Source organism: Podarcis erhardii (genome assembly GCF_964252035.2).
Source record: "Podarcis erhardii genome assembly, chromosome: 12".
Lineage (NCBI taxonomy): Eukaryota > Metazoa > Chordata > Lepidosauria > Squamata > Lacertidae > Podarcis > Podarcis erhardii.
The window spans coordinates 42,289,365-42,432,273 of NC_138513.1; the positions used below are offsets into that span (position 1 = coordinate 42,289,365).

The 142,909-nt window shown below is 43.5% G+C and overlaps 6 protein-coding genes and 1 long non-coding RNA gene across 13 annotated transcripts in view; 4 read left to right on the forward strand and 3 right to left on the reverse strand.

Annotated features, from left to right (window-relative positions):
- Nucleotides 1–13,354: 13,354 nt before the first annotated feature.
- Nucleotides 13,355–17,559, forward strand: LOC309326254 (C-C chemokine receptor type 4-like). Of its 2 annotated transcripts, none has more exons than XM_081834839.1 (2): nucleotides 13,355–13,493; nucleotides 15,784–17,559. In XM_081834839.1, exon 2 carries the CDS (start codon nucleotides 15,798–15,800, stop codon nucleotides 16,872–16,874), a length of 1,077 nt encoding a protein of 358 aa, XP_081690965.1. In that variant the 5' UTR covers nucleotides 13,355–13,493; nucleotides 15,784–15,797; the 3' UTR covers nucleotides 16,875–17,559. The 2 variants fall into 2 exon arrangements, with proteins under 2 accessions (XP_081690965.1, XP_081690966.1); XM_081834840.1 differs by lacking the exon at nucleotides 13,355–13,493 and adding an exon at nucleotides 14,969–14,976.
- Nucleotides 17,560–26,712: 9,153 nt separating this feature from the next.
- GLB1 (galactosidase beta 1) lies at nucleotides 26,713–70,718 on the reverse strand. 2 transcript variants are annotated; one of them, XM_081834795.1, is made up of 16 exons: nucleotides 70,584–70,718; nucleotides 59,904–60,073; nucleotides 57,386–57,536; nucleotides 54,537–54,597; nucleotides 53,844–53,938; nucleotides 51,941–52,121; nucleotides 50,106–50,164; nucleotides 46,254–46,375; nucleotides 46,131–46,171; nucleotides 45,298–45,410; nucleotides 43,062–43,136; nucleotides 42,128–42,217; nucleotides 40,362–40,472; nucleotides 35,818–35,949; nucleotides 32,069–32,293; nucleotides 26,713–29,915 (listed from the first exon to the last, which is right to left on the reverse strand). In XM_081834795.1, exons 1-16 carry the CDS (start codon nucleotides 70,632–70,634, stop codon nucleotides 29,655–29,657), a joined length of 1,938 nt encoding a protein of 645 aa, XP_081690921.1. In that variant the 5' UTR covers nucleotides 70,635–70,718; the 3' UTR covers nucleotides 26,713–29,654. The 2 variants fall into 2 exon arrangements, with proteins under 2 accessions (XP_081690921.1, XP_081690922.1); XM_081834796.1 differs by lacking the exon at nucleotides 70,584–70,718 and adding an exon at nucleotides 61,607–61,723.
- Nucleotides 62,307–70,727, reverse strand: TMPPE (transmembrane protein with metallophosphoesterase domain). The gene is made up of 2 exons (XM_081834825.1): nucleotides 70,584–70,727; nucleotides 62,307–64,278 (listed from the first exon to the last, which is right to left on the reverse strand). The coding sequence occupies exon 2, from the start codon at nucleotides 64,141–64,143 to the stop codon at nucleotides 62,815–62,817; it is 1,329 nt and encodes a 442-aa protein (XP_081690951.1). The 5' UTR covers nucleotides 64,144–64,278; nucleotides 70,584–70,727; the 3' UTR covers nucleotides 62,307–62,814.
- A 3,041-nt stretch (nucleotides 70,728–73,768) lies between these two features.
- On the forward strand, nucleotides 73,769–94,392 carry CRTAP (cartilage associated protein). 2 transcript variants are annotated; one of them, XM_081834831.1, is made up of 9 exons: nucleotides 73,769–74,270; nucleotides 76,758–76,907; nucleotides 78,768–78,939; nucleotides 81,025–81,153; nucleotides 81,575–81,720; nucleotides 82,957–83,040; nucleotides 89,438–90,070; nucleotides 90,199–91,439; nucleotides 92,639–94,392. In XM_081834831.1, the coding sequence occupies exons 1-7, from the start codon at nucleotides 73,779–73,781 to the stop codon at nucleotides 89,492–89,494; spliced, it is 1,230 nt and encodes a 409-aa protein (XP_081690957.1). In that variant the 5' UTR covers nucleotides 73,769–73,778; the 3' UTR covers nucleotides 89,495–90,070; nucleotides 90,199–91,439; nucleotides 92,639–94,392. The 2 variants fall into 2 exon arrangements, with proteins under 2 accessions (XP_081690957.1, XP_081690956.1); XM_081834830.1 differs by having other exon boundaries at nucleotides 89,438–91,439.
- Nucleotides 94,393–101,667: 7,275 nt separating this feature from the next.
- Nucleotides 101,668–122,190, reverse strand: SUSD5 (sushi domain containing 5). Of its 2 annotated transcripts, none has more exons than XM_081834808.1 (5): nucleotides 121,528–122,190; nucleotides 115,777–115,954; nucleotides 113,128–113,246; nucleotides 109,982–110,170; nucleotides 101,668–103,682 (listed from the first exon to the last, which is right to left on the reverse strand). In XM_081834808.1, the coding sequence occupies exons 1-5, from the start codon at nucleotides 121,625–121,627 to the stop codon at nucleotides 102,625–102,627; spliced, it is 1,644 nt and encodes a 547-aa protein (XP_081690934.1). In that variant the 5' UTR covers nucleotides 121,628–122,190; the 3' UTR covers nucleotides 101,668–102,624. The 2 variants fall into 2 exon arrangements, with proteins under 2 accessions (XP_081690934.1, XP_081690935.1); XM_081834809.1 differs by lacking the exon at nucleotides 121,528–122,190 and adding an exon at nucleotides 120,722–120,896.
- On the forward strand, nucleotides 110,178–116,439 carry LOC309326284. Its single transcript, XR_014150262.1, has 3 exons — nucleotides 110,178–111,338; nucleotides 114,504–114,661; nucleotides 116,041–116,439. It is a non-coding gene; the product is annotated as an uncharacterized lncRNA (long non-coding RNA).
- Nucleotides 122,191–135,693: 13,503 nt separating the features above from the next.
- FBXL2 (F-box and leucine rich repeat protein 2) overlaps nucleotides 135,694–142,909 on the forward strand; it is a 32,392-nt gene continuing 25,176 nt past the window's right edge. For 2 of the 3 annotated variants that reach the window (XM_081834826.1, XM_081834828.1), the window contains exon 1: nucleotides 135,694–135,875. In XM_081834826.1, the coding sequence (XP_081690952.1) occupies nucleotides 135,873–135,875 (3 nt within the window). In that variant the 5' untranslated portion in view covers nucleotides 135,694–135,872. The remainder of the gene's footprint in view (nucleotides 135,876–142,909) is intronic. The other variant, XM_081834827.1, reaches the window with a different exon arrangement.

A 142,909-nucleotide genomic window follows, 5' to 3' on the forward strand; every position in this document is an offset into this window, starting at 1 on the left:
GAGGCAGAGGGGTTTGGCTTACTGGCAGACCGCTCCTTGTTTTTTGTATAAGAGTTTTCCCCAATTGAATTACCATGGGCTTGTACCAGACAGGGTGAGCTTCTACCCACAACCTTGGACCAGGCTGTTCAGCTGTTTCTGAAATTTCTGAGCCCAGCTGCCTGGTACTCCTCTCTTTCACCCAACTCTAGAGAAAGCAAACAAAGAAGCTTTGTACAGTACAGTGGTACCTTGGGTTAAGAACTTAATTCATTCTGGAGGTCTGTTCTTAACCTGAAACTGTTCTTAATCTGAAGCACCACTTTAGCTAATGGGGCCTCCTGCTGCCACTGTGCCGCCAGAGCACGATTTCTGTTCTCTTCCTGAAGCAAAGTTCTGAACCTGAGGTACTATTTCTGGGTTAGCAGAGTCTGTAACCTGAAGCATATGTAACCTGAAGCATATGTAACCCAAGGTACCACTGTATGTCCTTTCCCAAGGCCCATATGAGGCAGACCTTTGCAAAACCCTTTGAAACAACCTTAGGATGCAACGAGCAGCTTTAACTCTTAGCTGCGTGGTTTTAGCACATGGGGAAGATCTAAATGAGAAATTCCTTTTGAAACCAATGAAGCCAAATGTCCAAATATAAATGGAAGCTTATTTGGAGAAATCAGGGGGAAATGAAGGGAAAGGGAAGGCAACACATACACACACACGAACACATACACACAAACTTAAAATGAAGCCTATTGTAGTAGTTAGTTACCTGCTTGAGCATAGACTAGGTTTTCAGGGCATTTGCAGAGTTCCTTGCAGAAGGGAGGTTCTGGAAGAGGGCATATTTAAACTACTGTTTTCCCGGACAAGAACCGAGGGTAATGCTCTCGGATAGAAACAAAACAAAAAGTGTACAGGTGCTTTAATGCAACCCCAGTCATTTCAATCGTGGTTGCTCATTCTAAGATGTGCTCATTGTTTCTTAGTATTCATCTTCTACCTGTATAATTCAATGCAACATGAAAGTATCATGTAAGAAAATTAGCACATCAGAGGGTTCTTGTTTCAAAGGCAAGTGAGGGCAGGAAGTTGTGTCTGTGTGTAAATGGTTAGCACAATCCACAATTAAGCATTACAGTGGAACCTTGGTTCTCAAACGGCTTTGTTGATGAACAAATCGGATCCCAAATGCCAAAAACCCAGAAGTATGTGTTCCAATTTTTGAACTTTCTTGGAAGCTGAAGGTCTGATGTGGTTGTCAGCTATTGTTTCTGGGGCATCTGTGCCAATTGGAAGTAGCACCTTGGTTTTCAAACGTTTCAGGAGTTGAACGGACTTCTGGAATGGATTAGGTTCAAGAACCAAGGTTCCACTGTGCTGACAAGTGTGTTGGTAGGTCATTAACATTACCCAGAATTACAACACTACAACCACAGCATGTAGAGTCAATCATATGGACCAAGTGTCTAATAATAATAATAATAATAATAATAATAATAATAATAATAATAATAATTTATTTATACCCCACCCATCTGGCTGGGTTTCCCCAGCCACTCTGGGCAGCTTCCAACAGAATATTAAAATACAATAATCTATTAAACATTAAAAGTTTCCCTAAACAGGGCTGCCGTCAGATGTCTTCTAAAAGTCTGGTAGTTGTTTTTCTCTTTGACATCTGGTGGGAGGGCATTCCACAGGGCAGCTGCCACTACCGAGAAGGCCCTCTGCCTGGTTCCCTGTAACTTGGCTTCTCGCAGGGAGGGAACCGCCAGAAGACCCTCGGCACTAGACCTCAGTGTCCGGGCAGAACAAGGGGGGTGGAGACGCTCCTTCAGGTATACTGGACCGAGGCCGTTTAGGGCTTTAAAGATCAGCACCAACACTTTGAATTGTGCTCGGAAACGTACTGGGAGCCAGTGTAGGTTTTTCAAGACCGGTGTTATGTGGTCTTGGCAGCCGCTCCCTGTCACCAGTCTAGCTGCTGCATTCTGGATTAGTTGTAGTTTCCAGGTCACCTTCAAAGGTAGCCCCACATAGAGCGCATTGCTGTAGTCTAAGCGAGAGATAACCAGAGCATGCACCACTCTGGTGAGACAGTCTGCAGGCAGGGAGGGTCTCAGCCTGCGTACCAGATGGAGCTGATAAACAGCTGCCCTGGGCACAGAATTGACCTGCACCTCCATGGACAGCTGTGAATCCAGAATGACTCCCAGGCTGTCCATCCTCCAACCATCTCCTGACACTCACACAGGACCTTCACTGCCTTCACTGGTTCTGATTTAAAAGAGAGGTAGAGCTGGGTATCATCTGCATACTGATGAACACCCAGCCCAAACCCCCTGATGATCTCTCCCAGTGGCTGCATGTAGATGTTGAAAAGCATGGGGGAGAGGACAGAACCCTGAGGCACCCCACAAGAGAGAGTGCAGGGGTCTGAACACTCATCTCCCACCACCACTTTCTGAACACGGCCCAGGAGGAAGGAGCAGAACCACTGTACCCTCTAGATGGTCCAGAAGGATGTTATAGTCAATGGTGTCAAAAGCCGCTGAGAGATCCAGCAGAACTAGGAAACAGCTTACTGATACTTTCAGAAATGTTCTCCTTGTTTCTTCATGCAGATCTGTCAGCAGTCTTATAAGCAGAAGTGTCAACATCAAGATGCAGATATTGGCACTGCTTTCACACATACAACACCCAGTGCCACCAGCTCGTAGTTATTTATAAACCCAGCTTCAGCTTTGAGGTTTCCAATGAAGGCCCACCCAAGCAAGACTTGCTGAATGAGTTCTGCAAAGTGTGATGGCCAAAGACTTCTCATCAGCCATGGGTGTGGTGTGTGTGTTTTAACTTCTTTGTTGTGAATCCACTAACATTTCCAGAAAATGCAGCTTATTCGAGGGCTTCCACTTCCTCAGGCAGAAGGAAGTACCGAGGCTATTAAAGTCGACAAGCAGCAAGTGCGTGAGACTTAGCAGTTTTCTTTCTTCTACATTCTGTTTATTTACAGGCATTTAAGCTGAGCACAAGGAAGGAGTGAGATCCAGACACTGTGTTTGCCTTGAAAACAGCATCAGTTGCACGCTCAAGCCACTGCCTGGTGCCTCACTGCTGCATACACAGTCAGCGGCGTAGCGTGGGTTGTCAGCACTCGGAGCAAGGCAAGTAATTTGCACCCCTAACCTGCCGCCGCTGCCAGCTTCTTCTTGCTGCTGCCTGGGCTGGGGTATTTACGGTAAGGTAGCCACGGCGGCGGCGGCGGGTCCGTGTCAGGTGATCTGAGGCGAGTTGCCGCTGGCGCTGCCACCCAAACGATGCCGCTTGCCCGGAGGAGGAGGAGGGCAGAGAGGCGAGAAAAATGCAACATGGCCCAGCAGCTGCAGCAGCGGCAGCGGGGCTGTGAGGAGGGGCTGCCTGGCGCGCCCTCTGCAGCCCTGACGCGCGGGGACCGCAGCGAGCGCTGAGAGCCTCTGCCTGCCAGACACCTTCAGCCCGGACGCGCGCACAGCTCGTCGGTTCCGCGAGACATAAGGCTCTGCTACAGCCTGCGCCCGAGGCTCTTCGGCAACTCCGGAGGCGGCGAGCGCACCCCCCTCCAGATGTTGCGCCCGGTGCGGCCGGCTCCTCCTGCACCCCCCACACTACGCCACTGTACACAGTACAAGGTTCTTGTATCAAAACAGGCCACAACTTTATTGATTACATGAGCATGAGGTTTGGCTCAGGCTTTGGGTGATTTCTCGCTCAGTCAGCCCATCTGACAGGAGCGAGCCAGCAGTAAATCACACCCTGCAAGTTAACTCTTTATTAGCAAGAACATGATCTGCACAGACGTGGCCAAGTGTCAGGCCTAAGGAGCATAGCAGCCCATTCCCCGGCAGGTCTTGCCCCATGGATCAGTTGCTGAGACTGACAGTCCCCACCTCCCCACAGTTGTCTAAGGGTGGATCTAAGCACAGGGGCAGGGATACTACAAATAGGTGAGAAATTAGCTCATTTTAACAAAAGAAAAAAATCTCTATGGAAAACCATACTTTAAAATTCCTACTCTCTGGCACCATCTGGTGTTGCATGTTTATAGAGCATTCAAATTGCAGTTTCTTTACTAATGTAGCTGAGTCCTAAGTCCCCTCGTCTCCAGGGTTTCCCCCAAGCAATCAGAGACTGTGCTTGCGTGAAGCTAACTTCTCCTCTGCTCTCTTCATACCTCTTCTGGTTCTGAGAGACCAGGGGGAAGGGAGCTGTTCTCAGCAGCGGGGGGGGGGGGGGGGACACCTGCGACTTTTCACCAGCCTGGCATATCTCTGCCTCTTGGCCTGTCTCCTCCCACTCTCCTGCTTCAACTTCTGCCTCTGATTCTGAACTTGTCTCTGTTTTCTCTCTGACCACTAAATGTCCATGACACCGGCTGCCAGCTGCTTCCCAGAGGGCTCACCATCGCTTCTAGTGTCGCCTTTGTATAATGCACTTAAAACGTTATATTTGCACCTGCATTCTGGAGAAGTGAAAAGTTTGCTCGTCATTTTGTTTTCCCTAATCAAATGTATTGCTCAACTTGGGCATCCTTTACGTTTGCAACAATGCACTGGCAGATTGCATCTCATTAAAATTCCAGTGACATTTCTGCAGCGTTCCATATTATGTAATTAAAATGTACATTTTATGTACTTATGCATTGATATATTTATCATGGCTATATACACATTTCTGTTTACTGTGGCTCCTGTGCACTCCCACCTGGTGTTTGTAGCCGTGTACACGTGACTTTAGACCACAGTCTATATCTACCCTGTTAGTTTCTAGAGAAATACTGCTCTTAAATACATCCCCCCCCCATCAGCTTCCATATGCTTTGAAAATGTAAACCACAATCACTTTGTGTCCTGTCTTAGATGTACACAAAACATGTTGGAAATGCAAAACTAAAGAGGGTAATTTCCATCACATGTGGTGGACCTGTGAAGAAATTAAAAGGTTTTGGGGACTCATATATGGTGAATTAAAAAAAATATTGAAATACACTTTCCCCAAAAAACCCGAAGCTTTCCTTCTGGGAATGACTGGAGATGAGATTAAGAAAGAAGACCAAACATTGTTTCAATACGCAAGGGTAGCCGCCAGGATATTGTTAGCACAAAATTGGAAAACCCCAAATATCCCAACTGTTAAAGACTGGCAAATTAAATTATTCGAGTATATAGAATTAGCAAAGATGACACAAAAAATCAGATATCAAAAAGGTACAAAGTTTATTAATGATTAGAACAAATTTATAACATACATTGAAACAAACTTAGGAAATATTAAAATCACAGTAGGCATAACATAAATCCTGCAATGTATAGATGTTGTAAAATGAAACTGCAGAAAGAAAATTTTGTTATATAGTCCAAAACCGAGATGGAGGGAAGTCAATTAGTGTTATGTTATGAATTAGTGTTTGTTTTCGTGTTTTTTGTATGTGCTGTTTAGGTTTTTTTGTACGCTCTTTTATTTTCTCTTTTTTTGTTTCTGTTTGGTTAAAAGAATTCAATAAAAAGAATTTTAAATAAAAGAAATAGCATACAGGCAGAAAATTGGTAAAAATGACTGGGAAAACCTGTGCGTATGGCAACCCATTTTGGAAGTGTTTTTTTTGGTGAATTTCCTAAAAAGTTGCTCAAAAACTTTAATGTTTTAGGAGATTTGGCAAAGAGAGAGAGAGAGAGAGAGAGAGAGAGAGAGAGAGAGAGAGATTCCTTCTATCTCTTTGGTGTGTATAAAGGTAAAGGGACCCCTTGACCATTAGGTCCAGTTGTGACCGACTCTGGGCTTGTGGCGCTCATCTCACTTTATTGGCTGAGGGAGCCAGCGTACAGCTTCCGGTCATGTGGCCAGCATGACTAAGCCGCTTCTGGCAAACCAGAGCAGCGCACGGAAACGCTGTTTACCTTCCTGCTGGAGCCGTACCTATTTATCTATTTGCACTTTGACGTGCTTTCGAACTGCTAGGTTGGCAGGAGCAGGGACCGAGCAACGGGAGCTCACCCCATCGCAGGGATTCGAACCACCGATCTTCTGATTGGCAAGTCCTAGTTTAACCCTGGTTTAACCCACAGCGCAACCCGCATCCCTTGGTGTGCATAGCAATGTGCTAATGCAGCTTAAAACACAACAGGGGGGAATGAGCTCACTGTGTATTAAGCAACTAATATGTACATGGCCTAAATATAGAACTGTAATGGTTTGGAAGTAAATGAAAGAAAAGAACTGGGCGTAGCTTGAGCTTCAGTTGTGATGCAAGCCTCCCATCTAGTGGACACAGCTCAAAGAGCTGCATTTGCTGTGTTACGACTTTTGCTGCTAAGAGGAAGCCACAATAACAGTTACAGATAGGTAGCCGTGTTGGTCTGCCATAGTCAAAACAAAACAAATTCCTTCCAGTAGCACCTTAAAGACCAACTAAGTCAGTTCTTGGTATGAGCTTTCGTGTGCATGCACACTTCTTCAGATACTTATCTGAAGAAGTGTGCATGCACACGAAAGCTCATACCAAGAACTGACTTAGTTGGTCTTTAAGGTGCTACTGGAAGGAATTTGTTTTGTTTCCACAATAACAGGAAGGACACCATCCTGCTCTTCTGCTGCTTGAAAACACCTTGTGGTTTTGTGGGTCTCAGGATTTGTACAGCTTTGCAGAACGGGGATCGTGTTTTTCACAAAGTTTCTCCAGCTAAAGGGGCAGAAGAAGGCATTCTGGTGCCTAGGTATGAATTGGCAGATTAGATCAGTATTTCTCACTTTGAGCTCCTTAGAGGAAAGGTGGGGTTGTTGTTGTAATGCTATGAATTGCGTGTTTCTCTACTGTAAGCTGCCCTGCGATCTCTGGATGAAGGGCAATTAACTAATTACTTAGTTAATAATGGGCAATGGATGAAGGGCAATAAAAATAACTTCAAAGAATTGTCAACTACATTTCTCCAATGCAGATGAACACTATTTTCATATTAATGATACATTATTATTTATTGGGTTGCAAGTACAGTGGTACCTCGGGTTACAGACGTTTCAGGTTACAGATGCTTCTGGTTACACACTCTGCTAACCCAGAAATAGTACCTTGGGTTAAGAACTTTGCTTCAGGATGAGAACAGAAATTGGGCTCCAGTGGCGCGGCGGCAGCAGGAGGCCCCATTAGCTAAAGTGGTACCTCAGGTTAAGAACAGTTTTAGATTAAGAACGGACCTCCAGAACAAATTAAGTTCTTAACCTGAGGTACCACTGTACATGCAAAGAGTTAGGTTACAATTAACTTCCATTCAGTGCTCACCTATGAATGTTGTGTCCTAAAAGTCCAATTCTGGACAAGCATACCCTCCAACATCCCACTGACCAAAATTGGGGTGCTAGTTTTTCTGTGATGGCCTGGGAATCCGATTCAGAGGCTGAACCGGAGGAATCCCAGCCTGCACAGGAGTCCCCGCCTCCAGGGTCGGCTGAACTGGGGCAGGGCCTTGATTCTGAAGTGCCTGCACCTGTGCCGGATCCTCAGGAGCAAGCACCAGGTGATTCCACTCTGGCTCCGGAGGTGCTTGAGGACACAGTGCCTGCAGGTGCGCCTCTCCCAGCCCTGTCAGGGGAAGGTGAGTCTCCCCCTGGGCCCAGTAACCCTCCAGCCTCTCCTGAGCTGCAGAGGCTCAGGACAGAGAGGCGGAGGGAACTGGTTTCTCCCAGGAGGAGTGCTTGCCTTAAGGCCAGGAGTGGCGGGTCTCCTGGGGGCCGGGACCGCCCCTGGCCTCAGAGAAGATAAAGGCCAGTTAGCCCGGTCCCAGGTTGCGGGAGCAACGTCGTTGAAGAGCTGTTTCGGCCAGCACCCAGTCCTGTTCCTCCAGAGTTCCTGTCCTTGCCCGGCTCCTTGCTTTGGACCCCGTCTCGCTCTTTGTGCACTGTTTCCAGACTTGTGACCCAGGACCGGACTTTGACCACGCCAACAGCAACCTTCCCCCCGGGACCAGCACATTTTCATTCCTAGCTCTCACGGGAACCATGTGACTCACATGAGAGCACAAGACAGAAAAAGGGTGTCTTTTGGTCTGGCCAGTTGACTTGTGCCAGAGTGCCGGATCAAAAAAATGGGACATTCCAGGATCCAATCAGAAGCCGAGATGGCTTCTGTAATTCCAGGCTGTTTCACGCAATTTGGGATGGTTGAGGGGTAAGGATAAATAATAATAAAAATTACAACAACAAAAAATCCCGATCAAGCCTGCACAGCACCTTGCCCTGCGACCACACTTCATTTTTTTCCCTATTAAAAAATATATTCTGAGGCAACGTTGAAAGAAAAGCTAACTTCATCTTGCAAATTGTATTAAAAACATTCACATGAGCAGGCGATTTTTAACACAACAGAAACATGTCCTGTAAAAGAAATGTCATCATTAGGACAGAAAATGTCATCTAATTGTATAATGTACAAACTATGCACAGGTAGATCTCTTTAAGGAGGAAAAAAATGGACATCTTAATTACAGGACAAATAATTATAGCTTCCTTATTTTTTCTTCTGTATTGGCAAACCACAAAAAAAAAAATTTGGGATGTTACTAAGTAATCTGCAGCACCGCTTCTAATTTCTGTTCTGTTCTAGGGATGAGTGCACTTCCTCTGCTGTCGCTTTTTGATGCATGCTTTCCTCCAAAGGATTCAAACAGCAGAGAATGGAGCCAGCTATGGTCCATGGTGAGTCACTGCCTCCTCAATCAGCGGCGGAGCAAGCCAATTGGGCACGTGGGGCATCTCCCGTGCCCTGCACCCAGGGGCGGAGCCAGCCACCTGTGGGGTGGGGTGAGCCAGAACAGGACACTCAGCAGGGCCTCCAAGGAGTCTGCCTGCCTTCTCCCACTGTGCTGGTCTGTGGGGGGGGGGGAGGTTACCGTGGGGTGAGGTCCAGGACCTGAGTTGAGGGTCAGCAGACAGTCCTCCTCGGGCGAAGCAGGGTCCACAGCGAGGAGCCGGGCGGGGACAGGAACTCTGGGGGAACCGGACTGGGTGCTGGCCGAAACAGCTCTTCAACGACTTTGCTCCCGCAACCTGGGACCGGGCTGACTGGCCTTTATCTTCTCTGAGGCCAGGGGCGGTCCCGGCCCCCAGAAGACCCGCCTCTCCTGGCCTTAAGGCGAGCACTCCTCCTGGGAGAAACCAGTTCCCTCCGCCTCTCTGCCCTGAGCCTCTGCAGCTCAGGAGAGGCTGGAGGGTTACTGGACCCAGGAGGAGACTCACCTGCAGGCACTGAGTCCTCAACCACCTCTGGAGCCAGAGTGGAATCACCTGGTGCCTGCTCCTGAGGATCCAGCACAGGTGCAGGCACTTCAGAATCAAGGCCCTGCCCCAGTTCAGCCGGCCCTGGAGGCGGGGACTCCTGTGCAGGCTGGGATTCCTCCGTTTCAGCCTCTGAATCGGATTCCCAGGCCATCACACCCACTCAGCCGCCCTACACCTGAGGGGGAGGTGATGGGTGGACCGTTTGGGGCAGTGCGGAGCCTGTGGGCGCCCTAGTCACCGCGTCACTCCCAGGAGAGACACGTGGCTCGGGCGCACTGCAGACCCCACAGTGAGTGCTGCCCAGCATTTTGTCACCCCCCTCAGTGGTGACACCCAGGACAGACCGCACCCACCGCACCCCCTTCCTCCGCCCCGTCCTCAATGGCCTGCAGTGGCAATTGAATCATTTTTGTTGTGGTTCTTAAAAATGCAGTACAATTTATCCGAACATCAGAGCCACACTGCTTGAACGCTTGAGCCATTGCTACCCAACCTCAGTTCATACCACACATTACCCAGCATGATCAAAGCAAGAGATGCTTACATTCTTGGCTTTTACACCTCTTGTGTTGAAGGAGGTACTCCAGGAATCCAACTCTGGTTCTCATTGCTGCACAAATTTTCAGTCTGAATGGTAATGGTGCAGGATGCCAAAGCCACTGCAGTTCTGGCCTTCTGGATCCTGCAAAGGGAGAAAACATTCAACCCTTTCTTCGACACATCACAATCTGCAAATATCTAGCAGCTCAGCTGGTAAAGCATGAGACTCTTAATCTCAGGGTTGTGGGTTCGAGCCAAAAGATCCTAGAAGACGCTCATGGTCCCCTCCAACTCAGCAGTTGTATGATTTCATGAGCTAATCCGGCATCACAGAGTTTTTAAAAGAATCCATTCACATAGCATTTCAGTGTTCTGTAGTTTTGTACGTGTGAAGTTGCTTGCCTTCTAACAAAAATAACTCACCTCTCGGATCAGCCTCTATAACTGAGGAATGGAAAGCAGGCAATGTAACACCATTTTTAAAGGGGTGGGGGATCGGGGGATCCTGGAAATAACAGGCCAGTTGGCTGAACATCTGTCCCAGGAAAACTGGTGGAAAATATTCTTAACAAAGCAAGCCCAAGACGTTTTGGCACCTGAGGCAAAACACAGAAGCGTGTTTCCCTCCAGCAAAGAAGAGGAAAGTAAAGATCTCCATCGTGGTGTGTTTGTGCGGAATAAAGACCAACAGGGGGTCTGATCTGGCTACCACAGAGCAGGAGCAGTAGTGGTCAGGGTATTCGTTGGAGGCTGGATCTGCTGTCCCCATGCCTCCTGCTGCCCAAAGCAGTTGCCTCGTCTTGCCTCATGGGTAAGCAGGCCCTGGTTATTAAAGATAAAATAACTATGCATATTGAAGAACCACCTTTAATGAGGCAGAGGCAGCTTGACTTCTGCAAGGGCTATTAGCGTTCTTTGAGGGTATCAGCAAACATACAGATACAAGAGATCGGTTTGGCACATAGTACTTGGTACCTCATCAAAGATTCCTGAGTAAGCTTAGCAGCCGAGGAATAAGAGGAGAGGTCTTCTTGGGGATCAGGATTTGGTTAAGTTTCAGCAAGCAATGGGTAGCAATAAATGGACAGTTCTCCGAATGGAGAAGGCAGGAAGGGAATGTGTTGAAATTTCGAGCTCTCCTGTACCATTAAACTAAGTCCTTGGGGGCAATCCATTGAAATTAATGAACCTATGAGAATCATAGAGTTGCAGAGTTGGAAGGGATCCTGAGAGTCATCTAGTCCAGTGTTTCCCAACCTTTGGTCTCCAGCTGTTTTTGGACTACAACTCCCATCATCCCTAGCTAGCAAGACCAAAGGTCAGAGATGATGGAAATTGTAGTCCAAAAAGAGCTGGAGACCAAAAGTTGGGAAACACTGATCTAGTCCAACCCCCTGCAATGCAGGAATCTCAACCGGATCATACATGATAGGTGGCCATCCAAGCTCTGCTTAAAAGCCTCCAAGGAAGGAGAGTCCCAAGAAAGTCCATTCCACTGTCAAACAGCTCTTACTGCCATCAAATTCTTCCTGATGGTTAGAATCTCCTTTTTTGTAACTTGAATTCATTGGTTCAGGTCCTACCCTCCGGAGCAGGAGAAAACAAGCTTGCTCCATCTTCCATGTGACAGCTCTTCAGATATTTGAAGATGGCTATCATTTGTCCTCTTGGTCTCTTGGTCTTTTCCAGGCTAAACATACCCAGATCCTTCAACCGTTCCTCATAAGGCTTGGTTTCCAAACCCTAAATCACTTTGGTTGCCCTCCTCTACATACATTCCAGCTTGCCAACATACTTCTTAAACTGTGGTGCCCAGAATTGGACACAGTATTCCAGGTGTGGTCTGACCAAGGCAGAACAGAGAGGAACTATATTTTCCCTTGATCGGGATGCCATACTTCGTGGCTATTAACGTCCAGTGACATAGCGTGTGTTGCCAGCTCCCGGGGCTGCATAGAGAGCTGTGCATGAGGGACGGTATCGGACCGAGTACACATGCGTATTCAGCTGCTTAACGGTGTCCATGTTGCCCAGGAGATCGCAGCTACAGAGATAAGAAAAGAAGAGTTGTTCTGTTGCCTGGAAAGGTCACTTCCTGGTTCATATGTTGAAATTGTTTTGAATGGAGCCCAGCAACGGAATCACTCAGCTGTATTGAGGTAGCACCGGCTGTCGAAGTTTTGTGCCCCTAACAATTTTGCGCCCAGGACAACCTTACCTGTGGGTTCCCCCACACTACACCACTGTTGACATCAAAGGATCTACTCTGAGTAGAAGTAGCACTTAATACCACCCACTTATGTCAGAATACTTGTGGTGGGAGGAGAGATAATTTTGGAGGCTTCTGCTGAAATGAGAGGGTGGTTGTGCCTTGCTCAAGGCTTCTGTTGCTCTCTGATACTAGTTGCACAATTCCCTGTTTAGTTTGAAAGAGATTCTTTAACAACATCATCATCTTCATTGTAGTGGTAGGGTTAGAATTGCAGCCTCTCTGTGTGTGTGTTTCTCAGTTCCCCGTTTACTCTGGAGATGTTTCACCAATTCATAATCAATAATCATTGTAGTACTGCGGTCTGTGTGCTTTGCTGAATGCTTTTGTTGTTCCATCATTATCATCATCGGACAATAAAACACAGTGGTGTTGAATGAATGTTTTGTCATCCTCTTCATCGTTATTATTTTGATGATCACAGCACATAATGGTGAACGATGGAAATTAACGGCTCTAACTAGTCATTCATTAGTCAAACAAACTAACAAACCAACCAACCCTCAGAGAGAATTAAAGAATGAAATCATCAGTAAAAATTGTTTTAAAAAAACACCCAATTTTTTTAAAAAAACAATTCTTCGAAAGATAAACTCATCCATAAACTAAAAACAGATTGGTTGCATAATTAATTGGGGTCATTAGAGGAAGCATCGATTTGAGCTCTGTGTCTGTTATGCGGTTTTTATTAGTTTTTACTAGTTTTATCAGCTTTTTATTAGCTTTTATCAGTTCTAGTATTTTATTGCTCGGTATCTTTTTCTTATAATCACAAGTTTAAGCTAAAAGTTTTAGAGAAAGCCCTGGAAAGTCTCAGAGAAAGCCTTAATTAGTTCCAGCTCGACTCAGTCTACCAATTTTTTAAAAACCAATTCTTCGAAAGAGAAAATCATCCATAAACTAAAAACGGATTGAAACATGCTACATGTCTGGATAAGATTGTCTAAACAAAAATGTTTTCAGTAGACACCCAAAGGAGTACAGTGAAGGCTGTGAACTATAAGGCATTTTAATTTGTTCGATTCAACTATTTCTGAATGTATGATAGAATAAAATGTTAGGCAACAGGACTCATGGCATAGGTGCAGCCTATTGAACCCCTGTTTTCATTCCACCTCCTGCCAATTTCAGAAAAGCAGTGCCTCCACAGTGCTAAAGGGCTTGAAGAAGCAAGCTCAGAGGTGGGCAATGATGCTTGCTATGACGACTAATTTTAAAAGGTCAGATTAAAATGTAATCTTCACAAGAACCAGAAGCAATTACGTGGATCATTCCATGCCACTCTACTTCCTCATTTGCTGACTTCTGTTTATCTCACGAAGCACACCACTTCCTTAGAGAACAGAAGGCACATCACCCTCAGGCAAGACACTTCTTAGCATCTAAGAAAGGCAAAAAGGTATGTGCAAAATATGCCTCATATGTACTTTGACCATTGCTGTCATAAAATGATTGCACAATTTTTTATGCTGCTGCATTATTTAATTACTTAAAAGAATGACACTCACACAATTGTATATAATAATGTGTGATGGAGCAAGGGAAGCTTGCAAATGTAAATATATTTACAGTAAGGGATATTTACGCTGTAATTGTATTAACTGAAATGTATGTAAATGGATCTTTATTTTTTATTTGTGGCCTGATCCTGTGCATGTTCCTTTGGAAATATGGGGGTTTTCAGTGCCATCCAATGCATGTTGACTGAGAAATAAATCCTACTGAGATCAGTCAGACTTATTTCTTCAGGTAGGCATGTCAAGGAATACAGCTAGGGATAGCATATAAATTTGATTCGGGATGCATTTAAAGTCAAATCTGCCAAATCTACGCATTCCAAAACAAGACGTCAACTGAAAGAAGAGCTGTCCCTCGAAAGTCACACTTATCTGAATTTTACAATGCAATTCTTGGAGCAAACAAGGTTTACAAAAATGCCTATATGTGGCGCAGGTATGTATAAAAATGTGTTAGATTAGCAAAAACGGCTTGCAAAAATGTGCACATGAGTCAAAACTGCATATAAAAATGTTTATTAGGAGAAATTCAAACCCATAAATGGGTGGATTTTCATGTCCATTTTTTTATATAAAAAAGCTACTGTAATTGATTTAAAATGTAGAGAAATGAGAAACTGAGAGTACTAAAAGTGGCAGATCTTTCTATCCTTAATTGCAGCCTTATTCATATGTAAGTGTGCACAGGGTAAGTGGACAAAACCTGAGAATTACATCCATTTCAGATATACAGTTCAGCATAGCAAAGCTTCTTTACAGAGCCACTTCCTCGAGGTTAACAACTACTTAATTTCTATGTACGTTGGTCCTCTTTGTTCATAAAATAAAAGTGTGCATGCAAGGAAAAAGACAGTTAAGTCTACTCACTTGATAAGTGGGTGATTTGTGAGTATCCACACAAAAAAAGCATTTGGAAAAATCTGAACATGGTAGCCGTAACCTCTGATGAACTATTTGTACTCACCTGGTCATGTGCATAAACTGTCATGCATAGCAGTTGATTTTTAGCTTCTGGGAAAAACAGTGTTTTCCAAACACCCACGAACCCTGCATTAGGCAGTGGATGCACATGACGTCCTTTTCACAAGGAGGGGATTATCAGGCACAGATTTCCCCCATGCAGCGAGTAGACAGCTTCTGCTTCTGGTTTCTGAACTGCACCTATGGTAGCAGGTTGACATGCTTATAATATTAGTATGTGACAATATCGATTTCCGTGCCATTAAAAGTTTTGATCTGTAGAGTCCTGCATGTCAACCTTCTGCTACAGGATCTGGAGAAATCTTATCTGACCCGTTGACATCCTTACCATATGGTAATATGAAGAGGTCACTGCTGAGACCATGCCCTTACTGGTTTCATTGGGTATTTCCGTCTGTTTATTTCTTTATTTCATAGAATGGATATACTGCTGGGTGGTAAAAACTATGAGTACAGCAAGGTGAATTAATGACAGACATCAGACTGTTTCTCTGTCCAGCAGAACCCTTCAAAACAAAATTGCGAGCCCTGAAACAAGCTCAAGTAGAGCAGTTGGAAGCAGTCTGTGTGGGTTAGCCATTGCATATGCTCTATCTCTCAGTAAGATTCAGCACTAGAAATAGTTATGCTCTAGATATTTATGAAAGAGGTGAAAAGTTCCTGAAAATAATTGCCAAACCTATAAAGCAATGAGAAGCATAAGATTAAGAAAGATAAGCCAAAAGTTTCTTAGCCCCTCGTTGGTCAAAAACTGGCCATTGCGAAAAAAAGTCATTTATCTATTGCCAAGTTTCTATTGTTTTATTTAAAAGAAATGTTTAAAAAAAATCTAAATTCTTTTTTAGAAATCCTTAGGAATCCCTGGCAATCAGCTCTCTGTGGAGCTGTAGGCTTCTCACTCCTGCATTCTCATTCTGTTTTTTAAATATTTGCTCAAAATAATCATTAATAGTGCAATCTTTAGAAGTTTATCCAGAAGTAAATTCCACTTTCCATGGGATTGTCTCTTAGATAGGTGTGCACAGGATTGCAATTTATGGCTGTAGCCATAACCCCATTTATCTAGCAGTAAGCCCCATTGCATTCAATAAGGTTATATTTCTGAACAGACAAGGATTGTGCTGTACGTTACCCTGGGTAGGGGGTGGAGAGAAACCTTTCAATTTTGACTCACTTCATCCTTCTATTTAGGTTCCAAAAAGAAAATGACCTCTACTGACGAAGCATTGGCTGCCACAGGGTGGGACGCATCATTTTCCACCTATTATAGCTACGAGGATGATCCTGAACCATGCAGAAAAGATGAAGTGAGGCATTTTGAGTCCTGGTTCCTTCCCATGTTTTTCTCACTCGTGTTCCTGCTTGGCTTGGCAGGGAACGCCCTCGTTGTCTTGGTCCTGTTTAAATACAAGAGGCTCAGGAGCATGACGGATATCTACCTGCTCAACCTGGCCATCTCTGACCTTCTTTTTGTCTTTGCTCTTCCCTTCTGGTCGTATTACGTGGCCGACAAGTGGGTGTTTGGAGACGGCTTGTGTAAATTTGTCTCTTGGGTGTACAAGATTGGATTTTTCAGTGGGATCTTCTTCATCATGCTCATGAGCATCGACCGGTATCTCGCCGTCGTTCACGTCGTGTTTGCCTTGAAAGCAAGAACCGTCAGCTACGGCAGCCTTGCCAGTGTTGTTGTGTGGCTAGTGGCCATCATGGCGTCTGTCCCAGAGCTGATATTTAGCAAGTCTGTTAGCTACTATAACTACACCACGTGCAGGGCAGAATATCCTAGGAATGACACAACTTGGAACCTTTTCACCTCCTTGGAGATCAACATTTTAGGCCTTCTGATGCCATTCATTGTCATGTTATTTTGCTACACAAGGATAGTCATGACCTTGCTCTACTGCAGAAATGAAAAGAAGAAGAAAGCTGTAAAGATGATCTTTGCTGTTATGATTGTGTTTTTTGTGTTTTGGACCCCTTATAGCATTGTACAATTCCTACAATGTTTGGCTGAAGTGGGCATTTTTGAAGGATGCCTGACCAGCAAAAACTTGGACTACGCAGATCAGGTGACTCAAACTCTAGCATTTTTCCATTGCTGTCTCAATCCTGTTATCTACTTCTTCATGGGACAGAAGTTCAAGAAGTACATCAGATTGTTCTTTAAGAAGTGTGTCTTCTCGAAAATATTTTGCAAATCTTGCGGACGCCCCGATACATTCACCTCTGAGTCATCAGGCTCAATCTACACTCAGTCCACAAGTGACGAAGAGCCCCTCTGAAAAGCCTGAGGTTGTCTCGTGTGAGATCAGGCCAAAATGTGATGCTATCTCAGGTATCAGAACAATTGTGAGTTTGTTTTGCTGTGTGTTGACAAATAAGCACAGCCTAAGCGGAAAGCTTTGGACATGGAAAAGGAAAAGGAGGAAGCCATCTTGGGAACAAGAATTCTCATTTTACTCCATTTCAGTTCAGACAACTTAAGCACCTGAGCATTAGGGATAGGCAAATTTCTCAATATCTGTTTATTGTTTTTCTATCTTAAGTCTACTTCTCCAGGTTTCCACAATGTTCTGATAAACGCCTTGGAAGAAAGTACTCATGAAAATTCATCAGGATTTTGGCATGAATTTCCCCCAGTGCCCAATTGTTGAATTCAATTTTTATACACATACTTAGCTGGGGAACCGTGTTGCAAAATTCAGAAAAGGGCAAATTTCAAGAGATGGTAGTGTTTCAGTTGACATATTGTTTCATAAAATTCAAATTCTTCAAACTCGCCTTTAAATGCAAACTGAATCAAATTTCTATGCCATCACTCTTCATAATCTTATGAGTTTCTTTTCAAGTCATCACATGAGATCTACTTCCCAAGTCCTTTTTGGGCTTCCACCCACCTCCTTTCAGTGAGAGGATCGCTTTAAACCACTTCATAGTTTATTCTTTTTCTAAAAGAAACACACCACCTGTTAGCTATAATACTTCTAAATGTGATCTGAACTGCTCTGTATCTCAGGTCTGGCTTACAGTTATTTTATTTGCCCATGTTGGCTCTGTAAACTGTCGACTTATTCATACCTCTCAACTGCCCAAAATATGAACTGCATTCTTTTGCATAGGTATGTGATTAAATGCAAGTCCGTGGGAACGTAGGACTCACTAGGTATTGCCGCTGTTTCCAGGTTAGACTGTCTCCCTATTAATATAGGGCCATCTACATGATGTACTCCCCTGTTGTCCCTGACCTGTCCCCCTTAGTGTGGGTGGGTGTGTTGGCCATTTTGGACTTTTATTGAAGTTATTTCAGTTAAAAGAAATAAAGTGCTACAGAGAAAAAAGAAGGAAAAATGAGAGGGAAAGCAACAACAACAACAACAACAACAAAGATACATATAAAAGTGAAAATGTGTGTGTGCTCTCTCTATGAGAGATATTCCCATACATTCTTGCATAAATTGGTATAGTGTTATTGTCCCAGTGCTTGTGTAAATGTTAAGAGCCTACTACATTTTGTATAAGCTCTTCCCAAATATCCATTCATGAATTGCAAGTGATGTCATATCGTCAGTTCATTGACTGAAGGGTATCATACCTTTATTTGTTTCCCAAATCCTCAGTATCAATCTCTTGGCCACCATTAGGGCATGGAAAATCCATTTCCGTTGTCCCATTGATAATTTCCACACTGCAGGTATATACTGTATTTTTCTGTGTATAAGATGCTCCCATGTATAAGACGCCCCCTATTTTGGGAGACTCGCCTACAAAAACATTGTAATTTGGGTGAATGCTAAGAAGGATGCTAGATTATAAAAAACTGGCCACCACTAAATTAGATTTGAAATTTGATGATAAGTGAGACTAAAGAAAATATAAAATTTTTTGGAAGAAGTGCTAGATTATATTTGAATGAGTGGACATGAGATTGTAAACAAGTTGATAATTTGTTTGGAAAAAACTTTTAACGATGTAAATGGGAGCGGGAGACGTGAGGGAGCCCAAAGAAGTGATGAAATTATGTCTGTGATAGAAGTAAGACTGTTTATTATTTGTGCATTTATATTTAAAAACTTTAATAAATATTTATAAAAAAAAAAAAAAAATATTTTGGGAGACTCGCCAAAGCCAACAGCAGCTGGCAGTTTCATGCCCAATTGACACAGCAGCAGCCAATCCACAGCAGCCCTTGCCGCAGCAACCAATCATCCACCAAATCGCCACTGACAAGCTCCTGCTCACGGCTGCAACCAATCACCAGTCCTCCCTATGCACTATCCGTGTATAAGATGACCCCCTTTTTAAACATTATTTTAGAGTAAAAAAACCTCGTCTTATACATGGAAAAGTATGGTAGTTCAATAAGATATTCTTCCATAAAATGTTTAACTTTTTCTGCATAGTCATAGTTACACAGTCCAGCACTTTCTTCCAAAACTTAAGCATAGAACACTGTACAAACATATGTTTCAAAGAGGCATTTTCCTTGCCAAGGATTAGGAAACCCTCCATTTAAAGGGGACAAGGTCTGGGATAACACTGGAATGGGGATGATGTCATGTGGACACCCCTATATTAATGAGGAGATAGGCCAGTGGAAATCCACATTTTGCTCTGGTGTGGACAAGTCCATAGAAATAACCTTAGAACTGGTACAAGATCCTCTCTCTATGGACGCAGTTTGGCTCTACACACAAAGACTTTCTTGCATGCATAGTTGTTCTTTCTCTTTCTCCACTACCACCCAGATTGCCTTTTCAGAAACCGAAATAAAAAACGTTGATTGTTTGTGTTCACTTAAAAACAAATACTATTAATAAACAGCTAAACATATTTAGTGATTTCCTCATAGCCAGCATTCCTGTCATTCAACAGAAATGTTTGTTTTAACCTATGAACTAAATAAAATGTTTATTTTAACCTATTTTAACCTATGAACATAAGAAAAGTATAAGTTGAATTCACAAACGTTTGTGCTTCTGCCTACTTATATTGCCATCTTTCTTAAGTAAATGCCTTGAAAAAATTAGATTTATGGATGAATTTGTCCAGACTTGGTGCAAGAATAATGGGAAATGAATTACAAGCACCTTGAACTAAGTGACTGGCATAGTTTTTTGTTTCATGAGAAGGAAGGGCATTGGGTGAGTGGAATGAGAGCAACTGGTGTTGATGAAAAGCTGAAGTTAAGGAGGTATGAGCCTAGCTGAACTCTTGTATAAGAAACCCCTGTGAACCCCATGTAGGATGTGTGGGGAACTTTTGGTCTTCCAGATGTTGTTGGACTCCCACCAACTCATGCTTGCTGGGGCAGATGGGAAGTGTAGTTTAGCAACATCTGGAGGGCCAACAGTTCCTAACATCTGGTATAAAAATAAGCTACAAGTTTAAGCTTTTTAAAAAACAAAATTATAAATAACTGACTTGTACTAAAACTTTGAACTAAATTATACTGACTTTCAACTAACTTGTACAAAAAATAAAGAACACTGACTGCAACTTCTCTCTTTTTTAAATTTTTTATTCAAAATTAAAACAAAACACATTATCCAAAAACATATAATCCTTATTCCTCCCCCCATTTTTCCTCCCTCCCTCTGCCCACCCTCCCACACAAAAGCCACCCACCCCCACCCCCTGGCTTCCCTCAGTTCCAGTCTTTGGTTTCTCTGAGAATGCTGTTTTCTGCATATTACAAAGTTGTATAGATCCTCAAACTATTTAGGTGATCATTATCAATAAAAAGTTTGTGAATGTTTATTCAAAGCCAGCCAAGGAGTCCAGTTCGCTTTGTTGCATCTTCAAACACTTTGTAAAGGGTTCCCATTCATGTTTAAAGTCACAGTTATCCTTGTCCCGTAGCTTTTATGTCAGTTTTGCCAGTTCTGCATAGTCCATCAATTTTTCTTGCCATGATTCTTTATGCAACTTCTCATACATAGACATCCTGAAGAAGTGTGCATGCACACAAAAGCTTATACCAAGAACAAACTTAGTTGGTCTTTAAGGTGCTACTGGACAATTTTATTTTCTTTTATATATTTCAACTGTGTCAGACCAACACAGCTAGGACAGAGCAATGGGAGCTCACTCCGTTGTGGGGATTCAAACCTCCAACCTTCTGATCAGCAAGCCCAAGAGGCTCAGTGGTTTAGAGCACAGTGCCACCCGCATACTAGTTATATTAGTATCATGCAATGCAAAGGAAAATCAGTTAAGGAAATAAATATGAAGGGCTATAATAGTTGTGCTATCCCATGTATTAAATCTTTTAAACAAGAGTTTCTGTCGGGGACTGGGCAGAGGAGAAGGACGCTGGAGAGGCGGGGTGTCAGGGACTGCACAGAGGAGGAGGAATGGTGAAGACCACTTCCCCATCCTGGAGGAAGAGGAAGACAGTGTAGATTTACAACAGGGGTTTGTGGGAAGTCACAGCTCAGAGACAGAGGGGGAAAGTTGAGAAATCATGGGAGATTGGGAGCAGCAGCTGGCACCTCATTCCAGACCCACCCTCTCCCAGAACCCAGCAAGCCTTAAAAGTAGGAAAGCAAAGAGCTTGAAGACAGAGGGCAGTTAGCGGCACCCGTAGAAGAAGTGATGAGAATGAGGAATGAGGAAGTGGGAGAGACAGCGGGTGGAAATTCACTCAGGACAACACTATTATCCAAGAGGCTGGGTTCTATAGTCTCTCTCTGTTGGTTTGAAATAAGAAAAAACAGTAAGGAACTTTTCCTTGTCTTTATACTTTCCTGGGCAACCAGCCGGGAACCGCCGACAGCATCCTGACAGTATCTCAACCGACATCGCTTGTGGTCTTACCCATGTAAGATAGACAGAACTAGACACACTAACATTATTCGAGAAACACATCAGCATAATTATACTAACAACCAGTGGCGTTTATTTGGTTTCTTCGAGAGCAGGCAACACCTTCCTAGTGAAAGACGTGTTTTGAGTCAGAGAAGCAACAGCCATCAAACATTTACTGTAAAAGCGGGCTGGCTGAGTAATTCAGGTTACAGTTTAGGAAGGAGGGGAGGTTGTCTGGTTTGTAGACTAGTGGAAGAGAGAAGGAATGACATCCCCTTTTGGGACAGCATTTCAATCTTGCTGGAATGTTGGGTTTATAATCTAAGCATTTTGTATGTTATACAATCTGGAGTTTATTTTCATCAGGCATAGGCAAACTCTGGCCCTCCAAATGTTTGGGACTACAATTCCCATCATCCCTGACCACTGGTCTTGTTAGCTAGGGATGATGGGAATTGTAGTCCCAAACATCTGGAGGGCTGGAGTTTGCCTATGTCTCATTTTCATTATTTGAAATTTGGATACAGATGGGCTAGAAAGCTAAATTAAAACTATGTACTTTCAGTTGCCATGAATCAACGTATACTGGTTTTTAGTAAAACTTCATTGTAATGTCTGTGTACTGGGGAAAGTCAATGAACGCTATTCAAAGCTTGTTTATTTAAAATAACACATAGGGCCAGTTTTGCTGTAGGATTTGCTGTATGCTCATATCATTAACAATGATAAACAGATATTGGCGGGGGCCCACTAGGGGGCGCATAGGAAGATGGCTGACAATAACATCTCTCCGACTCACGGGAGGTATTTGGAGGCTATGTTGGGAGTAATTAGCCTCCCTAAACCCACTCAAGATGGTGAGTGGGGCCGTATGCCTGCTGTGCCCGATACCATCCCCGAATTTTTGAGGGGGATGGGGGCATTAGGCACAAAACCCTCCCGTGGGTCGGCACTCCTGGACGCCATCTCTGACCTGCGCCACTAGCTGCGAGAACTTCAAAAGAAACGATTTGGCATGAAGGAAACGCACATACTTCAGGAAATGAGGAGGAGTGAATACTGCAACAGAAGAGGTCTCTGGAAAAACAAGATTTAATTTATGAGAAGATACGTCAAGATACGGTAATGGCAAAAGACTGATGGGGGGGGAAACGTTTTATTTTACTTATGTGATTAACCCCAAGAATCCCCTCCCTTCAAGAGTCAAAAGCCAGAAATGAGGTTTTAAGGACTTAAGCTGTGAATCTAAGGCTGTGTGGAGATAAACTTTCGAACCAAAGCATATTTTTAGAAGACTGTGGAATGTCGCAGTTAAAAATGTCGTCGTCGCCATCTTGGGAAGCTCTGTCGGAGGAAGAAGCCTGGGAGGACAGTGAATATTGTGGGAGAGACTCATCAAAGAGGCTTTAAGTACGACAGAGCTATGAATTTACGAGGGGAAAAGTGATCTTATCTCTGAAGGTGATGATTTATGGGAACCATCTGGATGGAGGTTCACGACGGGAAATCTATGCAGGAGCACTACCGGTGTATATCGGCTTAAGGAGACCATCAGGAGAGACCATAAAGGACAAAGAGAAAATATTTGATTAAGAAGTGATGTGGAAACAGCAAGATAAGATTGGAAAGAACTATGAATATGTGTTTGGACTGTTTGAACATCTATTTGGACTGATTTGGACATTAATGCAGAAGTAATGATTAGATCAGAATCCCTCCTCGGATCTGGAAGTATGGGACCCCCCAACAAAAATTTAAAAATTCGGCACTGTAATTTGGAATTTATGTGATGTGGTTTGATTCGATGTGATTGGCCGGTTAATATATATATATATTTTTAAAAAAGATAAACAGATATTGGCAACACTAAACCATTACAAGCAGCTTTCAGAGAAACCTTCCTGTTATTGAATTAACATATAGCTAGTTTGGGAGGAAGCAACATTTTGTACCTTACCAACAAATTATTTCCATGGTGGTGTCAGGAGTAGGATTCCTTGTACATGTCTCATGAACCTAGTAGAAACAAGGTTTTTAATGACTAGTTCTTGGGCAAAGTTCTTGAGTGCATGGTCATAGGTCAGCTCCAGTCTTTCTTGGATGAAACTGATTTTCTAGATCCATTTCACGCTTTAGGCTTGGCTTTGACATGGAAACTGCCTATATGATGACCTTCTTGAGAGAGACAGGAGATGTGTGTCCCTATTAATTTTCCTTGTTCTCCCAACAGCTTCCAATACCATTGACCATTGTATTCTTCTGGAGTAAGTGCTGACAGTACAGCTTAGCCATAGTTCCAGTCCAACTTGGATGATTGTCTTCAGAGGAACTGCGCCTGAGGAGTGTTATTCGGCCCTCAAGAGCCTTCAGTATGGGGTGCCCCAGTGTTTTATTTTATCTCCCATGCTGTTTAACATCAACAGTACATGACAACTGAGTGGAATTGTTGTTGTTGTTGTTAACAAATGACAGCATTGTTTTTTCTCCAATCAAATATATCAACTTTGCCTACAACAGCTTCAAAAACCATTTCTCCATACTGAACAATAAATCTTTCCATCTTTGTCCACAGAATAGTCTCTCTGTCATGATCATACGCCGAGACACTATCCCATAGTTCTTTTCTTGTTATGCATTCATTAATTTGCCCTAGTTCCGTATCTTCTGATCCCATTTCCTGTTGTATTTTCCGTGGCTTTCCATCTTGATTTTGTGGGGGAAATCCTTACCATTTACACTTCTTCCATTCTTTTTTTCCAAGAAAAGAGCCAGAGGTTTGATAACTTTCCCCTCTAAATTCACTCCAAATTGTACACAGAGTCCTTTCTCTCTCAACTCTATCTCTGCCAGCTCAGGATGCCACATCATTGCTCCATCAATGGCTTCATTCCACTCCTCCCACATCACAAGTCCATTTCTCTAATACTCCACCCTGTCCAATTTACTTCCACACCTCCTCTCACCAACCAACTCCTAACTCTCACTCTATTGCTCTCCAAAGGTCTCTCCCAGACAGTTAACTGACCAACTGATAGGAACTTCCAGCCTATCAGATTCAAATTTGCCTGATCCAAGCCCCACCTATTAAATCTTAAAGCAGTCCTGCTCTCTCTTCCTCTTCCAGAACCTGCCACCTAAACAGGCCTGTAACTATTGTAACAATACAGGTAGATCTCATATTATGCTAGCATTAGGTTCCTGGCTATCAAATGCATAGGCATAATTGTGGAAAGCTTGGACGACCCTTGGAAAGGTCCCACGTGACCCCCCCCCCCACACCTGTCCAAAGCTAGTGTTTAGCGGGCTTTGCCCCCCCCCCCCCATGCAAGGTGGAGAGCTTTTAAAGGCCCTTGCTTTGCTTGCCAGGCTCCGAGAATATCACACAAGGGTTTCTCACAAGATCTCAGACAGTCCTTCTTGTGGGTTTTCCCTGCCCCTTTTCATTTTTAAATTTTCCTGCGATCCACATAAAGCTGTGATCACGTGTATAAAACCTGCGTAAAATGAAATCTACCTGGGCTTTTTTCCCCAGTTGGAACTCGCTGGAACTCTCAGGTGGGCGCCACTGGCATTACAGAACAAGGAAGGCGTTCACGGTGAGTTCTGGCACCTCTTTTTCTAGAAAAATAGCACTGGTAAAGTTACCAATGTCCCTCTATCCCACTGATTTCTTTTCTTTTCTGCAGTTTCACAAAGAAGCTAATGGTGCAACACAGAATGGTTGTACATAAAACTCTTTGTAGCCAGATTTTTTTAATTTTTTTTTAAAGGTACCACATGGGAGTATTTCTGGCATGTTCAGCTCCACTGCTGAGGACTACTCTAATGCTGACAAAGAGAATGGATTTCTGTAGCAAATTTGCCTTCAGACAAATAAGGTTATTCTAGCGTTATTGTGAACCCACCCAGCTTCACTGAAAATGGAACTTTTCCCTGTGCAGTATTCAAATACAGGGGTGGGGATGTACGCATGAGTTGGCAGCCTCAAAAGCTTGTCTACAGCTGCTACAATAACCGAGGAACCTGATTAGGACTTGCAATCCTGCTCCCCACTTATCTAGGAGTAAACCACACTGAATTAAAAAGGATTTACTTCTGAGTAGAAAGGGTTAGGTTCACACTGTTATGTCTCTAGTTTAGCTTGGAAAGACCACGCAGGCAATATTCTAGCCAGTTGCTCGGTTCATTAAAAGTGATTCTGTCCATCAGGATTCTGGACACACAGTGAGAATCAAAGGCAGCAATGATGCTCAGTTTTCCTTCCATTGTATATCCAGGGAAGAGGGAGGGGAAAAAAACTTCTGTAGTTGTTTCCTTTGTCAATTATAGCAGTTGTCTAGGGTTGATAACATTACCCTAGCTGTTGGGGAAGGTACATGTGCATTCTTAACTGATTTAAGCGACCGCTTTTCTGGGACTTGGTATGTCCATCTCTGTTATTGGAAAATAAATTCTGCATCGTAGGGAATAACAGAAATCACTTTAGGCTTCTTAAAAGTGCAGTGGGTCATTCCCCGTGTCCTCACTTTACGCAGCCTGGTTCTAATATAAAAAACCCCACAACATTATTACTATGGGGTGGTTGGAAATCATTCTGTCAAAAGCCACCACATTTTATGTTGCCGTTTTGGATAAATTCAAACCAGAAGACTAGAAATTCTTACGAAAATATTTTATTGTTGCAGTGTTGATCTACTATTATTATGCAAAGACTCACCTTATAAAAGCTAGAAAAGCCAACAGCTGTTACAGTGATTTAAAAACACAACAGTACAAAAGATAGACAGTTTCCATGATTATGGACAATACAAATTCCTGCAGCAATGATGATTAGGCACTTTGATATTATCCAGACAGAAACAGAGGTTGTTTCCATACCAGAGCCCTTTAGCACTGCTAAGGCACGGCAAAAATGGAGCCATCTTTACCGTTCAGCAAGGAGCTAAGCAAATGTATAAGCTGGCAAGAAAGGGAATGTCCCCCTCTCACGGAAATCCTAGTATGAATTGGAAAAAGCATCTTCCAGGAATGTGCAGTTATCATAACAACCACTCAAGTTTCCCTATGAATCCACCTGGGTAGTTACACAAACAACAATATGTTGGCCATGCAATGCTTGTCTGCTAAGGGCCATGGTTCACATTATGACTACAGGAGATTATGCTATGCCAAGTCCTCTAATGTCTAAAAAGAAAAGAAAAAAAATGTATTGTCTAAATGGTAAATGAGGCACACAATCAGCTTCAGAATAAGATCCAAGAACTGGACCCTATACTGGAGTTGGTTTCATGTGTACTTTTTTTTTGGGGGGGGGGGAATTTGAACTTGAAAGGCCACAGAGGAGCACTGCTGTGTGGAACAGTAACTAATACCTCAGTTGCAGCACATGACAGATAGATAGATAACATATGGAGCGACTTATTCTGGAAACAGGGAAACAGGTGTCTAGATAAGGGTATTATTTCACAGTCAGGCAATAAGGCAGTCTGGAACCACCTAAAATATACCCCAATTTACTACACATGACTGTATCCAATATGCTTACTGGATGCGCAGCCACATATACTACTCACTTAAATACTAATAAATACTAAACTTTCAAAACAAAGTTGAAAACTTCAAATTGGCACAGCATTGTACTCTGAAACTAGATGAGGGGCCATCAATCTTTTTGGATCAGAGCGCTCTGGGCGCCAGTCAAAAAATGGCTCCCACTCAACATGGCCACTGGGGGAGGCATGACATAATATAACATAAGGCAATGCAGTCATGGCAAAGTTTTCCCCATAATTCTACTTCCATATTGGAAAATGTGTAGCCTGGCTTTATTTATTTATTAAAGTTATACACCTGAGGATCGCAGGGCGGTTTACAATGTAAAAACACAAAAATGCCTACCATTGTAACACACAAAAACAACAACCCCCTCACAGTTCAAAAGGCTGTAGATTTAATTAGCCAAAGGCCTAGAAGAAGAGACATGCTTTTGCCAGCACCTAGAGATATGTAACGAAGGTGCCAGGCGAGCTTCCGGGGGGGGGGGGGGGGACATTCCACAAGAAGGGAGCCACCACAGAAAAGGCCCGTCTTCTTGTTGCTGCCCTCCAGACGTCTCAAGGATGAGGAACACAAAGAAGGACCTCAGATGATGATCGCAAATGATGGGTTGGCTCATATGATGAATTTCTGCCTGCCATACAGCTGTAAAAGGAGCAAGAACTCTGTTTTCACCCAATGCCAACCCTAAACCAAATCGACACGAGATAATATCATCAAGGCAACTATCCGTAAACAAACAATAAACATCCATAAAAATGGCGAAAGTAGTTTCTTTCCCAAATCAGTTTTCTCTTAAACAACAGCAAACAAACACAGTAGATGGACTCTTTATTACTGTGTTTGCAATTGTTCATGATAAAATCTATTTCGGAAAGAGAAGAAATGAGCACTGAAGCACTGACATATTACAAGTGAACTCTTTATTTACAGCGATTGCTATTGTTTCAGATAAAACTGATTTGGGAAATAAACTACTTTCGCCATTTTTATGGACCTTTATTGTTTGTTTACAGATGCCTTGGTGATATTATATTGCGTCAATTGCCGTAGTCATTGTATCACCACCCTGTTCATTGCTTTATTGTTAAACCCTAAACCCATTAAATATTGAGCTACTTTTGCATAGGCATGGATACCACTGTAGTGTAAGTTAACAATACAGTGAATCCCTAAGGACTGCCTGCTCTTTAGCTCCTGCAGAGCAAGTGACACGAAAAGTCTTCACATTCACATTTTGGGGCGAGGGGGATCCTTTAACATCCACCCACATTTATTCAGTGGTGATATTTGCAGAAAATAACTTCTAGGGACTGATCTCAGACAAATCCACCACAGGAATGATGCATCCTAGTTGCTCAGGAAAACAGGAGGGTAAATGGCAGAGATGCTAAGCACGAGAAAATAAAGACATAAGCAGGAAAAGTACATCAAAGCAGAGGAGGAAACAGCAGCTCTTTAGGACTCTGGAGATTCCTATAACCTGGTATCCAAACAACTCATTATCACAGCTCTGACTTCACTCAGTGGGAGTGAAGCAGGCTCATTTCACAGAAGGGGGACCATCACATTTTGCTTCATGAGTTTTGTTCTAGGAGGGCTACAGACTTATTTTTTAAAAAAAACAAAAGCTTGAAGTCTGGGGTGCCAATGAAAGCTATTCCAAGTGCAATAGTTTCTACGTTCTGCTCGGACACTGAGGTCCAGCGCCGAGGGCCTTCTGGTGGTTCCCTCACTGCGAGAAGCCAAGTTACAGGGAACCAGGCAGAGGGCCTTCTCGGCGGTGGCACCCACCCTGTGGAACACCCTCCCACCAGATGTCAAAGAGAAAAATAACTACCAAACTTTCAGAAGACATCTGAAGGCAGCCCTGTTTAGGGAAGCTTTTAATGTTTAATAGGTTATTGTATTTTAGTGTTTTATTGGAAGCCGCCCAGAGTGGCTGGGGAAACCCAGCCAGATGGGCAGGGTATAAATAAATAAATTATTATTATTATTATTATTATTATTATTATTATTATTATTATTATTGGTACCATGTTGGCATTCCCCATTTTATAACTCTTTATAATATTTTCAGTTTTGGAAGTGAGGCCCAAACTTTGTGCAGGAGTAAAAAAAAAAAAAAAGATGCTGAAATTTGGGTGATTAAAACCAGCTTCTGCCCAAATGTTGAAGGCTCACCACCCATAGCCCGACTCCTATGAAATGCCAAGTGTTTTTTATGCATATTCTTTCAAATGTGGAAAAATGGGTAAAAAATATTAATTGTAACCCTAAACAAAATGGTGGTCAAATGAGCCCTTTAAATATTTTGTTCACTTTCATGTAGTAAAAGTCGTTCACAACTTCCATCAAGTTATGAATCTAAGCATTAGTGGTCTGACTGCAAAGGCAATAGGTAAAATTGCAGCACCCCAAAATTCATAAGGAAAAAAGATATGATTCTGATACTGTTCAACAATTTATTAAACAAACTGATCACCTGTTTGTTTGTTGAAACCCTCTGGCATGCATAGGAATGATTTTTTTTGTTGTTGTTGCAGATAAAAAAGGCATTATTTTCACTTTCAAAATAATGAATTAAGTTTGACACTTTCCACTGATTTTAAAAACACTGATTTCCACCCCCCACAACCAATAGCATTGGAAATGAAGGATCTACAGAATAAACTAAGTAAAGAGGCATTCTAATACAATCATATATGGTTTGGCCATAAATCTTTAGTGAACAGTTTCTCGGTACTGCTTTCATAGTGAAGAGTTGCATTGAGAATGGGTTTGTCTACAAACTCTACAAAACACTTCTGAGCGCCACATGGAGACTTCTCCAACTCCAGAACTGTAATGTTGTTTAAAAAGGATGAAACAAGGATGTTGCTTGGAACAAACAGTGTAAGTTGAGGTCCACGGGTTGGCCAATAGCGTCCTAAGTTAAAGCCATTGATCCAGATTTGTCCCTGCAAAGAAACAAACCATTAGAAGAAACTGACTCCGGAAATCTGGCAAACCTGACATCCTTAACTGAGAATTCAGTGCTCTCTTTAAAAATTCATTTTGCACTGCACTGACACAAGTGTGGCATTAAAAGGGCTCTGCTATAATGAATGCTAGCAGAATAGCTTTGTCCATTCCATCTTTAGGCATCAGTATTCAAGCCTGCATAACCGCCTCAAGCCAAAAATCGGGTAAAATGCGAAGTGGGGAGGAAATATGGAGTCATGCTTGGCATGGTCTAAAAATGTATCCCACTGATGAACTTATGCTACACATCTACCTCTGCAAAATGCACTCACTTTTATTTTCCAAAACCACTCTGCCCAAACATTTAATTTGTACATTTTAAGAGCCGAGTTGTTAGGTGTGTAGCTCTGGGCTGAGATAATTATCAGTTACTTTCCACAAGGTGTGAATGGGTTTTAGCCTCAGAAACATCCTTATCAAAAGCATCTCTGGCTGTGGTTTGCTTTGCCAAGGCTTAAAATGAACCACTCTCTCTTCTGCAGGAAGAGGTTTTCTGAGGAAAATATTTATCAGCGCCAGTTTTTTATTTCTGTATTCAAGGCTAAAGTATGCTGCATTCTGTGCTATGCATTTGGCACACAACGCTACCGAAAAAGCAAAAATAAAAACCACAGCTACACAAGTCATAAGAATAGCCAGTCTGTCTGTAAAAGAAAAACAACACAGCCATTTAAAAGCCAATCTACCTACAGGAGAAACATTATTTAAAGCTCAAGTTTTTTACCAGATCGGCAGTAACGGAAGCTGCCATCCCTTGTCAGGACTGCACTTTATAGCGTTGGTACAGCATTTTACACGGCGGACCCAACATTTTGTGGCCCTCACCTCTGTATGGAAAAGCGGCAGCCCAGGACCTCTCCCACAAATCTAAGGGGCCCTGGGAGGTACATTTAGGAGGAGGACATCTCTAATAAGAATTTGTTCTCGTTTATAGGAATTAATAAGTTAAGCCCTGTGAACCTTTTGTAAATTGTTGGTTTCAGATAATTACACTGCAGGGATCAATTGCGGGAATGAGATTACAGGGAACCAAGCAAAGGGTCTTCTCAGTAGAAACTTCCTCCCATCAGATGTCAAGGAAATAAACAACTCTCTGAGTTTTAAAAGACATCTGAAAGCAGCCCTGTACAGGGAAGTTTTTTTATGTTTGATGTCTTATGGTGCTTTAATTTGTTGGAAGCTGCTCTGAGTGGCTGGGGCAACCCAGCCAGATGTCCAGCATATGAATAAAGTTGTTGTTGTTGTTGTTGTTGTTGTTGTTGTTGTTGTTGTTGTTGTTGTTGTTGTTAAAAAACAAGTTTTCCCAACTGGAGGAAAAGGCCTCTTGCCTTAGATGTTCATTTTGTGTTGCTTTTATATCTAGCTGCAGGGAGTGGGGGGGGGGGTGAAGGTTGGCACTGCTTTTAATAATGACAATGCCTAAAATTAGGGGGCAGGGAGTGTGGAATTACAATACAGTGGCACCTTGGTTCTCAAACTTAATTCATTCCAGTTCGACTCCAGAGACATCGAAAACCAAGGTGTGGCTTCCGATTGGCTGCAGGAGCTTCCTGAACTAAAGCAGAAGCCACGTCAGATGTTCAGCTTCTGAAAAGCATTTGAAAACCGGAACACTTACTTCCAGGTTTTCAGTGTTTGGGAGCTGATTTGTTCATCAACTAAGCCATTCCCAAACCAAGGTATGACTGTAACTTTAAACAATCCCCTTTGCCCAATTTTAGGCATCATTAGCTGCGGCCAACTACAACCACGGCACAGGCACTTCCGCAGCTATCCCACCCTGAATGTCTGGCTTTGGGGACCCCCTTGGCAAGGGGGGAGGAGGTGGGGAGCCTCACTTCAAGGCAGATAGGAAGAAGGGCCAAAGAACAAGGCAATTGGAGAGCTGGGAGGGATGTCCCTTTGCCACACCTGAAGCAGTCACTCCAGTTTGCCCAATGGAAGGTCTGGCCCTGATCAACTCTGTCAACAAACTCTGACTCAAAGCCTCTCGCTGTATCTTTTAAGAACTTTTCATTAAGTAACAGGGCCTTGAAGTTAGCAACCATATTTACTGAACTTTTCGTGAAAGAAAGGGAGGGGAAAGTACCTTTGTCCACCCAGGAAATGCAATATACGTATCCTGAGGTAAGTCAGGGATTCCACTAGGAATAGAAAAACTGCCAGTATAAAAAGAAGGTTCTTCATTGCTTGATCTGTTTCCAGCAGACCTCTCGTTCTTAAGACCCTGGCTCACGGCTGTGTCTATGTCCAGGGGGTATATCTGCCAGTCAGCAAGTGTCTCATTGCCCAGAGTTAAATTCGAAACCAAGCCCTGCAAACAGATTGGTCATAAATACAATCAGAGAGAGGAAAGCAGAAATGAGCCTTTAAAAAGATTCTCGCTGTTGTTAGTGTTGGCTATAAAATAACATTTAAAAAGGAGAAATCACTTCATTCAATAAAAGGTCTTGTTTTAATCGGCCTTAAGTTGTGTTGTTTCTGTTTTATTTTATTGTACTTCATGAGGGGTTTCTAAACTGGGAACTCAAATTATACACTAAAAAGCAGAAACAACCATCCTAGGGAACCTTTAGAACAAACTAGAAGTTACTTCAATTTTGCAGTGTGCTTACAAAGTTATTTTGCAGCTAATTATTGCTATTCTTCAGAACTTTACAGGTTTGAATGCTGTCATCAGCTAAAAGCACTACACAACCAGTGAAATTCTATACATGTTTACTGAAAAGTTAGTCCCAGCAATGAATTCCTGGGTTTGCTCCAGGAAATAGATGTAGAATCTAAGAAGTAACACTGTCTATCCGAAGCTGTGTCAGACCAAACACTCTCTTGCTGGACCCAAATGACATGCTAATACATGTTTGTCACATAAGCAGATCTTCCTCTTTTTTGCCATTCAACAAAACACTAGGGCTATATTTCATCAACCTTTCTCAAATTTGTGGCAACCTCATTTCACTTTTAAGAGCAAATTAAACCAGAAGTCAGTATCACAAACTCGGAAGCTGCTTTATTTGAATAGCAAATACAGGTGTCAAGATGAACATTCGAAAGTGACCTGCTCAAAGATCTACAAAGAGAAGAACCAAGTTCTAAAGCTCTCAGCTCTGCACCTGAGAACTTCCTTTCTGAAGCTCCATTTTTAGAGATGTTTTGCAAGATAAAATTTATCTAGGATTTGATCTCACCTTTAAACATGATGATACATAATTCTTCACATGCACAAGTTTCCACATCCTGTATGCAAGTTTTAGACACTAAAGAACTTCTATTTAAACCTCTTTAAAAAACTATAATAGATTGAAAAGGTTTTTCCACTGCAACACACTGTAACATCATAGGGGGCTTTCTCAAATGAAGCACCAAAGGTAACTTCCAGATACAAAAGAATTCACCTTTGATGGGACGTAGAAGAGGGAATGTATCAGGCACAGGAAACCTGTCCTCTTTTGCATTTGACTGCCCCACTTCCCTTCATTGAACTAAAGACCAGTTCAGATATTTTGATTTTCTGCATCAGACCCCTCTGGCATATGGGTTCTTAAAGAGAAACCACAGTGCGAGACAGGTTTTACACAAGGGATGCAGGTGACGCTGTGGTCTAAACCACCAAGCCTCTTGCGCTTGCCGGTCAGAAGGTTGGCGGTTCGAAACCCCACGATAGGGTGAGCTCCTGTTGCTCTGTCTCAGCTCCTGCCAACCTAGCAGTTCGAAAGCACACCAATGCAAGTAGTTAAAGAGGTATCACTGTGGCGGGAAGGTAAACAGTGTTTCCGTGTGCTCTGGTTTCTGTCACGGTGTCCCGTTGCACCAGAAGCGGTTTAGTCACGCTGGCCACATGACCCGGAAAGCTGTCTGTGGACAAACACTGGCTCCCTTGGCCTGAAAGCGAGATGAGCACCGCAACCCCATAGTCGCCTTTGGCTGGACTTGACCGTTCAGGGGTCCTCTACCTTTTTACCTTCCACAAGGGAAGTGGAATCTGTGGTGGCTTCAAATGACCATTGGTAATGCTGGCTGGGGATGTTCGACTGCAACATCACCTGGAGGGCCACAGGTTCCCATCCCTGCTTTACACCAGGGTTTCCCAAACTTGGGTCTCCAGCTGTTTTTGGACTGCAACTCCCATCATTCCTAGCTAGCAGCACCAGTGGTTGGGGAGGATGGGAATTTTGGTCCAAAAGCAGCTGGAGACCCAAGTTTGGGAAACCCTGCTCTATAGAATTAAACTGGTGATGTTGTTGTTGTTGTTTAGTCGTTTAGTTGTGTCCGACTCTTCATGACCCCATGGACCAGAGCACGCCAGGCACTCCTGTCTTCCACTGCCTCCCGCAGTTTGGTCAAACTCATGCTGGTAGCTTCGAGAACACTGTCCCACCATCTCGTCCTCTGTCTTCCCCTTCTCCTTGTGCCCTCCATCTTTCCCAACATCAGGGTCTTTTCCAGGGAATCTTCTCCTCTCATGAGGTGGCCAAAGTATTGGTGCCTCAGCTTCAGGATCTGTCCTTCCAGTGAGCACTCAGGGCTGATTTCCTTCAGAATGGATAGGTTTGATCTTCTTGCAGTCCATGAGACTCTCAAGAGTCTCCTCCAGCACCAGAATTCAAAAGCATCAATTCTTCAGCGATCAGCCTTCTTTATGGTCCAGCTCTCATTTCCATACATCACTACTGGGAAAACCATAGCTTTAACTATATAGGCCTTTGTTGGCAAGGTGATGTCTCTGCTTTTTAAGATGCTGTCTAGGTTTGTCATTGCTTTTTGGGGGGAAATGCTGCCACAATTACAGATTGGGCTAATGGCCACAGCAGGCTACATACATGTACAGTCAATGCACACAGAGGTTTTGTGGTTTCATGTTTTGATTATAATGTAACCTGGGTTTTTTATTGTGGTATTTTTCTAACCTGCCCTGGAACCGTTGGATGAAGGGTGGACTATAGGTGTAAGTAATAAACCACAAAACAAACAAAGGCAGCCTTCACACACATTTACAGCTCTCACATGTCTCAATAACCCATAAACTGTTCCTCAGTATGAATGAGCAGCACTTCTTCTGTGCTCCCATTGTTGAGCTAGAAGCAACACACTATGAACCCTGGGCTTAATGTAGCAAGCCAACCAGCATTTGTGGTTCCTTTCTTCCAAATAAGCCATGATTTACCAATCAGACCTTGGCTCAAAGCAGGGATGAACAAAATGAAGACCATTCAGCAGTATGCACCAGCAGGCTACTTGCTCGTGGCAAAGCAGACCATGTCACATATGCGAGAGATCGCGTGCGGAAAATAAGCACGTGTGAGCTGACGCTAAGAGGAATCCTTGAGGCAGCTCGCTCTTAGGCGGTCTTCAAATCAACATGGGTTCATAATGTTCCCTAAAGAGTGGCATTAAGGAGCCCAGAGGTAGAAAATTATTCTGCAGCGAGTCAGTGACAACAGTGGGAAGAGCACAACCTCCCATTTTACAATCATTAGAGTGGAGAAGAAGGGCAAAGGTCCATACTGTGTCTTGTGGCTTATCTCAATATATAAATAAATGTATATTTCTACAGGAAGCCTTTTGCACCACCCCAGCAAGTCCACAGAGAAGCCCAAACTACCCAAGCAGCACTCCCACTTTCTAAAGGGAGGCCCCTTTCAATAGGATCTTTCCTTTCAATACCCCTGAGACCTGTGGGTATAGGACAGTATATAAATTGAACTAATTAATTAATTATAATACATTGCATGTAAAGGTTTTGCTTGCATTAGCACAAAGTCACCTATTCTACCCTCGAAAAGCGATTCATGGGCTATGTTACATTTTGCTGTATAATTAAGGAAGACGGAGATGTACCTTGAAGTCATTGTTGTATCTTCCAAAATTTACTCGGCCCATGTTTTCCACCAGCAAATCCAAATGCGCTCCAGCGCTCCCAGTTATATTTAGCGCTACGATACGGCTTCTTTCAAGAACTCCCTGAGGAATCTGCACAAATAATATCAATACTTAAAATCTAAACCTGAAACAGGGTACGGAACACAAACAACTTTAATGCATTTTACAAAGTCCCTATTTTTAGATTTTTTTTCCTGTATTTTTGCAAGGGGATTTAGTAAGAATTCAATTTCCCCCAACTGTGTTAACTCATAATTTGAATCAGCTGAACTTCGTAATTCTCATTCAAAGTGATTCAAGACATTTCAGGGTTTTTTCCTCCCTGATGACAGAACAACCAGTTCCCGTGAAGTTTAAAATTTCCCCACCCTCTGTGGTCAGGAAGTCTAAATGGCTGATTTAAAGCTTGTAAGATTTGTAATGTAGTCAAGTAAGTGTTGAAACAATTCATTGTTTTCTTGATGGTATTTTTTCCCCGTCTGCAAAAAAAGTTAAACAAGCAGGTGAAATGTAGCGTGAGAGTGAACCCCTTAGATGAAATCACGTCAAAATGAATCACAAGCTAGAGAGTTGCTTCACCCAGCCCTTTTAGATACTATCCCTAGTGTATATCATGTAATTATGTGCTTAAATTCCCCCAATATCTTCTCCCACTCCACTACTGTACATGGTCTTCCAAGGCCCAGTGCAGACATAACTTTTTCAACCATTCTTAGAATATGAGGAGGAGGAGCACTTCCCAGGCTTACACGTGCCTTCCTTTCCCCTCCATCTGAACTCCATTTCCATTTTCAGAGCCAACCATGGTGCCACACTAAATTGGCACTGATGCCAACGTTAATGATGGCTAGGCTCAACGAGCTTGAAAACTCACTTCTAGCCATGACGGCAAACCACAGATTATCTGCTTTGTGTACCTTTAATGTGCAAGGCTACAACTTTGTCATCAGCTGAATTCGCAGGTGACAATAAACCATGGTTTGTACTGAATGTACAGCTTCATGCTGTTCTAACGGGCCAATGGCCGTAATAAAGATCAATCCAATCCAATCCAAGCTGTTCTGTTCTGTTCTTCCCCAAAGGAAGCAAAGCGGGATCCCTGTCCTTCTGCTTCGTCAAATGCAGGAATTGTGCTTTGTTTCACGCAAACAAATCACAACTGGTAAGCAAAGAACAAACCTTGGCTAACCATTGTGGTTTTTCTGGAGTCAACCAAAACATGGATTCTGGTTTCAGACGCAATTATAAGCCAGTGATTGTGTGCCCCCCAACCACCCACATTTCAGGAGGAGAAGCAAAGCAGGAAAGTTGTGACGTTAGAACATTGCCACTGAAGAGCACGGCTTTACCCCACGGCAGTGAAGAAACAACCTCTGATAAAATATTCTTTAAATGCACCCCTCCAAGCTTTGAGGAGCAGGTGCAAAATTTATCTGTTCATGAGGGTATCTGCTTACAACAGAAGTGATACTGTGTGGATAAAATATTTTCAGCTCAATGCTATTGACTGGTATTTGGGTTGTGTGACTTTAGGCTTTATTTCTTATATGCTACCTCGAGTCTATGAAGAAATGGAGTAAAAACATTTTTGCTGCTCTGAGGTCAATAGTTGCAGTCAACTCATAGTACGGATTTGCATGGTTATGCAAAGAGCCTGGGAACTGTTCAACAATGCAAGTTTTCAAAGTCTAAGTTTATGCTAGCTCAAAATTCTGGTATGTTTTTGGCTCTTCTGGCAACTTTATTCCACATGGGTTTTTATTATGAATTGTGGTAGGCAAGTCAAAGCAGACAGATACAGAGTGAGTCTTTATGCCTCTTAATTTTACTGTGCACATGGTAATGTGGAACAAAATGGGCTGAAGCACGTTGCCCTCACTAGTGTTTAACCATCTGAAACCTAAAAGGTATTTGAATATATTTGACAAGAAGTTCATACATCGCTCAGTGGCTGCATCATCAGATTAATTATTTGTACGCATGAATCAGACTTCACATCTCCAACGCTGGAGACAAAACTCTCAGGTTAACATCACTTGGCATGCAATACTTTTCAATGGAGATGGTTCACAAATTGCAATTTAAGCCACCAGCTGATGAGATGTACTCATAAGAGATATACTCATGTACACATGAGAGAGGCAGAGCTCTGCTGTGTGCATGTACAATGTACCTAACCTCTTATCTTAGTTTCGTGGGAGCCGATTGAAACTAAATCCTTCGAAGACAGAGGTCCTATGGCTAGGTCGGGATGGTATGGGGATGAGGGACCAACTGCCTTCTCTTGCGGGGGCCCAATTAGTGCCATTGCCTTCCGTTAAGAGTTTGGGTGTAATCCTTGACACCTCCCTTTCCATGGAGGCGCAGGTTACAGCAACAGCTAAGGCGACATTTTTCCACCTTCGCCGCATCAAGCAGTTGATCCCTTACCTTTCCCGCCCCGACTTGGCCACAGTGATCCATGCGACGGTCATCTCCAGGCTTGACTACTGTAATTTGCTCTATGCGGGGCTGACCTTGAAGCTGTCCCAGAAACTCCAGCGGGTGCAGAATGCTGCAGCGAGGCTCCTCACGGGGTCTCTGCCATGGGAGCATATTCACCCAGTGCTTTTCAAGCTGCACTGGCTCCCGGTGGAGTACAGGGTCAGATTTAAGGTGCTGCTTTTGACCTTTAAAGCCCTTCACGGCCTAGGACCCTCGTACCTACGGGACCGCCTCTCCTGGTATGCCCCACGGAGAGCCTCAAGGTCCATAAATAACAACACCCTAGTGGTCTCTGGCCCTAAGGAAGTTAGATTGGCTTCAACCAGAGCCAGGGCCTTTTCAACTCTGGCTCCGGCCTGGTGGAACGCTCTGCCTCATGAGACCAGGGCCCTGCAGGATCTGATTTCTTTCCGCAGGGCCTGTAAGACAGAGTTGTTCCGCCTGGCCTTTGGCTTGGAGCCAATTTGATTCCCCCCCTCCCTCTCTCTTTTTTTTCTTTTCCTTCTCCTCCTGCGATGAGGCTACATTTTAATATTTTAATGTTCCATTACTTTAATGTTGTATTTTATTTTTGTTTTTAAGTTGTAATCATTCATCTTGTTTTTAATATTGCTTGTAAGCCGCTCTGAGCCCGGCCTTGGCTGGGGAGGGCGGGGTATAAATAAAAAAGTATTATTATTATTATCACGAGCATTGCTGTGCCTTACCAAGAGGAAAAGGTGCAAGGTGGCATTGAGGTCTGTGTGGTGAAAATGCCAACAGTGCGTTTGAAACACACTGATCTTGTCCCTCACCTTCCAGACACACTGCAGTGATGCTAGTGACAAGGGGCCAGGTAAGCGCCCCAGCCGACCATGAGACGCAGGTGCCTTCAAATGTTGGCGGGCATTGTGCTCAAAAGAACCTAACTCGTTCTACCTAACTCGTTCTCAAGGGATGGTGTTTTGGTCTTGACCTTGTGATGCACTTTTAAGCAGAAGTCTGGACCTAGAGAGAAGGGCAGGGGGATCGTTCATGCTGCAATACTGCATTTCTGAAGTACCTCTGAAGTGGCATGGTGCTTTGAAGGCCCACTAACCACCTCCAAAGCACAACCTCTACTGCGGGGGGAAACTCACTTCCACCCACAATGCCTCTCTAGCTCCAAGCTTGAGAGGAGAGCTGGGGTGTGTATTTCTCATGCTGTGCTTCTCAAGGTGCTAACAGCCCCTCAGAAGCACAGCACAGCTGCGCTGGCAACATTCTGCCACCTCGGCAGCTTCAACTCACAGAGGGAGACTGTTAGAATTCCTGCTCCATGGTTGCATTCATGGGATTGTTGTCTGTCACATGACGGTATGTGTTTTGACTCCACAGAGTGGGAAGTGACGAAGATGGGATGTTTGTGTTACTGTGTTCCATGAAGTGGGACTGTTGTCCTTTGTTCTTTTCTCTTTGCTGTCTGATGCTAGAGAGAGAGGGAGCCATGTTGCAGTGCTTTGTGTGTGGTTTTATATAAATAAAGTAGATTAGCCAAAATGCTGAGTTGCTAAGGTCTGGTACACAAAGCTGCGAAGACTCTGCGGATCCCTAAGTGTGCCCGTGTTGGTTGGCATTGGTCACTGTGATGTTCGGGTTGAAGAAAACTTTTGAAGCTCCCGAACGATTGACCAGGAGGGAGGGAACATGCCAGTCAGGCATGTGTCTCTGCCAGGGTCCTACTCGAGTGTAGGCCGAGCTCTTGACAGAGACATAGGCTTGTTCTTTCGGCATATCCTGCTCATCAAGATGGGCTGGTGTGGGATACTCACAGTGGGAAACAAACTCCCGATCATACAAACAAAACAAAACAAAACTCAAGCCAAAGAAACAGCTGTTTTTGGACTACAAATCCCATCATCTCTGGCTGGCAGGACCAGTGATCAAGGATGATGGGAATCGTAGTCCAAAAACAGATGGCGACCCAAGTTTGGGAGACCCTGAGCCACAGTATCTAGCGTCGCTGAGGTAAACAAGAAAGCTGGAAGTTCTTTGCTTACCCCGTCCACAACGACATAAGCACGATCATGAATTCCATTAAGTATTGAATACAGCGGTTCTTCAGTACAGTTTCGTGGTAGCTTAGTTCTGTATAATACATACCCAACGTACTTGAAGAAGAAAGTGGGGAGAAAGCCGTGAGAAGAAAGTGTTACTTCTGAAAGGTCAGAATCAGATTATAAATACCTCTAACTTAAACATCTCTATGTATTCCATGCAAGGGCTTCAAGAATTCAAGCTTAAAAATCAAAAAACGATACATTAGCTACTGAAAGTTCAATTATTTTGGTTAAGATTAGGTGAGTCATACTCGCTTTCGAAGTTTGTATTAGTGCTTACCTAGCTGTTAAAAGGTCTTAATTTCAAAGATTCATCCAGTGAAATGAAAAGATGACACCTACAGAGAAAAGACTCCATGGCCCAACATGGATGATCAACTTCTGGTTCAATGAGCCTCTTTGCTCCTGCTTCACTGCTCCCTTCATGCAAGCAAGGAAACAAGCCAGTTAACCATAGCTTCTTGCTATACCTAATCAGGGAATTATGGAATTATGGTTAATGGCTTCCAAACCAGCCACGGTTCAAACAGGCTTCCAAATCTGGTTTGTTTGGAAGCCATTAACCATAGTTTCCAGTTCATATATATGTCAGAAGCCATGGTTAACTGTGTCTTCCAGGTTTATTTCCCCCCTCCCACCACACAAGCGGGCAAAGGGGCTGCTTGAGACTCAGGCATTTCTTGGCTTAATAAACCAGGTTTTCATGATTCAGCTGCAACCTATCTTCCTATGCCCCAAACCTCCTGCTGACTAATATTTCTATACATCAAGTTGCCAAACACTTTCTTAGGGACCATCCTGTTTATTGACCATTTGTTCTTATTTGCTTGCAGGGGGGTTACATCTCTTCCCATTAGTCGTTTGTGCATTCCACGCTTTTCAGTGCATTGCTGTGTCACTTTCCAAATCGCAAAATGTCAGATTCCTTTTTAAAGGTAGACTAGCACTAGGGTGATAGAGCCCTTTAACCCACGTTAACTGTGCAAGTCTAAAGCTCCAGTATATGTTTGAATCTCTTCTGCAAAATAGTGACAGTCTGAGGCACCCTCATCCATCCACTAAACTATCGTCCTGCATGACACATCCTCTTGTTCCCTTCACTAAAGTTCTTCTGACAGATGCTGAGCTATGTTAAATAATAATAATAATTGTTGTTGTTGTTTTGTTTATACCCCGCCCATCTGACTGGGTTTTCCCAGCCACTCTGAACACTCCCAACAGAGGACTAAAATAAATAATAAGACTTCAGACACTAAAAATTTCCCTAAACAGGGGTGCCTTCAGATGTCTTCTAAAAGTCAGATAGATTTGTCCTTTTGCCTCTCTTTCAACTATACATTTAACTGATGAGATATTTCTATACTGATCTGCCAGTTCCTCGTATCTGTTCTTCCCTCTCTCTGGTGCAATTATTCTCTGCATCTTCATTTCTATTCATCTAGCTGCTCGGACCTCACACTTGTGCCCCAGGCACCCGCCTTAATCGCCAAAGCCTTCTGAAACAATTCACAGTTTTCTCCCCAGCTAGAACTGCTCAGTTCAGCCCACCTGAAAGCTACAATCCTTGGAGGTCCTACTTCATGGTTCAAACTATGGAAAGCAGAGCGTATACAAATGGAACGGTTCTTCTCAAACATCACTGAAAGAGCTACAGCAGGACAATGTGCGAAATGCTAACTCAGAACTCTTTCACGACCAACTTTTACCTGTTTCACTTGAACAAATGTCAAAGGGTAGGTGCTTTTAATTGGTCCCGATGGTGAAAGGTCCTTTAGAAGATCCCTTACGGTCCCCACCTATAATAATAATAATAATTTTTTATTTATATCCTGCCTTCCCCAGCCAAAGCTGGGCTCAGAGAGGCAATACAGGAAAATACATAACATTGTGGGGTTGGTTTTTATTAAAAAAAATTGAACTATTAACACTGCCATCTATTAACACTGCGTGGGAGAGGTGAAAGAAGAGAAAGTTAAGCCATTTGCTTATTGCTGCTGTCCTCATTTTGTTCTCACGCAGATTCAACGCAACTGTCTATCACCAGCCAGTTCCATCCCACATTAATATAGCAACTATGCGTATGGTGAGAAAGTCTGCTTATCATAAAAGCACCCCAAATTTTACGATCAACTTTATAGCCACCCTCATAGCATAGGTGTACTTTCTTATGGTTCTACAATCTTGATGACATGCTTCCTTCCAAGAACCGGATTTCCCAGAAATGGCTACACCTAATGGAACATTCAGCAGTATTCCTCAACTATACATTGCAAATTTCACCGTAAGGAACAGCTTAAATGAATTCCCTTAGCTTCAGTCACAAAGCTACAAATACCCATTTCTGAGCTCAAAATCAAACCCCCAACTTAGAGGTGTGCTTTCCCCACCCCAACCCCCCATCACATTTACAAAATTGCTGAGAAAGTTTTTAATGTTTGATGTTTTTCTGTGTTTGGCGTTTTAATTTGTTGGAAGCCAGACTTTCCCAGTCAGATGGGTGACATACAAATACTAATTTATTATTATTATATTATAAATGGGTATTTTAGCCTTTTGCAAAAATTGTCCTTAATAAACACAAGGCAGAAGCGCCCGTCCTAGGCATATTAATCTACTATACAATATACAATATCCACCTACCTTTTTCAGCGGAACTTCTCCATAGGCAAACTTGGGGGTCGAGGGAGGAATAGGGCCCTGTGGTATTGTCTTGTACTAAAACAGGAACAAGCAATTAAAATTTAAAAAAGCAAGCTTTGTGATTTAAAGAACCAACTGCCTCATTCCACAGGCACATGTCATTGAAGAGACACTGCTTTGAAGCCACTGCACAAATGCTCCTGGGGCTTGTTTGGTTTGTGGTGTTGGCGATTTGGATTTCTCACCAGTTTCTGCTTCTGGCACAGTTAAATGGTTGGGGCGCAATCCTTTGGGAAGTCTGCTCACCTTCCCCGGGAGGTGGTGTTGCGGCCAGGCACCCGGGTCCTCACAGTGTTCTGGCTAGGGGGTGGAGTGGTGATGCCCCCCTCGCACTGAGCCCCAGCTGCGTCATGCCCCCCATTGGCCAATCAGTACCGGCAGGGGGCGTGACTGCGGGAGATTTAAACTGCGGCACAGCTGAGGGGCTTCCCTCTTTCGCCTCCTCGCCGGATCTTTTTGCCTGTTTGCTTTGCGGTTTTCCTCTGCTTCGCTTGGTTTCTAGTTTTCTTTAGGACTCAGAAGGATTTGCTTTTGTTCGCTGCGGCCAATCTGCCCTGCTCAGCATCGTGGGGAAAGTCAAATCGCTGGGAAGCAGCGTTCTCTCAGCTGAGAAGCGGTGGTCGCCCACATGCAGTTTTTCAGAAGCACAACTGGCTACAGTTGTGCTGCACAACTCTGTGGCGTTCGTACGGAGCCCCTAGTCGTCTCACGGACTATTGACCCATACACCACTAATCCGCTGCTACCAACCAGGTCCTCCCCGGTAAATCACTTAGTCTCAGTCAGGTTCTTAAGTTAACAAATAAGAGTGCAGTTTATTGCAAACACAAATAAACTTTAACTGCATTCAAAACGTTGTTACTCTTTACCCTCTTAGTCTTGTTTTATTCTGTCTCTAACTCTTCTACCTCCCCTCACACAAGAACCAACTGCACTAACTGTCTCTCTAATTCCAACTGTCTGCCAACTGCTTTCCCAACTGCCTTTTCCCAACCAACCAACTAAAACCAACCTCGGGCTAAGCCCTTTTATAAACAGGTAGGCTCCGCCTCTGGCTTTTCTATTGGTCTACCTATTAACCCTTTCTCTCCCCCTGTACAGACATTTTCAAAACAATGGGCAAACGCCACAAACGCCACTGAAAGAAATGGGAGCACTGCAAAAGAACTCTCCAGTAGACTGCATTTATTGTCTGTACGAGCCTCATGTAGTGACATTTGCTCTACATGGCATTAAAAACTATATGGATTAGATAACATATGACTTCTCAGTACGGTCCTCTTGCACACTAAGCCACAAAGGAGTAGGTAAAGTTATAGACTGTGGGCTGTATTGAGTTTGGCAAGGGTATTCAACCCAGTCCACACAAAATCCCATACAAAAGGGGGATGTTGGCCGTTAGACTATGTTCCATCTATACCTCTCCCTGATCTTATGGGCTGGTTGTTAAGACACCACCTGTGGGAATGCATGCCGAGCAAGATGGTTGTCCTTGAAAACCCAACCCCAAAACTATAAAACCAACAACAAATGACAATAGTTGTGAAGAGATACATGGACTGTACAGTAATGAAGATCTGGGCAGCTAAGAATCAAACGGAAAACAATTGCAGAGGGGGGATTATTAGGTGTTTATATGCACAGATGGAGGGAATTGAAAGTTTTATTTCAGAAATAAATATTAATGAACTACTGTGGATTAAAAAATGGAGGCGTAATCCTCACTTGATAATATTGGAAATGTTAACTAAGGTACAAGCAGGAATTAACAAACAGATAGCTGATGGATAAGGACAAAAGGAAAAAAGGAATGTGAAGTAAAGATAACTATGAAATATAAGCAGCAATAAGGGTTAATTATGGGCACATCCAAGAAGGGGTGAGGAGTTGTTTTTTGAAAAAGTTGCATTAAATTTGCTCAATTTGTTATGGATTTGCGGAAAGTTTGGAAAACCAATAAAAATTAATTGGTAAAATTAGACTATGTTCCAAGGGCTCTACTTTGCTTAACTCTCAGATGCGTAATCAAATCTGGGAATTCCTGCTCCACGGAATCTGGACGCCACAGAGTTCAAAAACATCAAGCAGCAGCCATCATTTTCAGTCCTTGTGACACAATGGAAGACAAGGCTAATGCAGGAAAAGATACTTTGGTGATGCTTTAGGAGAAACTCACCATGGCAATGACTTCCCTAATAGCAAAGTACTTCTCCGTGAGATCTCCGGCTTCACTCAGCGGGGCGTCGTAATCATAGCTAGTTGGCTGTGCTGCATAAGGCATGTTGGCTCCTGCAGGGAGGAAAATGAACACAGGAGGAAGTATAATAATAATGTTATTATTATCTATATGCTGCCCATCAGATTGGGTTGCCCCAGCCACTCTGGGCGGCTCCCAACAATACATTTGCTCTTCTCAAAACTATCCCAAAGCAGGCTTGTTTTTCTCAAGCCCAAACATCTGTATTGCCTAATAAAACAGATGTGCAAATTTAGGGACATCAGCTGCATTCCTACATTTCAAAGGTGGTGCATATGCACCGCTGTTTTGTCTTCCAACAGTGGACGGTGCTGGCTTTTCCAGTATGGAAAGGCTAAACTATGACCCAAGTATTCAGAGGCTGAATGTAAATCTGAAGGGCCTCTTTCTCCCAAGCTACTGTCATAAATTAAGCTGGCAATAAATACAGCCGTCTAACTTGTCTGGCTATTCCTCTGTTTTATCTGACCCATACTGTATTACTGAAAGTAGGCCGTGAGGCTACGATGACCCAACATGTGATAAGACCGCCTTCTACCACTTTAGCATATAATGTTTTCTTGCTCCCTCTGTTTCAAGGAAGGAGGAAAAGTAGGTCCTTTTTTGCCTTCCTCGAATCCTTTTTCCTTTATTTCAAAGATTAAAAAATAATCCAGTACTTGAGATAACCCAAAACAGCTTAATAAAATAAAAAGCAGCTATTGTTATATAAAAAAATAAGTGCTCGCACACACGCAACACACACTTCTTACCATTCCAGTAACCAAAATTAGTTCCTCCTATAAACATATACCTGAAAAGAGAGGCAAATAGTCAGTCAAAGATGCTGTACTAAAAACCCAAGCTCTCATTTAAATAGATGTTGATGAACTTACATGTTAACATTCGCTCCATGTGCCAGAATTTCACTAAGAGTCTTAGCTACAAGTGATGATGATATAACGGAATGACGGTGGCCCCAATGATCCAACCAGCCAGTGTAGAACTCAGAATTGACCTGAAAGAAGAAATAAAACGATGGAAGAAGTTTTGCATTTAAGGGAAATTATATAGCTCATGCAATAAAAAGCAGCTAACAAAATCTATCTGGCTCTTATTTAATTTTTAAAAAATTACATTGCATTGTAGAATGAAGAAAAAAAAAAGAATTTAAAAAAATTAAAAAGACATCTAAGCAGCAGTGTGTCAGTGATAAAAGCTATTTTTTTTTACCATGTTCAAGCTACTCAACAGAAAGAGAAGCTTTTGTACATGTTTTCCACATCAACATCTTTGAGCGAACCCAACCCATGGTACATAAAATAGATTCTGCCAATGTAGGTGTCAGGGAACTGACATCGGAGCCAGAAGTGGAGGCAGGGCTCCCAAGCGATGCCGGAGAAGGGCCAAGCAGGGAGAGAGGGAACTCATCGGCTGGGGAAGGAAATCAGCGTAACACCAGGGATAAAGGGGAGCGGTTGGGGGAATCGGAGAGGGGTCTCCAGGACTCTTCGCTGGAGACCAGCGGGGAGAGCACAGGTCCTCCTCTGCCCACACCCACCCTGCGCAGAAGACTTCCGCGCAGGGAAAGTAGGCGTAGACTTGGCGTCAAAGAGCTTTTGTGCTGGAAGAAGTTTAAGAAACACCCACTGACGGATTCTGCTAGCGACTGAACAGCCACGACGTGAGGGGCTGTCCAGTCAGGAAAGGTTTAACCAGGCTACCTAGCCAGGAGTGGTGGCAACTTACGCACGTTCAACCACCATACATCCATTACAGTAGGTATAAAGTTCATGTTAGAATCATAGAATTGTAGAGATGGAAGGGACCCCCACGGGTCATCTAGTCCTACCCCTGCAATTCATAAATCCCAACAAAAGCATCCATGACAAATGACCATCAATCTCTGCTTAAAAGCCTCCAAGGAAGGAGAGTTCACAACCTCTGGAGGGAGTCTGTTCCACGGTCACGCAGCTCTTACTGTCAGAAAGTTCTTCCTGATGTCGGAATCTCCTTTCTTGGAACTTGAAAGCATTGATTCGAATCCTACCCTCCATCTTCCATGTGACAGCCCTTCAGATATTTGAAGGTGGCTATCATCTCCTCTTGGTTTCCTCTTTTCCAGGCTAAACATAGCCAGATCCTTCAACCATTCCTCATATGGCTTGGTTTCCAGACCCCTGATCATCTTGGTCGCCCTCCTCTGCACCTGTTCTGGCTTGTCAGCATCCTTCTTTAATTGTGGCGCCCAGAATTGGACACAGTATTCCAGGTGTGGTCTGACCAAGGCAGAATAGAGTGTACTATTCCCTTGATCTGGACACTAGACTTCTGTTGATGCAGCCGAGAATAGCATTAGCTTCTTTTGCTGCTGCATCACACTGTTGACTCATGTTAAGCTTGTGGTCTACTAAGACCCCTAGATCCTTTTCATGTGTACTGCTAGCACAAGCGCAAAATGCTTTTAGATAGGGTGATACTAAAGATTATTAAGCTTCCTTCACATTTCTTCCACAACTGCTGTGCCTTTTCTTACATTATTGGCTGCCATGCACACTGAGGTGCCCACCGCCGGCACAATGTGCCATGTTACCACTAGTGGTAAATGAGCAAAGAAAACTTGCTAATATTAAAGATCTGACCAATGACCATATGAAGAGGATGTGTTTGTGCTTGAGGCATAGCCTGTGGTTTGGCTCATATTTATCACCACCATTTATCAGTCGTTTCCTGCCTTTCTTACAAGACCAAAGGGGAAAGGAAGGGGTAGTGAGATGTACGCAGATCAGGATCAACTGGTCTGTGACAGGATGATGGACATGGGTTTCTAGTTCCAAATGGTTTAAAATAGCAATAGCAAAATAGTGCTCTGCCCCCTCCCTCTATATCAAGCTGTTAGACTCTCTGACCTGTATTTCTTCAGATGTATATTTCTACTAGCAAATGCAGGCAACACTAACTTACTTTATTTATTTGTTTGTTTGTTTGTTTGTTTGTTTGTTTGTTTACAGTACTGCCCTATACCCGGAGGTCTCAGGGCGGTTCACAGAAAAGATCAACATAAAACCCACACTATATATAATCAAAATAAACAACCCAATAACACCCCAAAAAAGAGCCACATTATAAAAGGGCATAGGGTGTCAATCAGATCAACCAAAGGCCTGGTTAAAAAGTAAAAATTTTGCCTGGCACCTAAAGATGTATAATGATGGCACCAGGCGAACTTCACAGGGAGGACATTCCACAGATGGGGAGCCACTGCAGAGAAGGCCCCTTCTCGTGTTGCCACCTTTAAGACCTCTCAAGGAGGAGGCACACGAAGAAGGGCCTCAGAAGATGATCTGAGGGTCCAGGTAGGTTTGTATGGAAGAGGCAGTCCTTGAACTTTATGCCTCATAGGGTGTCGTATGTAACGGATGCCCCACCCCACTCAAATCACCATTCTGCATCAGCACCAACCTCCTGACCATTACTTTGCATTTCACTTGAGATTGTGAACCTTGGTGCTACAGTAAACGAGAAAGTAGATTCCCGAAGTCTGAAAACTAGTCCACACCTATATCTTGCTTTATCCAAACCAGGGTTTCCCAAACTTGGGTCTCCAGCTGTTTTTGGACTACAGTTCCCATCATCCCTGACCACTGGTCCTGCTAGCTAGGGATGATGGGAGTTGCAGTCCCAAAACAGCTGGAGATCGAAGTTTGGGAAACCCTGACCCAAACAATAGCAGCCTAAGCACAGAAATGTGTTTGACTTAGGGTCACCTAGTGATCTTCATGGCTGAGCAAGCATTTGAACCTGGTTTCCCCTGGTCCAAGTCACATACTACATTGGCTCTAGATGGCCATCTGAAGCAGTCATCCCTGTTGGTTCCAAACTCTGACAACGGCCACTGCTTTCCACCCTGCATATGTCTGCAGTATCTCACTGGGCCGTGCAGAATCTGAATATTAGTCGGCTCTTTCTTGTGACAAGGAGTTGGACTTTGATGTCATGAGATGAAGGAAATCAACTTCTGATCGCTGCTTGCCGCTTCATCCGTTTCCATAGGTGATTCCGCCCACCCATCAAGCAAGCCCCTGCTTTCTCAGACTACAGTGGTACCTCGGGTTAAGTACTTAATTCATTCCGGAGGTCCATTCTTAACCTGAAACTGTTCTTAACCTGAAGCGCCACTTTAGCTAATGGGGCCTCCCACTGCCACCGTACCTCTGGAGCACGATTTCTGTTCTCATCCTGAAGCAAAGTTCTTAACCCGAGGTACTGTTTCTGGGTTAGCGGAGTCTGTAACCTGAAGCGTATGTAACCCGAGGTACCACTGTACTTAAACCAGTTACCCAATTGCCCAACATCTGGACAAAAGGGACCCAAGATTACGACAAGCTGAAGATACAAAAGAATCCCATGCATTAAGCTTTGTGTTTGTTTGTTTGTTTGTTTGTTTGCTTGTTTGCTTGTTTGTTTGAAGTGCAGTTCTTCCTCATCCACCATAAACTTTCCCCATCTACATATGTTGAACTCCCTCAGTTTATTATCCCTGCTGCCTTGTATTTTGTCCATAAGAAGTTCTTTGGGGGCATTTAAAAGAATAACGAAACACATAAATATGCCTATGTATCTGGTATACCCTACAGTACTTCAGTTCAACCCATTACTAATAACAACTTACTACAACCGCCTTTGTATTGTTATGCACTCATATCAGGAGTATTGTATGAACATAAGGGGAAAGGGCGAAATCATACCAAGGGGCCATTAGGTTCAGCGTGTCTCTGATTTAAGAATGATGCTGTGACATTAGCACCTGCAAAGAAATGAAGGAAAAAGGGTGTCAAAACTGATTCCTATGCTGCCGTTTCTCTGCTACTACAGGCCTCATCTGTAATACACCCGGCAGCTGGCCCTGTTTAAATGGAAAAGCGTGCCTTTCTTAATGCAGAACCTGTGCTATTTTTCTAGAAAAAGAGGTGCCAGAACTCACCATTAATGTCTGCCTTGTTCTCTTACAATAGCAATGGCGCCCACTTAAGAAGTGCCAGAACTCAGTTCCGGCTGGGAAAAAAGCCCTGTGCACAAACATATCTACACAAAGTCACATGTGCTGTCAATAAAAAATCATTTTGCATTCCACACTCACTGGAGAATTGCAAAAGGGAAACTAGAGTCCATCAATTATGACAGGAAACTTTCTTAAAAAAAAACTATGGACAGAATCTAGGTGCAAGAAGAATGAGAGGGGAGCCTGGCTATAACTACATAAAGCAAATTAAAGAAGAAGAGAAGGCTGGGAATATGTTAACCTAAAAAAAAACATCCACAATTGAACACAACAGAGACATATTTGAGGTGACTTGTTGAACAGAACACAAAAAGCACACTCATTCATAACAGGGGCATTCATTTGGGTATCTAGCCATAGGTTTACCAAGCATGGGACCTAAACAACCCTCACAAGGTTAAGCTCAATGCAAAGAAACCCACCCCAGAATGACATCATAGGATTATACTGGTGAAAGGCGTACGATAATAATTTAACTCTACATACTACGCTTTTCAAAATTCCCCAGTGTCAGCCCCTGTCTCTAGAGAAAACCCAAACAGCAGGACCAGCACATCTTGCCAAAGTTGATAAACTGAATAAATAAAAGGGGGCAGGGGTCAGAGATATAAAAAATATTTAGGAAAAGCAATCCTAAAATGGAGGATCCATGATGGAGAAACCACCATACCTGCTGGATTAAATAATAATAATAATAATAATAATAATAATAATAATAATAATAATAATGTGCACTGATTCAAATGTGTGCAGGTGTAGACTACTTTGGTCGAATTTCAATGAAGGAAAAGCAGACGAACATCTAAATGGTGCTCAAATGTGCTTTCCCCCAATATTTTCCTGATAAAAATACCACTCTTTGGGAGAAGTAGGTTTTTTTGTCAAAACAAAACAAATTCCTTCCAGTAGCACCTTAAAGACCAACTAAGTCAGTTCTTGGTATGAGCTTTCGTGTGCATGCACACTTCTTCAGATACACTGAAACAGAAGTTTCCAGACCCTTCTATATAGTGAGAAGGTGGGGAGGGGTATTACTCAGAAGGGTGGTTTTTTGTTTCCTATGAAACCCTTCCTATGGAAGGGTGGTTTTTTGTTTCCTTCTCACTATATAGAAGGGTCTGGAAACTTCTGTTTCAGTGTATCTGAAGAAGTGTGCATGCACACGAAAGCTCATACCAAGAACTGACTTAGTTGGTCTTTAAGGTGCTACTGGAAGGAATTTGTTTTGTTTTGACTATGGCAGACCAACACGGCTACCTATCTGTAACTGGAACTATGGAAGGTTTTTTTGTGTACGAGTTCCCCATCGACTATAACTGCACGATCTAAATTTTCAGCACACCAGTAACTGAATCCCACTAGCCTCGGTAACTTCTTATGTTTCTATAATAATGAAAAAATATATATTTGCCCAAATCTTTGCATCTTTACTTGGGAATAAATTCCACCATACAGTACTTGCGAGTAAATTTCCCACAAGCTTGCTTCCAGTTAGTTGCGCTGCTCAAGACAGCAACCAACCTGGTCCAAAATCCACAGTGGAATAAAGGCCTTGAAGAGTCCCACATCTCAAGAAAAACTTGCTTGCGCCATCTGTGGTGAACAGCACCACTTCATCCCCCAGGTGCTGACGGAAAAGGCTCTGCAGGTAACGAAGGTAATCAAAATCGCAGGTGAAGTAGCTCCCGTATTCATTTTCAACCTAAACCAAACATACACATAAAATTAGTAAGGAAAAACAGCTGACAACCGTCAACTAGCGTGGAAGTTAACTGATAAATAGAAATATTATAATGTGTAGAAAAACAAGAGAAGTTCAAATAATCATACAAAAAACAAACTAAAATAAGATCATATTTCCACAATTAAAAACCTCTAGGGCAGATCTTTTGGGGAATTCTGGGGGAACATTTTTCCAAAGTAGCAGTCTTTATTATGATGTCCCCAATACATGCTAACTGCTTTAAATACCCTCTTTTCATAGGAAACAAAAAATATTGACTTAAATCCATGCGAGCAGCTTAAAATACTATTCAATAACATTGCTTTTTAATACTAATTTATAGTGATCTCCTTATCAGACTTCTGCCTTGCAAGCAGTTTGTGCTACTCACATAATAGTGGACCCAGGAAGATGTCTAGCAGTAGCAATTATATCTGGAGTAATTTTCAGTATGATCTATTTTCTTAAAGTCCTGTATTGAATTATCAAAGCTGCTGCCGTATTTGACTGTGATACACAATACTGCATTGCATTAACGTGGAGCCATTTTAGAAGAAAAGTAAAAAACTTATTCACTACTAGTAAATGAAGCTTGCATTTTGTAAGAAGGCTCCAAGCTACCTCTGGGTGTGTTCTTTAAATCCTCTCTGCAAACCTATGCATGCCAATGATATTTACTTTCGAGAAAATGCGTATATAGGATTGTAGCCTTGGTCGGCCTGAAGTGTGTGAAAAACCAATGGAGTCTCATAACCAAACACTCCACGTTCTGATATGTGCTGGAGTGATGGGCCCCTGGTGAGGAAAACTTCGTGTCTCAGGTTTTGACTATTAGATGCAAAACTGCTCCAATTTTTTAAGGCTTTCCTAGTAATCAGTGAAACGTAGGCTGCTGTTAGAGCAAGTTTCAACTTCCTGGGTTGCCTGGAAGCAGCTTAACCACATTCTGAGGCCTCCATTTTGAGGTTGAGAGGATAGGTAGAAATAGTCCCTCTTCTGTCTTCTTTACTCACCAGAGTCTTAGATTAGGTGTATGTTAATTTAGGGCTCAAACACACTGCGAAGTATCCTAACCATCTAGATGCCACTATGTGCAAGTGAGCCATTTGTTCAATGAGATCTAAACATATATGAATGAAATAAATTGTAGGAATGAGGCGGTGTGGCCCACATTCTCAAGAGGACTGTTTCTTGCTCGTTTTTTAAATTTTAAAGTAGCATATATTTCTCATAATCTTAAAAACCATAAAATAACACATCGTGTGGTCCAATCTCATTAAAAGGAAGGAACACATTTAATCTGAAAGGTTAAAACATATGCTTCATGTATTCCAAACTGTGTTACCCACCCCAAACACTACTCCCCTATGGGCCCCACTACCTGTGTGTTCAATAAAATCGCCCCATACTGTATAGAAGTTATCGTTTTTCTTTTGGCCTCTTGCTATCTGCAGTTTCCATGTTAGCTTTTCCAACAAAGCTGCCAGACTGCTTCAAACCACTTATCCATGGTCAACAGTTGCAATGTTTTCCATGTACTGGCTATGGTCGTTCTCGCCATGTTCAATAAATAAGATCTTTATTCCTAATTCTTGGCACTAACAGCATTCAGGTTTTCGTGTGGTTTTTTTTATTATTATTATTTTCATGTATATTATAGGAAATTCCATGCATGTATTTATTTCAATTTCATAATTTTACCTGCACCATAATAATTGGGCCTCCGTTCTGGTAAAGATGAACCTTCATCTTTGGTAGTAAGACCCCCATCCATCTTTCTACAGCTGCCAAGTAATCTGGAAAAATATAAAAGAGAGATTGCATACATTGAAAGTTATTAATTGTTTTATGCAAAAGTTGTTTATTTCCCCGTTGCTTAGTTCTTGAATGTCTATAAAATAATTAAATGTACGCAAATCATTCAAATTCCTGGCACTGCTAACATGAAGGCCGCCATGTTTCTCTTTACTTCAGCTCTCTGCCAAACCAAAAACCTCCATGTTTTGCTTAAAGTGTGGGCCAGAACTGAGTTACAGTCATGGTTTAGATTCTCAAAAATGGGATTAGCCCTTGCTTGTCTCTTAAACTCTTCCATCACTGCTCCCCCAAAATGTGTAAAGAGCATTTTATGGGCTGATTCACACATTCAAGGTGTGTCTTCCATTTGCCCCCCTTCATGCCATCATTTCCAACTATCCCTGGATATAGGCTAGAGAACTATAAAGTTACCTTTCTCTACTTAATCACATACCTGAGGTAAGCCATGAGATCACATGGGCACATGGGGGAGGGAGGATAACAACCGGCTCAGAGTTATGAACTTCATATTTGACTTCTAGCAATGTCGTCTTAAGTAATCATATTCAACACTGCGCATTTTCTTGAACTCCTTACCTGCATCAGAAGATCTAAGGACGATGGTTTCTTTTTCTAATAGCCAGGCAGGTAGACCTCCCTAGAAAGGAAAAAAGAAAACTATAAAATATACTTGGAAAGCAAAACCATATAAAGATACCTGCCTCAGAAAATAGATGGATTTCCACCCCCTGGAAGCATCTACTATAATAGCCAGCCAGCAGGAATAGTACTATTTGTTCATTTAAGGCATTTTTATACTCCTTAATTATTCACATTTCTAAGTGGTGTACATTTTTTGTCATCAGAGTTCATTTTATATTTATTTATATGTGTGTGTGTGTGTGTGTATAATTTATATATAAATTATATATTTATATATTTATAATTTAATTTAATTATTCAAATTTCTAGTGGTGTACATTTTTTGTCATCAGAGTTCATTTTATATTTATTTTTTTATATGTGTGTGTGTGTGTATATATATATATAATTTATGATTTTCAGGTTTATACATTTCAATAATTTTACAGTCATTTTAACATTTCAAAACTTGACTTCCTTCCCCCTATTTATAATTTATTTTTAATATTTTCTGCATATCCAAATTAACTCTAAGTGGTGTACATTAAGACAATCCACAGAAAGCGGGACAATAACGCATTTTTTTATTATTATCATCAAAACAAACATTATTTTCAAATGCCTGCAGGAAGAAGGAAGCCTTAGTCATGCATGTGAAGTGCAGGAAGGAAGGAACCTTTCTAATCTCAGTTGGGAGGAGTTTCACAATCTTGGGGTTACTATGCTGAATTCACAGTCCTCATCTACTACTTAACAATGCAGGTGTATGAGCTGCGTGGCCTGACCTAGTGCTCAGAGCTGGGTAAAAGAACCCTAAAATCAACATGAAGCCATGGCTCTGCCCCCAGCAGAGTTGTGTTGCACCACCTTCATCCACATGGACAGTGGCCTCTTCAAAGGATTTTGAGGGCCATCCAGATGGCTCCATACCCTCAGAGGTGGCACAGCACGACACTTTGAGGGGGGTGATATCAGGGCCGGCACACACACGAAGCAGGCTGAGGCTGCCACCTTGGGCAGCAGAAGCCTAAGAGGCACCTCTGCCACCGGCGAAGTGGTGCCAGCTTTCACCAATATGTTGCCCAAATCTCGCAAGGTCTCGTGAGATCTTGCAGGGAACCCGCTGCTGTCACTTTGTGGGCACTGCCATGCAACCGATGTAAGGAAGGCTTTGGTCAAACAGCCCCTTCCATGTTTGGTACTAAGTGGGTCTTAAAAATCTATCAGGGGCAAGCGGAGCAGATTGGCCTGCCTCTGCTCCCTTTGACGTTATCAAGATCACATCCTTTAAAATCTGCCAAATAGGGCTGGGTGAGATATTTTAATTTATCTTCCAAAACTGGTCTGAATATAATATCATATAATATCATTATATCCGTTTCATAGTTTTTGACCTGGCAATATATCACAAATCATGATGGGTGTTAGAGCTGGGTGATATATTAATTTATCTTCCAAAACTGGTTTCATAATTTTTGACCTGGCAATATACACTGTGTGTGTGTGTGTGTGTGTGTGTGCGCGCGCTATGCAAAAATCACAATGTGGGGAAAACCGTGAAGCCAGCTGTCAGGGAACTGCCATTGGAGCCACAGGGAGAGAGCTGGCTCCAGAGGGATTCCGGAGAGCGTCCCGGGATGGGGAGAAGCAGCCCATCTTCTGGGGAAGGAAATCAGCGTAGCACCAGTGGAGAAGGGGGGGCAGATGGGGGAATCGGCGAGGCGGTCCCATGACTCCTCACTGGGGACCAGCGGGGAGAGCACGGGTCCTCCGCTGCCCACACCCTCCTTGCGCAGAAGGCTTCCGCGCAGGGAGAGTAGGCGGAGATTAGGCGTCAAAGAGCTTCTTTGCTGGAAGAAGTTCAAGAAACGCCCACTCACGGATTCTGCCAGCGATTGAGAGAGCCACGGGCGAGTGGCTGCCCGTACGGAAAAGGTTCACTCAGGCAACCCAGCCAGGTATGGCGCCAGTTTACGCACGAGCAACCCCTAGAACTATTACACCAGCCAATGCCTCTACATAGCTCCATCCTGATTTCAGGCATTGTGATATATACTGGAGTATTCTGATGTTCAGCTGGTGATACATCATGATGTTGAAAACCAGATATCGCCCAGCCCTACTGCTCAATACCATGATTGATGATAGCATCACATTATGCAGGAAAATCCTAGCACCCAAACTCATACAAGCAACTATATAAGCACTGATTCCAATATTGACTTAAAACCACCATATTTTAAAATGGCTTTTCTTGATTCTCTTCTTTTTGTTGGACTCCAGCATGGCCAAGGAACTGAACCAAGACTATAGTTGAAGGAGCAGGTGGGGTTGGACCAGTTTTGGGATGGAAATGAGCAGACAAGCTGCATTTAGGGCATCACGGTATTCCATGTCCAGTATCTTGTGAGTGTCAGTCAAACGTGAAAACCAAGAGCGTTTCCAGACTGTCACTATTCTTGGGTTTAGGGAAGCTTTTAATGTTTAATAGACTATTGTATTTTAATATTCTGTTGGAAGCTGCCCAGAGTGGCTGGGGAAACCCAGCCAGATGGGCGGGGTATAAATAATAAATTATTATTATTATTATTATTATTATTATTATTATTATTATTGGGATTCTATCCCACCCTGGCAAATTCAGGCTGTGCAGTTATAGCCGATTGGGAAAGCTTGCGCAGCAAACCTGCAACACAACTGCTTCTGCAAAAGATCAGACTTTTTGCAATACACTGGAAAGCATGGGATCACACGTCCTCTCGTGCAATGCCCTCTGGCCTCAACAAATGAGGATAAATATTTACCATGTCCCATTCTGCACATATATATGGCCCAGCTCTCAGGATGACTAGCAAGCCAATCTCATCGGCAAGCCGCAGGAAACTCTCAAGGTCTCGATCACCAGCAAAGTTGTAAACTCCTGGCTCAACTTCGTGAAAGTTCCACGGGACATACCTGCAAATACCACATACGCCTCTTACGTTAGAATTACAAAAATGACACAAGCAGCAATATAATTGCACCTGAAGGAATTTCAGCTAACAGCCAGGTGGGATATGAAGTGCAGATGTTCCTTTTCTGAATACATGAACAGGCCTTCGCACCAGGGGGGTTCAGAGGTGAGTGGGAATTCATGCAAAGACTCTCCTTCATGTGAAAAGCATGCCTCTCCCTCTTAACGGTGCGCCAATCTGGTGTGTTTTGATTTGTGCTTACGTGCACAGAACTGCACACCGTACTTTTTCCCCTTTGGATCCAAGCTAAAGGATTTGTTTTTCCGTAGATTTTTAACACAACTCAGGGGAAAGTTCTCTAACATGAGCAAAGCTTTTGTACTGTTGCCATTCACTTTGACAAGGCTCGCGCAGGAAAACCTTTCAGTATAGACCAGGGGTAGGCAACCTAAGGCCCGGGGGCCGGATGCAGCCCAATCGCCTTCTCAATCTGGCTGGCGGATGGTCCGGTAATCAGCGTGTTTTTACACAAGTAGAGTGTGTCCTTTTATTTAAAATGCATCTCTGGGTTATGTGTGGGGCCTGCCTGGTGTTTTTACATAAGCAGAATGTGTGCTTTTATTTAAAATGCATCTCTGGGTTATTTGTGGGGCATAGGAAATCGTTCATTTCCTCCCCAAAAAATATAGTCCGGCCCCCACATGGTCTGGGAGATGGTGGACCGGCCCACGGCTGAAAAAGGTTGCTGGCTGAGACTGTGCTTTTCTCATGCATGATGAAGCGATTGTGCTGCTGGCTACTTCCAAAAGCTTTTCAGCATGTCAGAGCACATGAATCTAGCTCTCTCTGGTGGCTCTATCATAGAATCACACTTTCGGAGGGCTAAGTTGATAGGGATATTGCAGTTTTAGAGATGCGAAAGCAGCAAAGCTTTCACAAAAGCATAACACTGAAAAAGGTTTGTCATTATATTTGCTCTAAATAAGAATGCCATTACTGAGGAGCAGGTCATGGAGAAGGTAGAAGAACAAAATCTGTCACCAAGGAAGGGTGATGGGACACAGAATTCAGTGTCACACGAACACCAGTATTGTTTCTTTTTGATGCAGCAAGGTTCTAGTTGCTGACCCTGCAAAAATAGTCTGGAAAACAAATGGGCAAAGCTTGGTAAAATCTTGATAGATGGCATAGACTTTCCCCATGACTAGAAGAAGTAAAATAATAATAATAAGAAGAAGAATGATCAAGTGCATCCAACTTTTCTTAATTTGCAGTTTATGCAAATTGCAGAAAGCAACTTTTACCCCGGAGAAGCATTTTGACATACTTTAAAGCACAGCATACTGTTCTGCTTTTTTTTCCCCTGAAGAAGCAAGCAGGCAGAAATGCATGACTGCGCCAATACCTCTTGAACTGCCGCAGCACAAGGGAGGCAGAAGCAATAAGCTGGATGCACATACCGTATTTTTCGCCCTATAGGACACACTTTTCCCCCTCCAAAAATGAAAGGGAAATGTGTGTGTGTCCTATGGGACGAAAGCCTGGAGAGCGAGAGGGGTTGGTGCGCACCAACCCCTCTTCCTCTCCAGGATTCAGGAAGGTATCCAGAAGCCTTGGGAGCTCTGCGGGAGTTTGCGGATAGCAGCCTCCAAACCTGACCTGGTTTGGAGGCTGGCGGTGGGGAAAGCAACGCTTCTCCCCACCGCCAGCCCCACAAGCTCGGGGGACAGCGGGCAGGTGGAGCGTGCCTTCCCGCTGTTCCCCGACCTGGTTTGGAGGCTGGCGGTGGGAGCTGCCTGCATCCCAAAGCCTGGGGCGCGCTGAGCCACGTGCCCCGGGCTTCGGGAAGATATCCGCAAGCCTGGGGAGCCCGGCACGACTTCCTGCCGGGCTCCCTAGGCTTGCGGATAGCAGCCTGTTCTGGGGGCTGGGGTCGGGGGAAGCTTGGGCTTCCCCTGCCCCAGCCCTGCGCCTGGGGGGGGGGGAATATATTTTTTTCTTTATTCCCCCCCCCAAAAAAACTAGGTGTGCCCTATGGGCCGGTGCACCCTATGGGGCGAAAAATACGGTATATATCTGCTCATTTTAGGTAGCAGTACCTTGCTCTGGAATAAACGGAAGTCAAGAGTAAACAACTGTATTACACCGCTTTTAGAATGTGTTCCCGGCTACCTTTTAGTTGGGACACGGGGAACACATCTCGTGAACTGGACTCTAGCCAATTTTTCTCCTACAGTTGTAATGAGTTTCCTGTATTGCTACACCTTTTGGCTCTTTGCCAATAAAGTCAATACATAACTCGGGCCATACCTTCAGAGGATGCCTCACCCCTTTTAATGGTTGCCTGACAACCACTCTTGCTACCTACGTTTGGATGGCATCAAGACCTGCCATCTTCATCTTCAAGAGGCGGTCTTTCCAGTAGTACCGGGGAACGCGGGAGTAATGGAAGCTGCCCGAGATGTAACGGAATGGTTTCCCATCCTTGAGGAAGCAGTTGTGGGCATAATCGATCCCAAAGCTTCTCTGGGATGTGACCTGTGAAGATATGTTAGGTGGACAGGAGCTTTAGCTTTCGGGAAAGAACAGAAGTTTTTATTTTATTTTCAATTTTTTTTATTGAATTTCCAAATTTTTAACAAATATAACATAAAAAACAAAACATATAGAAAACAGACAAACATAGACAATTTCTTCCAATCAAAATCCAAGCTAATTTCCATTGTTAAGTGACTTCCTCAAATCCTTCCTAACTGATTTTCATTAAATCTCGTTTAGCAATTTTCCAATACTCATTTTCTAATACAATTAACTAATTCAAATTACTAACTTCCTTCCTTTTCATCATAATCTCAATCCATAGTATTCTACAATTCAACATATCTTAATCCTAAACCAATTATTATTTTATTTTATTTTTTAACACAAGCAGAGACATGGCCCTTCCAGGCTGGGAGAGAGAGGCACACTTTCCTCTAACCAACATTTTCCCACCTCCGGTCTAGAATTTATTCGTTTAAGGCAAACAGTAACAGAACTGAGCACAACACATACAAGACCCAAAAAGCACCGCTGTGCTGATCAAACATTACCAAAATTACAATTTTAACCTTTACAGCAGAAGTGGGTAGCCTGGAGCCCTCCGAATGTTACATTGGACATGCAAGCTGGGGCTGATAGGAGTTGTGAGTCCAATAATATCTAGGTGGTGCAGCTTAGTCACCCCTGTGCTAGGGAATATTTATTATAACCCTGCCCCGGCATTATTATTTCTGCCAAATCATTCACTTCGTTTTGATTATCTGTACCAGCACTGAAATATTCAATCCTAAAAGAAACATCTATAAATCAATTCTCTCTACAAAATCAGCATTTCTTTAAAAAAAAAAAAAAAAAAAGAATTACAGTGGTACCTCGGGTTAGTAACTTGATTCGTTCTGGAGGTCCATTCTTAACTCGAAATTGTTCTTAACCTGAGGCACCACTTTAGCTAATGGGGCCTCCCGCTGCCACCGCACAATGTCTGTTCTCATCCTGAAGCAAAGTTCTTAACCTGAAGCACTATTTCTGGGTTAGCGGAGTCTGTAACCTGAAGCGTCTGTAACCTGAAGCATCTGTAACCTGAGGTACCACTGTACATTGCTACCTTCCGCTTTTTCTTTCAACCCTCTTATTAGGTCTATATTAGCCGTCCTCTCTCTCCCAACCCTGATCTTCTTCTGTCTTGGATCGCTTGCTTTTCACATCCGACCAACCTTAAAAGCTCTGCCCTCGCTGCCCAGTTTAGCTTGAACCCATTTGTCAGTACACCTGCCTGATGCCACCGCTCACGGTTTAAAAGCCAACTGTTCTATGAAATCTTTGGAACAATCCCCTAGTTCCCATGCCCTACAGGTAGCTAAGCATAAGCATAACTGAAATAATCCCAGATTGCTTCCCCATTTCCCCAACTGCTTTCTCTGTTGTTCCCTGTACTGATTTTTAGACTGTAAACTCAAGTCAGGGTCCTGTCTTGCATTCCATCCACCAACATGCACACAGACAGTGCTATATAATTAAATATCTACTTACTAATCACTCTACCGTACTTCTCTATTTCAGGCAGAAGTTGCAAGTTCTTTCCTTGGGTCGTGCACTAAAATAAGATTTTAATTCCACCAAAACAGTCTCATTTAAGTTCTTCCACAGCATGACAAGATAGCAATCCTACTGCAAGGTCCACTTGGGATGAGCAGGGACACTCTCACCAACAGTACAGAATAAAAAAATTAAGCACCTTAGAGACCATCTAAGTTTGTTCTGGGTATAAGCTTTCGTGTGCATGCATACTTCTTCAGATATACTGAAAGAGAAGTCACCAGACCCTTATATATAGTGGGAGGGTGGGGAGGGGTTTTTCTCAGAAGGGTAGCAGGAGATGGGTGATGGGATTCAATGGGTATGGTAAACTGTTGGACTGTTAACAACTGCACTTAGTCCTGAGGGGAAAAGCAAGGGATAGTAAGCAGGCGACCAAAAATAGCTTTAGCATATGTAACGAGACAAGAATCCAATATCTCTATTCAGACCAGTTCTCTCCATAGTTTTCAGTTTAGTAATAAGTTCGATGTATGTCGCTGGGGAAGAGACTCCTGCTTGTAGTCAGGGCTAGATTTGAGTCTTCTTTTAATTTGTATACCACTTTCCACAAAAGGAGATTGTGTTCAGAGTAGGTCACAATACACAAAGCAGAAGCAGCAATACACAACACGCCAAAAGCCACAACAATGAGTATGTTTTAATTTAATATTTTTAATGCATTTCAACAATTTCAACAGCAATTCACAGATCAAAACATAACATTCCAATACAGAAATCAATGCAAGAACTCTGGATAAATACGAAAGTGCCACCATACAAAAGCAGAAAATAATAGGAATTTTCAAAAACGCAACATTCTGGTTTGACAACTTGTCTCACAACTTTGTTGTTTCACCGTCTCTTACCTGGGGCAATGTTACACACCCCAAATGTAGGCTGTTCTCAGAGTTTTCATTAAAGTTTCAGGGGAGTTTCAAAGGTAACATCCCAAAAAGCTATTAAATTTTGTACTTCATCTTATTCATTATAATTATTCTTTATTAATTTATATACCACTTTAATTTCAAAACAGGGCTTGGTAACAGAAGTAATAGTCCATGACTTGCAGGTCTAAGCACCTGCTCAGCAGTATTCCAGAGACATCGCGGCATTTTATGAACAAGAAGATGCACTGCACAAGCCAAATGAAATAAATTATTTTATACTGATGAGTGAGAACGCAGAATTATCTCAGTTATTTCTGCTCTACTTCCCAATCTCATTGGCATTCCATAATAAAACGTCCCTGGGCTAACATACACAAAAGTGTTTTGTCCGACCTTGTACAAGCCAACAAAGAATGGATTCAAGAAGTAGGCAGCAATATTCAGAGGAAATACCTGCCCACCGTGAGTATGCCCAGACAAGATCAAATTTATATCTGGCCGAGCTTGGAGAGCCCATTTAGCAGCAAGTGGCTGGTGGGCAAGAAGAATGATGGCATGATCTGTGCCACAGTCTCCAAGAGCCTTATTTAAATCCATCCCATGGCCAGGGTAATGCATTGCAGTAGCCTCGATATCATCTACCCCTGCCAGACAAAACCAATCGGTGCTCCTACCCTTGGGGGACATAATCTTGATGTTCTCATTATGCAGAGGGCGGATGTTTAGTGATCTCAGCACTTCAAACCAACTGTTGACATCAGAGGTATAGTACTCATGATTGCCTGTAACAAAATAAGTTCCCAGTGGGGAGTTAAGCATGCCAAGAGGTTTCACGGCATGCCCGAGGCCTTTCACGTCAGAATCAGTCAAGTCACCCACAATCACCGTGATATCCGGTTTCAAGGCCCTAACCATTTTTACAACCATTTCCAGTTTGGTCTTGCCAACGGTTGGCCCCAGGTGAATATCTGAAAGCAAGACCACCTTCAATTGGTCCATAGACGGTGGCAGTTTGTGAAGAGGAATCGCTACTGACTTCACTGCAGGAGGTTGAGAAGCATTGAGGAGTCCCAGAACGGTCAACACAACTGTCAACACAACCGCTAGAGCTGGCTTTATTGCCAGTTTGGCATTTTTACCGGCACTGCTCATCTTTGCCTGCCTTTGGAGCAAGAGATTATAAACTTGCTCCAAGGAGCCTAGGACGAAGAGGCAGAATATAAGGAGGATGTACCCTCCAAGGCAGGTATGAGCAGCTAAAGAAAATAAATATGGTTCCTCTGCAACAAGCAGCAGAACTGTAAAAAAGCTGGAGTGTGCCAAAATCAGGAACATTAACACAGTTGTTTTCCATAAGGTGAAACAGGACAACATGGGAGTTGGTGATCTGTAGAACACAGTCACAAGGCTTCTCCATATGTGAAGTGATCCTATGAACATCAGGGCGTTAGCAAATAGTAACATCTGCAGTCTGACCAGCCACCTCAAACGCTTCTCCTCAATCCTGTCAGCCAAAAATGTCCGAGATGCTATCATGGAGAAGAAGACAATTCCAGCAACTGCTGCAGCCTTAGTTTTAAGGGACAACTGTTTGAAGATCATCTTTATTGTTGAATGGTCCCAGATTCTTCCTTGTTCTCCTACAATATTTTCCAGCAGGCAACAACGTAGCTCTGGAGGGATTTCTTGGTCTGAAATCCAGTAATACCATCAGCTCTGGATAATAAAGAACATTCCCTAGTGTAGAAACCAGGAAAAAGGAACCAATGATACACAGCAATTGCGACACTACATTTTATGATTAAAAAAAAACTATTACTGTCTCGAAAATATTTTCAAAACACGATGAATTAGAAGTACAGTGGAACCTCGGTTTTTGAGCATCCTCGAAGCCGAACGATTCAGAACACGAATGCCGAAAACCCAGAAGTGAATGCGTCCATTTTTGAACGCGCCTTGGAAGTCGAACAACTTCTGAGGCACATTTCTCTCCATTTTCTTAATGGAATTTGCCGACCGCTCATTGCGCCTCACTTGTCGAACATTTTGGAAGTCAAACAGTTTTCAGGAATGGATTACGTCTGACAACCGAGGTACCACTGCATATGAAGCAGCAGAATTTTGAGCTTCAGAAAGTGTAACCATCCAATTCAAAAACCTCCATATTTATTGTGCCGTTTGAGAAGCTCACCAGCCAGAACTGGGAGATCTGGTCCAGAAGAGCAAGGGGGTGGTTTTTGGCCACAGGGCTCTGGAATGTTCCCTCCCTTGGAGGCCTCTTCTCGGAAGCCGGCTGGTACGCGTGAGTACTTCTGAGCCCCAAGGGAGAACCGGGGGAGGAGATGGGTGAACTCCACATCCTGAACAGCACATCCCGGAGTTCAGCCATCTCCTCCCCCGGTTCTCCTTTGGGGCTCAGAAGTACGCACGCGTACCAGCCGGCTTCCGAGAAGAGGCCTCCAGCGACTCTTTGCAGCACGTTTATGTCCACAATGTATTCTTACTTTGTAAATTATAGGCATCAGGTGTATAACCAGTTTCCACAAGAATCAGAAACGATCCTTCTCTGAACCAATTCAACTACAGCTAGCAGTTCATAAGTAGTGTTCCCACCCTTGAAGTTTGCTCAGCTTTTGGAAATATTGTCTCATTTTGTGGGTTCAGCACCACAAACTGATACAGATACAATGGATGCTCTAGGAATGCATCTTATATTATTCAGATGGTCCTGGTTAGCAGTGGCACCAAAATGACACATCACAGCTAGGTGAGGCGAGAAAGGAAATAACTGATTGCTACACAGGGTAAGTCAATTCCTGTTCCTGCATGATGTTTTTGTCCCACAGCAGCTGCAGCATCAGCAAACACAATCCCAACTGGCACAAACTCAGAAAACTTAAAAAAAAAAAAAAATCACGAACACATCAGTCACACAAACACAAATGTTATGTTATCCACCCTGGCCAGTATAATCTTGACAAAATCTTGTAATTGTTAACTTTTTTGTGGTCTCGTTTCTGGCACATGACCAGGGGTGGTCCAAGGCCTGTCAATGCCTGAGGCAGAACTTTCCCTGCTGCCCCCATGATGGAAGGGGCCACGAGGCTCTGCAAGCCCCTCTCCATCTCCTCAAGCCTTGCCTTTCCAACAGGCTGTGCCAGGGAGGGGTGGGGAACTTCAGAAAGCGCTGCTCTTTACGGAGAAGTACTTTCCTAAGTTCCTGTCCAGCCCAGTGGCAAAGCTGGGCAGGAGAACACAGTGCCACCCTTACATGGGTTGCTTCTGCAGTGGCAGTGGGGCGATGTGCTCATGTGAGCGCCGCCTCTTCCATTTCTGCCGCCTGAGGCGGCTGCCTCATCTAATGTCACGGATGCGCCGGCTCTGAACAAGAAGACTGCTCCTTACAATTAGACAATATAGCAGACAAGAGTATGCTTGTAATTCACAAGTTCAGATCTTTGACATGGTTGTAGCCATTGTGATTCCACTCTTCTCAACAAGGATGCTTTGTTTAAGCTATTGTTTCCCATGCGTAATGCTTTGGGGACCTTAACGTTGTTTGTTAGTTACTGTTTTGCCCAAACATGCCAATGGTTTTTTGGGATTGTCCAAAATTATACTTTCCATCGTAGCAAAGCTCATGAAAGCAAGATAATGTAACATGCACTTGTACTAACAAAGCAGCAATTCCTGTTCCTAAAACTAATGTAGGAAAAAATTATGCTGTGGTTGCGTCCATGTAAACTGGCTAGAAATAGCAATGTGCAACATCAAATACTATTAAGAGTCAAAGTTGGTTGCTGTTAAAAACTACAACACTGTCTGCTTGCTTATTCTAATCATTGTCAGCAACACCTAATAGCCTCTAGCAAAAGGTTACATAATACTGGATTATAAAATGCATACTGTATGTAAAGTAGCAGGTGAACAGATACCTTGTTTCCTTTTATGTTACTGCTAATGAGCTGCATTAGACGCAGGTGACGCTGTGGTCCAAACCACAGAGCCTAGGGCTTGCCAATCAGAAGGTTGGGGGTTCAAATCCCCACGACAGGGTGAGCTCCCATTGCTCGGCCCCAGCTCCTGCCAATCTAGCAGTTCGAAAGCATGTCAAAAGTGCAAGTAGATAAATAGATACCACTCTGGCAGGAAGGTAAACAGTGTTTCCGTGCGCTGCTCTGGTTCGCCAGAAGTGGCTTAGTCATGCTGGCCACATGACCCGGAAGCTGTACGCCGGCTCCCTTGGCCAGTAAAGCGAGATGAGCGCCACAACCCCAGAGGCAGCCACGATTGGACCTAATGGTCAGGGGTCCCTTTACCTAATGAGCTGCATTATTATTTAAATATTTCAACACAGTAGAACGATAAAGACCTGTGTAGATAAATCCAATAAATAATAAAATAAATTGAACCAAAGAATCAGGGAGGACTACACAAATACAGAAGAATAAAACAAAATTCAATATTTTAAAAAGTGGAAGATTTTAACCAACAATTAAACATATAAAAACATCACAGAATCTATCGCAGACTCGCAATTCTAGAAAGGAAAAGCCATGTGACAATTTAGGTAGAACGTATTTTCAAAGTTTCCTAATTTACCTCAAATTTTAAAAAGTATGTGACATCACAAAAAATACAGAATGTGCAAAGGGCCATAAAATCATTTTACAGGTGAAGAACTAAGAAGGAATGCAACTCCAAAAGGTAGTTTCTCAATCAGCCATAGTTCCAATATAGGAAGCTTGGGGAGGAAAGCAGCTTAAAGAAGGGGCACTTCCTAGCAAGGTGTTTGGAACTACATTGGTCAGTCTGTTGAGACTACCCAGCTAGACCTCTGGATTAGTAAAGCACATGGGGAATTGACAAACCCTGCGTGGTTTTGCTGATCCATCAGTCCTGCCGCAAAACGTGACATTTGCCAGGAAAAAAACCACCCAGCCAATTGCAAGTCCTGAGATTACATGAAGCTCAAGGGTCCCAGAACTTCTCTCCCAGACTACCATACAATGCGATAAGGTAAAAGGTAAAGGGATCCCTGACCATTAGGTCCAGTCGTGACCGACTCTGGGGTTGCGGTGCTCATCTCGCTTTATTGGCCGAGGGAGCCGGCGTACAGCTTCCAGGTCATGTGGCCAGCAAGACTAAGCCGCTTCTGGCGAACCACAGCAGTGCATGGAAACGCCGTTTACCTTCCCGCCGGAGCGGTACCTATTTATCTACTTGCACTTTGACGTGCTTTTGAACTGCTAGGTTGGCAGGAGCAGTGACCGAGCAATGGGAGCTCACCCTGTTGCAGGGATTTGAACCGCCGACCTTCTGATCGGCAAGTCCTAGGCTCTGTGGTTTAACCCACAGTGCCACCCTGTCCCTTATACAATGTGATACTGGCTAGCATTGATTTATTTCACTTAAAATGCAACAGGAAGTCTTTCAACCTGTCACCTGCTTTCCAAAGTCCACTCGTGGCTCGCTCCCTTCCTTTGCTAGAGACAGGGGAGTAAATTCATTTTATAGGGCACTCTGGGAGTTCAGCAACAGAGGAAAAGCAGCAGGAGCAATTCGTGTTGTAACGCTGTTTGGGAGCTCACGGCCTCAATCTTGTGTGGATCTCTGGGCTAGGCGAAGATAAGGGTGTTTTCATAACAAAATAAAAAAATTCCTTCCAGTAGCACCTTAAAGACCAACTAAGTTAGTTCTAGGTATGAGCTTTCGTGTGCATGCACACTTCAGATACACTGAAACCATAGGCGCCGACTCCATGGGGCCTGAGGGGGCCCGAGCCCCCTCAAAAATTCGTTTGGGGGGGCTCAGCCCCCCCAATAATTTAAAAAAATTATTACCTTAAATTTCGCTCTATAACACGCAGATTTTTTCTCCTAAAAAGTAAGGGGAAATGTCTGTGCGTGTTATTGAGCGAATGTGTGGTCCCTGGAGCTGACTCCGGAGCGCAGGGGCAAGGCAAAAATAAGATCGGGTGGTCGGGCGGAGGGAAGGCGGAAGCTGCTGCTTTCCTGCATTCTGCCTCAGGGTCTTACTGCCCACCCGCTTCTCTTGCTGCGTTTGCTCAAACTCAACAAAGAGCAGGGAATCCCCTGCCCTCCTGGCAAGCAGAGGGTTAAGGAAAGGATCGAGTCCTTCCTTCTAATTCTTTCCTAGTCACACTGCGTGCAGGCTCCAGCCCACCACCTCCTCCTCTCCGTGCTCTAGGGACTCGCAGGTGGGAGAGAGAGAGAGAGAGGGCTGGCTTGGGGGGACCGGGACTTTTGCCTTCCTTTCCTCCCCCCCACCCCGTTAAACTCCTTCCCTGCATTCTTAGCCAGCTGCTTCTCCGCACACCCCTCTTGTGCTTCTTGTCCCTTCTGTGTTTTTCCTTCCCTCCCCATTTAAAACGTGGTGACAAAGCACGGATCCACATGGATCCTCAGGATTTTTGCATTGGGTCACCCCAAATTCACCATCAGATCACATTACATGTCCATGGCTACAGTCTGTACCAAAAAAATCACGCACCCACTGTTGCCTGGAGCTGCAATGGTGCAAAAACGTGGTTACAAAGCATGGATCCACATGGATCCTCAGGATTTTTGCATTGGGTCACCCCAAATTCACCATCAGATCACATAGCATGTCCATGGCTACATCTTGCACCAAAAAAATCACGCACCCACTGTTGCCTAGGGTCACAGTGGTGCAAAAACGTGGTTACAAAGCATGGATCCACATGGATCCTCAGGATTTTTGCATTGGGCTACTCCAAACTCACTGTCAGATATTAAAAATCTTTATAAAATAGAGAATTAAATACATACAGAATGTTAAATTTTCAGTTTCGAAATATTAGTACTAGTTTAGTACTGTATTTCTATATTACTATAGTACTGTAATTGTTATTTTCAAATACTTAAATATTTTTAGGGTGTAAGACCCAATTAAAGCCCGTTATTTACATACAGTATTACAGTATTTACATACAGTATTAGGCATACTGTATTAACTTTATTAACTGTATTAAAGCATTAACTTTGAGATATTATTTTTATTTAATGAACCCTCAGCCTTATTCAAAGTAAGCTTAAATTAGCTATTTCACTTATTAATCAAAGTGCTATTACTGTGCGACAGCAATATTTTATGTTTTATTCTTTTAATGATAGTTTAGGATTTATTTAAATATCATTTCAATCTTTTCAGAGCTATATATTCACTGCTCTGTAATAGTCTATAAGCATAATTGTTACTGTAAATTAAATTAGCTTTTTACGAAAATACTGTGCGTGTTTATGTTTTGTTTCTTTTTTCAAAGCCAAAAAGTGTTTCAGGCTTGTCGAGTTTCCCGGAGTGTGGAGTTATAGAGAGTCGAGTTTTCGGGGTTCTAATGTTGATCATATGACTCTAAAATACTTTTAAAAAACTTTAAAACTCACTAATTTTCATCTAAAATTTAGAAAACTTCCCGGGGCAGGACCCCGGTATGGGCCCCCCCCAATATTTTTTATAAGTCGGCGCCCCTGACTGAAACAGAAGTCACCAGACCCTTCTATATAGTGAGAAGGTGGGGAGGGGTATTACTCAGAAGGGTGGTGGGATTGGGTGATTGGCAGATAGCTGTGATGAGCCTGTTGACGACTCTTAACGACTGCAATAGGTCTTACAGGAAAAAGCAAGGGGTGTTTTCATGTACACAGAGCAAAGCAGCCGAAGCGAAACACACCCTTTTGCAACTCTGGCTATTTTCTGTGCCCTCCCTCAATCAAAATTCTGCTCAAAACCCTATGCAGTCCTCGCAGATCCATCTGCTAAGGCTCGGTTCCCTCCTGTTCCTCACACACCCGACCCAGCCCTCATCGTACAGGAGACCCACTTGCACTCAGAGAAGGCGGTGCGTGGGATTGAATTGCACTGCAGACCCACAACCCTCCACTGCTCCGAGGAGCCCAGTGCGGAAATGCAAAAGAGTGCCTTTCTCCTGCGCAAGAAATCACCAAGGCTACGATCGGGGAAATGGGGAGGGGGATATAGCAGCAGCAATTTCAACTTACAGGCGATCCAAATCCCGCATGCAGAAGCTGCAGTAAGAGCAGAGCAAACATTGCGGCAACCAAAAAAAAAAACAACGCAGATGATGGGGAAAGGAAGGTCGTTCCAGCTTCAGCCCTCCGACCGCCTGACTTTGGAGTCAGCTGACTGGAGCTTCCGCCTCGGGTTCCCCCAACCAGCCAATTGCAATGCGGGGGAAAAATGGAAAGAAGAGATGGGGAGGGGAGAGGGAGGAAAATGAATTCAGAAAAAGGTGATGCCGGTTTTCAAACCCTTTGCCAGCTTCATTATTTTTCTTCATCGCATCTATTTATTGTCGATGCTGCTCTTGAAGGACGTAAATCACCCATAAGACATTTGCAATAAAATACCATTGCAATTAAGGGGAAAAAAACACATTTTTATTCTGCAACTGAAAGCAATAAAATTCCTGCATTGCTCTGTGTGTGTGTGTGTGTGTGTGTGTGTGTGTGTGTTACAGATAGGTAGCCGTGTTGGTCTGCCATAGTCAAAACAAAACAAATTCCTTCCAGTAGCACCTTAAAGACCAACTAAGTCTTAGTTGGTCTTTAAGGTGCTACTGGAAGGAATTTGTTTTGTTTTGTGTGTGTGTGTGTGTGTGTGTGTAAAATTGTAAAAGATCAGACGTTGAAAATTTCCTGATAAAGGGCTGCCTTCAGATATCTTCTAAAATAAGGTTACCATGGTTTTTTCAAAGAATCTGGGGATCCTTTTTTTTTTTTTTTGAAAAGAAAAAAGTTTATTTTTAAAAAAAGATCAAGAAGTAATATCTTCTCTTCTGGGGTCTCCTCTGTTGTGTGGCCTTCCTCTGGGTCCCAGCTTGCTCTCTTGGAGCGCTAGGTGCCGTGGAGTAGGCTCAGACCAGGCCTGGGCTCAGCCATGTGTCCTTGCCCTCCTGGCGCTCTCCTACCTCTCCTCAGTGGCAGTAGCAGCAGTGCAGCAAGCTCAGGGCTCCCCTCTTTTTCCTCCTTCCTCTTTCTCTCTCTTCCTTCTCCTCCTCTCCTCCTTCTCCCTGCATTGGCTTCAGGGTTTTCCTGGCCCTCCCGGAGCACCACTGGGCAGTTGGCCGGGTGGCCAGGTGCTCTCACTCCTGGCTCCATTTGGGTTGCGAGGTGGTGTTGACGTGCCGGGCATCCCCGGTTCCCCCTCAACAGCGGCAGTCTCAGCAGCCCGGAGCCAGCCTGGTAGCGCAGTTGGCTCTGGCTGGCTTTAGGAGCTGCTTGCTGCCGTTGCGCCCGCCATTTTGCTTCGCCGGAAGTCCTCATATGATGTGTCTCGTGCTGTTGAACCAATTACACAACATTCATTCCCTACTACTAAATCTACAACACTTAAAATATAAGTCTGGGGACATTGAATGAAATCCGGGGACAGATTTTGTCCGGGGACAGATTTGTAAATCTGGCTACTGTCCCCGGGAAACAAGGAAATCTGGTAACCATATTCTAAAAGTCTGATGCGAGGGTGTTCTACAGGGAGGGTGCCACCGCTGAGAAGGCAGGCATGTCCAAAGTCCATTTTGGGTGCCTAATCCGGCCCGCCGGTTGGTTTAATCCGGTCCCTGTAGTAGTTTATTTCCTGGGGTAAAATCCAAAAAAAAAAACCTCAACAACTTCAATCCTAAAAAAGGTTAACATCTTTGGTTGGCCCTCATGGCCCTTCACTTAATCAAATCTGGCCCTCTTTGAAAAATGTTTGGACACCACTGCCTGTAACCTCACTTCTCACAGTGAGGGAACGGTTAGAAGTCCCTCGGAGCTGGACCTCAGTGTCCGGGCTGAACAATGGGTGGAGACCCTCCTTCAGGTATACTGGGCTGAGGCCATTTAGGGCTTTCCAGGTCAGCACCAACACTTTGAATTGTGCTTGGAAATGCACTGAGAGGCAATGAAGATCCTCTAGGACCGGTGTTATATGGTCCTGGCAGCCACACCTGGTCACCAGTCTAGAAACTCATCTATAGTGTATTCTTGATTTGATTCAAAGGCTTCCAAATCGGGAAGTAACTGAACAATCCTTAAAAACAAAATTAAAAAAAATTCCTTCCATTAGCACCTTAAAGACCAACTAAGTTAGTTCTTGGTATGAGCTTTCGTGTGCATGCACAGTTCTTCAGATACCGTGTGCATGCACACGAAAGCTCATACCAAGAACTAACTTAGTTGGTCTTTAAGGTGCTACTGGAAGGAATTTTTTTATTTTGTTTTGACTATGGCAGACCAACACGGCTACCTACCTGTAACCTGAACAATCCTTGATTACCAAACATACCCTCTGCACACCAGGATCAACACTTCACAGGGCCTTCTGCAGAAATCCACAGAGGTGCTCTCCCAGGCTACATGCCTCTTAGACAGCTAAACATTACTACACTGAAACCTAAGCATTATTAATGTCCGCAGTCAAAATGTCGAGTGAGTTGGGAACGTCGGTTCAGCCCGGAGTGGCTGCGCTTTAACAGCACTTCCCAGAGATGGAAAGAAGATAAAGTCCCAACCAGAGAAGAATGGCAGATTAACTTGATGGATTATGCCAAAATGGCAAAAATGACTGGAAGAATCAGAAATCAGGAAGACCAAAAATTTAATAAGGAACATAGCTGTCAACTTTTCCCTTTTCTTGCAAGGAATCCTATTCGGAATAAGGGAATTTCCTTTTTTTAAAAAAAGGAAAATGTTGACATCTATAATAAGGAATGGGGGAGAATTTATCATTTATCTTAAACACAAACAGCAAAAACCATTAACAGGATTGGAATAACCCTTGTCGTTTAATGGTGAATATTGGATATAACGGAGATGTAAAAGATCCGGAGTGTTATAAAAGACGCAGGAGGAAATGATGTGCAAGAGACCCACGAAGGGGAGGAGGGAAGTCCAGGAGATTCTTTGGAATCTTGCTTTTAATGCTGTATGTTAACTGGATATGTGATTGTGAAACTTTAATCTGAAAAACCAAATAAATAAATAAATAAATTGCCCTTCCCTGAGGAAGCGGCTTCCCTTCGCCCCTCGTCGCCGCCCCTCAGCCGGGCAGGAGGAGGAGGAGACCTCTCTCTTCCCCGCCTGGTCCCTCCAAAATCGGTGGGAGAGAGGCGTCGCCATCTCCTCCTCCTCTTCGCCAATTTCCCCCCTTCTTTTTTGCGACGTGGTGTCTGTCCAGCTTCAAGGAGGGAGATGTGGCGCCTGGTTTGCGCGCGGCGGCCGCCGCTTCTGCTGCTGCTGCTGCTGCTTTGCTTGCGCGCCCCGGGCTGCCGGGCGCAATTCGAGCGCTACAGCTTCCGCAGCTTCCCCCGCGACGAGCTGATGCCCTTGGAGTCCGCCTACCGCTACGGCCTGGACCAGTACGGCGCCGAGAAGTGGCCCGAGAGCGTCAGCTACCTCGAGGTCAGCCTGAGGCTGCACCGCTTGCTGAGGGACAGCGAGGCCTTCTGCCACGTCAACTGCAGCTCGGCCCGAGCCCGCGACTCTGAGGCCGGCGGCGAGGCCGGGCGCTTCGAGGGCTTCGCGGAGCTGCGCTGCTTCGGCGACCTGCTGCGCCGCGCGCAGTGCCTCAAGCGCTGCAAGCAGGGCCTGCCGGCCTTCCGCCAGTCGCAGCCCAGCCGGGAGGTGCTGGCCGAGTTCCAGCAGCGGGAGCCCTACAAGTTCCTGCAGTTCGCCTACTTCAAGGTAGCGCCTCCTCGGAGCGAGGGGCCCGGGCGGTGGGAACCAGGGTGGATCCGATTGAACTCATAGAACCGTAAGAGTTGGAAGGGACCCCCGAGGGTCATCTAGTCCAACCCCCTGCAATGCAGGAATCTTTTTGCCCAACGTGGGGCTTGAACCCACGACTCTGGGAATAAGAATTTCATGCTCTACCAAAACAAAATAAAAAAATTCCTTCCAGTAGCACCTTAAAGACCAACTAAGTCAGTTCTTGGTATGAGCTTTCGTGTGCATGCACACTTCTTCAGATACACTGAAACAGAAGTTTCCAGACCCTTCTATATAGTGAGAAGGTGGGGAGGGGTATTACTCAGAAGGGTGGTGGGAATGGGTGATAGGCAGATAGCTGTGATGAGCCTGTTGACGACTCTTAACGACTGCAATAGGTCTTACAGGAAAAAGCAAGGGGTGAAAAGGTGAAAAATGGCTTTGTCATGTATAATGAGATAAGAATCCAAGGTCTTTGTTCAGACCAGGTTTCTCCATGGTTTTAAGTTTGGTGATAAGTTGTAAGAAACCTGCTTTTTCCTGTAAGACCTATTGCAGTCGTTAAGAGTCGTCAACAGGCTCATCACAGCTATCTGCCAATCACCCATTCCCACCACCCTTCTGAGTAATACCCCTCCCCACCTTCTCACTATATAGAAGGGTCTGGAAACTTCTGTTTCAGTGTATCTGAAGAAGTGTGCATGCACACGAAAGCTCATACCAAGAACTGACTTAGTTGGTCTTTAAGGTGCTACTGGAAGGAATTTGTTTTGTTTTGACTATGGCAGACCAACACGGCTACCTATCTGTAAGTTAGTTCTAGGTATGAGCTTTCGTGTGCATGCACACTTATCTGAAGAAGAGTGCATGCACACGAAAGCTCATACCTAGAACTAACTTAGTTGGTCTTTAAGGTGCTACTGGAAGGAATTTTTTTATTTTGTTTTGACTATGGCAGACCAACACGGCTACCTATCTGTAACATGCTCTACCAACTGAGCTATCTTTTCCCAGCACATATAGTACCCTCGATGACTATCCCAGAGAAGGCTCTACAATTTTGGGGATAGCCTGGTTTCCCCTCTCCCCAAAGAAGCCTTTACAGTGGACGTTCAGGCTGCGAACGTGATCCGTGAGGGAGGCATGTTCACAACCCGCAGCGTTCGCAACCCACAGCGCTGCATTAGCACATGTGTGGGTCGCGATTTAGTGCTCCTGCACATGTGTGAGCACCGAAACCAATTTAAATCACGATTTTAAATCACTAGTCGGTAAGACTTGATTTAACAGAAAGACACATTGCTGCTGGTATAATCGTAATCTTTGCAACAACCAGAGGAAGGTTTTCATTTTTGGAAGGATACATTTTCCTGCTCCATGGGGTCACGAAGAGTCGGACACAACTAAACAACAACAAAATTTTCAGAGTCGTTTCTACAGTCACATCAAAAATTACTGATTTGGTTATACAGTGGTACCTCGGGTTACATACGCTTCAGGTTACAGATGCTTCAGGTGACAGACTCCGCTAACCCAGAAATAGTGCTTCAGGTTAAGAACTTTGCTTCAGGATGAGAACAGAAATCGCACAGCGGCGGCAGCGGGAGGCCCCATTAGCTAAAGTGGTGCTTCAGGTTAAGAACAGTTTCAGGTTAAGAATGGACCTCCGGAACGAATTAAGTACTTAACCCGAGGTACCACTGAACTAGTTAGAAATACATAGACAGGTAATTATGAAATTATAGTGAGGTTTCATAACTTAACAGTTTATATTTGGGCAACTTTTCTGCCCAAATAATCCGATTTTTGAGCACCCCGCAATTGGATCCCATAGGTTCAGGTTGAGGGGAGAGTCTTCAGCCAGGAGATAGAAGCAAAACAGTGGCCAGTAGGCCTGATCTTTATTGTTGCAACAAGACTTCCCACTGCCACAAAGATGAAGCTCCGAACAATGGTTACATAGGTATTATCAATATTTTAAAGCTTCCCAAAATTTCCCATAAAGTTTCCTATAATACATTTCCAGAAGCATCATCAAGACATCATAGATATGTCGATAATAATTTTTATTAGTTTTAAATTACTTCTTCTCTTTGGCAATCATTCGTATCTGAGTAAGATTGTCTTCCATAAACAAGGTTTTATCAGTGGGTCCATAAGTGACTGTGGAGGCCAATTCTGGATCCACACGTCCTTCTACAGTAGGGACATAGGTTTCCGGGTGGGAGTTGATCACCCAAGTGTGCATTCCCTCTAGGCACGTTTCTCCCTTTCATCCTGAGTTCAAGTGTCTTCAAAGCCCATGGCACCTTTTAATTTATTGAAAACTGAAGGGTCACCTAGGCTCGTGACATCTTGAGTCTTCTTGAGAACAACGCCATGAAATCAAAGCTCTAGGAGAAAAGTTTATAAAATGTAAGTGATGGTTTCAGAAGTCTCTCTTTCTTGTTCCTTTTTGGCTAGGCAAACAACTTCCCAAAAGCCATTGCAGCAGCACACACATTTCTCCTGAAACATCCTGAAGATGAGATGATGAAAAGGAACATGGCATACTACAAAAGCATGCCTGATGCTGAGGACCATATTAAAGATTTGGAAATGAAATCATATGAGGTACGTTCCCCATCCTATTTATGCTCCTGAAGAGCTCTGTAAAAAAAAAAAACCAGCCTAGAAGCTAAGGTCTGATTGTTCTCCTAATTTTACTTTGCCTATAGTTTTTCGTTCTATTTGCGGTACCTCTTACAGCTCAGTCTTAACTATGCTTACCTGGAAATAAATATTAAAGAATTCAGTGCTCAGCCTTTACCAATGTAAGGTAGAGTCTGTCATTGTTTATAGGATCCCAATCATATTAGCCATTCCTTTGTTCCTTCTGCACAGTATTCCTTTCTGTGCCCAATTTTTTAGTAGAACATCTCTTCTTATCCACTGTTGCAGTGTTGTGCTAATACGATTGCATCCCACCTTAATAAAGTATTGACAGCCTGTTTACAGATATGGCACTTTTTGAGCTATCTCACAAAGACAAATGCTTTAGATACTATATTTGCACATGGAACTCTTTGCATTCATTGTGCATGACTACATATGAGCAGACCGAGGAAGCTCCAATATTTAATGTTTTATTTGTGGGAGTATTGTATTCATGGGAAAATAATTTAGAATCATGTACCTGTTTGGCAAAAGTAATAGTTTTGAACTGAAGTATCGAAAGCGCTTTTAAAATCTTGGGAGGAGTTGCAAGAGAGTCTGTTGGAAAGTGACAGCTGAAAAAAAGTTGTGGCAGAGTGAATAGGGAGATTGAAGAAAATGAGGGTTTGGGTTATTATATAGACTAGGGGCTCTCACCCCTACTTGTTTTGCTCAACAATCCTCTACGCCTCACCCCCCAATCCCCTTACAGCTCCTTCAAACCCCACACCTTGCCTATCCACTGCTGCCACCCCATTGCCAATCCCCATCCCCACACAGTTTGCCCATATTGCCTCATCCCTTCACAACTCACGCCAGTCCTAAGATCCTGCTGCCACTCACAGAGAAGAGGAGAATAAATAGGAGGGTAGAATAAAGTCTTTCCTCCCTTTGCTCTGCACCACCCCACACAGCCGGTGTGCTCTGTACCCTGGTCCTGCTGCTGACACGCCATTCAGGGCTAAACCATGGTTTGGCTTAGCATTGCTCCAAACCCAAACTCATGGTTTGTTTCCCCCAGACAAAGCGTGAATGGTAAACCAAGAAGAAACTGTGGCTACAGCTCGCGGTTTGTCTGGAGTGAGGCAAACCATGAGTCTGGGTTCAGACATAACATCAAGCCAAACCATAGCTTAGCCCCACAGAGTGTTTCAGCATCAGGCTCAGAAGAGGAGTGCTGTAGCCCCAGTCTTCTCTCTGGGAACCTGCACCTTTGCTTGTTCACGCTAATCCATGGTTGGCTTAGCATTATGTGTGAACTGGGTCACATTGAATTGGAGAATGTATCTTTGAGGATGCAGCTAAAAAAGGATTCTGACTGGGTGGTGGCAATGAAACTAGGAAGAGGTGGCGCTGTGGTCTAAACCACAGAGCCTCTTGGGTTTGCTGATTGGAAGGTTGGCGGTTCAAATCGGCAAGCTCTGTCCCAGCTCCTGCCAACCTAGCGGTTCGAAAGCACACCAGTGCAAGTAGATAAATAGGTACCGCTGTGGCGGGAAGGTAAACGGCGTTTCCGTGCGCTCTGGCACTCACCACAGTGTCCCGTTGCGCCAGAAGCAGTTTAGTCATGCTGGCCACATGACCCGGAAAGTTGTCTGTGGACAAACGCTGGCTCCCTCAGCCTGAAAGCGAAATGAGCACCACAACCCTACAGTCGCCTTCAACTGGACTTAACCATCCAGGACTGCTGTCCATTTTGACACAGCAATGCAGCCTTGAATCAAGTCAAATCAAACCTATGCTACTTCCTTACATCCCCCCCCCCCCCGGTCTCCTCAGAATCTCTTTATCAGGGCAGTAAAGGCCTACAATGGAGAAAATTGGAGGACTTGCATCACAGACATGGAGCTGGCAATTCCTGATTTCTACAAAGCCTATGATGATTGCATAGCTGCCTGTGAAGGCTCCCGGGAGATCACGGATTTTAAAGAGTTCTATCTGTCCATAGCAGGTAGGTGTTGAGCTGGGTGCCAGCATTTGGGAAGGGGTTCTTGAAGGATACCTTGGTCTCCTAAAATAATTTTGCTTGACGTGTGCTGTTTGTGGGTGTCCTTTCTGATAATGCTAGCTGTCAGAGGTGTGTGTTTAAACAGTAGGAGATTGCTGTGGAAGGAGGGAGCGAGAGAGAGAGAATTCATAACATAGCAGGTGGTGTCAAATCTACATGCTCGTTTTCCAGATGATCATATAGATGGGTAACTATGGGAAATAATAAACTATGGGAAAATGGATAGAATGTGTGTTTCAGAGTTATATTAAATCACCTTTCTGCATAATACATCATAATAAATATTCAATGCATCATCATGTTTTGTTTTCTTTGATAGGTGTTCCCCTAACACATCCATATCTTGTTGCCCTGTGTCTTATTTGCTTCATCCTGACGATTCTGTAGATAAACAAATTTTGTGATGTCATGCAAGTCTAGCAGATGACCACACAGCAAGTGGTTTAATGTCTGTAAATCTGAATTTAGTAAGTTTTTTCACCCAGGAAATTAATCTGGGAAATCAGTCCTTGACTGAAATTAGTTGCAAACCCTTCATTGTTTTCTGATCAATATAATTGAAACTGCCACATTACTGCTGCCCCTTGCCCACTTAAAGGAGAAGTGCAGCAAAAGTGCTATTTGAAACAGCCACCCATTCTACCTTAAACATCAGAGTGGTGGGGGAGACTCCCACCCTCACTGCCAGATAGCTTAAAGGAGGGGTAGGTAGGCTGCTTCAAAAGGTGATTTTGCAAAGCACTCTAAGACAGTCTCCAGGTTCCCCTTAGGAGCATGGGTACTGTCTTAAAGCTGCAAGGCGCTCTTTGAAGCCACCTACCCCATCCTTTAAATATTGCTCCACCCTGCCACTGCCTGCCTTCTCGGTCCCATGTTTAAATGGAAGAGGGATACACCCACCTGTCAGATATGGCACCTGAGGCTGATCTAGACTGTGGAGCCCAAAATTTCCCTGCCCTGTTGTGGTATGTGCAAATGCAGATAAGTTTTGTTTTGTTTTTAAAGAAAGGCAGCTGCAGAGAGGATGGAAGATTGAATGAGAAAGTGATGATGGGTTTAATCCTCCCCCCCAAATTTTCTACTCTTTAAAGTACCCCCATGGCTTTTCCCTTACAGTTCAATACATAGTCTAACCTTTGTGAAGAAGAGCCATATGAGGGTTCATACAGATGGTCAATCAGTGGACCGAGAAACGCTTAAGCGGCCCCTGCCTACTTTGCCTGGAGATGACTTTCCTTTTTTAAAAAAAACAGAAGCAGCAACCCTGCACTGACACTTTAGATAACATGTAGCTGCTTTTTAGGGACGCGAGTGGCGCTGTGGGTTAAACCACAGACCCTAGGACTTGCCGATCAGAAGGTTGGGGTTTGAATTCCCGCTATGGGGTGAGCTCCCGTTGCTCAGTCCCATCTCCTGCCAACCTAGCAGTTCAAAAGCACGTCAAAGTGCAAGTAGATCAATAGGTGGGAAGGTAAACGGTGTTTCCGTGCACTGCTCCGGTTCGCCAGAAGCAGCTTAGTCATGCTGGCCACATGACCTGGAAGCAGTATGCCGGTTCCCTCAGCCAATAAAGCGAGATGAGCGCTGCAACCCCAGAGTTGGCCACAACTGGACCTAATGGTCAGGGGTCCCTTTACCTTTACCTAGCTACTTCTTAGAATACTCTCTGTGGCTAAACAGAATGATAGCCTATTTTATCCTCCCACCCCAATTAGTAAACAAAACAAAGCCATGGAACGCCAAGATGTTAATATCAGGATTTAGCAATAAATTAGCAATTACTGTAGGTGGCACTACAATCAAGTGATTTTTTTACTGGGAACAGTATGCAACTTTTTATTATAAAATAGTTCTCTGTTAGGGGTTTCTTCCTGCATGCTGAAAAATGTATGCATTGATCTTGGAGCTAAAGTAGCAGAACACTTTTGAAATTCAGCGCACAGATTTCTACAGCAGGACTTCCGGCTGCTAAACTGAATTAAAGAAACAACTGTGTAATGCTCAGAACGTGTGTGCATTCTTCTTCAGATCACTACATTGAAGTTCTGGAGTGCAAACTGAAGTGCGAAATTGATCTCACGCCAGTCGTAGGAGGCTATGTTGTGGAGAAATTTGTAGCAACTATGTATCACTACTTGCAGTTTGCCTATTATAAACGTAAGTAAGAGGTTTTGCGCTCTCCTGAAATTGGGCTTGGTTCTATCTTTTAAAAAACATATATGCCCATTTCACTTATTTAAAACGTTTCTCTTCACTGGAGAAGAAAAGCTGCGCTGGCAAAGCTGCTTCTTAGCATCATTATAAGATATTTAAAATAGGTGTCCAGCATCTGCACAGGACCTTGAAAGTCCTCACCAAGTCCTGGCTTTGCTAATTATTTTTAGATTTGCAAAACTGGAAGCAGAAAGGCTCCTTTTTCCCATTTCTGGCACACATAATACACAAAGAATGGGAATTAACGCTTTCTGAGAAAATAGTTTACCACTATCTCTATCTGCATACTCAAGAAAGAAGGGAAAGGAAGACAAATCCTTGCATTCTCCTGAGAAGCTGCCTCTTTTGTTTAATCTTCATTCAGTGAACGATCTGAGAAATGCCGCCTCCTGCGTTGTTAGCTACCTGCTCTTTGACCAGACGGACGGAGTGATGAAACAGAATCTAGTCTATTATCAGTACCATAAAGACAAATGGGGACTCACAGATGAAGACTTCCAGCCTAGACCTGTAAGTTGAATTGCTGAACCGGTCGCAGTCGGTGCATTCAACCTTGCAGCCTTTTCAATAGATATGCTTCAACATGTTCAGTCTTTAGGCTTGCCATGGGAGCTGTGCCATTGCCTTTATGAGGAGCAACCAACCTTCCTTCCGACTTTGAAGCTGTGCTGGTGGGTGGGGTCTGTCCCAGTAGTTGCGTGAGAATGCCTTCCAGCTTCATGGTTGATCAAATCGCTTCTGTAGCTGCTCAAGAGGCAAGGGTGCCCAACATGCTCCCTGCCAGCTTTCTTAGAGAAGGGGCTGGTGAGGAGCTTCCTTGACTGCTTGAAATTGAGGTGCCTTGGAGTATCCAAGCCACCAAGCTCCCTGCGGGCTTTTCCTGTAGAAAAGGCCAGCAAAACGCTGTCTTGCTGAAAAGAGGTACAGTCATACCTCAGGTTACAGACACTTCTGGTTGCGGGTTGTCGGGTTGCGCACCGCACCGAACCCAGAAGTACAGTGGTACCTCGGGTTACAAACACTTCAGGTTACAGACGCTTCAGGTTACAGACTCCGCTAACCCAGAAATAGTACCTCGGGTTAAGAACTTTGCTTCAGGATGAGAACAGAAATCGCACAGCGGTGGCGCGGCAGCAGTGGGAGGCCCCATTAGCTACAGTGGTACCTCAGGTTAAGAACAGTTTCAGGTTAAGAACGGACCTCCGGAACAAATTAAGTTCTTAACCCGAGGTACCACTGTACCGGAACGGGTTACTTCTGGGTTTCGGCGCTCACACATGTGCAGAAGCACTAAATCGCGACCCACACGTGTGCTAATGCAGTGCTGCGGGTTGCGAACGCTGCGGGTTGTGAACATGCCTCCCACACGGATCACATTCGCAGCCCGAGCGTCCACTGTAAAGGCTTCTTCGGGGAGAGGGGAAACCAGGCTATCCCCAAAATTGTAGAGCCTTCTCTGGGATAGTCATCGAGGGTACTATATGTGCTGGGGAAAGATAGCTCAGTTGGTAGAGCATGAAATTCTTATTCCCAGAGTCGTGGGTTCAAGCCCCACGTTGGGCAAAAAGATTCCTGCATTGCAGGGGGTTGGACTAGATGACCCTCGTGGTCCTTTCTAACTCTTACAGTTCTATGACTCTGTAAGAAACGTTTCTTCCATGCAATGCATGAGGCTGTGCTAAAAAGGAGCTTTTAGGCACTGTTCTGCTGTTAATGTGACATGGAATTTTGCCCTTCTTTTTCTAGGAAGCTGTTCGGTATTACAACATAACAACACTTCAGAGGGAAATGTATGAATTTGCTAAAGAGCACGTGATGGATGATGATGAAGTAAGTCGAGTAGCGCAGTACCATTTTCTTAAGTAAAAGTTAATGGCGGCTTAAAGATATTTCAGGCCAGTTGTAATGTGATAGTAGGGCTGTCTTTTTTTTTTAGTTTGTTTTGCTTTCAAGTAACAACAACAACAACAATTTTTAGTTATACCCCACCCTCCCCGGCCAGAGCCGGGCTCAGGGCGGCTAACACCAGTAAAATTACAGTAAAAACATAATAGGGGGGGAAAACAAACCAATTAAAACTACAGGTTAAAATGCAATTTAAAATGCAGTCTCATTTTAAAAGTAGCTCATAGATCAAGACCATAAGGGGAGGGAAACATAAGGGTCAGACTGAGTCCAAACCAAAGGCCAGGCGGAACAGCTCTGTCTTGCAGTCCCTGTGGAAATATGTCAAGTCCCGCAGGGCCCTTGTTTCTGGCCCACCAAGTCAGGGCCAGTACTGAAAAGGCCCTGGCCCTAGTTGAGACCAATCTAACCACCTTGCGACCTGGGACCTGACAAAAGCAGCCTGACATGCAGAAATTAAGCGTGTGACACTTTTCTCATATCTCCAAATAAGGAAAAATTCCCCTGTGCCTGGCTGGCTTATGAACAACTGGTTATAGGCTTGGCAGACTCCCCTCCCCACCTGAGTTATCCAGGCATCCTAGCAGAGGAGGAAATGTCTCTGTTGCCGTGGCAATGGAACCAGACTCCCTGTCATCTAATTCTCCCTCTGCATTAGCCTCCTCGGTGGCTCTGCCGATGAGATGAATCAGCAAGGACAGTTTCGGTCTATAGGGCCATGTTTGCAGCATCTCATGGCATGCCAGGGGGCCCTACCCTAACCGGTTCTCAGCATTCCTCATCTTTGTTTCAGTAGCACTCGCTTCACTAAAAAGCTAGCGCAGTTGTCATTTAGCTAAAATTGCACATTCGTCCTGATTTGCATAGTATTTTGGGCATTTTGGGGAGTAGGTGGAAGCAACCAGAGTTTCAGGTTTGGTGTAAGAAAAGCAATTTCCACATGCACTCAGGTTGACAACGGAGTGTGGGGTTTTTCACCAGCTTGGTAGCAATGCCTGTGAGAAGAGGAACTGGGGCATAGTCTAGGCCAGGGGACAGCAAACTTTTCCAGCAGGGGGCCGGTCCACTGTCCCTCAAATCTTGTGGGTTGCCGGACTAGATTTTGAAAAAAATAATAATGACTATACACCTATGCCCCATCCCATAAATAACCCAGAGATGCATTTTAAATAAAAGGATACATTCTACTCATGTGAAAACATGCTGATTCCCGGATCATCCGCAGGCCGGATTTAAAAGGCAATTGGGCCAGATCTAGCCCCCGGGCCTCAGTTTGCCTACCCATGATCTAGGCTCATAAATACCACTCACCTGGTTGTGTTTGAACAATTCTAACCCACCCCAGGGCCAGCCTGGAGTGGCATAGCCGCTACTGCAGTTTTTTTTTAAAAAAAATATATTTTATTTAGGATTTTCTTGTTTTACAGAAGTGTAATGCCTCGTTGTTGTTTTTTTCCCATGTAACATTTTTACAAATCCGTTTCATTTGTTGAGGCATTAGGGGGAGAAAAAAAAAAAGGAAAAAGAAAGGGGGTGGAGGGAGGGAAGATGGATGGGGTTGGGGTCAGGTGGTGGTGTTTCTATTATGCTTAATGTATGTAGAGTTTGGTGTCAGCGTTGTTTGTGTTGTTCATTTGTGTTCCTTTGGTGGTGAGAGAGTTTGGGGTTGGCCTAGGGTGTGATTGTTTGTTTGTGATTGGCTGTGGTGATCTTTGTTTTCGTGTGTGAGTGGGGTGGGTAGGTGTTTTGGATCAGGTTAGCCATATTGATTTGTATGCTGTTGGTGGATTATTGTCATTGTCTTGTTGGGCTGTGTATGTGATAAAGGGGAGCCATATCGAGGTGAAGGTGTCTTCTTCTGTTTGTCCCCGTGTCAGTTTCAGTTTATTAGTTAATTTTTCCAGTAGGGCTGTTTCCCATACTATTTGGTACCATTGGTCCATGCTTACTCCTGACAGGTCTCTCCAGTGTCTGGTTATGGTGTTTCTGGCTGCTGAAAGTAGGTGGGTTATGAGTTCTTTGTGGTGTAAATGGGCGTTGTTGTCTTGGAAGATGTTTAGTAGGGCCGATTCTGGGGTGATATCTAATACTTGTTTAGTTATTTTACATATTTCTCGTGCCGCTACTGCAGTTGAAGCCCTGCTGCCCAGGTAGAAGATGCGGTGGTGCTGGGGGGGGGGGCGTAGTTGGCTGGCCCATTTCTGCTCCCAGAATTTGTCAATTCAGGGCCATACACCAACTACCACCAGCAAGAGAATTACTATCAGCAGACACTCTCTTCACCATCACCACACACATCAGTGATGTGCATCCACTCTCTGTGAATAGGGACCTGCACATCATCCTGGACCACTGTGTCGTTGTCGTCCCCCCATCAGCCATCTACATTGTGAACAGGCCTAGTATTTTCTGCTCCAGGGTGCTTTCTGTTCCTGTAATGGCACACTTAGAGTGTCCAGAACCAATGCTGTCCACCACCCCATGCCGAAGGTTAACTGACCAGTGTGCTTTTGGTTTGTAGTGTGTGTTCTTCCCTTTGTGTTCCTGCACTGTTACCTGCACAGTGTAGCATTGCAGCTACTCTGAGTGGGGTGAAACGACTTTGTGATTGATATAAATGGCTGGCTAATCGGCACCAAGCAAATTTGGGCTTTGCTGTTTTTCTGCAGTCGATACTTGTGAAGTATTTGCTGGCTCGTTGCAAATTACTTACTCGGTTTCCATTCTGCATTCCCAAGAGAGGGGTGGTGTTGCGTCATCATGAAAGTGCTAGTGGGAAAATGATGGCAAATTTTCATCCTTTAATGAGGGAGTGGGATTGATATCAATGAATCAAAAGTAGCATTTTCATCTAGATACTATCTGTGGTCCAGAATATACAGGGTGAGTCTTTTAAAAGAGGCCCCGTGGAACATGTATACAGTGGTACCTCAGGTTACATATGCTTCAGGTTACAGACTCTGCTAACCCAGAAATAGTACCTCGGGTTAAGAACTTTGCTTCAGGATGAGAACAGAAACCGTGCTCCGGCGGCGCGGCAGCAGTAGGACGCCCCATTAGCTAAAGTGGTGCTTCAGGTTAAGAACAGTTTCAGGTTAAGAACGGACCTCCGGAACAAATTAAGTACTTAACCTGAGGTACCACTGTACTCTGTATCCACAGGGCCTCTTTTAAAGTACTCACCCTGTATATCTATGAAAATATATGGAGCAGAGAAACTGTTTTACAAAGCAACAGATCCCAACTAAATACAGTATTTTTGTTGGAAAACTTAATTTCTGAAGGCAGGACTCGACCTTACGCTTGACACAGGCCTGCCCTTGAATTCAGGACCTCCTCTCCGTAAAGTTTTGGCAGAATTGCCTATGTTTTTACATTGTCACATAATGTGTTTCCCTGCTTCCGTATATTAATAGCTGCTGCAGTCAAGAAAATATGAGGAAATGACACAGGTAACTGTACTTAAACGTTACAGGGAAAAGAGGAAAAACAGGGTTGTCTAGCAGTGCTTGCATTTGCTGGAGAACAAAGACTCATAGAATCATAGAATAGAATCATAGAATCATAGAGTTGGAAGAGACCACAAGGGCCATTGAGTCCAACCCCCATGCCAAGCAGGAAACACCATCAGAGCACTCCTGACATATGGTTGTCAAGCCTCTGCTTAAAGACCTCCAAAGAAGGAGACTCCACCACACTCCTTGGCAGCAAATTCCACTGTCAAACAGCTCTTACTGTCAGGAAGTTCTTCCTAATGTTTAGGTGGGATCTTCTTTCTTGTAGTTTGGAACCATGGCTCCGTGTCCGCTTCTCTGGAGCAGCAGAAAACAACCTTTCTCCCTCCTCTATGTGACATCCTTTTATATATTTGAACATGGCTATCATATCACCCCTTAACCTCCTCTTCTCCAGGCTAAACATGCCCAGCTCCCTTAGCTGTTCCTCATAAGGCATTGTTTCCAGGCCTTTGACCATTTTGGTTGCCCTCCTCTGGACACGTTCCAGTTTGTCAGTGTCCTTCTTGAACTGTGGTGCCCAGAACTGGACACAGTACTCCAGGTGAGGTCTGACCAGAGCAGAATACAGTGGCACTATTACTTCCCTTGATCTAGATGCTATACTCCTATTGACTCAAAGGAGGATTCTTTTGAAAGGCTTTAATGTTTAGATTGCTATGAAAGATATGCAAATCATGTGCACTGCAGGCAATACACAAACTCATTCCAAGTACAACTACAGTAAAGGCAGGTGATCAAACTCCCAATGCTTTAGACATGGATCCGACTGACACACACCCTTGTTATTCTATATATAGTAAAGGGGTAGCCTCAACTTTCTGCAGTCTCTTACTACGCCTAGCAGGCAGAGCCTTCTGTTCTCCTTTGGCACTTCCTGGGTTTAGCTGACAAGGGCCAGAAGCTGGTAGGGCCAGAGAGGCAGAGCTATTCCCAATGTCTGATGACGCCAGGTTAGGTGGCAGAGCTAGGGCGTGGGAGGCAGGGCTTGTGGCTCTCGTTGCAGATACAGGTGAGGCAAGAGAGGCCCCCCCCTCAGAATCCTCACTATCAAGCTGCCCCACACTTCAGGTCCTCAGCAAACCCTCCTATCTGTATCATCCTGATTTGTCCAGCTCACAACAAGCGATATCCCAGTGTCAATGGGTTGTTCTGCTCTGATTTTTTACATTAGTGCTTACATTGCTAAGAATGTAGCGACCCGGTTATTGGTTCGACTGGAACACTGGTTCCCCTGATCAGTCGCACCAGGAAAAACTGCATTACAGGTACAGGATTGCAAGAGCATCTTATGAGAAATTCCTCTAGAATTCCTAAAGTCGTGCAAAAAAAACAAGGATTGTTTTTACCTTTGCATATGCTTCCATGCTGGGAGGAAAAACAAATCAAAGTTGCCGAATGAAAACGTGAGTGCTTATTTTCACTAGTTTGAAAAAAAGCTTCATTATTTTCACAGTAATCTCTCCTTCCACAAATATTTATGCGTGCCTGCAGCGTTTGGAAGGCTGCTTCCGTTACAGCAAATGGCTTAGTTTTGGTAAATAATATTTGGCGATGAGAATATTTATTGACCTAACTTCTTAAAAGGTTTCAAGTTAGGTAAAGGTACCCCTGCCCATACGGGCCAGTCTTGACAGGCTCTAGGGTTGTGCGCTCATCTCACTTAAGAGGCCGGGGGCCAGCGCTGTCCGCAGACACTTCCGGGTCACATGGCCAGTGTGACAAGCTGCATCTGGCGAGCCAGCGCAGCACACGGAAACGCCGTTTACCTTCCCGCTGGTAAGCGGTCCCTATTTATCTACTTGCACCCGGGGTTGCTTTCGAACTGCTCGGTTGGCAGGCGCTGGGACCGAGCAACGGGAGCGCACCCCGCCGCGGGGATTCAAACCGCCGACCTGACGATTGGCAAGTCCTAGGCTCTGTGGTTTTACCTGCGTCCCAAGTTAGCTGAACGCAAAGCAAACAGTTGTCCTCCCAGAAGCTGTTGAAACCACTTTGCACTTTTACCGAAGGGCCAAGGAGCTTGTGGTGAAAGGAGAATAGCAGCATGTCATCCCACCCATCTTATTGTGATATTGATCATACGTATTTCATTCAGCCATGTGATTGTATGGTTTTTACTTTACAAACTGCTTGGAGATCTTTTTATATGAAGTGGCCTATAAATTGAATGAATGAATGAACATTTTATTTATTAGACTGTTAGCTGCCCTTTACCAGTGTGGGTTACAACTATAGCATATTCAATTATATATTAAAAAAAAAAGCTACAACCATAAAACAAAAAAAAGTGTTAAAACAGTTCCAGATATGCAACAATTAAAAGCAATTGCAGGTATAAAATAAACCGAAATGTGAAAACTTATATCTATGTATCTGTCTATAATACAGATGCAAATATTGCCCTTTTTGCTCTCTCTTGGCATTCCAGTGATTCCAATGGGAAGCCGGGATAATCCTGTGTTTTGTGTCTGCGGCTTCCAGGAATTAGCTGCAATTCTGTTTTCAGCAGTAGGCTATTGTAAAAGGGCATATCCATCGCAAAGACCAGCTGTCAGTCACACCATCTTGAAAGTTATTTTATTAATTTTATTTATCCATTCATTCCTAAATGTTGGGAAAATATTATCCACTCAGGTCCATCATCAGAAGCGAGTGAGCTATTCATTAGGAGAAACTTCTATCCTGTTGAACTGCGCTTAGCTGGCTACATTTTCAACTCTACCTGATACTTGTAAAAAAAGGAATTATCTCTATAGGTTTGCATGGCACAGAATTAACCTGTCCTCTGTTGTAATCTCTTCTAGGGTGAAGTAGTAGAATACCTTGATGAACTCTTGGATGTGGATGGCGGAACACAGTGACTCTTAACAACTGAAAAGGCAAATGAGATTTAAGAAGTGAATGCTCACCCTTGTTCCTTCATACCTCCATGTGTCACCTTTACTCAGGAGTTTAAAAATACCTCAGATATTTCCTAAGCTTGCTCTTCTTCCACTTGCATCCTCCTTTGAGTTTTCCGTCATGTTGTGCACCTGCATATCCCTTCATCTTTAACGTGATTTTTTAAAAAAATATTGTTGCTATTTTTGAACTGTCACCAAGATCCCTTCTGTTCATTTAGCTCAGCAAATTCATCGCAGCTTGGATGAAGCACAAACGTTATTTTAATAGAATATAATCGAATAATACGAGGAAGGAGTAGCATTGAAAGGATGCTATGTTGTTTTACACGTAGCATTTTTATTTTTTTATTCTGACAAATTGACACAGTGGGCCACTTCATAACCTCAGTCAAACCATGGCTTTCCATAAACTAGGCACTCCTCAATCATCCCTCCACTGCTTCCATCACACGGTGGTTTATTATTCTAGGTTTGTTGATCGACATTCAGCCTGAATTAGAACGTACAGTGGTACCTTGGTTTAAGAACAGTTTAGTTTAAGAACGATTTGGTTTAGAAACGCTGCAAAACCAGAAATAGTGTCTTGGTTTGAGAACTTTACCTTGGTCTAAGAACGGAATCCAAACGGTGGAAGGGCACCAGCAGCAGGAGGCCTCATTAAGGTTTTAGAACAGTTTTGGTTTAAGAGCGGACCTCCGGAACCGATTAAGTTCGTAAACCGAGGTACCACTTTAATATGGAATCCTGGTTTAATACAATTCAGGTCTTTGTTCTAAAGTCAGCATGCAACAAAAGGAGGGGGGAGCTAGGGAGGGAGAAGAACATCACCTGATACACACTCCCAGCTTCATAAACCATGGTTTGTGATAAACCATGAGAGCACCGCGGCTAGAGATTGAGATTAACCATGGTTTATGAAGTCTCAAATCGCCCTTCAGCTGAAAGCACGTACTTTGAAGTAGTTAAATCGACGTAGCAAGATCCCTGGAGAAAACAAGATTGTGACCGTACTGTGTTTAAACCAGGAGTGGCTAACCTTATTTATCCTGAGCAGTGAGTGTGACTAGAATGACAGAATGCGTAGACATACGTGCCATATGTATACATCTCTCTCACACACCCCTCACACGATGTATACTGCACCAAAACTCATTCTCCTCCCCGCTTGGGAACTAACGAAGAAATCCCACGCTGGCCCTTCTTAGCTGCTGGAGATTAACATAGTTAGAACCAAGCTGTCTTTCATGGATCAAATGCACAGAAACACATCTGTCCTCATGGGTAAGAGTTGTTTGGACTCTATCGTGGCAGGAGGGCCTTCCATTAGGATCAAGTCCTGCAAACAATTGTTCACTTGCACGACTGGTTCGCCTTAATTATACCTGTCCATTTATTTGAATGGTGATTCTTGTTGAATAAGGAATGAAAATCAGTTACATCTATGAGACCAAATTCAGTACTCGGGTACACCAGAGCAAACAACGGGTTTAGGAGTAATTATCCTGGCAGGTTTCCCTACAGAAACAATGCCATTTATCTAAGTCCCCTCCCTATTGATGCTTCAGTGTGGAACATGTTACAGACCTATGCTCGTAATCATTTTGGTGCAAACATTTATTTATTGTAATATTGTGTGTGGATTTACTTTATTTCTTCAACTACGTAGGAAATTCACCCAGGGTTGCTAACTTAAAAAAAACCCTAGCCCCTATTTCTCTGCCTTTCACTCCAGCTTGATGTAGAGGCGTTTTTAGGTGATAAAACTAAACTCTGAAAACATCACCTACTGATTTCTTCAGATCAAACTGCTATAAAAGGCACAGCAACAGGACAGTCTTCTTTTCTGGCTGGTTGGCAAACCTAACAGTGCCTCCTAGTGGAAGCCTGGGTACAGAGCTTTTTTGTATATATATCTAGGCCCATGTCCCCTCATTTTTCTAGTGCCAGTTGAACAACCATTATACAGTGGTACCTCGGGTTACCATCACTTCGGGTTACCAACTCTGCTAACCCAGAAGTAGTACCTTGGGTTAAGAACTTTACCTCAGGATGAGAACAGAAATCGTGCAGCAGTGGCAGCGGGAAGGCCCCATTAGCTAAAGGGTTAAGAATGGTTACAGGTTAAGAACGGACCTCTGTAACGAATTAAGTTCGTCACCAGAGGTACCACGGTAGCTGCTTAGCTATTAACACTTTCATCAGAACCTCTCATGCCTAAGCAACATTTTGTTTTTTGTGCTTTGATATTTGAAATGCTTGTAGGGTGGTCAGAAACAAAGGAAGACTGGGATTCTGCACCTTTAATATTTGTGTAGAAGAGGAATTTCAGCAAGTATATGTGGAATGCTTTCCCCAGGGTGGCTTGCCTGTCACCATCATTTAGCTGCCAGGCAAGACTTTTCCTTTATAACCAGGCCTTTGGCCTTCAACTATCTGTGGCCTTTTGGAAGCAAGTGGGAGGTTTCTAATGATATTTCTCCCCCCCCCCGCACCCCCTTGGTTTTAATGTCGCTATGTGGGGGAGGGGGGGAGGTTCATTGGTGGATTGGCTGTAAGTCATTTTGGGTTGCCTTGGGCAAGATAAAAGGACTAACAAATTTAATAATAATAAAAATTAAAAGGTGTAGCTTATCATGCAAATATCACCTGCATAGATTTCCTCTCCTAATCTTGAGATAAATGGCATAGGAACTTTGTTCTCTATTGCGTCTGGCTATCCCAAATTTAGGGACACGGGTGGCGCTGTGGGTTAAACCACAGAGCCTAGGACTTGCCAATCAGAAGGTTGGCGGTTTGAATCCCCGCGACGAGGTGAGCTCCTGTTGCTCCGTCCCTTCTCCTGCCAACCTAGCAGTTCGAAAGCACGTCAAAGTGCAAGTAGATAAATAGGTACCACTCCGGCGGGAAGGTAAATGGCGTTTCCGTGCGCTGCTCTCGTTCGCCAGAAGCGGCTTAGTCATGCTGGCCACATGACCTGGAAGCTGTACACCTGCTCCCTCGGCCAATAAAGCGAGATGAGCGCCGCAACTCCAGAGTTGGCCACGACTGGACCTAATGGTTAGGGGTCCCTTTACCTTTTTATCCCAAATTTATGTGCTAAAGAGGAAATGGAAAAGAAAAAGAAACCAAAAACCCAGCAAACAAGTTGCATTAGAGTACAACAATTTAAAATATTTTTAATTGCAGCTGGTGAAATTATCACTTCGCTGTGCTTTATGGAATTCTCTGGTTAAGGAAACACCAACGGTGCTTTTGGTAGAGTCTGTTTCTTAATTATTTGTTAAAATAAATCATTCCAAACAGAGGTTACCAAGGTGATGTAAGGCATAATAACGTAAGACAATCCACTAAAACAAATTTCCGTAGGCATTTAGAGTATAAAATGCCTGCCATATCTAAGGAGAAATAAAGCAATATCAAAGGCCCAGGAAGGGCTGAATGAATGTTTTTACTTGCTGATGAAATATCAGTGCTGTTGGCACCTGTTCTGAAATACTACTCCACAAGATGAGTGCACCTAGAGCTGGAGATTGAGGGTGAAATGTAGCTAAGTAATACACAGGGTGAACCCATTGAAATTAACAGATTCATTTACACCTATTGATTTCAGTGGGTCTGCTGTAAGTAGAACTAATATTGACAGTAGCCTTGAATGCAAGCTATCAGACATGTTAAGCTAGGCAGAAGTAATTCTCATTTCTCTGTGTGGCACTGTAGCATTAAGGGCTCAGCTCCCATTCCAGTAAAACATCATTTCTAGTTACTGCTCAAAGACACATTAATCTTGCTTAATCTGCTGAGGGCTCCTGCTAGAGTTTCCAACAGTTATTCTGGCCAAGGTTACTGCAGAATTCAACCAAAAAATTTCCTGATGTGTAAATACAATGATGGGGGGTAAGCTTCACCTGTTGAATATCTGCTCATTATATGCCAGTTAAAGATGAAAGATTTGCAGGGAGGAAACTGGTTTGTTAACTGCTAGCTTGCAGAAAGACGAAAGGGAAGAGCATGTAGTCTACATGATACACAGTGGTACCTCGGTTTACATAGAGCCAGTGTGGTGTAGTGGTTAAGAGCGATAGACTCGTAATCTGGGGAACCGGGTTCGCGTCTCCGCTCCTCCACATGCCGCTGCTGGGTGATCTGGGGTGACCAGCCCCACTCACCTCACAGAGTGTTTGTTGTGGGGGGGAGGAAGGGAAAGGAGAATGTTAGCCACTTTGAGACTCCTTAAAGGGAGTGATAAAATGGGATATCAAATCCAAACTCTTCTGCTTCTGGTTACAGACTCCGCTAACCCAGAAATCGTGCTTCAGGTTAAGAACTTTGCTTCAGGATAAGAACAGAAATCGTGCTCCAGCGGCATGGCGGCAGTGGGAGGCCCCATTAGCTAAAGTGATGCTTCAGGTTAAGAACAGTTTCAGGTTAAGAACAGACCTCCGGAACGAATTAAGTACTTAACCAGAGGTACCACTGTAAATGAATTTAGTAATGAGGGGTGTTTAAGATCTTGTGACTCTTTGATCTCTAGCGGAAAAGTCACTGAGATTCCTAAATATTTTTACACTCTTCTTAATTTCGGTTTACCTTTCAAAATATTCGTTGTGTTGCTTTTCAGAAGATACGGTACTATGCCTGTTATTTTTTTCTTATTATTAACCGGCTTTCTCTCATCCTGCTCTTTCATTTCATCTGCTATCTAGAGACTGTGAGTTGTTTAAAGTAGGAATGTTGTTTCACTTCATTTTAGTTTTGGTCCCTGTTCATTGTGAGATTGGTGCTGTATTTTGTACCCGATTTTGATTCGGGCAACCGAAGTGCCGCTTCCTGAAACAATAAAGTGCCTTAAAGAATTATTTATCAGCCATTTTTCTACAATGTATGAGTGACTAGGTGTGATTTATCTGATTATTTTGTATTCTGGGTGACTGTCGTTGGCATCCGTCTGTCTTGAGAGATGGTGGAGAGCATCTCTGGGTGTGAAGTCAAACTGCGGGAGAATCACAGCGCTAGCTGTGGCTGCAGAAACAGGTAACTTGTAACTGCTCCTCCTGCATTGTTTTGCTGCATTAGAAGCACTGAAGTCACCTCTCTGAGGTTCAAGCCTGGGCAGTGTGTATGGAGGCCGTGAGCTGCTGAAAAATGATCATCTAACAGAACACAAACCAAGAAGCCAGGACTGCAGGCAAGTCCCACTTTTAGACAGGCTGCACCTACAGTAGGGCGTTAGCGTAGGATCTGCATACAGAAAGTTATGGGTTCAACCCCTGGAATCTCTAATTTAAAGGATTTCAAAGCACAAAGCTTGGAAAGACTACCAACTGAACAGGGCCTCTCCCAGTTGTCAGTTCTGAGAGGAACCACATGCACAAGACGAATTTGCATCAGGGTGGTTTTGATTTAAATCAAATCAATTTAAATTACGATTTAAATCACTAGTCAGTAAGACTTGATTTAAATCATTTATTTTTTTACAGAAAGACTCATTCTTGCTGGTATAATCTTAACATTTACAACCAGATAAAGGTTTCATTTTTGGAATAATAAATTTTCAGAATAGCTTTTACAGTTATATCAAAAATTACTGATTTGGTTATACTATTAGAAATACATTGACAGATAATTATGAAATTATTGTGAGGTTTAATAAGTGAACTATATTTGGACAACTTTTCTGCTGTACTTTATTGGAAGGAGAAAAAACAATCATTTCCTTAATACCAATTTAAACAAGTTAATTAACTAAAACAATAACATTATAGCATATGTATCTATGTTTGTTAACTGATGTGGTTAAACGATTTAAAAAACAAAACAAAACCATAGACTGAGTTTTAGCACACATGAAAAACTTAAAACAAATCCCTATTCCTGATGAATAGCCTTTGGACTATCATGTAACTTAAATAGAAAACTATTTTTAGAAAGATTTTTTCTCCAAAAGCATTTTATCTTAAAAATCTGATTTTAAAAAATCATTGATTTTTATCCACCCTGATTTGCATTCTCCATTTAGCTGGTGCTTTACCTCTGTGCTTCTGTGCATACAGCTAGATTAGCCTTTCAATCAAGCCTAGGATGATAGCAGTACAATATGTAAAGCAGACTGGGGTGGAATCTACACACATATAAAAACTGTTCTGAAAATGCTTTTTTTCTTTTAAAGCGTTTTTTAAAAAAATACATTGAATTTTCCATAAGGCTCACCATTGCCATCTAGTGTCACATTGTATATTGCACTTAAAACACACTTAAAGTGTTTTATTTGCAGCTGTATAGCTGAGTCCTGCGTGTCACAATGGTTGCCAAAGAAACTTAAAAACATGATGCTGGAAACTTGAACCCATTGCCACCCGAATCCTGCATTTTTACAGCAGTGTCTGTTTGTGGTGTTGTAGTGGACGGTGAATTCCTTCATATTATACACTGGGCTCCATCAGAGATTGGGGATGCTGGTAGGCTGTGTCATTTTAGGGGGTGAAACTTAATTTTTGCAGATTCCTTCAGTGAGGGCTCTTAAAATATGTTTTTGGGTGTAGGGATGCGGGTGGTGCTGTGGTCTAAACCACTGAGCCTCTTGAGCTTGCTGATTGGAAGGTCGGCGGTTCGAATCCATGCGACGGGGTGAGGAATTCAAATCTGCTCTTAATTTTGTGATTGGACAACATTTAGCTTGGCCAGTCTACATTTGATGAAGAAGTGCATAAACCACTTTCAGAAAAACAAAGAATTTAAATTTTACCTTCTGAAACTGCCTGTTAACGCTAAATCATAACAATATATAAATATTAAAATATAATGTAATATAACCACAAGTATTTGGCAATGATTTTAAATTATTTCTGCAGAATTTTGCAAACGTTTTACTTACCAAGCAGACTAAATTATATTAATTTAAACGAAATATATTCTGAGTTCCCAAGTCATGTTACAACTTTTTTGCACCCCTCATTTTTGGAAGTTGAAAAATTAAACACACCCCTCATGCTGCAGGGATTCATCCCCACCATTTTGTGTACGTTACTACTTAAAGTAATAAAAATAAGAGACGAAACAGCTGAAGTGCAATGTATGATGGAAATGTATTTTAAGTTTTAATGTATGCTATAAGTAAAGTTGCACGCTCTCTCTCTCTATATATATATATATCTCAATGCATAAACTGTAGGGAGAAGCAGATTGTGCCAGAGAAAACATTCTCATTTAATAATGTTTGAACATAGAGCTGTGATGCCATTTGTAGCAGGGCAGCGAGAAAAACCCACAACTAATCCTTCATAGCAACTGTCTGAACTCTTGGTTGCCTGCCATCCTTTAAACAGCAACTTCATTTTTCTGGTGGCTTGAGGGCTGAATGACCTAGTGTGGGGAATTTTAAGCTACATGCTAAAGAAAAGCCAAGTCAAGAAATCATCTAAGGAGTTTTGTAAATCACAGCTCACATCCCAGCAAACCGGCATTCTGTATCAACTGTCTTCAGTGCCTTCAGTCAAAGTATTAAAATAAATAAGCAGCTTTTAAGTAAGGAGGTGGGGTTTTTTTAAATTTTAATTACCTTACCCCCAACCTAGAGAGGTTTTAATACCTTTCACTTCTCTGTTCTGGAGTCAGTTCAAGTGTACAGAAACCAAATGTGTATTTTCTGACATTTAAGCATAAATCTATTTGTTAGATTAGGATGTGTATATGATTATGTTTAAGCCTTAATTTACTTCCTTTGCCCCACAACTATACTCCCCACATTCACTTTGATGCAGCTTTTAGGTACACCAACACATCAAGTGGTTAATGCAGTGTATTTAGCACTACTTCTTTTTTACAGAGCAATGAAATTACAGTTTATATTTTAAAAATATGCATGTTTGAACATTATTTAATTTGCCTTTTAAACTTAGCCAGTTTCTTTCTTTGTGGCTTCCCATGAAAGAAGCACACATACTGATCATGACATTCCACAATGTAATAAATTTAATCATATACCACTATTAGTAAGTGCTCAAGAAAACCACAAATGGTGGAAGATTGCATACCAGAAAATTTGGAAGAATAGACCACTGAAATACTGATGCAGCATAGCAAGCATCGTCAAAACTTAAAAAGTGAGAATAATATTATGGAACATGCAGTGACAATCACCTCTGGCCCTGCAGAATGAGCGTGATTGGTACAAATCAACCAATTAACAGTAATAAAAACGGATGGCGATCCAGATGTCAGGAAACATTTTGCAATTTCCACAAATAGCATTTTAAATTGCTGTTGTGCTTGTGGCGTGGAATTTGTGAGAGTATCAAGTACATGCGTTTTTGAAAACTCTTGAGAAATGGCACAATTTTCACTTCGACATCTCCTTTTTGTGAGCATTCTGTGGAAACCTTCAGTATACTTCTAAACAATGCACAGGGAACAGTTTCCAAGTAGAGGTGTATAGGGGGTTGCTGGATGTGATCTGACTTTTCTTAGGCTTTTCAGTGAAGTCGGTTCATACATTCAGCTGCTTATTATGTAATAAGTATACAAATGCAAAGCAACATGCATGTCTGTGTGAATTAGACTTCCATGCCCAGGATACATTGTAACATGTTCTTTTAGGTCAATTTATCCACTATAATTGACCTAGTTAACCCATAATGCTAAGCTGTAGTTTATTAAACCATGGTTTGTTTAACCACCCTCACCCTGCCCAGTATCTTAGCAATGGTTTGTTTATGACCAACAAACCACAGTCAAAAGCCATACAGTGGTGCCTCGCAAGACGAAATTAATCCGTTCCGTGAGGCTCTTCGTATAGCGGTTTTTTCGTCTTGCGAAGCAAGCCCATTGACAGCTTAGCGGATTAGCGCTATTAGCGGTTTAGCGGCTTTTAGCGGATCAGCTGATAAGCGGCTTAGGGCTTAGGAAAAGGGGGGGGAGGGAAAAAAAACCCCGCAGGAACTCGCAAGACATTTTCGTCTTGCGAAGCAAGCCCATAGGGAAATTTGTTTTGCGAAGCGCCTCCAAAACGGAAAACCCTTTCGTCTAGCGGGTTTTCTGTCTTGCGAGGCGTTCGTCTTGTGGGGCACCACTGTAATTTGTTGTTGGTTTATGGACCTTGGTTTCTTGTAACTATGGTTTGGCGTAGGATACAAATCCAGCACCTTTCCTTAACCTTGGTTTGTTTGGCCACCCCACCTCAGATACCTGCTAGACCATAAAAGTACAAGGCAAGAGCAGCTGGAAAACAAAACAAGTTTGGGAAAAGAAAGCCATCAATGATAGTTTGTTTGTCTGTGGCACAACTTGTAGCTTAACATTCATATGAACTATGCCACTGAATCGCTGAAGCTTCCAAGAAATCAAAGATTCCATGGAATACAATTTGAAAACCACTGCTGTAAGTAACTCCTCATTTCCTTCTGGTTTTTCCTAACCTCAGAAATATGTATTCCTTCTCTTACCCCTTACCTCAGCTTGGTAAAATCTGTTAAATGTCAAGGTAGCTGATGGGCTGAATGCAGTCATCTTACTAAAATTATTTTAAGTCATTTTTTACATGGCTATCTTTTTGTTAAAAGGTAAAGGTAAAGGTACCCCTGCCCGTGCGGGCCAGTCTTGACAGACTCTAGGGTTGTGCGCTCATCTCACTCTAAGAGGCCGGGAGACAGTGCTGTCCGCAGACACTTCTGGGTCACGTGGCCAGCGTGACGAAGCTGCTCTGGCGAACCGGCACCAGAGCAGCACACGGAATGCCGTTTACCTTCCTGCTATAAAGAGGTACCTATTTATCTACTTGCACTTAAGGGTGCTTTCAAACTGCTAGGTGGGCAGGAGCTGGGACGAAACGACGGGAGCTCACCCCGTCGCGGGGATTCGAACCGCCAACTATGCGATCGGCAAGTCCTAGGCGCTGAGGTTTTACCCACAGCGCCACCCGCGTCCCTTTCTAATAAGTAATTACACAGATAAACAAACAACATTCTGGGTACAAGATATAAACAGATGCAAAAATATTATAAATGGAACCAGCTAATCCATCTAATCATAATAATGCTCCTTCATTTCTTTCTGAACAACAGATTTGAAGGAAAGATTGGTATTTCCACAAACATTTTGTTTTGGTTTTGTTGAAATAACACAGCATATGCATATAAACACGACCATTTCCCTTTTTTCTCATTTATTTACATTTTCTTCATAAGCTTCCTGTTAATGCATCTCTTTGGCCTTTTTGTGAGTAATACAAAGAATTTTGCCCAAGAATACTGTACAATTTGCACAAAATATCTTTTCTTTTCTTTTTGACATTCTCATTGCGGGAGCATAATATTAACGAGTTTTAGTGAGCATTATTTCATTTAAGAACATGATTCAGAGTTGGGTATCTTAATTTAAAGCCCAGAGCATTTCCTGTTAAATCACAGAACAAGTTTAAATCAATTTAAGCAGTATGATTTCATACCAGCTTCGTATGTTGACCACAATCAAAAGCCTTCTTCCCCAAGTATATGTCATCTGTGTCATATGGAGTTCTCCAAGTATATGAGACTTAGGTTCTAACATACGCACTTTCCTTTAACTCAGTGGGTCTTACTTCCGAGTTGATCTATTTAAGGCTGCAGTGTTTTTTTCATTCTGCAGACTGCAGCCTGGAAATCTCCCAAGATTGTAGCAAGCATATACATTTTAGAGGTCTTGATGTTAATTGCATGGCATTGCTTCAGAAATACTTGGAACAATATTGAAATTGAATGGCAGGCCGAGAACTAAAGTGAGAGACTCTCCCCAACACTTCCTCACTTTGGAACATTCTTCACAGTCAGTCACAATATTTCATCTATCTAATTACCGTAAATAAAAATTTGCAATAGGCTCAGGTTTGTAGCATTCCTTCACAGCAAGGTGGAGTAAAACTGTTTAGATCAGTTACAAACAAAATGGGGTTTTTTGCGAAGCCAGTGCAGGACAATAGAATAATTTACAATGACAGACATTTAAGAAACATAAGAGTATATTAATATTTTTTATTTGAATATCATGCTGAAAACATTCCCAAATTAGTAGTAGAAACTCCCAGCCCCCCTGCCCCCCAAAATGTCTTCTGCTAGATTAAATGGTAGAATGGGCCATTCAGTCACCATAGCAAAGATAGTTTTGTTCTTTATGTGCATTCACACATAACATGCATGGAACCATTTATGTGTTGCTGCATTTGCAGCTGTGGGTAACTGCATATTAATAATGGGCACTAATATATGCTAACAGAAGGGGGTTCAGCTTCATTTTCTTGGGTATTTTGTTGGTGCCTTATAATAGGCATCAATATATTAGGGGAAATAATGACTTGCAGCATGAGGCTAACCATGTCTACTCAGATGAAAGTCCTACTGAATTCAGCAGGGCTTAAGGTAAAGAAAAGGGTAAAGGGACATCTGACCTTTAGGTCCAGTCGTGGCCGACTCTGGGGTTGCGGCGCTCATCTCGCTTTATTGGCCGAAGGAGCCGGCGTACAGCTTCCGGGTCATGTGGCCAGCATAACTAAGCCACTTCTGGCAAACCAGAGCAGCGCACGGAAACACCGTTTACCTTCCCACCAGAGCGGTACCTATTTATCTACTTGCACTTTGACGTGCTTTTGAACTGCTAGGTTGGCAGGAGAAGGGACCGAGCAACGGGAGCTCAACCCATCATGGGGATTCGAACTGCCGACCTTCTGGTCGGCAAGCCCTAGGCTCTGTGGTTTAACCCACAGCGCCACCCGTCCCCGGTAAATGGAATTCGGATTGCTGCCTTAGCCATGGTGTAACTTTTGAACCCATCTTTAGTCTGTCATGGCACGGCATCTTTAGCAACAGATATGTATGGTATGTTGTCTACATCAGAACTTCGCCCACTCTAAACCAACCCAGATTGAACTAAAGAATGGAAGTTTTCACTTTCTATGGAATAAGAAGGCAAGTGCACTCCCAAAGACCATGCGCTGTTAGCTGCATAATTAATTTATTAATTAGACACCCAATTTCATTGCAAAAATAGCATTGCCCTAGAGGGGAAAGAAAACCCTAAATAGTCTTTGATAGTTTGCAGGCAAAGTGGTGTGAGATCTTCTGTCTACTTCTTAAGAGAGCGCTTTTATAGAGTCCAAGAGGCCTGGGTGGAGTATTGACAATGTTGGTTTATTTTTAAACATTAATGATGTCTAGTTGTATATCATTGATTAAAGTCCATTCAAACATGATCCTATCTCTGTCTACACTCTCCTACAGATAGAAAAAGGACTCTTTTTTTCTAGATATTAAAACAACTAATAAAATCCAAACAGCTCAATAATGCCATATTTCTATCTAACAGTCCATTGTGATCAGCCCCTTACACACAGTTAATCCATTGAAGGGTAGAGCTGCTATAGTACGAATCCACTGAAATAAACTGGAGCAGTGGTCGAACAATGCAGATAGAAAAATTCTATCTGTAAATCCATAGAACATGACAAGTAACAACTGTCTATGTGTTAATTTATCCTTACCTTAAAAATGGCAAATAGTTAAAAAAAAATCCCCTCCACGTTGCACACAGATTATCTCCCTGTTCTATAGAGCTTCTTTCAAATGTGTCATTGGGCTCCTGTGACCCGTTTTAACACAGCAGAGAGAATAATTGCATTGACATTTTTAATGCAAGAAGCAGGTACTCTAAGTCCATCCTGCCATCTTAAGGGATTTGATGTGTCAGTTGTCAGATGATGGTCTTGCTATTTGACTAGCTTGCATCTAGAATAGGCACTACACACCCATAAGAAAACTCTGTCCATCATGTCTGTCACAGACTACTGATTTCAGAAAACCAAGTCACTGCCTTATATGTACAGTCATCAAGAGATAAAATATGCTTCTGTGAATCAGCCCTGGCAATCCTCAAGGTGGTTAAAAACTATAGATATCCAAATTAATCCCGATACCACAATAAGTTGTGATTTCAGTTAGTGCAGGTCCTGCTGTTCCATACACAGGTCTTCTTTCTGAAGTAGTGGACATTAGTATCCATTTGTTCGGTCAGTTTCTATGTCTCTCCTCCATGCAATAATCTTTCCAATAATAATGTATACAGCTAGGTTAGACTTTCTGCATTTCAATCTGTTGCAGCGGGTGCCTAGCATGATCTTTCCCATTCAACTTATAAACAGAGGTCTTCTGTTGCCGTTTCTTGAAGCACCACACTGCCAAGATCAACGCAAGCACAATTAGGCATACAACAGTCACCCCAATGGCTATCATGGGATCTTTATCAGAACTGGAACAACTTGCTCCCACACATGGTTCAAAAGTGCTCAGAGGCTTCCCACCAAGTCCATAGGTCAAAGCTTCTCCCTCAAAAACATCTGGTGTATCAGTAAAGCTATTTTGAGAAGGTATAGTAGTAACTACTTGCATGGAGGAAGTCATCAGATCTACTTCCTCTGGCAAGGGAATGGGGTCAATGAGATGGAAAACTGTAGAAGTCTCCAGTGTGGCCAAATTCAAGCTCGTGGCTGTGGTGACAGATGACATCTCTTCTGTGATGAGTCCCATAGGTGTCGTTGATACATACCTGGTGTTGTCATCTTTGCTTACACTGACGTTCTCTGGAACAATGGTTGGTGTTAGAGTCCCTAGTATTCTTTTGCTCCCATCAGTGTGCGTCAGTGACGGGACTGTCCCAGCCTGCACAAAATCCTTTTCTGGGCTGCTGTCTGTCTTCCTGACATCAGCATGGTTCAGTTGGTCAGTGCCAGTGTCATATTCCATTCCCATAGATCCATCAATTTTATCCCCTTCCTCCTCGTCGACTTCTTCTACAGCTTCTTGAGTAACTGGGTAACCATCTAGCCAGGACTCATCTGTATGAGAATCTCTACTTTTTGTTGCTTTTGTATCATTGTTCACAATGGCAGGTCCAATGGGGAAGTCCTCACCTTCATATATCATTTTGGTGCCTTTCTTATTATATGCAGTTTTCATGCCAATGTGGTTGTCGTCGTCAGCAAACTGGGTCTTCTTCTCATCATGGGTGGCTTTCTCTTGCTCATTTTCCTTCTCCTCTGCCTCTTTGGCATTGTGTTCATGTTCTTCGGTAGAAATAGATCGGTCATCGGGGAAATTGTCTTCATAATCAATATGTCCCTCAGTTTCATCTGAAAAAGCAAAATAACAATTTAAGCGGGCTGGGTTTCTGGCACCAGATTATCACAAAGCTCTTTCAACAGCTCACATCATAATAGAATAAAGTTATTTTTAAAGACTTATGAAGGCTGTGGGTAGAAAATGATGTGAAGTGTCCTTTCTCCAGGTCTCACATATGCCTACTGATGTGTCTGTTTCAACTGCTGCTCTTAGAAGGTTCCATAGGGAACAATGCCCCAGCCCCTCCCCCCAGCATGTGTGCTACCTAGCAACCCAGTGTTATGAAATGTGGTCCTGAATAGACAGGAAATAGCTTATATGGCACAGGAGGTGAAACCAGAAGTAGGACTGAATCACAACTGAGGTGCTTCTGCTTCAGAGACTAGGACCCAAACCAACGGATCCAAGTTACAAGAAAAGAATCTAAACATCAGGAAGAACTTTCTGACAGTCAGAGCTGTTCAACAGTTCAACGGACTCCCTCAGAAGGTGGTGGACTCTCCTTCCTCAGAGGTTTTTAAGCTGAGATTGGATGGCTATCTGTCGTGTATGATCTTGTTGAGATTCTTGCATCGCAGGGGATTGGACTCGAAGATCCTTGGGGTCCCTTTCAACTTCACAATTCTATGATTCTGGGTCTGCATTACTGAATATGGTAGGATGGTTGAATAGTCACTTTTAGACAAGTGAAAGGAGCTTCTGGTAATGCAGTTTCTGGCATTCATAAAAAACCAGGGCCAGGTAGTGCTAGTTGGCTTAGACCCAGGGAGGATGGGACATCTCCTCACATGTACAATTGGACTGTTCGCATCTCCTGGCTTTTCCTGATGATGGAAAGCTGTGGGGGCAGATGAATGCTCTGGGAGGAGGATAGCGGAAAGTGTCCATTCCCTGCTGCTATTTCCAGGTTGTCCTTTGTCTCCAAATCCTACTTTCTAAACGTTATTCCAACTGCCAGATTATCCCCAGAACCCAACTGTACAATCAGGTCTCTGAACAAAAAATGAACACGCACCAAACTGAAAGCCTGTAGGAGTTATGTAACTTATTTAGGCAGCAGGAATGATATGCTTTCAATCCCTTCTTTTCCCCACAAGTGTTTTCTTATCCAATCTGTTTCCCTCCTAATTAATATTACTACTTGTCTTAATAATTACCATATAACTTCTAACTTATTCTTTTTCATGTCGCTTGTTCTTTTTTCATCTATTGATCCGGATTTGTCGAAAAAGGTCAAACAGAAGACATTTAAGTTTCTTCTCCCATTAGAATCACAAAATGTTTAGGGGTATGTGTACCGTTGCAAAACCCCAGAAAAAAGCACCGGCAATAACACTCCCATTTCATTGCAGTTCACAAGACAGTAAGTTTTGCATATATCTGGATGAATGCTCAATAAACAGGTCAGCTGGAGGAGGTCCCTTGTTCAGATTATATCTCTGGTCCGCCATGATCTTTCATAGAGGTACTAACATTTTGTAGATCACAGAAATGATCACAGAATTTGACTGCTGTGAAAGGAAGAGCCAGTGTCTGAAAGAAATCTAGCCTGGGTGATAGAAACCAGGCAGGCTAACACCCAGTAACTGCTTCATGATCAAAATATATGAAGTAATAAGTAATTGTTTCTGTGTCCTTGTAACCAGACCCTGAGCTTTCCTTTATTTTCATCCCACAACACCATTTCCCCAGTCTTTCCAGTCTTTATTTGCCGGACGTTTGAAAAACAAAACCCACAATTGTACAGTGCTTTTGGCATGGTATAGTTCAAAAAACAAACATCATACAGTGGAAACCTTAAAGCAAAAACACAACCTAAAACCAGAATAGCAATATAAAAGTATATACCGGTAAATGTGAATAAAACATAAATTCAGAGGATTTCATGTTAGTCCTAGTAGACCCACAGAAAATAACAGACATCACTAATTTAGTCCATTAATTTCAACGGGTCTACTTTGAATATAACTTAATTGGACACAACCCATAGTTTGGTTGCTGAATTTCATATCTGGTGAGTAGAATTCATACAGAACAGAATTAATAATGAGCTTTGCAGTTGTGGTTTAACCCTGGAATAACCAAAAATAGGATTTTTATTGTGGTCCCTCTCTCTTTTTTCCCTGTTAACCTGAAACATTCTAGTCCAATAAACTCTCCAAGCGTATTATATCCTGAAGCAACCATTCTAACAAATGCACATTTTCATTCCTTTCCAAACTGTAAGGCTTGTTCTGTTTTACTTGTCTTGGTTGTATCATGGCTACCATAATTTTTTTCCCTGAAGAAGACAGAAAGTTCTGCCAGAAATAACTTTTTAGAGGTCTGATACTTTAGAAAAAAATACTGTGATGTTGACAAGGAAATTCTAAAATATACTCTTTCAATCCTAGACTTTAGCGACTGAACAGCATTGTGCACCATAACAGAAATAGAGGGGAAAGCAAAGGAACTCTTATGAAAGTTATTGTGTCTGCAAGTCTAGTCACTGTACCATTTGGATTAAGTTATTTTTATGTTTCTTAGAAATAAATGCTGGTATCAGGATGTGGCTTTATAAGGTCATTTCTTAGCTGGCATATGTTGATTTGGTTCTGCTGAGGCCAAAACCTACACTGATTTGGCCTACTATTTTTGAAGCCACAGACTTCCAGAGCAAAAGACAGGAAACAGGACTAAAAATTGCTTTCATAATTACCTAAATCTAATTTAAAGGGCTATTAGACCGCTAAGTGGAATGACTAACTCAGCTCTTCTTAACAAGTATTGCCTGCTTTGAGGTGCTAGGGAGAATGTCAGAGTTCAGAGACAGTTCTTAAAATCTCACTGAGGTATTATATAAAAGCAATGTGAAACTATGTCAGCCAGATTTCACTCTAGGCTGTAACTCAAGCAGCTGCCAGGGACTCATCCTTTCTTTACTCTGAATGTAACAAATAATCTACTTAATACTGGAAATGTTGGGGATGGCAGCAACAGGTGGAAATTGTTGTTTTGATGTTGATTCTGATGATGATTTAGCCGTTGGTTACCTCAGAAGGTATCGGCACAATTTGCATTTAAAAAATTACCATAAAGGAAAAAGACTAGCCATGTAAAACATGAATATTTTTATAATTCAGAGCAATACTCCCACCCCAACAGGAAGCTTTGTCAGTACACTAACAATAAAACATAATCAACTCAGTCCATCAAGGGTAAGGTACCGTATTTTTCGCTCCATAAGATGCACTTTTTCCCTCCTAAAAAGTAAGGGGAAATGTTTGTGCGTCTTATGGAGCAAATGTGTGGTCCCTGGAGCCAAATTGCCCAGGAGCAAAAAGCAGATCGTGTTTTTTTTTTTAGAAAGAGGGAGCTCTAGAATCTGACAGCTAACCAATTGGGTACTACCAAACAGCGACCCCTATTGCTGAAAGCAGGTAATCAGCAGGAAACGCTTCAGTTCAGCCTTTGCACTGTTGACTGAACACCCCCTGCTGTGCAAATAATGGAGAAAGCTCATAAATTGTATCCCTTCTTTCGTCCTGGCCAACTCTATTACGCTGGTGTAAACCCTGGTGCACCAGGAACCCAGAATAACAGCAAATAAAATCCGCTCATACGTCAGTGACTGATAAGACTTGTCAACCTGTTATTCCAAAGTCTACCTAGATTGTAAAGCTCCAAAATACAGGCCAAAAGAGAGCAGGTCTGGAAAGAGCGAGCCATACAATGGGCACCACCAGTGAAAAGGCCCTTCTCCATGTAGCTCCTGCCTTGTCATTTGATAGGGTGCTACTTGCCCTCCTTCTTGACATGGAATGCTCTCTACTGGAGTCTCCAGGTCCAATATAAAGACCATAAGAAGGGAGAGCAGGGACCTTGAAGTTCCCAACAGCTGTTAGTCAAGCAAGCAAGCACACAGGTCACCTTTGTCACAGGTGCGTCATGCCTATATCCTGGCCAGGCCTGCACCCAATTTTGTTTCTGTACACTCTTGTTTGTTCTCAGTAACCAAAAACATATTATCAACATATATAAGGAGAAAGGTGGTTTCCCTTCATTTGCAAGGAATCATACAAAACAAAGTGGCACTAATAAAGAAAAGTTCCAGGGTGGCAACAGAAAGCAAACTAAACATGCATTTGCAGTTTATCAGTACTATCCAGCAATACCAAGTTATAGGAAAACTGGTGCTATTAACAGTAACCCTAGTTGGTTAATTGATTTGGCAACTTCCATGCACATGACACCTGATGCTAATTCCCCCCTAAAGAGTTAAATGAGATTCAGGTGAGGGGCATATCCCTTGTCAATCCCAGCAGGAATATAACAGGAAGACCCGGCCTACCCAGGCCATGAAGGAGGAGCTATTTTGGCAGCAGAATCCTCAGCAGAAACCTCAGCATCTCGCTGGCTCTGTTGCCCCCAAACTCACAGCACAGAGCCACCCACAGCAGAAGAGCGTGCTCCAACCGATGGGTGGGCTCTTCCCCAGACTCAACTCTTGGGCCCCAAACTCTCGGCCTGGTGCCCCTGAGAGCCTGGCGCCTGGGTGCCCCACACCCCTAGCGCCTATGGGTAAGTTGGCCCTGCATCCTGACACCTATATGAGGACAACATGGCAGATCCAAAACAATATCTTGCCCCTTATTCATTCATGCCTTGTCCTCAAATTTTTCCCTTGTGCACTATATATTTTATATTCAGGATCAATTATACAATCTCTTCTCTGAACTTTTTCTGCTCCCTTTTTAATTTCCTCCTTCCCAGAGCCATGTTCCTCTGCTACCTAATATAGAAATGTTCTGGATACCCTCTAACTGTCGTTTGTCAAGGAAACTGCTCCAAGAACCTGTATTCGTGCTTTGCAACTTGTGACGCATGAGGCATTTGGCTTGAGCCTAGGGACTGCGTTCCGGAAATAACACACTGCCCAACCAGTTAGAGAGGCTTCACTACACAGCAGTGTGTCAGTGAGCTAAGTACCCGGGACATCACTGATCCCTGGAAACATCAGATACCATCTCTCAAGAGACAGGATACCTTCTTCACACTAGGGCTTTCAGCTGCTTAAGGATGGGCCAGCTCAGCTGTGTTTTGCATGATAATGCTTTTGAGCTCACAGTGAAGAGCCTATCTCATGTCAAGATCTGTTATTTCACTTGCAAGTGTCATTGTTTCTCACAAATGCTAACAGGGACTCACTTTTCTGCGTGAGACAACATACTAGAGTCCTCTTCGCGTTGCCCCTTTTCAGTTACTTGGATGCTATGTGATTATACTGTCCTAAAGATCGCTCCTTAAAAGAGAAAGCTTGAGCCATGGTGTAAATAAGTACTGAGACTAGCTGACCATCACAACACAGGGGAAGCCATCTGTCTAGAATAGGCTGTCTTCTTCCCCCAGCATATGGTTTCTAACATGGGTTGCAGCCTTGAACACCAGGTTTCTGGCTCATTTGCCCAGCCTTTAGAGAGGACAGAGGACAGGACCCCCAGCATGTATAGCAGGGATGCAGAAACATGTAACCCTCTAGATGTTGTTGGACTTAGAATCCCATCAGCCCCAGCCAGGGTGACCAATGGTCAGGGACAATGGGCATTTGTAGTTTAACAACATCAGGAGACATTATGTCTATGGTATATACAATTTTAGTCTCTACCTTCCATGTACAGTGGTACCTCGGTTTTCGAGCGTCTCCACTGATGAACATTTCAATTTTCAAATACCGTAAATGCTTTGTTTTTCGAACATGCCTCAAAAGTCAAACATGCCATGCAGCTTCCACTGAGTGCAAGATCCTGAGGCCTAGCTGTTGGTTACTGAGTTTTCGGTTTTCGAATGTTTCAGAACTTGAATGGTCTTCCAGAACAGATTAGGTTCGAAAACAAAGGTACCACTGTATTCACATACCTGTGGTTTATCTGTTTTAGTTTTATTTCATGTCATTACCATATTTCTTCAACAGTGATTGCCCTGCCTGTGGAATGCCCTCCCTTCAGATGTCAAGGAGATAAAGAATTGCACAACTTTTAGAAGACATCGAAGGTAGCCCAGTATTGGGAGGTTTTTAATGCTTGATGTTTTGATTATGTTTTTTAAGCTGCCCAGAGTTGCTGGGGAACCCCAGCCAGATGGGCGGGGGTATAATAATAATAATAATAATAATAATAATAATAATAATAATAATTTGTATACGGACAATGTACATTGTCATCAGATCCCGTTTGATAACACTGTGTGAAGATCCACTGCAAGTTCGCATTACGACACTGAAGGACAATCCAAAAAAAATTAAGATATGATATCCTGAGTCGATAGAACTCACCTTTGACACAAGCTTGGACTTGACCAAACCATTCCCCACAGGTGTGACAGAGCAGAGTGAAAGCAGCATCTTTGTTACTCATGACATATCCCTGAGCACAGACATAGTGCAGCTCATCACCCATTTCAAATCCGGTGTGGCCGTGGAGAACTGTGTGAGGAAAGGAAGGTGGATCTCCACAAGGTTTGCCTGAGGAGATAAACAAGCAGGAAGCAAACACATTTAAGTATCTGGTTAGCTGAAGGGCTTGGGGAATGTAAAAGGGGGGCGGGAGAATGTCTAAAATGCCTGACTTAGCGGACTCGGTGCTGCATCTTTTAGTTTCAGGTCCCATTTGTATACTCTACAGCACATTTTCATCTTATTTTTTTAAATAGGAAATGAAACATGGGAGAAGTGGGGTTTCACAGATTTTTGTAGGTGATGACATCTTGGGAGATAAACTCCAAAGTGCAAGTCCAGCCAAATAAAGCCCATCTCGTATACTACTGATGACAAAATCAATCTAGGGCAAGTTGGAATAACTTCATTTATGACTTTACTTGATGTCACTAGATAATTGGAAATTCACTGTCCACTAAACTCAATGGGCGGGAGAAAAGAAAAATTGCAGATATGAAAGCTGTCATGGGAAAGCCTTACGAACAGTCTAACATTGTACAGAACAAACTTGGTTCTGTTTGCTATTTTAGCCTAAATTCATGTGGTTTGTGTTTGTATTTAAAAGCCCCTGGTGATTCTCCCCCCGCCTCTTTTGTTGCTAAGAGAAGGCCAGGTTACATAATCCATCATTTTTTTATGAGGAATTTGTGCCAGACGTTCACCTGGCAAAATCCGAATTTCCATTCCTGGGCTAAACCACTGCATTTTCTGCAATGGTAACAAGTTGCAGTCAACTTGTGGAATAGAGACTTGTTTGTCTTGCAGCCAAATGAATCACTCAAACATGGAGGGAATAGGGAAAGTTCAGGCCATCGGTGCAACAAGTCTTTCCAAAGTTTCTTTCTAAGAACAATAACAGAGGGGGAAAGCAGGGGACAATGTATCTTCAGTCTAAATGCCCACTCCTGGCTTTCTCATTCGGTGCTAGCAGACCTACAGCAAGTTCTGAAAGGGGAGAGACAACCACTTTTAAGATTTATAGATGGAGTCTGGATTTAGTTTGGTCTGGGAAACAGCAGACTCTGATGGCTTGGAGGTTCTAGTTGGGGAAGAAGGGCAGTTAACTGTCAGTTAGACAGTTAGACGTTAGAAAGTTAGATGTTGGGACTTAGCTGTCCTGTGAGAGAGAGTTTTGGGATAATCAGATACTCTTGGGACTTCATAAACTGTCATCAAGCACATTTAAGACCCAAATGTAAATGTTAGTACAGTAGTACCTCGGGTTAAGTACTTAATTCGTTCCGGAGGTCCGTTCTTAACCTGAAACTGTTCTTAACCTGAAGCACCACTTTAGCTAATGGGGCCTCCTGCTGCTGCTGCGCCGCTGGAGCACAATTTCTGTTCTCATCCTGAAGCAAAGTTCTTAACCTGAGGTACTATTTATGGGTTAGCGGAGTCTGCAACCTGAAGCGTATGTAACCTGAAGCGTATGTAACCTGAAGCGTATGTAACCTGAAGCGTATGTAACCCGAGGTACCACTGTACAGTCATACCTCGGGTTAAAGACGCTTTGGGTTAAATCTTTTCAGGTTGCGTTCCGTGGCAACCCAGAAGTAACAGAGCGGGTTACTTCTGGGTTTTGCCGCTCACGCATGCGCAGACGCTCAAAATGACATCATGCGCAGAAGCAGCAAATCACGACCTGCACATGCATTCCTCTCAGATTGTGAACGGGGCTCCGGAACGGATTCCGTTCGCAACCAGAGGTACCACTGTATTTCCTTTTGTACACAATATCCCTATAATAATCAATATTAGTTCAACCTTTCTTCTGTGCTGGTGTCCATCTCATGACTAAGCCTATCGTACCAAGAAGTGACAGGAAGTCTTTAAAGGTGTTCTAAGGGAATATTAGTAATGGGGAAAAGTTTGTATTGATGAACTCACAGAGCTTTTAGAGTTTGCTGGATTGATTTTATTGCTTTTAGAGTTTCTGTGCTTTATTCTGTTTTTACCCTGTACACCATTTCTATGGCTTTATGCTGTAAGTGGTTTATAAACTTGTTGAACAGAATAAAATGAATCAAGAAACGGAGATATTGTGGCAGGGAGTTCCATATTCCAGAAACATAAAACTTAAATAAGCACATAGGCGTACCCTGTATTTATGCAAAGTGAGGCTGAGAGAACAATTTCACTATACCTATCTAGTCACCCAAATGTACGTTACTGATTGGTGATATTTACAGAAATTAGGCTTCCAAAAGCTCCAATGAAAGTAGGGCTTTAGCAAAATCTGTAAATTGTCTTCAACCAGTCATGCAATTTACCTGTGAAATTGCCTCCAGGCAACCAGACAAGGGAGCATTTGCAAGCCACAGAAATGGCTGTAATGAACACAGGATTCAGGTCAGAAAAAAATCACCTTTCATGTTAAAAGTTTCTGTTTCTTGCTGCTTAAAGATATGCAGGCAATCCCTGATGGAAGTTCAAAAGTTGGGAAAGGGGCATCTGAGTTGGATTTGCAAGTGTCTGGGGTTCAGATTCAATACCCTGTGTATTTCTTTGCTTAATCAAATATGCAAAATGAATAGATTTGCATAATTTATATAGGTCACCGATTCTAACTCTGCATGATGTGCAATTCTTGTTATTCTGGAGCATTGTTTTGTTTTGTTTTTTAGTAGATGCAAATACAAAATCAGAGGGTTTTGTTCTATAAATCCTTTGCTACAACAAAGTTCTCTGCTTAGTGCCACAATGTGATCTGGAACACAGGCTGGCCTGTGAGCGACTGCTGGGTTGTAAGGCTAGAGACTCCTCTCTGCTTCTAGATTGTATTTCCTTTTCTTTTTCTATGAACACGACAAATATTCCAGCAAGAGCCTGCACTCAGCTGAGAAAAGGCCATTTGTTTCCATGCTATTTCATGCATGTGGCAAATTATTCCTTCCCAACTGTTAATGGACATTTCAGAAAGAACAAGAAAAAATATTTGATTTGGCTTGCCGTAGTGATTATTTCTGTGGTCCACCAATGCTGACCTTCAACTTTCACACAAAGAGCATCGTATCTGCCACTTGGAGAGGGATCCATTTCAATCTGGACATCAATAATCTTCACGCTCTGTGGCTTGCTGCCTGTCCTGTTGCACACGGTTGTCCTAAAACAGAGGAAGGAGACAAAAAGATGATCAGCAGCTGGACTAGTAAGGCTCTGAATTGTGTCCAGTTCTCCATAGATCACACCTGACAGGTGGGCAGACGATTGCCATGAATTTAAACTGGGATGACTCTGGTTTGACTGCCATCACATATCATACTGAGCTACCAAAGCCAAGGCATGGCTGGCTCGTGTGAAAAGTGCCGCTGATGTAACATGCAAGTCTCTACTAAATCTTTTCTTATGTTGAATTGTTCAAAATTGTTCATAGGCAAAGCATCAGTGGGGCTCTCTGAATTCTCTCCCAAGATAGCATCTAGGAAGAATTATTGAGTATGTTAGCACCTGTCTGATTGAAAAATCCTCAGGCTTGAACAACGTACTCTGCACCTTTTTTTTAAAAGAAATATATTCTGTAGCAAGGTAACATAAATTCTGCACTAAAAGTTCTAAAATCTGTATAAATGATGCAAATAAACCAATATGAATACTTTTAATAATAATAATAATAATAATAATGCACAATTTGTTCTAGCCAAGAGGAAGGCCTAGGAGCTCTGCTGGGGCACTAAAGCCCTCAGATGCAGCCGATGAAAGCATTATTCAGTGATCCCTCCAGCTTCTGATTCTTCAGTTCCCATTGTCTGCATACTTTCAAGTGTTAGATTGGAGCTATTATTATTTTATTATTATTTATGACATTTGCATACCACCCTATACCTGTAGATTTCAGGGCAGGTCACAACACTGAGCTAGAAACTAAGTGTTCTTTGGGTTTTTAAAAACAAATAAATAAAAGCTGAGATTTGCAAGCAGCTGACCTTTGTGCATAATGCCACATTCTGTGGGGTTTTCTGTGCTCCTTCTGAATTGCAAGAAACACATACCATCATGCTTCAGGCTGTCTTTCTCTCTACATCTGAGCAGGAGACATTATTAGGATGACCAGGTGCAAAAGTGGAAAGGACTCCCACACCTTTAACAATGGCAACTATTAAAGGTGCTTATGCCCTCTTACGCTTTTGTATCCGGACATCCAGGGAAACACCCATTTAAAAGTCATTCTCTCTCTCTCTCTCTCTCTCTCTCTCTCACTCTCTCTCTCTCTCTCTCTCTCTCTCTCTCTCTCTCTCGTGCTGAATCTCCCATGATTTGGTCAGCCTTTACGAAACTTCCCTAAGACTGCAGGTTCATCAACACATGGCGGTATCGAAGCACAATTTAATGTGGTAGATAATGAAATCGTTATTTTTCCCAGTTCCTTTATTGGGAGTCTTATCCTGCGTCATACCGCTTAGCTCCATCTTTGCCCTGGTTATTAAATTTCGAGCACGGTCGAATTTTGCCAGAGAGGTGACACTTTGGACATAAGAGCAAAAAATAAATGCACCTGCAGGACTCTGTTGGAATGTGTAAGTGGAAATATATCATTCTGTGAAGAGTGAGGTAGCCTAAAGTGTTTTGCTTTTTCAGTGCGGTAGGGGAGATATGTCAAGCAAGCGAAAACTCTCAGGGTACTGTTGGAAATATTTCCCCCCATTTGAAGCAACGTACCTTCTTTTAAAGTACAGTTGCACTTCAAACCCCTTTCGTTTTTAACATCTGACAGTCAAATTCATAAAGCACCTGGCTAATGGAAGCAAATAGGGCTTATAGGCCATATTAAACATAATTTGCAAGGTTGAACATTCAGACAAATCTGGGGTGGAGGAGGGCGGCAGCAGCAGGTACCTAGAGTGGCAAAATGCTCTCTTGAAAATCAGTGTTTCTTAGTTCTACTATTACAAAATCAAAGGCGGATTTTGGGCTGTGTGACTGTGCTGGGTGCCAAGCCTACAACCATGATGTAGTGAATTGAGCTGAACGAAAGGTGAGAGACAGCCGGAGGTGGGGGCATGTCGAATTCTGGCCTCACACAGGCCAAAGTCTGCCCCTGACAAAGTAGCCCAGCCATGTATTTGGAGATAAGTCATGTGTGTTGGTCAGAGGAGATTTCAGTTTCACCGCTTTTCCTGGTATGCCCTTGCAGAGGATCTTAAGGTTCATGAATAATCATAGTTTAGAGGTCCCGGGCCCTAAGGAAGTCAGATTATCCTCCACCAGGGCCAGGGCCTTCTTAGTGATGGCTCCGACCTGGTGGAATGCTCTGTCCTATGAGACCAGGGCCCTGCAGGATTTAACTTCCTTCTGCCGGGCCTGTAAGAAAGAGCTATTCCAGCTGGCTTTCAATTTGAACTTAGCCTGATCTTTTATTCCCACAGCTAATTCTCCCCTGAACCAAATAGGACTAACTTAGCCATCTAGCCCTGGTGATCATCTAATGTTTATTGGATGGATTTCCCCCGTAATTGATTTTTGAATTCTGAATTTATTGTTATTCATGTTTTATACTCTATTTTATGCTGTTTTTTGTTGCATCAATTAAGTGTTTTAAATTTGTTGTTAGCTGCCCTGAGCCTGGTTTTCTGAACCAGGAAGGGTGGGGTATGAATAAAAAAATATTTATTATTATTTATTTTAATGCTCCTTACCCGACCGTGCCATCTGCCAGCCAGGCCCTGGTACACACAGCAAAGGAACAATCTCTTATGGCTCTCCTTAGTTCTTCTCTGCTGGCTAATCGAGCTCCTACTGCAGCACATGATTCGTGAGCCATTGCTAAGTCCAGACTCTGGGAGCCGTTCCTGGGACCAAGGGCAAACAATTTTCCTGAAATTCAAAAGACACAGCGCAGCATGTGATGTCATGAGATGACTTGGTCTAACTGCATTTTCTGCTTCTGTGTGTGTGTGGAGAATGGCTGCCGAGAGAGACTTCTCAGGATACCGCTGAAAACAGTGTGGGTTTGCATGATCTGTCTGAAGTGAAACAGACAGAGGAGATCCCTGAACATTAATAGAGAGAAACTTGTGCACGAGATTGCAAATATGTTCTTCCAAGTTATATGTTTATGAAAGGAAAGTTGTTGTTTTTCAAAATATAAAGAGTCTGGACAGTGCATATCATCAGAATGTATTTTGATACATACACACCACAAGCAAGCAGTAGATAAATTTTGTTTTTTAAAAAATAAGAGAGTCCATGGAGCTGGTCTGGGTAGGTGCATTGAAATGTAATGTTAAAAGGTGAGGGTGGGGCCCCAAACAACTCCAGATTACTCCTTTTCAGAGGATCTGGCCAGCGCCAATAGGCTAGGGTTACCAGACGGTCCTGTTTCCCGGGGATTTGCGAATAAGCCCCGGACAAATTCCATCCCCGGAATGTCCCCGGATTTCATCTAATGTCCCCGGGAAACACAGCAGCGGCAGTCTCAACAGCCCGGAGCAGTTGGCTCTGGCTGGCTTCAGGAGCTGCTCCGAAGTCCCCATATATGGTGGTGCAGGGGCTCTAAGAGGCAGCTTCCGGGCGCCTCCACCTTCCCTGACCCCAGCAACTAAGCTGTGAAGGGAGGCTTCATACTGCCTATCGGAGCAGAAGAAGAAGCGTTTGGATTTGATATCCCGCCTTTCACTCCCTTTAAGGAGTCTCAAAGCGGCTAACATTCTCCTTTCCCTTCCTCCCCCACAACAAACACCCTGTGAGGTGAGTGGGGCTGAGAGACTTCAAAGAAGTGTGACTAGCCCAAGGTCACCCAGCAGCTGCATGTGGAGGAGCAGAGACGCGAACCCGGTTCCCCAGATTACGTGACTACCGCTCTTAACCACTACACCACACTGGAGCCTCCCAACTCCTACTTGCGTGCAGGCAGGAGGGGTCAGGGATCTCAGTTAGGCAATGGGAAGCCTCCCTTCCCAAGCTGAGGGATCCCTGCCCCCTCCTAGTTGCACACAAGTAGGAATGGGATTACGGCTGCTCCGATGGGAAGGGAGGCATTGCGCTGCCCAAGCCTTGCCGCTGCTGCTCTCGGTCCTCCTTCTCCGCCTTCCATGCCTGACCCACGGCACACCACTTCCCCACCACCGCTGAACAACCAACAACTCAGGGGCTGGCCAGGCTCATGGAGAAAGGAGATAGAAGCCTTGGAGGAAGGGGAAATGCGATGGTTGAGGTCAAGGTGGCAGCCGCCCCTCTGCCACCACCATCACTGCATCATCAATGTCCTGAACGTGTAGTAATTAACAACTAACTAACTAACTAACTAACTAACTAATGTGTCCCTGGATTCATTGAAAAAAATCTGATAACATTACAATAGGCTGCAGCCAGGGAAGGCAGTTGCCCAAGACGACTGATGGTCTGAAATATTGTAGCACTTACTACTACTATTACAAATAATAATATAAAATTTTATTTATACCCCGCCCTCTCCAGCCAAGACCGGGCTCAGGGCAGCTGACACCAGGTATAAAAACAATTGACTGAAATACAACTTAAAAACAAGATTAAAATACGACATGAAAACATTAAAATGCAACCTCATTTCACCAGGGATTACTGCTTCAACCACCCAACCCCTCTGAGGTGTTGGAAGGGAGCTGAAAGGAGACTGGAGAAAACAAGAAGCCACAACCTTTTTTCTACTCAGGTGCCTAAAACTGCAGTGTAGTTGCTGGATCTCTAGTGGCATGCCTTTTCTAGACTTAGGATGTGGCTGGCAACGGGGCAAGCCCAGTGAGAGATGTCTTCACACACACTCATGGATTGTCAGAGTCCATGTGTGTTTGTGCACAGTGATATGCATGAACTGATATGCATGTTTTTCTCTCTGGTATTGGCACAGTTACAACAACCACCTATTACACCTAGATTCTCAAAGTCAGGTTCTATTTCCATTTGTTTCATTATTCCAGTTGCCCTGGCAGAACAGTACAGTATATGCAATTTATATGACTCAGAACAATTATGACTGTCATGACATAATTGGAATAACTTTTTATGACCTTCAAAAGACTTAACATGTGTTTATTGTCTTGGGTACATAAACAAATCCCCTGCACAGAAGTAAAACTATGAAGCCCATTCATAAAAATTCAAAAGTCTGGCATTTCACTATAAATGTCCTAAGAGAACAGAATTTACAGTCTTACAATTTTATTTCACACTCTTTAAAAAAAAAAATACCCCAACAACTCTGTAGTAACCTCCCGCGAGTCAGCCAAGGCTTACCATAAAACTTTATAGCACGATAAGTGAAAGAAGAAATAAGTCTTTAGAGAACTCATCTGTCTCATCCTTGTACAGATACCATTAACAACCTCACATTATGCTTATAAAAACCTTTCAGTTTAGAGGATGTCCTTGGTCTCTTGCATACAGCCTTATAGATTGCAGTTGTAACAGAAGAATTCGTGCTGTGACTTCATCAGAAAAGGACATACAGTGGTACCTCGCAAGACGAAAAACGTGCAAGACGAAATAATTTTCCGTTTTTTGAGTCGTTCCGCAAGACGAATTTCCCTATGGGCTTGCTTCGCAAGACGAAACGACTTGCGAGTTCTTGCGAGTTGGTTTCCTTTTTCTTAAAGCTGCTAAGCCGCTAATAGCCGCTAAGCTGCTAAGCCGTTAATAGCCGTGCTTCGCAAGACGAAAAAACCACAAGACGAAGAGACTCGCGGAACGGATTAATTTTGTCTTGCGAGGCACCACTGTATTAAAATGAAAAGTTTTATGAATCTAGAAATGTACTTTCACCTTTTCCATTCACGCTTTGTCATTCTTTGCATATTAAATAAATCTGCACCCTAAAGGACATATATTCTAACTAGATAGAAGCTTTTATTTAGTGCTTGTATAACAGATAACCCCTAAGTGTGTTTCATTGCATACAATGAAAATTACTCCCTGGTAAATGCGATAAGGACAGCAGCCAGAAGTCCCAATCCAAAACATGCTTACACGCAAGAAAGCCCCACTGAAATCGATAGATTGCAACTGGTCCTGTTTCTTAGCATATTTATTTGGCAGATTCTATGGGAATTTACTTTCATGTATTGGGCATAGCATGCAGAACACGTATTAAACATCAGAAATGCAAATTACTAAGCAGTCAGAAAGGGCAAGAGATATAGCGGCTTGTAGCAATTTGCACTCCTGTTTGCATCTAAGGCAAAACCAGACAGGATGAGGAAGAGCCATTAAGAAAATAACCTACCATTTATTTATTTTTATGTTAGCAAAAGTTGTGGGGAATCCCAGTTTATACTGGGAGGAGGGATGAACACTCAGACCATGCTATTTTCCTGTTTATAATGGCCCCCCTCAAAACTTATAGTTGCCCCATCTGACAAGAGTTCTGTAAAACTTGGACGACAGCATACTCGGACATCAAATTCAGGGTCTTTCCTACACAATTTATAGTTGCTGTTTGATCTGACATTTTTAAGAGTGAATTTGTCATGGAGTGTCTGCACCTAATGTTCCCATTATTAGAGAGTGACTCATAGAATTGTAGAGTTGGGAGGGAACCCAGGGTCATCTAGTCCAACCCCCTTTCTGCACCAATGGTGGTCTGTGCCCAAACTGAGAAAAGGCTGTAGCGACACCCCTCATGCTCCCTCAGCTGATATATTGGAATTATGAGCATGAGCACAAGCATAGTCCTTTCGTGACTTCTTAAATTAATTACTGCCTTGTGCTCCATTGAATTTGTGGAGAGACAGGAGATTAGAAGAGGAACTAGATGTCGGCCTGAGCTATGGCAAGCCTGGTTATTGCGATGACATTTTGTCTGCATGAGGAGTACCCTATCTATCTGTCATATGTCTCCTCTGAACTGGGCTCATAAACTGACACCTTGCTGACAATGGCATGAATCAGTTGTCTCTCAAACCACCCTGCAACCGCTACTCAAAGGAGGAGGGTGCTTGTACACAAAGGAGAATTCTGAGGATCCATTATCGATCGTTCACAAAAGTCAGATTTCCGCAGTAAACTAAAAAGAAAGTTTTTGAGCACATCACCCTGGAATACTAGCTGAATTATGCTGCCTTTGTATGGAAACATGCCCCAAAATTCAAGGGAAAATGGGAAATATTCTGCTATAAATGATAAGTTTGGAAAGGCCTTAAGTCAGTTGGGGCTAATCAGTAGCTATCAGTATCTTCTAAACAACTGAAAACAAGCATTTTTAGATCATTAATTTGATTCAGTGTTGGTCAGTTGTTCCATATTTTATAATTTGATGATTTTAATCTACACCACCGTAGTATTTTTTTTTCTAATTACTTAGTTATATCTATATCTATATATTCACACACACACCCCACAAATAAATAATAGATAGAAACAGATTTTAAAATAGATTTTAAAAATTGGTAAAAGGTTGAGTTCGGGGAAAGACCTGATGACTTTGGCGTCAAAAGTTCAGACCCCACACTCAATTTTGAGTGGCAGAATGAAATTCCCAAACATGAACATGCCTTGCCACTGATTCTAATTTCCCCATGCAGTTCGGTCAAATTAAAAGGAGAATTGAGGAAAAGGAATTTGCATTTCTGTCTGAGGGACTCAACCTAAGCAAACCTCAAATTCACACACCTTCCCAGTGAAATGCTCTGACCAAAAAACTCTGTTATTTCCCTGTGGGATCCTCCCCTCCCTTCACATCACACAGCAACCGGTAAATAAGTCCGTTAGGCAGTTTGAATATGAAAATATATATATATGCCTAGACCGTTAATAGGGGGTGGGGAGTGAGAGAGAGGGAAAATTATGCCGGTCCATTAGAATGGCTCCAACACCATCACATTGTGGGTCCTTCCATTCAGTGGCAGGAGAAAGCCTAAAGAGGAATAGCTGCTAATATTTGGACTTTGTTGTTTGTTTGTTTTTAAAAAAACTTTCATACCTGCATCTCAATATCCAGTAAATGCTTTTCTATGCGACCCCCTTCTCTTTATTCCAAAAAGCAATGCGCATAAACAGTACCACACACTGATTTGTGTCTCCACCTCCTTTCCCTGCAATAACCCCCCTCAAAAGAAAAAAAGAAAAGAAAACCAGCATCCCAAATACTTTTTGCAAATCAACATGCAAAAGCCAAAGCTGTAGGGAAACATTTCCAAATCTAGCACCAACCCTGCTGCAGAATTGCATTCTAAAGTTTTGATTGACTTTTCCCACAGGGCATTATTTAAAAAACCCTCTTCTGCATGATCAGCCCAATCTTATAGCCCTTGAAAGACTTTTGCTTTTGGCGACGTGCAACGTTGACTGCGAGATATTTGAATCCCGCAGATCCTTTCTCCCGATTCCCCCCCCCCTCCCCCCGGCAGTGATCCACAAACCCTTAAGCACTCTGGGGATGGCAGGAGAGCGACGAGCGAGGGCTGAGCAGGACTCACCATCCGCTTCGACAGAGGCGTCTTGGAGGAGGAGGAAGAGGAGCGCGGATCCCACAGCCTGGGCAAAAGTGGCAGGCGATCTGGTAGGAGCTGGAGCCATGGCAGGAAAGGAGGGAAGGTCGCCCGCAAAGAAATCCCTCTGAGCTTGAAGGATCCGGAGGTGGAGGGATCCAAGCTGCGAGATCCTGGCGCCTTGGGGATGGAGCGACAGACGGAGGAGATCTCCCTAAGGCTGCCCCGGGCAAGAAAGGGGGAGCGCGCGGGTTGCTTTGCCAGCTGAGGTTTTTTTTGGGAGAGAGCTTTTTTTCCAGCCCATGGGGAACCGGTGTGAAAAGTCACGTTGCCCTGTCAGTAAATGTTGCATACATCAGAGGGGAATTATTATTTTTTTAAAAAAAGAATTTTAAAAATAATAAACGCATATAAGGGGAAAGAGAGGGAGGGTGAAAAGGGGTGACGAAGGGAGCAGCTGGAGAAAAGTCCCAGCCTTAATCCGAAAAGAGCCGTTCACACGTGTGAATTGAAAGATTCGTATCAAAGAGGGGCAAATTTACTTTACATGGGGACCCCAGCTGACCTTTCCATCGTTGCAGCTGCTGGAAAAAACGTCCAGCCATGGTCATGGCCTCTTTCTGTGTTACAACATACCCCAGCCTACTTATTTATTTACAGTGGTATCTCAAGTTAAGTGCTTAATTCGTTCCGGAGGTCCGTTCTTAACCTGAAACTGTTCTTAACCTGAAGCACCACTTTAGCTGATGGGGCCTCCTGCTGCCGCCACGCTGCCAGAACACAATTTCTGTTCTCATCCTGATGCAAAGTTCTTAACCTGAAGCACTATTTCTGGGTTAGCGGAGTCTGTAACCTGAAGTGTATGTAACCTGAAGCGTATGTAACCTGAGGTACCACTGTAGTTATTTCCCTCCTTCTTCTTCAAGGCTCTCGCCCTCATTTAATCCGCACAACAACATCCCTGTGAGGTAGGCTGAGCTGAGTGGAAGTGACCAGTTCGTGACCTAAGTGGGGATTGGAACCCTGGTCCTGGTATGACACTATAACCAATACACCACACTAGCAAACTTCACACTAACTTTGCACACCCCCACCCCATGAGACTACCTCCGTACATGACCACAGGTAAAGGTAAAGGGACCCCTGACCATTAGGTCCAGTTGTGGCCGACTCTGGGGTTGCGGCGCTCACCTCGCTTTATTGGCCGAGGGAGCCAGCGCACAGCTTCCGGGTCATGTGGCCAGCATGACTAAGCTGCTTCTGGAGAACCAGAGCAGCGCATGGAAACGCCGTTTACCTTCCCGCCAGAGCGGTACCTATTTATCTACTTGCACTTTGATGTGCTTTCGAACTGCTAGGTTGTCAGGAGCAGGGACCGAGCAACGGGAGCTCACCCTGTCGCGGGGATTCGAACCGCCGACCTTCTGATCGGCAAGTCCTAGGCTCTGTGGTTTAACCCACAGTGCCACCCGCGTCCCATTGACCACAGGTAGGGGTGCCATATTTCAAAAGGTGAAAGTCCGGACAGTAAAGTTGTGGAGCATTTTTTGGCCAAAATCTGCACTGCCAACATGGGCTGCCTTATGTCCGGATTCTCCCCTACTGCTTACTGCAGTACAGTGGTACCTCAGGTTAAGTATACTTAATTTGTTCCGGAGGTCTGTTCTTAACCTGAAACTGTTCTTAACCTGAAGCACCACTTTAGCTAATGGGGCCTCCTACTGTCGCTGTGCCGCTGCTGCACGATTTCTGTTCTCATCCTGAAGCAAAGTTCTTAACCTGAAGCACTATTTCTGGGTTAGCGGAGTCTGTAACCTGAAGCGTATGTAACCTGAAACGTATGTAACCTGAGGTACCACTGTATTCCGGATATGTCTGGGAAATTCTGGACGGATGGCAAGCCTACACAGATGGGGAGAAGCTGGCTACCTTTTTTGCATGTGAGAACTGACTGGCTCCGTCAGCAGAGCACGAGACCCTTATTCTCAGGGGCGTGGGTTCGAATCCCACATTGGGCAAAAAGGTTTCTGCGTTGGAGGGGTTTGAACTAGATGACCCTTAGGGTACCCTTCCAACTCTACAGTTGACTCTTTGAGTGCACATCTGGCAACTAAATTATGGAGTGCACTAGGGTACATAATGCACGTGTGAAAAGTACAGAAGTAAGTAATCACCGCTGAACCTATGAATAACCATAGGTACATATATACAGCCTTAAAGTAAAGGTAAAGGTACCCCTGCCCATACGGGCCAGTCTTGACATACTCTAGGGTTGTGCGCTCATCTCACTCTAAAGGCCGGGAGCCAGCGCTGTCCGCAGACACTTCCGGGTCACGTGGCCAGCGTGACAAGCTGCATCTGGCGAGCCAGCGCAACACACGGAACGCCATTTACCTTACCGCTGGTAAGCGGTCCCTATTTATCTACTTGCACCCGGGGGTGCTTTCGAACTGCTAGGTTGGCAGGCGCTGGGACCGAACGACGTGAGCGCACCCCGCCGCGGGGATTCGAACCGCCGACCATGCGATCGGCAAGTCCTAGGCGCTGAGGTTTTACCCACAGCGCCATCCACGTCCCATATACAGCCTTATTTATTTATTTATTTATTTATTTATTTATTTATTTATTTATTTATTTCTTACCTTTAAATACCTCCTTTTTCTTGAGTGGGGATTTGAACCCTGGTCTCCCAGCTCCTAGTCTAACACTCTAACCATTATGCCACAATGGCTCTCACACCTGGCCATGGGAAGGGGTTTTGTTGAGGTGGGGGCACAAATTTGCCCACAAGCCAGACTTGGTGTGTGATGAGGAGAAGCAATTGCTGGTAGCTCTAGTAGCTTCTTTTCTAGATCTTCATTCTCCGAGATTTGTCTTTTTTGCTTCCCTGCGCTGTCTGCCTTTTGCTCAAAGGAAAACCCCCCTCATGAAAAGGAAACCTATCCTGACTTCTGCCAGAATCCTTTTGGTTAAAACACGCGGACAAAATAAATGGCTGTTTCTGTTGGAACTCAGCAGAGCTCGGAAATAATGTTTTTCATATTCCCCTCCGTCCTTGCCACGGCTTCTTTAGAGTTTTCTTCCTCCTCTGAGAAATGTGAGGTTGGCAAGGAATGCGCGAGCCTTCGAGAAAATCTGAGAGGGCAAGGAAAGGAATAACAACCAAAAGCAGGAGCTGACTTCATATAGAGAGCGCCTCCCCCCAAATCCCAGACTATTCAAGTGTTGATTCTTTTGATAGACACCCAAATATGGAGAAAGTTCAGCATCCTTGGCTTTAAGGCTGTGTACACAGTCCCATTTATTCTGCATATAGCGCTCTTCCGCAGCTGGTTAGCCAACGTCTATATTGTTGTGAGTTTTGGGGGCTTGTGGGTTAGGCCGTATGCCTTCTAATTCTTGGATCCAGCAAGGATTCAATTGTTGGAATAGCTTCTTGGTGAATTAATGGCCCCTAAGTATGGGCTGTTAAGGTAACAAAGGAAGTGGCTCTGTGCCAGATGTCAACTCCCCCCCCCCCCAAACTAGCTAGTAGTTAGAAGGACAAAAGCCAGAGCACAGTTGTGTGAGAGAGGGGAGCCAGAAGCAGGCTGAAGGCAGAAGCCTGAGACGGAGAGACATGCTTGATTTCTGCTTGAATCCAAGGATATATATAGCTAAGGGAGAAGGAAGAGCTTCTGGGGATGTTAGTGCTGTGAGCCCCTCCATCATCAGGTAGGATAGATGTGCAAATAAGCCATATATCATAAAGACACCATAGTCATTGCTGTCCCTCATTCCTTTTTTTTTTTTTAAATAATATTTATTAAAGTTTTAAAGGTTACAAAGAGAAAAAGAGAGAACACCAAGTTAAACAAAAACTAAACAACACATCACAATATAGAAAAAAAAATAGAGAAAAGAAAAAATAATTATAAAAAACCTAAAAACCAAAAAATAGAAACAATTAAAAAAACACAACGAGCCCTCCCATAACTTATCTTTCATTTGCTTGTTTCCTTGACCTCCTTGCACCTCCCTTTTTTGTATTCTAGTTCGGTTAGCTATTTCAGCAAATCCTTTCCATCTTTCCCAATTTTTATCCTATAATTTATCTTAATATAATGTAACTTTGCCTTTCCTCCTTTCATCCATTAACAGTCAATTTTTACTTAGTCCTTTATAATATTTCTGCTAAAGCCACATAACTTCATTCCAGCCTCCTTCTAACATTCCTTAATTTTACAATGTTTCTGTAAATAAGCTTTAAATTTCTTCCAATCTTCTTCCACTGACTCATCTTCCTGGTCTCGGATTCTGCCAGTCATTTCTGCAAGTTCCATGTAGTCCATTACCTTCATCTGCCATTCTTCCCGGGTGGGTAGATCTTGTGTCTTCCAGTACTTTGCAATAAGAATTCTTGCTGCTGTTGTAGCATACATAAAAAAAGTTTTATCCTTCTTTGGCACCAACATTGCTGTCCCTCATTCCAAGGAATCCAAATCATGGAACCTCTGAAATGTTGCACGTCTCAGGCATCAGGGTGGTGCACAAGAGTATTTATCCTGTAGTTTCCTAGAAAATACTATATATTGATGGCTTTTCCCACAGACCAGCTTCAACAAACCATTGTTTTTTCTGTTTTCTCCAACCCCAGCAAACTATGGTTTGTACAAATCAGAGTTTGCTCTCTGATGATGATCACAAACCTATTTTTTCAGCATCTTGGGAGGTTCACCTCTTTGGGTTGCATTCCCCCCCCCCCCAGTGATGTTATATCTGAACCCAAAATGATCTCTTAAGGGAAAAGCAGCCCCAAAGAAAATATTAGTTTTCATCGTTTCACAGAGGAATGTCTCTTGATGGATCTCCTTGCAAAAGGCATTCAGTAATGTAGGTCCTGGCACAGAAATGGATTATTTCAGGTCCCCATTGATCTCACATCAGTAAATGATCATATATTATAGGACAGATGTGAAGTAAGGTTAGATAAAGATACTTCTGAGCATGTACAGACTGTTGTTCCTTTAGTGCTAAACTACAGCCCGCTCCAAGTGGCTTAGAATTAAGAACAGGTGGATTTCAGCTTCCTTACTATGTATAATATACATATTGGACACATACTGATTGCAAATCGAGACACTTGTGCATAGTTTCTGACTGATCATTTCAGAACCCTTGATTAACAGTTTACACTGACAGCACCCCCACATTGCTCAGCCAACATGCACCAAGCACAACTTGAAATGAAATACTTTGCCAAATATTTTGGGGTTTTGTGCATAGAAGTATCAAGCAAAATATGTGTAGTTGACCACAATACACAACTGCACTGTAATTATTACATTTTAGTGGTGTTTCCCTGATCCGGTGTTCAGGAAAAAAATGATATCTAGATCCACTTTCACAGAAGTCGGCTACTGGTCTAGGTGGGCAAGTGGTTGTATTTCTGATCAGTAAATCTAATGTAAATGGAATTGCAATAGCCAAAGACAGTGAAACATTTACCTAGAGCCCTGCAACAACTTGGGGCGCGGGTGGCACTGTGATCTAAACCACAGAGCCTAGGGCTTGCTGATCAGAAGGTTGGCGGTTTGAATCCCTGCGACGGGGTGAGCTCCTGTTGTTTGGTCCCAGCTCCTGCCCACCTAGCAGTTCGAAAGCATGTCAAAGTGCAAGTAGATAAATAGGTACTACTCCAGAGGGAAGGTAAATGGTGTTTCCGTGCGCTGCTCTGGTTCGCCAGAAGCGGCTTAGTCATGCTTGCCACATGACCCGGAAGCTGTCTGCGGACAAACGCCGGCTCCCTCGGCCAGTAAAGTGAGATGAGCGCTGCAACCCAAGAGTCCGCAATTTGACCTAATGGTCAGGGGTACCTTTACCTTTACCTTTACTGCAACAACTTGCTGGCTTTCCTGCTGTTTTCTGGGAAATTTGCACAGATTACAAGAGCGGGTCAACCTTGACTTGCTCTATCAAGGCACTTCAGTTCTTAAGCAAGAATGCACGCTCTGGATCCTCTGACAAATTTTAGTTATGTCTTAACTTTTAAGAAGTGTTAAGTATGCTCTCTTGCTTTATTAATTTAAAACACATCAAGGGTTCAAGGGGGGTGGGGTGGAAAGAGACCACTTAAGAGTGAAGTCACCTTACCCCAGTCCTCAGGAATATGGAGCCCAGGTGAAAACTCTCCTAACACTATACATTTATTGTACAAATTTATTATGCACCTACCGTACACTGGGATATGAAATTGTTTGCAGTTCTACCAAAGCTTCTAATCTTCCCCTCCACATCCCCCCTGCCTCTGAAGTTAGAGGACAGAGTTGGGGGGTGGGTGGGAATGAAAGGTGTCTTTGTTTATCGGATCTGAATTATGAACCTATAGCAAGGAGATGCAGGCAAGCTTTTTAAAAACGTCTGGCAGTCAGAACAGTCTGGTAGCTGCAGGGAACTTTTTATTTTATTTATGCAGTGTTTTCACCCAATTAAATGAAAAGCCATAACACGCAGAGCTACCAGAAAATCTGGGGAACTGGCTTTTTTTTAAAAAGGGCATAATAAAAAAGGGCATATGTGCTGTTTGTGGGTGGCATGGCAAACATTGGTGGTTGTGTTGTGGTCCTATCGATGCTGGGGCAGGGTGGCGTTCTGATAACTGTTATGTAAGGTCAAGAACATCATGGGACAGATCATGACCTCATATAAATCACAGCAATGCGAAGTCATCACTAAAAAGTCACACTTCCATGAAGGACCACTGGCTAGCCCCAAGAAAATAAAGCCAAGACTGTCTGGAATGCCTCACCAAAAGCTAGACATATTTAAAATGTTTTTTTTAAAAAAAGAAAATGTAAAGTGTGTGTGAGCTTTGAAGAATACTTTTCAATATTGCCAACACCAAAGGCTCTAAATTTACTATGAAACCAGCTCCTTGACATTTATTTTATGTGCTGTAAAAAAATACCTGTATATCCTAATAAAAGATTACATTTTGGAACTGCTTCATCCTAGTATGAAACTTTTTCTGCCGGATAGGATTCCACCGTGAAACTAATGAACTATGTCTACCCACAAATATGTTCCATTGAGTTCAATGGGATTTGCCCCATGTATAGGATTGCAGCCAATGGGATAATATGAACATTAGTTTTCATATTTAAACAAGTTTCTAATTGCTCCTATATATTGTTTGCCACTTCCATTTTGTTTGCCCTGTGTACCACAGCATGTTATCAGAAAGCTCACTCCCTGTTTATTTCATTTACGCATATACATATATAATGTTGTATTCATTCTAACTTTTGTCTTATCGCATGTGCTTCGGGTTTGTTAAGCTCAAACGCAAACCCATTTAGAACAAGTCCCAACCAGATGTGAAATAGAGGAAATGATGGCATAGCAGTGTGGACATTAACAGCACAATTGTTCTTACTCCAAGACTGCAGACTTGCATCTCAATCCTATGTAGTTTTCATTGGAAGTAATCCCAGTTGTATTTGGTGGCTCTCACTCCCAGGTATATTGACACAGGATGGTGTAGTTGAGCACTTAATAGCTCAGCCATTAGCCTGTAAAGTGGCTGTTCTTGCAACTGACAGTTCTGGTCCAATAACACAGTGATGTGAAGCAGCTGTGTTCATAATCTTCTGTTCAGGGTGTTCCTGCAGCGTTTCTTAGAGACAAAGGGCCTACTTGTGTATACGGAGAGTAATGCAAAGGCATAGCTGTCAACTTACAGATTTGAAAATAAGGGACCAGCAGCCTTGAAAATATGGGATCAGCAGCCAAAATAAGGGACCTACAGCCTCACCTGTTCCAGGCACTCCAGTCTTCCTGTCCTCCTGCAGTCTGGTCAAACTCAGGTTGGTAGTTTTGAGAACACTGTCCAACCAACTTTGTAACCAGAGGTTCAACTGAATAGAATCTGAATCACATGCACCACAAGGCCTATGCAGCCTCAACTTAAGATGGCTCTCCAGCCTGGATTGCACTGCAAAGTTTGCAGCAGCACGTGCAACAAAATGGCACCCAGCATTCAAAAACCTCCTCAGCTTGCATTAACTAGCCACACACACACAGCCTCCCCCCCTCGCCACAAATTCGCCAGTCACCCACCATTTTAGTCAACCAGCTCCTTTCTTTTCCCCCATAAGTCATTCGAAGGAGCCTCCAAAACAAATTCAAAAGCTTCCCCCTCCGAGATCTCCTTTCCTTTTCCCCCATCATGTGCCCCCGCTCCAGACAGACCTTTTCGCCAGCAAGGGAGAGTGGGCCGTCGATGACGTATCCATCCGATTCCGATTCGAGCACTCAGCACAGGTATGTTCAACCTCTGAGCCCCTCTGAGCCAAAGGCAGAAAGCCCAGCCAGCACCCAAATGAAGCCTCAAGGAAAACCACCGTCACCTCTCCATGGAAAGCGCTGAGCAAAGGAGAGTCCCCAGGGAACGCGGCCGATTTGATCAGCACAAGGCATGCCAGCTCCACCCCCCAGTCGTTCTTAGACTTCTTATTGGGTGAGCAACACAGCCAAGCAACACAGTTGGAGCCTTCCTCCTCCCTGGCCGGCAGGAAGGGAGGGAGGGAGAGGAGCTGCTTCCTTTGAAATTTAAGGGACATCATTTAAGGGACATCCATCAATAAGGGACAGCAGTGGGACATGGCGCTGGAATAAGGGACTGTCCCTTCAAATAAGGGACGCTTGACAGCTATGTGCAAAGGGCAGCGTGAACTGGTCTTTCTTTGGAACTGTATCTGAGGCTGGGAACTGTGGATCAAGTGTGAAACGCAACAAGTGCTGGATTGCCAGATCCCCTCCCAAAGGATTACATTTCCAGCTGCGGGGGGAGTTTTGTTGATTTATAAAATTTATACACTGCTTAATGTAAGAATAAACATCCAGGTCTAAGACAGAACACAACTGCTCACTTTAAGGTGTAGAAAGATCTTTGGAAACATTTTTTTATTAGGCTGATACCAAAAGCCACTGATTGTTGTATCTGTCAATTCGGGCAGGTAAAAGATGGTCTTGGTTTTGGCCATACTGGGACAATTTGGGACCACCAGCAAACTATGGCTGGCATCTCAGGCAGGTTCTTCTTTCTCTGAAGACAGGGCTCTTTTGTAGAATGGCAGATCTTCATTACATAACACCTTGTGAGAGATTTTTTATAAATGATCTACAGTATTTCATTCATTCAAAATAAATATTGGCCCACTCGCTGGATGTCATTCCCTGCCCCTATTATTATTCAAAGCTCTTGAGTTTAGCCAACATTCAGACTTAGCTTGAATTATAAATAGCATAATACACCAAGTACTTTCTGTTAAGGGCAAAACTAAGCTGTGGTTAATCTGACTTTTGGAATACATTAAAATGTATATTAAAATTCCTGCGTGTTTTCACAACAAGCCAACACCAACATAGTTGTTACTTCTGTGTCTAGAATTTGCACACTAGGAGTATGATGTCAGGGGAAAAGAATTGAAAATGAATTTTATCTGATTGGCAAGAGAGTTTCAAGAACTAAAATGCTAAATAAATATTTGACAGCTGCATTCCCTAGTATAATTTATTTCACATATGCACTTTTAGAAGGAGAATAGTTATGTAAAATTGAGCAATTTCTAGACAAACCATTCAGTGGACTGGAGTGGCAGTTGTTATTTCATCACAGTGAAAAACTGTCCATTGAATTATTATGGGACTACTGATTTTTTTTTATCAAGAAGTTGAGGTTTTGACATTAATATTGCAATTAATGAAGGAATAAATCACACATGTATTCTGATGAAAAATAATCCTTTGTACAAGGAAGGTAGAGTTTTTAAAACTACAGCTCTTGTTTCATAGCTTGTTCTTTTGTTATTATAATAATTTTTGGACATGTTGAAGTCTTTCCAGCTTCTCTCACACACGGCAGTAATAGGTACAGCAGTTGTTTCTGTCTGGTTTTACCCATGTGACTTACTGGTTGTTTCTCTCTGTGTTATTGCAGCTGACAGAAAGGCAGGAGTAAAATATTAAATAAGAATCTAGTTTATTTCACTTTTTGAATATTTCTTTCTCCTTTTTCCTAGTAGCCAAAAAAAGACAGACTTCTAGGAAACAACAACTATGTGTAAATGAAGGAGAACTAATTTCCCCTTTTGAACTAACAACCAGACATTTATATCAACATAAAAATGCAGGTTTCCACTCATTGTAACAAAAATAGTCAATTGAGGGAAATTGGACAAATGGAGGACAGAGGAAAGAAATACAGAATTTGAATTTATAGCACGGGGGGGGGGGGGAAGGTTTCAAGAGGTTGCAAGGGGGGGGGTAATTTTTCCTTTCCCCTCTTCTGAAACTTTCCCCCTCTTGTAAGTTCTAGATTCCTTTTTCAGGTTGGCTGGAAACCATGAATAGGAACACTTTTGTTAGGGCTGAAAATACACTGTGACATAATATTGTGGATCCTACATAACAGCTAGCTTTACAGATCTATGCTAGTAAGTAGGAAAGTGAAGTAGGACAAATCACAGCCAGGTAATGGTTTCTTGCTAGTGTGCTAAAAAGCATTCCTTTGTAAAAGATAGAAAAAGATAAAGGAGAGAGCCTTTTCAGTGGTGGGGCCCCAACATCAGAATACAGTTATTTCCCCAAGGGAGATCCTGTTGATATCTATATTGTTGTCCTTTCAGTTCCAGGCAAAGATCTATCTATTTCCTCAGACATTTTTAGCAACAATCACAATCCTGGTGATTGTTTTTTCTTGAATTTTAAATTCTTGCTACCTTTCAGTTCCTGTCTTTTCAGTTTTTGTGTTTTGATTATTGTTTAGATTTGCTGCACAGGTGACTCTCAACTGACATTCTGGGAATAGCTCATAAAGCAAAATTGCGTATAGTCAAAACTAGGCTTGCCATATGTCAGGAAAATTCCTGACATGTCCTGGTTTTTGGGTGTAAAAATGGTGTTGGGGGTATTTTGCCGAAATGGCAAAATGTCAGAGAAAACCCAGATGTATGGCAATGTGATGGAAAAATTATCTGAGTAAAGGGTGAATCTGGATTAAGTGGGAAGAAAATAAGGGCTGATATTTTGATGCTAACAACTGTTGTGTGGATGCTGTAAAAACACATACATGAGGGGAACTAGGCCCACAATAAAGTTATCTGCTAAATGCAGTTGCTTGTCAAAACTTCAGTAAAATTAAGCATAATCATAAGCTATGCATGCAGTTTAAATTTTGAAAGTAGAATTTTGCCAGTATGTCGACATTTGCAGAGGGAGCCATCTAGTGGTTGCTATGTACAATGCTTTTATATGTCTGTTGTTTTTGTCCATGGAGTTTTCTTGGCAGGGATACTGGAGTGGCTTGTCAGTTCCTGCTCCGGGTGGATCACATTTGGTCAAAACTCTCCACTATGACCTGTCCATCTCGGGTGGCCCTGCACAGCATAGCTCATAGCTTCTCTGAGTTATTCAAGCCCCTTCGCCACGACAAGGCAGTGATCCATGAAGGGGAAGAAATGGAGGCAGTGAGAGATTTTACTTTCTTGGGCTCCATGATCACTGCAGATGATGACAGCAGTCACAAAATTAAAAGACGCCTGCTTCTTGGGAGAAAAGCAATGACAAACCTAGACAGCATTTTAAAAAGCAGAGAAATCACCTTGCTGACAAAGGTCCGTATCTGAAGAAGTGTGCATGCACACAAAAGCTCATACCTAGAACTAACTTAGTTGGTCTTTAAGGTGCTACTGGAAGGAATTTTTTTATTTTGTTTTGACTATGGCAGACCAACACGGCTACCTATCTGTAAAAGGTCCGTATAGTTAAAGCTATGGTTTTCCCAGTAGTGATGTATGGAAGTGAGAGGCGGACCATAAAAAAGGCTGATCACCAAAGAATTTATGCTTTTAAATTATGTTACTGGAGGAGACTCTTGAGAGTCCCATGGACTGCAAGATCAAACCTATCCATTCTGAAGGAAATCAGCCCTGAGCGCTCACTGGAAAGACAGATCCTGAAACTGAGGCTGCAATACTTTGGCCACCTCATGAGAAGAGAAGACTCCCTGGAAAAGACCCTGATGTTGGGAAAGAGAAGGGGACGACAGAGGACGAGATGGTTGGACAGTGTTCTTGAAGCTACCAGCATGAGTTTGACCAAACTGCAGGAGGCAGTGGAAGACAGGAGTGCCTGGTGTGCTCTGGTCCATGGATTCAAGAAGAGTTGGACACGACTAAACAACTAAACAACAACAAATGTACAATGCTTATTCCTTTAGTTGTGGAATATGACAGTACTCTACAGTGATGAAACCAGGGATTGCCATACTTTGGAGAATGTGAATGCATTTGGAAACCTGAGAAACTGTTGTGTTGACCACCCGTCCTGCAACCGCACACCCATCCCTGCAACCGCACAAACACCCCACAACCAAAGGTACAGAGATGAATATGCTACATGCACACACACACACAATAAAACCACACCCCTTGCAACCGTGCACATGCATGCAGACACCCATACATATGCATGAACCACTGAGAGAGGGGAGGGTGCCCTCTGTTACTTACCTTTATTTTGGCTCAACACAAAGGGGGGTTCTGTGTGGCATTATTGTTAAGAATGAATGACATGACCATTAAAATTTCTTGTTCTGGATTTGGAACTGCAACATGATGAAGTACAGGCAGGGGTGTGAGGGTTGGGATAATTCAATACCGTGTTGAGATTTGCCCCAGCAGGCATGCTGCAAAACATCTGGAGTTGTTTTGGAACTCGAGGACTCTGTAGGAATAAAACAGGCTGTGTGGTTTGATGCTGCAGTTAAAAAGAAGAAGCAACAATTGGAAAGGCTGAGCACCCTCCTCAGACATGTGTTTGCTTCAAATGGCACTCTCCAAACACCGCTTTGAGGCAGAAAAGATATGTCCTTTTAGGGCAGGGGTAGGCAACCTAAGGCCCATGGGCCACAAGCAACCCATGGGGGTCGTTTAACTGGCCCACAAGCTGCCCCCGAACCAAGCCGTCTGCTCAGTACGTCCCCATGAGCTCTGCGGGGATTCGCTTCCATGGTGCCAAAAATCATTGTCTGCAAATGCACAGAAATTGCACGCACGCACAATCTGGCCCATGGAGGGATCTCCGCTGGAGTGAACTGACCCAGGCAAGCTAAACCTTGCCGACCCGTTTTAGGGCAAGAGTGAGGATCTCCCCTTGCACCTCCTCATGGAAAACCTTCCAGATCTACAACGGGAATAACCAGATAAGTCTGGCTTGGGCTGATTCACATTCTATGGCTATTTAAATGTATTTTTGGTGGGTGAGAGTGATAGGTTTTGCATGGTACTTTGTCTTCTCGTTTTGCATGATTCTGTTGTGAAGTGTCCTGGGATGAAAGATGGTATACAAATTAAATATAAATAATTATAATAAAAAAAAAGAATGATAGTAATAATCATAGTGATGATGGTAATAATAAATAAAGACTGATGATGATAATCATGATAATAATAATAAGCAAGAATTGTGATGACGCTAATAATAATAATAATAATGGTTGAACGGTCTACATAAAGAACAAGAGGCGGCATGACTGAGGAGGAGCTGTTGGGGCGGCGACAGATCCAGCCTCCAAGGAGCGCTCTGCAGCTGCTGCTCCTACAGAAGCGGCCAAGGCATTCCTTGGGGGCCGGACCTGCTGCCTCTCCTGCCTGAGAGGGGGCCGCCTCACTTTGCTTCGCGGGTGGGGCCGCCCCCATTGCAACGGACGGCAAGACGGAGGGAGGGCTTTCCCCCCCCCACACACTTCCCTAAGGAAAACGGCACACGAGGGACAGAATGCTGGTCCGCATAATTCCCCCTCCCCCCGCACCGTCCTTACAGGGGGCATTCGGACATGTCATCGGCTCCCTCTCCCCCCCCCCCCGCGTTCCGAAGTGTAGCGTTCCAGGAAAGTTCTGGATTCGCCTTCCGTTAACGGTACCAAGCGCCCCTTAGGGCTCAACATCCGGGAACAGGTAGTTGAGCGGAGCGCCGCTTTCTGCTCCCCAACCCCCGCTGCCCTGCAGCTCATGCAAGCCCCGCCCACTTGGAGCGGCTGGCTGGCTCGCGCCGGCGGAGAGTCACGTGCCGCCGGCTCCCCCAATCCGCGAAGGCCCCTCCTGCTCCTCGCTCTCGCGCGCCTCAGGGCGGCCGCCGCCTCTCACTCGGCTTCCCTCCCCGCCTCGCTGGGCGGCGCGCGAGAGCAGAGCGCAGGTCCCGCCGCCGCTTCAGCTGGTTGGTCGGTCGGCCAGCCGGCCTCTCGAGCGGCTCCTTCATCACCGGGACAACCGTCGGCCCGCTATTGCCTCACAATGGTGGGTTGTTTTATTCTCTCCTCACCCCGCCCCCCCGCCGTCCAAATGGCCGTTAAACCGCCGCCTGCCCCTCGCGCGCGGGAAAGCAGGCGGGCCGTTATGTGGAGATTCGATATGGGCGGAGATAGGTAGAGATAGGCAGATACGGCTCTAGGTAGGGTGGGGTCTGAGGCGGCGGGGACGGCGTTTGGGGGCGAGGGAGGTGGCGGCGAGGGAGGGGCGCGGCAGGGCGGCTCCTCCTTGGGGTCGGGGGGCTGCGAAGGGCTCGAAAGCGGCATTGTGGAGACGGTGTCCGTGACGGGGAAGGTGGGTGGAGGGCGGCTGGGATTCCTGGCGGGGGGGGGGAGGACCGGGCGTCGTCCTCGCCCTCCTCACGGCCCAAGCCTTGCAGGGCGGCAACGGCTCCGCACGATGCGCGTTAAGATGGAGGGGGACGGGTGGGGACGTCCGCAGGGACCCGGCAGGAAAAATGGTGCTTGTGGAGGCGCAGAGGCGAAACGCGAGCTTCGGGGCAGCGTCGCTGTGTGGTGGCGGCGGCGGCGGCGCGTGCACGCACGTGAGAAGGGGCAGCTGGGAGAGGGCGGGGTGGCAGGCCCCGCCCGGCACCCAGGATCTGAGGCTGCGTAGCAGGAGTGCCCACTGGAATACAATATTCGAGGAAGCCCCGCCCTGCATTATCGATCGCATGACGAGGTGCACCCACGCCCAGTTGGGGAGGGGGGGGGAAATCAAATATTTTATAGGGAGGGAGAGGGCACGAATGGACCTCTACCCCTAGGAGTTGGCGCCTGTTTTCTGTAGGGAGGAGTTGGGGAAAGGAAATGGAAGATCTCGGGGGACAGGAGATGAACCCCCCTCCTTTTTCCGCTCCTGGGTGGAGTGTTGTAGATGCATCAGCACAGGAAATTGTAAGATGGCTTTCGTTGACTTCCCAACCTTGTTTTTTTTTTTTTTGAGTGTGGCACGAGTTTTAGGAGAGTAGTTTCCTGCACCTTTCTGTGCACCTTTTTGTATGTTTTTCACAAAGCTTGTGTGCATGTGTGGACGTTTATTGCACAGCAAACACCAGCATCAAATAAAACTTTTTGTTCTTGTCCAGTATTGATACTGTATCTGAAGTACAGCTGGAAATCAAAACAGTTTGTATTATGTGGGGAAGCGGTTTGAATGTTTGTAGCTGCTGGCTTTCTTCCCTCATTTTTGGTCTGCTGCAAGTATTGTCACCCCATGTCTGATAAAGCATGCAAAATTCCCATTGTTACTTACTTGCGATGAAGCAGTTCACTGGAAATTACATTCTGATATTGCGTCAAGTTCATGCATTTAAATAAAATGCAGATGTTACTGCAGTTATAAATGGTCTTTTCCAACACTGGAAGAAAAGATAAACATTTCCGGAACTCTGACTTCAGTAATCTTTCAATTTTCAAAGAATGGTCCAGAGGCTGTGGACTTTATAAATGAGATTAGTAAAAGAGAGAGAGCCTCCCTATTTAAGTCACCTATTTGTTGAGTAATCATTTTATGAGATGCCAATAAAAAGGCTGGTTAATGGATAGCATGGGTATTGGGTATTTGCTGCTAGGCTGGGAGCCGTCAGTGCGAACACATATCTCCAGTTCTTTAGCAGCCTTCCCCGCTCCTAGCCTGCTTCTGAGTACAATTCAAAATGTTGGTGCTTGCTTCTAGTGATACAGGGTTTGGTATTTGGAAACTTAAGGGAGCACCTGCTCCAACAGGAGCCTGCCTGTACACTGAAAATATTTGGAAGTCTTTCTTTGGGTGCCTTTCATCCAAAGTGAGGCAGATGGCAGTGACCTTCTAGGATGTGACCCCCTCCCCTTTAGAACCTTCTCCCCAAAGAGGTTCACTTGATACTTACTCACTTGTTTTTTGTTTGTTTGTTTGTTTTTTTGCTATCTGGCAAGATCTATTTCCTCCCAAAATTATTTTTGTGCAGGCATTCTTGGTTGGTTGTTTATTGTTATTGGTTTTTGTCAACTTTAAATCAACCTGGTTTTTTTTTTTTTACATTGAATATAAACTTAGAAAACATACAGGCACACTCATTAAGAAGCCAGAATCAGCTCTTGCTCCTTTTTTAGCATAGTTGCTTATTCATATCTTTGATTAAGCATTACCCACATTTAAGCAAACTCGTGTCAGCAGCAGATCCATGTGCAGAATCATTCATACTGTCAATTTTTTTTAATCAGTGCGTGGGAGAAAGGAGCAGATGTCTCTGCACTTCACCCTTAAACATTTCTTAAAACATGTCATTTTAACATAGTAAACTTCTCCCATGAGGAGAAAAATCTGAAAAAGCAATTTTAGGTGGAGAAACACATGAGGGTTACTGTTATTCTTGTTTTATATGGAAGTGCTGTCTTGCCTTGTTGCATCTTGAATGCATCCTAAGCCCTGAAAGCTAACTGAACCAGAGCAATAAAATGCTTGAAAAGATGCAGTTGTGCTGTTGAGGTGGGGGGCGGGGACAGGAGAGTAGATATAAACTCTAGGATATTCCAGGCTCCTTACTAGTATTTCAGCATTCTTTTTTTTTTAAAGTCTAATGTATGAAGAGAAAAGATAATGCTGACAGTATTCTACCAAATTTCTTCACTGATCAAAACAGGTTCCGGTATGACTGCAGTACCTGTCAGTTATTATAAGCAGATTAAATTAATGTTGTGTGCAGTGTTGTGTGACCTGACCTGACCATCGGCCACTTGAGACCAAGCCACTTGATGCCAGGGTGTTGCCTGACATCACCATCTGGAGGTGCATGCCTGGGGATCATTGGATCTTGACTGCTTTCTCACAATAATACTACAATTTGTAGAATTATATTAATTATGTTTCATCGGCACAATTGGAATGAATTTCAGGAACCAAAATGCTTTTTCTGTGTAGCCTGTAGGGCAGGGGTCCTCAGACTTTTTTTAACAGGGGGCCAATTCACTGTCCTATGCATACTGCACATATTTTATTAGTAGTGCACAAAAAAACAGGAAAAAACAGTACTATATTTAAAATGAAGAATGATTTTAATCAACATAAACTTTTGAACTGTGCCAAAACTGAAGTTGTTTAAAGAAAGTATGATATGTCTACAATCCAGGACTCTCTTGAAAAGTATGTTTGGAAAACTCAGGAACCCAGATTGCATGAAAATCAACTACAATTAAATTGTAATTTGGGGGGGGGTTGCAATAAAAGGCTGCAGCTTTTTGCCAGTTTGTTGACTGGAGATTTCCCCCCAGCTCTCCCCACATGGCTGCCGCCGCACACCCACAAGCTCACACAAGCAAAAACATGAGAGAGAACGGGGGACAAATCTTTCTCCTGTACACAAATCCCCATTCCCCAATTCTTTCTTTGGGGATACATGTGCCTCCTGAGCTCTAGGAGGCTTACATGCAAGTTTGGGGGGGGGAGAAGGAGGCGAGTAAAGCCCTGGGGGTGTCCAAGGACACCAGTTGCCGGCTGAAAGCTCTTGGCAAAACCTCGGGGAGAAGAGAGAGAAAAGCTGCTGCCTTTCCTTTGCCCTCTGCCATGACTCTCCGCTTGCGGCAACCTTCCTCCTCTCCTGTTGCCCCACTTCTCGGTCCCTCTCCTATCCATCCTCTTCCGCCCCTCTCTCAGCAGCTGCCTCTTGTCACCAGCCTCCGACCAACATCCCCGGAGCCGCACGGCTCCCCCACCCCCAGAGAGCAGCCTGGGAGCGCATGGCAACGGTGTGCAGTGTGAAGCCTTCCCACAACTCAAAGGCCTTCCCGGAGCTGTCAGGGGAAAGGGGAGGCTGCTGGCAAAGCCCACTGGCGGACAGGGGGCCAGTAGCCTAGCCGCGCAAAGCGCAGCAGCTGCTCGGTCTGCTGCTTAATAGAGGGAGGGGGCCCAAGCGCCGCTGCCACCTTGCTGGCCACGACTCCCCGCTGGCCCCCTTGCTGCTTCCTTCCGCGTCTCTCTGCTCAGCCCCCCGCTGCTGTGGGAGCCATGAGTGGCTGCTGAGGTGGCGGCTTCGACCGCTGGCTTCCAGCCTCCTCTGGTCTCAGGCAGCGCTCTTTGGTGGGCTGGAGGGGCTCTGCCGGCGCACCTGCGCATTAGAGAGTCAGAGCCATGGGCAGCTGCTGAGGCAGCGGCTGCGACCACTGGTCTCCAGCCTCCCTGGTCTCAGGCAGCACTCTCCTCCAGTGGGCAGGAGGGGCTCTGCCAGCGCATCTGCGCATTAGAGAGTCGAGAGCCGCTCTTTTGCCGGAAAGCGGCTTCCCTGGGTGGGGAGGGAGCGAGAGAGACCCAGCCTCTTGCCGAGATTGGGGGGGGGAGGAGGAGACTGAGCAGGCTTTGTCCTGGCCGGCCGAGCTGGATTAACGACCCTATTGGGCCAGATCTGGCCCGCGGGCCTTAGTTTGAAGACCCCTGCTTTAGGGGATAGATTTGATTCTTTCCACCCACATTTTCCCGTCTACATCACACAACTGGCAAGCTGCTATTTTACCCTGTGTAGGAAAAATGCAGGTATATATATACAGTCGTACTTCCGCTTACGTATCCCTCCGGTTATGTAAACTTCGGGATATGTAAACGGCAAACCCAGAAGAATATTTCTGGGTTTTTGCCACACACGCATACGCAGAAGTGCTCTCCCGCCGAGCGTGCGTGCGCAGAAGCAGTCTCCAGTTCCGAAAACCTTGGGATCCAGCTGGACCTCTGGAACAGATCCTGTCCGCAGCCGGAGGTACCACTGTATATATATTCAACTGAGGGCAAAAAACAGCTTAGAGTGATCTGTCTTTTTGTTTGTTTGTAGGAGTCTTGTTTGACTCCAACCCCAAATGGGATTGAAGACATGAGGCAAATATGGAGTGAAACTGGGACTATTTTTTTAGCATACCTGCAACAACTATGTAACCCTGAACACTCCAGTGTATTGCCTATTGGCATCTTTGCTTGTTTGTCCTCACAATGGCTCCTAGCAAATGCTCCCAGCAACCTGATCAATTATCTTGTCTGCCAACACCTTTGTGGATGTTGAAGAGGCTCCTGGAGTATTGTGGCATTTAAGGTGTTAAGCAATAAGACTGTTAATACTCTTTTCACTTTCCCTCATGATGGTAAGCTTTGAGAGAATGATTTGGGACAGTCCTTAGCCACAGTGCTGTCTTGGTGTGCTTAGTCTAGTTCATTCCCTGACCAGAACTAACTTTACCCCCACCCCACTCCACAAAGCCCAGATAGACTGAAGTAGATCATGGACCCTGACCAACAGTCAATCTGACAAGTAAAATAAAAAAGGTAGAAATCCTACTTGGCCCCTTTAAAGCCGACCAAATAGTCCTTAATGGTTAATATGTGGAAGGTTTTATTTTGGGAATATACAGGGATATTATATAAAGTTGCTGAGATAATGGATTTGGGGCTTCAGCTTGCCTTACCCACATAACCGTTTTGATAAATTTAAACCATAGCTACTCACTTTTTACACAAATGAATCAGACATGTGTGATCACTTCAGTGCTAAGTGGGAAAAATGAATAGTCTATGAACTAGGGCATTTTAAACTCCAGTCGTGCTGCTATGCTGAAAATATTGAGAGCCTGGGGAGAAGAGAAGAGGAAGTAATGGCATATGGGGATGCAAAGTGGGAAGGAGATTTCACTCCCCTCACTTGTACACCCCCTTTGGTGTTAAATTATCTGCCCTTCTCCATATGAATATCACTGATGATATAAAACTAGAAAGGAATAGTGTAATTGGAAGAAAATTCTCTATTATACAGCAGGTTATCTTAAAAAATTTCAGGGATTAGATCATGTTTATGCTGAGGTTAATCATTTGGGAAACTAGGCTTGTTTTCTTCTAATAGTTACCCTCTGAACAGTTTTCCAGGCAACATTGGTTAGAATTGCTCTTTTCTTCCTATTTATTCTAGCTGTCAGCTGTTCAAGATGTAAAGCAGTATTCTGCAATGCTTTCCAACCACTCTCAAGTCTGACCCTCCTGTAAGCCATCACAGTGTTATAGCCAGTCTCCCTTGGGAAAGGGGGGGGGGGGAGAAGCCTTGCTGCAGATGTTTTGTCAATTTTCTTTCTCTGCTTGTGAAATGGACACAGATCTAGGTTTTGTACTGTAGCCCTCAGGTTTTAAAAAAATGCCAGGGAATTCATATCATAGAACACTCCTGTCTTCATAACTTGAAGTAATTATAAGTAATTTAAGAAGCGTTTTTCAGTGCCATTTAACCCTGTCTTAAATTTTAAAATAAATTATGTAGCTTGGGTAATTTTTTGAGGAAATTGTGCTAATACCAGAAACCATAAAACACTAAAAATTCAAATTTGTTGCAGCATAATCTTTCAGGGACATGGCATAAATGACTTTGACTATGTTAATCTTTGTTTGCTATAGTTGAGTAGCACAACCAACCTTCTGGAGTATATTCACAGTAATGAAGCTGTTGAATTACTCAGCAGTTTTGAATCAAAGCCATCAGTGCAATTGATGTGATTTTCAAGCTTTCACATATATAGACCTCCATTAGTTTGTTAAAATGAATATTTTAATGTTAGGGAATTTCTAGACTTTTCTTAGTTGACGCCCTCTCAAAAACTGTCATTGGGGCGGGGGGGCGGGGGATAAATATGTGGAATCCTTTAAAAACAAACAGACCCTAAACATTACTACTTTAAGAGGATTAAATGCATTACGTATAATAGGGAATTGTATCCAGGGGGTGGGGGTGGAATTGGCTAATAGCATAATTTCACAAATGCATGTGCTACAATATTTATGTTTTATAGCAGTGTTCATGCTTCCACTGCTGCAAAAGGGAGAACACATTTAAATTTAGTTATGAAACTTAAAAGTTGATACATTATTTTATCAGCACAAAGATTACAAAGGAACCCAATGTGGACTTTGGTGGTGGCCTTCAGATATTGTTGGCATACAGCTTCTGTCATCTCTGACAATCAGCCATTGGGTTAATGAAAATTAGAGTACAACTGAATCTGTAGGGCATCATGATCTAAAGC

Excerpts from the sequence above, each read along its gene's own strand:
- LOC309326254 (XM_081834839.1), top strand. The coding sequence starts at position 15,798 with ATGACCTCTACTGACGAAGCATTGGCTGCCACAGGGTGGGACGCATCA.
- TMPPE (XM_081834825.1), bottom strand. The coding sequence starts at position 64,143 with ATGATCTTCAAACAGTTGTCCCTTAAAACTAAGGCTGCAGCAGTTGCT.
- GLB1 (XM_081834795.1), bottom strand. The coding sequence starts at position 70,634 with ATGTTTGCTCTGCTCTTACTGCAGCTTCTGCATGCGGGATTTGGATCG. Across the intron at positions 43,137-45,297 it reads TTAGGGAAGTCATTGCCATG|TACAAGACAATACCACAGGG; the intron begins GTGAGTTTCTCC and ends TTCCTGTTTTAG. Across the intron at positions 35,950-40,361 it reads CTTATGTCGTTGTGGACGGG|ATTCCTCAGGGAGTTCTTGA; the intron begins GTAAGCAAAGAA and ends TTATTTGTGCAG.
- CRTAP (XM_081834830.1), top strand. The coding sequence starts at position 73,779 with ATGTGGCGCCTGGTTTGCGCGCGGCGGCCGCCGCTTCTGCTGCTGCTG. Across the intron at positions 76,908-78,767 it reads TGGAAATGAAATCATATGAG|AATCTCTTTATCAGGGCAGT; the intron begins GTACGTTCCCCA and ends CGGTCTCCTCAG. Across the intron at positions 83,041-89,437 it reads ACGTGATGGATGATGATGAA|GGTGAAGTAGTAGAATACCT; the intron begins GTAAGTCGAGTA and ends AATCTCTTCTAG.
- SUSD5 (XM_081834808.1), bottom strand. The coding sequence starts at position 121,627 with ATGGCTCCAGCTCCTACCAGATCGCCTGCCACTTTTGCCCAGGCTGTG. Across the intron at positions 113,247-115,776 it reads CTGGCAGATGGCACGGTCGG|GACAACCGTGTGCAACAGGA; the intron begins GTAAGGAGCATT and ends CCTCTGTTTTAG. Across the intron at positions 103,683-109,981 it reads AGTCCAAGCTTGTGTCAAAG|ATGAAACTGAGGGACATATT; the intron begins GTGAGTTCTATC and ends TTGCTTTTTCAG.